Raw genomic sequence first — 144179 nt, forward strand, 5'->3', positions numbered from 1 at the left:
CAAAGCATTACACAACGTTCTATAGAAATATGTAGGGAAAAGAATTTCCTCCTGACAGGAGAGTAGTTCCTCAAGCTCAGGGGAAGGTGTGGAAGAGGCGAGACCTCTGTCATTCCGAAGAGGAGTGGGAACCTGGGCTCTGCTGCCCAGCAGCAATGCCAAGGAGAAAAGTGGATTGATTTTAAAGGAATTTTGAAGGTAGAGTCCACTGGTCTTAGTGTCCAATTAATTGTGAGAGAAGGGTTAAGGGAGAGCAAGGTGCCAAGAAGACTCTAAGGTTACTGATTTGGTCGACTGGGCACATCTTATGCAGGAACTATTAGAAGAGGAGAGAGATTGGAGAGAAGATGTTTTAAGTCTTGGATATATTTGAGTTTTTGGTGCACGTGTAACATCCAGGTGGAGAAGTCCAAGAGGCAACTGGATATTCTTAGCTGGAGTTTAGCAGAGTGTCCATTCTTTTATGATTCCTATTGTATCATATTAAAGCTATTGCATTACTCCAAACCCTCTTTAAAATTTTCTCAATAAAGCATAATGCCAACTTTACACATTTCCTTTCAAAAGGTACATAAAAATCAGTTCTTTGTGCCTCAGGGAAGAAAGAGCCATGCCCATTTTGAGCACCACCCTGTGATTCTTTTGCAGCCTTCACTACCTGATTTTAAGTGGCCCCAGGTAATAAATGCACGAAAAATCCACAGAGGTAACTGGTTCATAAAGTAGTCCTTCTTCCCGAAATTTCTTCTAACATGTGGCTTTGAGCAATTAGGTCTCTTTCAACCCTCAGGCTCTTCCTTCCCCACTTATCTTAAGCTGTCATTGAGTGTGTAGCACCCCAAAACTCCAACCCCTCCCTGAGGCTAAATATTCATGAAAAGTGTTCTCTACCATCATAGTCCTCCTCCAGAAATTTTCTGGGAGCTTCTCAGTGCTGTGTGAGTTTTAAAGGGGAAAGTAATTTCCATTTGTGGAAATAGTGCACACTAGATAACCTGACAACCCTCTCCTGCTACGAAGCACTTTAAAAAGCTGGATGAAATTTAACAAATATCACTTTCAATGCATGTATGATGAGCTTGTGCTGGACGTTGATCCTCAGGTTTCAAAAAACAAAGAGGAAGCTGAGGAGCAGATCAATGAGCATTTGAATTTATGATAGCCAGGTTGGGGGATGGGTTTAATAAACATCAGGGAGAAAAGGAAAGCCTTGGTGCCTCACAACGGCTCCACAGCCGATGAAAGGATAGAATAGGGGAAAAAAATTCCCACCACCATGGGGAGATGACAAGGGAGTTTGTCTCTTCATGGGTTCTGGTGGGAGAAAATAAAATGCTTCCCCTGATCACTTGCAACACTGAGGCTATTGTCATGCAGGTCTAGGGTTGGAATTAGTATATATTGTTTGGCCCAGGAAACCTCCAAGCTCACAAATTAACAAAAACAGGATACCATCCAGGTATACCTCTAGGTCTCCTGGTGGAAGTAAACAGACAACATCTCTGGAGAGACCCACCCCCAATTTAGACTTCACAGGAGTCCCACAGATGAAGCCCTGCTTGACAAATCCCTAAACTTACAAACAAAATTAAAAAACACATGAGGAAAAAAATATTCTGTGATTGAGGATCAGCAAACGCAATGTTGAACAGAATTAGACCACAAAGAACTTCAAATAATAGAACCAACAGAGAGTATAAAATAATTTTGTGTAAGATACTTAGAAAAAAATAAGGAATCCAAACACATGAGAAAAGATCAAGATTCTATGGGAAAAGAAGAGTCTGGTTTGTTAAAAGAACCAAACAGGACTTCTAAAAATGAAAAAGATAATATTTCCAGTGACATCAAATGTTCAGAGGATGGGTTTAAAAGCAGATTCATCTGAACTGGAAGATAGGGCCAAGGAAATTATTCAGAAGGCAGTAAGGAGAGAGAAAATATATAAAAGGTTAAGAAACATCGGGGGCGGGGGGAGGGGATGGATGCCAAGGCCCCAAACACATGTAATAGGAATGACAGAATTGGAGAATAAGGAGAATAGGGGTAAACCAATATTCAAGGGGATACTGGCTGGAAACATTCCAGATTTGTAAATAGGTATGATTCTTCATATTCTAAATGCACAAGCCACAACCAGAATCATGGGGAAACTGCAGGCCAAAAAAGACAAGCGGAAGGACTTAGAAGCAACTAGAAAGTAAAGACATGGTACTACCAAAGGGATAAGAAACTGACAGCAGACTTCTCACCAGCCACAGTAAAAATGGAATCATATCACTAATGAATTCATGGGAGGGTGGTGGGTGTTACCAGGAATGTCATACCCAGCTAAGTTATAATTCAAGAACGAGAGTGAAGTAAAGGCATTCTTGAACAAGAAGTGAGAGGGTTGACCACTCAAAAACGCTGAAAGAACAACTCAGAGAGGTTCTTCCATTAAAAGTAAATTTAACAAAGAAGAAGGAAGTAACATGCAACAGAGGAATGTTGAACAAAGGAACTAGTAACCATGGCCACAAGTCAAAAAAAAAAAAAAATAGACTGTATAAAACAGTACAACTGATCAAGTCATAACTAAATATTGGGCAACATTGACTTGTAAGACAAGGTCCTTGTATTGTTTGGGGTGAAATTAGAGATGATTAACTTAAGATTTGATAAAATGAAGTGTTCATAATAAAAATTATGAGGACCTTGATAATTTCAGATCCATTCATGTGGATTCACATCCATCAGAAATCTTAAATTTATCTAAAACTAACTAATGCCAAATTAACCAGAATATATCCCAGGGGCAAAAATAACCCTTCAAAACGAAATAAGAGATTTCTTTGTAAAAGACGGTAGAATGAAGAAAGATCAAAGAATCTCCTTTCTCCTATCATACTTAATAAATAAATATAAAATGGCAGAAAACGGAATGAGGAGGAGAGAAGAAGAATAAGGAAGGAAGGAAAAAGAAAAGAAAACAAAGAGCATGATAGTATACAAAAGACAAATGTTAACACAAAAACCAAGGGGTGGGGGGAGGGGACGGGTGTATGCCTACATGATGAGTGCGTTGCGCACCCTCTGGGGACTGGTCAGGCTTGCAGGTGCTGACTCGGGGAGGGAGGGGTGTGTGGAGGGGATGGGTGTATACCTACATGATGAGTGCAATGCGCACTGTCTGGGGAATGGACACGCCTGGAGCTCTGACTTGGGGGGATAGGCAGTACATGGGCAACATATGTAACCTGAACTTTTGTACCCCCATAATAAGCTGAAAAAAAAAAACTCTAAAATATTTTAAAACAGTTTATTCTGAGCCAATATGAGTGTCTACGGTCCAGGGAAACACAGTGTCAAGAGGTCCTGAGAAAGTGTGGAAAGTGTGCGTGAGGCGGTTGGGCTACAGTTTGGCTTTATACATTTCAGGGAGAAAGGGGTTGCAGGTAAAATCATAAATTGATAACATGGGAAGTATACATTGGTTTGGCCAGAAAAGGCAAGACATCTCAAAGCAGGGGTTTACAAGTCATAGGTGAGTTTAGGCATTCTTTAGTTGGCAATTGGCTGAAAGAGTTAAGCTTTGTCTAAAAACTTGGAGTCATTAGAAAGGAACGTTTAAGATAAAGGGGGTTTGTTATCTGCTATGTGATGTCATGGTAGAGTTAGGGTGGAAAGTAAGCCACCCTATACTGGGTTGAAAAGACCTGGTTAGCAAGACTGATGGCCTGCAGGCCTCACTTAACCCTTGCCTTGCATGGCCTTAGGTCTTGTTTATAATTTGGTATACTATTGTCACAAAGAGACTGTTTCGTTGGTCTTATGATCTCTATTTTAACATTAATATGTGTCAGTTGTTGTGTCTAAACTCCAAAAGGGTATAATGAGTCATGTCTGATTCCTCCCTTCCCCCCCAGCCCCGCCATCATGGCTGGGAACTCAGGTTTTATGGTTTTTCTGCCCACCCACCCCCAGCCAAGAGGGGGTCCAGGGGGTCCATTCAGTCGGGGGGGGGGAGCTTAGGATTTTATTTTTAGTTTATGCAGATAACCATCACAGACTGGAAGAATGCATAAAACAAGGAATAGGTGCAGCTAACTCCATAAGTTCTCCAAATCAGAGTAAAATTAAGAATATGATTGCAACACAACAAAGTTTCAAGGACGAGATGATTGGCAACCAAATATGATGAAAAAGGAGATTACCAAGCTAAGAAAACAAACCGAGAACCCAAAGAACCACTTGGTGGATCAAATAAGTAAATTCAGAAGAGCAAGACACAAAAGAGACATGCATATAAATTGAAACAAGAGCATGGAGGAAGGACGTTAGATGACCACACTAATGCTGATCCAACATTAAGATAATTTACATGCCTTAAGTAAGGAGCCCAATAAACAATAGAAAAATGCCCACAGATGCAGTATGCAAGAAGTTTCCATAAATAAAGGAAGAATTGAATGTGCTCCTCAAGAGAACATAGTCTCTACCAGGAAAAATCTATTCAGGACAATCAATATTGAGATGTATTCTAGCTGTGTTATGATACTTCAAGAAAAATCAAGGCATTCTTTAGGCACCTAGGCACACGTGTGCATACACACACACACACACACACACACACACATCAAACACTTACAAGGGAACAAATTTGTTCCATTTATATAGAAGTAAAATGTAACGTCTCCAGAATGTTTCTGGTCCTGGGTGAGATGAAGCACACACACTCTACTGGATGCTGCTATAAAACGTGGACACAGCGCATGGGGCAGCTATATGAGGTCTCTGAACAGTAAATAGAAGCAGGCAGACTGGGGAAGAAGACCACAATTTCAAGCACCACTGAAATAGCAATGAATTTGCCATTTTCCCCCGTTCAGTATCCTTGGCTCAATGTAGCCTGAAAGTTAGAAGAGGGCAATGGTGTGGACAGAGAGCACGCTAGCTCTCTGACCTGAGAAGCGGGAAAATGGAATACTAACTCTCGGAGATAGTGAAGGAATTCCCGGGTTTTTCTTTCTCCTTTCCTCTGTACTCTCATATTCCAGCCCACTGGCAATCCTGTGGTAGCTGTGGTAGTGACAGAAGCAGTGACAGTGGCAGCTGCCAGGAGGCTTCAGGTGCTTAAAACTCAGAAGGAAAGTAACCTTCCTCTCTGATTGTGGGAGCTGTGGTCCCAAGAGGGCGGAGGCAAGTGCCTATGATTTATTTTTTCCCTCTTGCTTTTCCTGCTGCATGACTCCAGCAGAAGGTAAAGGCACAGGAAGTGTGTGGCAGAGAAGAGCAACAAAAGCGACAGCTTTCTGGCTAGAAGTTTGAAAAGGGGAAGCTCAGGGAGCCAGAAAGTGCTGGGGAGGTTGCAGAGAGGGAGGTGCTTGGGAAAGTAAGCCCATGAATCTGTGTATGAACTTGTGAGCTCACCCCAAGCTGCATGTGCATGGATGTGATCCTATACACCATACAAAGGACTTTGAGAATTGAATTAAGGGATGTAGATCTTGCCAGCTCCCATAATGCTGATCATGCTTAACAGAACCAAATATCACTGCAGAGGCTTTGAAAATGGAACTGACATTAAAACCACTGGACACAACATAATGGCCCGAACCCAAATGAGTGGGGAAAAAATGAACAGAGCCTCAGGGACCTGTGGGGATATGACAAAAGAGCTAACTTTTGTGTCATCAGAGTACCAGAAGGAAAGGAGAAAGGGGTTGAGGCTGAAAAAGTATTCAAAGAAATAATGGCTGAAAAAATTCTAAATGTGGCAAAAGACATAAACCTGCAGATTTAAGAAGCTGAGCGAACCCCAAACAGACTAATCTTAAAGAAATTTATACCAAGATACATCACAGCCACACTTCTGAAAACTAAAGCCCTAGAAAAAAGCAGGGAGAGATAAGGGACACTTTACCTATATGGGAAAATCCATTAGAATGACAGTATATTTCTCATTAGAAACCCTGTGGACCAGAGGAAGTGGCACAGCACGTACTAAGTGGTGAGAGAAAAGAACCAGAATTCTCTCTACAAAGTGAAATTATCCTTCAGGAATGCAGGGGAAATCAAAACACACTCAGCTGAAGGAAAAGTAAGAGAATTCGTGCCCATCAGTCCTACCCTTATCTGTACCCTTAGAGAAGTTTTCTATATGAGAGCCCACTAGGCATGTGGAAAACCTTGGCAGAGTATGACGTGCTCACCAATTGCCTCTGATGTGGACATTTATCATGCTGCCTGACATTGGGAAGATATGTCTCAGAATCCTCCATGAGCACCTAGTACACGTCTGGTGTGGTTTCTGCCTCCAACCCCTCCACTGAAATTGCTCTTGCCAAGGCCCCCAGCAACACTTGCATTGCCTAATTCACTTAATAGGTTTTAATGCTTATCATTCTGGAACTCAGCAAGTCTTTCTGAGTTTGTCACTCCTTGTTCAGTTCTCCTGCTGGCTTCCTTCTTTACCTTTGCTCTCTTCTCCTTCTGGTTTGATTCTCTGCCAGTGCAGCCCCCCACAACCCCCATCTTCTTTTTTCCTATGCAGACCCTCCTCCAGTCTCTTTGTGAGAATGTTTTTCTTTTGCCTACTCCTTAAAAGAAGTTTTCCTTGGTCCCCTTATATGTTCTTCAGATGTACTCTCCCTGCATGGTCTCAGCTACATTCATGGCCTCAAGAACTATGCTGTGACCCCCAAATCTGTAGTTTCAGTACTTTCTTTGCTCTTGAACTCCCAAGCCACATATCCTTCATCTCCATCTGGATATCCCAGAGGCATCTAAAATTTCACATACTCCACACTGAACTCATCTTCCTGCCAATACCTAGACCGTCTCCTTCATCCCATATGTCCAGTAATGGCTCCAAAGTCTGTAGTCACCTCACTCTACCCTTGCGGAGTCATGCCAGAGCCCTTTATCTCCCCACTCAACACCTCCTCCCCTGCCAACCAATACTCTACTTTTCCACTTGGCTAACTTATACTCATTCTTCAAGTTGCAGCTTGGACACCGTTTGTCCAGGAACATTTTCCCAACCCCAAATATCTGTGTAAGGTACTCCTCCTATGTGTTCCTACAGCACTGTCTTGGACCGTTTGTGCTGCCATAAAGGAATACCTGAGGCTGGGCAATTTATAAAGAAAAGTGGCCTATTTGGCTCACGCTTCTGCAGGCTGTACAAGAAACGTGTCACTGGCATCTGCTCAGCTTCTGGTGAGGGCCTCAGACTGCTTCCACTCATAGTAGAAGGCGAAGGGGAGCTGGCATGTGCAGAGATCATATGGCAAGACAGGAAGCAAGAGAGAGAAGTGGGGAGAGAGCCACACTCTTTTTAACAACCAGCTCTCCTGGGAACTAACAGAGTGAGAACTCATTCATCACCATCAGGAGGGCACCAAGCCATTCATGGCGGATGCGCCCCCATGACCCAGACACCTCCCATTAAGCCCCACCTCCAACACTGTGGATCAAATTTCAACATGAGATTCGGAGGGGTCAAACAAAACAAACTATAGCAAGCACCTTGAACTTCGCCTCTCATAGTACTTATCAAAGTATAGTGTTGTAATTGTCTGGTTCCTTGTCTGTATCTTCCACCAGACTGTATGAAGGGACTTGATCTATACTGATCACTGGTATTGCCTCAATGCCTAACACAGAGCCTGGCATATAGTAGGCACTCAAAAAATATTTGTTGAAGGAATGAGCAAATGAATTATCGCGTCACTAGGTAGGCTCACCACTATGAGAAATATATAGTTAGTGCCTATTATGTGCCATTTTACTACCTAAACCTTTCATTGAATCTGTCCCCATGTCTTACCTACCAATGCCATTGTCTTAGTTGAGATATCTATCATTTCCTGAGTGGTATACTGCAGCAGCTTTCTGACTTCAACATCAGTCCTCTCTGCTCTATTCTCCACACAGCTGCCAGTATGATCTTTCTAGAAGCAAATCAGCTCATGTCACTCCTGAGCTGAAAGATCACAGTGGGTTCACTCTAGCCTACATGGTATTCTAAACCCTGAGCATAGCATAATAGAACCTCCACGTCTTGACTTCTGCCTACCTCTTACTCAGCCACATCAACCACCACTACCCCACCGGCACCTTACTCTCCAGCCTTAATGAACTAATTTCCCTCCCCAATGCCTTGGCTTCTCATCATGCTACAGATTCCTTCACACACACATTGCCCCCAAGAAGCTTGCCTGATTCACTCCTATTCTTTTGACAAAATGTTTATTGATGTCTCATTATATACCATAACCGAGTGGGATTTATCCCACAAATGTGAGGTTGGTTCAACATGTGAAAATGAATTTATGTAACATACCATATTAACAGAATGTGGATGGGGGCGGGGCACTCATGATCATGTTAATCGCACAGAGAAAAGCAGCATTTGACAAAACCCAACACCCTTTCATGAAAATAAATTCAACAAACTAGGAATAGAAAGGGAACTTCCTCAACCTGATAAAGAGCATCTGTGAAAAACCCAGAGATAACATCACACTTAATGGTGAAAGACTGGGTGATTTCCCTCTAGGATCAGGGACAAGATAAGGATGTCTTCTTTTGCTGCTTCTAATTCAACATTGTACTCAAATTTCTATTCATGGCAATTAGTCAAAGAAAAGAAAGAAAAGGTATCCAGATTGGAAAGGAACAAGTAAAACCATCGCTATTCATAAATGGTATGTTCTTAGATACCCAACTCACCCCTATTTGAATATGCAGTAAAAGAGCTCAGCAAAGTTGTAGGATCCAAGATCAATCTGCAACAATCAGTTGTATTTCTATACAGTAGCGATGAAAATACACTAATAACCTGAATATAAGATTAAGAAAATGATTACTTTTACAATAGCATCAAAAAGAATAAAATACTGAGGAATAAATTTAACAAAATGTGTGCAAGATGTGTGCTCTGAAAATGACAAGACATTGCTGGAATAAATCAAAGAAGAACTAAATAAATGGGAAGGAATTCCATGTTAATGGATTGGAACACTTAATATTGTTAAGATAGCCGTAACTTCTAAGACAATATACAGATTTGGGGTGATGCCTGTTAGAATTGCAACCTGGCTTCTTTGTAAAAATTGACAAGCTGATCCTAAAATTCATATGGAAGTGCAAGGAACCCAGATAGCCAAAACAATCTCAAAGAAATAAGAACAAAGTTGTAGGACACACACTTCCCAATTTCAAAACTTACTACAAAGCTACAGTAATCCATAAAGTATGGTACTGGCATCATGATAGATATAGTAGGTCAATGTTATACAACTCAGAGTCACAAATAAACTCATATATTTATGTATAGTTGATTTTCAATAAGGGTGCCAATACCATTCAATGGGGAAAAGAATAATCCCTTCAACGAATGGTGCTGGGACAACTGGATAGCCACATGCAAAAGAATGAACCTGGATCTCTATCTAACATCATGTTAAAAAAAAATAAACTCAAAATGGACCACAGATCTAAATGTAAGGGCTGAAACTATAAAACTCTCAGAAGAAAAGATAGATGTGAATCTCCAGGACCTTGGGTTAGGCAGCAGTTCCTTCAATATGACACAAAAACACAGCTACAAAAGATTTTTCTTTTGACAAATTGGACTACATCCAAATTAAAATCTTTTGTGCAACAAGGACTCTATCCAGAAAGTGAAAGGACAAGCCACAGAACGGGAGAAACATTTGCAAATCACATATCTGGTAAGGGTCTATTTTCCATTATATATAAAGAAGTCCACAGCAAAAAGACAATCAATCCAAATTAAACAATGGGCCAAGGACTTGAATAGATGTTCCTCCAAAGCACACGTACAAAGGGCCAAGAAGCACATGAAAAGATGTCTTAGCCCATTTTCTGTCACTGTAAGTGAATACCTGAGACTAGGTAATTTATAGAAAAAATCAATTTATTTCCTGCAGTTCTGGAGGCTAGGAAGTCCAAGAGGAGGGCACCGGCATCTGGTGGGGGCCTTCTTGCTGTGTCATAAGGTGGCAGAGGGCATGACATGGTGAGAGGGCAAGAGCGTGTGTATCAGTTCAGGTCTCTCTTCCTCTTTTCCTAAAGCCACCAGTCCCATTGTGGAGGTCTCACCGTGATGACCTTATCTAATCCTAGTTGTCTCCCAAAGGCCGCACCTCCAATGAACATCCGAATTTTGGGATTAAGTTTCCAACACATAAAATTTGAGGGGTACATTCAAACCATAGTGAAACCATTATCCATTTGGGAAATGCAAATCAAAACCACCATGAGATAGCACTTCACACTCACTAGGATGGCTACTATAAACAAAATAAAATAAAGTAAACAGAAACAAGTTTTGTGGAGGATGTGGAGAAATCTGGACCCTCATACACTGCTCTTGGGAATGCAAAAGGGTACAGCTGCTGTGGAAATCAGTTTGCTGGTTCCTCGATAAGTTGAACATGGAATTACAATATGGCCCAGCAGTTTGACTCCTAGATGTAGACTCAAAATAATTGAAAACAGGTGTTGAAACAAAAAGTCGTACAGGAATGTTCATGGCAGCACTAGTCACAGTGGCCAAAAGGTAGAAATTGCCTAACTGCCCATCAACTGATGAGTGGATAAGCAAAATGTGGTCTGTTCACACAACGGAATGCACATGGATGAAATGCACATAATGAATGCACATAATGAAAACATTATGCTGAGTGAAAGCAGCCAGACACAAAAGGCCATGCATTTATCGTATGGTTCCATCTACAGGAAATCTCCAGAATATGCAAACCTCCACAGACAGAAAGCAGGTTATCAGTTGCCAGGGACTATGGGGAGTGTGGGGGTGTTGGGGTGGGGGTGGCGGTGGCATGTGTGTGGGTGCGTGTGTACGTGGGACGTGGTGCGGGGTATGGGGAGTGACTGCTTAATGGGTACAGGGGTTTCTTCTGAGGGTGGTGAAAATGTTTTGCAGCTAGATGGTCGTGATGGCTGCACAACAATGTGAATGTACTTAATGGCACTGAGTTGTATCCACCCTTCCTCACCCCTCCATCTTTGGCACCATGTTCCTTCCCATCCAGTAGGAAGCGGAAGTTCCAGCAAGGAGAGGTTCCAGGGGCGAGGGTGAGCAGCATCCTCCCACCCCACGGCCTGCCAGTTCTAAGCCCAGGCCTGCTGCACGCGGGCCACCTGGGAGGCAATGACGCCACCGGATGTGCGTGTCACGCAGCCGGCTCCCCGACCAATGAGGGACTGATCCGTGGTCGCTAGGGTACAGAGTACTGGACTGAGGACCGGCATCTTGAGAGGCATCGCGTTGAGCTAGGCCGGGCGGAGATATCGCACGCATTGTCCAGCATGCCGGGCAGGCAGAGCCGTCGAGGGTCGTCCCATCATCAGAGCCGGACCTGCTCTCGCACAGCCAGAGCCGAGCTGGTGTTCTCGGTGAGCCACATGGAGCGCCTTCTGCGGGAGGGCCACTATTCCCCGAGGCTGAGCGGCAGCGCCCCGGTTTTCCTTGCTGCCGTTGTCCAGTACCTGACGGCCAAGGTCCTGGAGCTGGCGGGCAACGAGGCCCAGAACAGCGGCAGGAGGCGCATCACCCCGCAGATGGTGGACATGGCCATCCACAACAGCCCGCTGCTAAGTGGCCTCTTCAGCACAACCACAGTCTCCCAGGTTGCCCCGGGCCAGGAGTAGCTGCTGACACCTGGCTCCCGGGCCTCAGCCATCCTTCCCTCCACCCGTCTATCCCCCCACCAGGAGCCAAACTCGCCCCTCTCTCTGGCCAGCCAGGGCAACCCCGCTTGCCCTGCGCATTCAGCAAGTTCTGTCAATAAAGTGTTTAAAGAAACCAACGGGCCTGCTTGAGTCACTTGGCGTCGGAGGGGGTTGTGAGACATCCATAGCAGAAGGAGGGAAGGGCAGGCGATGGGGGTCTCATGGTCTGGGGTGGGGAGGGAGTCATGGATGCCACGGAGGAACAGAGACATCTATAACTGGAGGGAGAGGGAAGGGCGGGTGGTGGGGGGTCTCGGGGTGCGACCGGGTGGAGTGGGAGACAGGGATGACATGGTGGAGCATAGATAACCATAACGGAGGGAGGGAAAGACAAGCGGTGGGGGACTCAGGGTGCGGTGGGGTAGGGTGGGAGTCAGGGATGGCACAGAGGGGTAGAGGCATGCATAGCGCAGTGAGGGAAGCGCAGGAGGTGGCGGTCTTGGGGTAAGGTGGGGTGGGGTGGGAGTCAGGGATGGCACAGTGGAGCCCGGACATCCATAGCAGAGTGAGGGAAGGGCAGGAGTTGGGGGTCTCAGAATAACATTGGGTGGGGTTGGAGTCAGGGATGCCACAGAGGGGAAAAGATATCCATAGTTTGAGGGAGGGACTGGCTGCCGGTAGGGGACTCGGGGTATGGTTGGGTGGGAGTCAGCGAAGGCGCAAAGGAGCAGAGACATCCATAGCTGGAGGGAGGGAAGTGCAGGGGGTGGGGGTCCCGGGGTGTGATCTGGTGGAGTGGCAGAGAGGGATGACACGGTGGAGCACTGATATCCATAGCGCAGTGAGAGAAGCGCATGAGGTGGAGGTCTCGGGGTGGGATATGGTGGGGTGGGAGTCAGCGATGGCACAGAGGAGCAGAGACATCCATAGCCAGAGGGAGCAAAGGGCAGCTGTTGGGTGCCTTGAGGTTGGCTGTGCTGGGAGTCTGGGATGGCACTGTGGACAAGGGACATTCATAGGGCAGTGAGGGAAGGGCAGGAGGCTGGTGTCTGGGTGTGCGGTGGGGTGGGGTGGGAGTCATGGATGGCTCGGAGAAGCAGATATATCAATACCCGGAGGGAGGGAAGGGCAGGCTGTGGGGGTCTTGGGGTCTGGGGTGGGGAGGGAGTCACGGATGCCACGGAGGAACAGAGACATCTATAACTGGAGGGAGGGAAGAGCAGGGGTTCGGGGTCTCGGGTGTGGTGGGGTGGCAGTTGTGGATGGCACAGTGGAGCAGGGACATTCACAGCGGAAAGGAGGCAAAGGCAGGGGGTTTGGGTCTCGGGGTGGGGTGGGAGTCAGAGATGGCACATAGGAGCAGAGACATCCATAGCCGGAGGGAGGTAAGGGCAGGGGGTGGGGGTCTCGGGGTGCAATCGGGTATAGTGGGAGAAGGGATGACACGGTGGAGCACAGATACCCATAGTGGAGGGAGGGAAAGACAGGCGATGGGGGTCTCCGTGTGAGGTGGGGTATGTGGGAGTCATGGATGGCGCAGAGGAGCAGAGACATCCACAGCCAGAGAGAGGGAAGGGGAAGCCGTGGGTGTCTCAGGGTGCCCTGGGGTTGGGTGGGAGTCAGGGATGCGACTGAGGAGCAGAGACATCTATAACCGGAGGGAGGGAAGGGCAGGGTTTTTGGGGTATCGGGATGCGACCGGGTGGAGTGGGAGACAGGGATGACACAGTGGAGCACAGATATCCATAACGGAGGGAGCAAAAGACAGGCGGTGGGGGTCTCGGGGTGGGGTGAGGTAGGGTGAGAGTCAGGGATGGCACAGAGGGGCAGAGCCATGCATAGCGCAGTGAGGGAAGGCCAGGAGGTTGCGGTCTCGGTGCAACGTGGGGAGGGGTGGGAGTTAAGGATGGCAAAGAGGAGAATGGACATCCATAGCGCAGTGAGGGAAGGGCAGGAGGTGGGGGTCTGGGGGTGGGGTGTGGAGGGGTGGGAGTCAAGGATGGCACAGAGGAGCACGGACATCCACAGCACAGTGACGGAAGGGCATGAGGTGGCGGTCTCGGAGTAACGTAGGGTGGGGTGGGAGTCAGGGATGGCACAGAGGAGCCCGGTCATCCATAGAGCAGCGAGGGAAGGGACGGAGGTGGGGGTCTCGGGGTGGGGTGCGGTGGGGTGGGAGTCAAGGATGGCACAGAGGGGCAGAGACATGCATAGCGCAGTGAGGGAAGGCCAAGAGGTCGGGGTCTCGCGGTGTGGGGTGGTGGGGTGGTAGTCAGGGATGACACAGAGGGGAAGAGAGATCCATAGCTGGAGGGAGGGACTGGCTGGCGGTAGGGGTCTCGGGGTATGGTTGGCTGGGATTCAGCAATGGCACAGAGGAGCAGAGACATCCATAGCCGGAGGGAGGGATGGGGAGGGGGTGGGGGTCTCGGGGAGCGATCTGGTGGAGTGGCAGAGAGGGATGACACGGTGGAGCACAGATATCCATAGCGTAGTGAGGTAAGGGCAAGATGTGGGGGTCTCGGGGTGGAGTGGCGTGGGGTGGGAGTCAAGGATGGCACAGAGGATCAGGGACATCCATAGCGCAGTGAGGGAAGGGCAGGAGGTGCCGGAGTCTGGGTAAGGTGGGTTGGGGTGGGAGTCAGTGTTGGCACAGTGAAGCACAGACATCCATAGCAGAGGGAGGGAAGGGCAGGAGGTGGGGGTCTCGGGCTGGGGTGGCGTGGGCTGGGTCTCAGGGATGGCACAGACGGTCAGAGACATCCATAGCGGAGGGAGGCAATGGCAGACGATGAAAGTCTCGGCGTGTGATTGGGTGGCAGTCTCGGATGGCACAGAGGAGAAAGGACATCCATAGCACAGTGAGGGAAGGGCAGGAGGTGGGGGTCTCGGGGTGGGTTGTGGAGGGGTGGGAGTCAAGGTTGGCACAGAGGGGCAGAGACATACATAGTGCAGTGAAAGAAGGGCAGGAGGGGCGGTCTTGGGGTAAGGTAGGGTGGAGTGGGAGTCAAGGATGGCACAGAGAAGCAGAAACATCCGTAGCCAGAGGGAGGGAAAGGCAGGAGGTGGCGGTCTCAGGGTGGGGTGTGGTGGGGTGGGAGTCAGGGATGGCACAGTGGATCCAGGACATCCATAGTGCAGTGATGGTAGGGCAAGAGGTGGGGGTGTGTGAGTAAGGTGGGGTGGGAGTCAGGGATGCCACGGAAGAACAGAGGCAACTATAACCAAACAGAGGGAAGGGCAGGGGGTGGGGTTCTCGGAGTCGGGTGGATTCCGGTGGGAGTCAGGGATCGCAAAGTGGGGCAGGGACATCCGTAACTGGAGGAAGGGAAGGGCAGGGGGTGGGTGTCTCGGGGTGCCATGGGGTAGGGTGAGAGTGAGGGATGGCACAGAGGAGTAGAGACATCCCTAGTCGGAGGGAGGGAAAGGCAGGGGGTGGAGGTCTCGGGGTAGGGTGGGATGGGAGTCAGGGATGGCACAGAGGAGCAGAGACATCCATAGCCGGAGCGAAGGAAGGGCAGGCGCTGGGGGTCTCAAGGTGTTTTGGAATGGGGTGGGAATCAGGGATGGCACAGAGGAGCAGTCTCTCCCTGTGACAGTGCAGCGGTTGGCCCTGGGTGGGAAGTGCTGGCTAGGGTGGGGGCACAGAAGACTCCCCCATAGGCTCTCAGCAAGTCAGGGCCTGCCTGGTGAATTCCCCAGTCATGGGGTTTGCTGGGGTGTAGCTCAAGATCATGACTGCGGTGTCTTCTAAAGGCAGCCAGTGTTGGGGTGCAGAGGTGAAAGAAGCGGTCCGCATGGGCTCCAATGGGGCAGGGACTTTGGGCGGGAACAGAGGAGTGACAAGGGGAAACATCCCAGAAATACACAAACACGGAATGAGGATAACGCAGGATCACGAGTGTGGCTTTGTGGGTGTCCAAATGGAGATGCTAAGGGACGCCCTTAGCAACAGAGAGACAAGCAGAACCTAGCAACGTTTGGCGCCAGGCCTGGACCCGCCTGCCGCGCAGGATCCTGGATTTGATTTGCATCCAGAGCAGGCGTCCGGCCAGCCTCCGCCCCAAGTCCCTTGATTTGCCTATGCCGCTGGCAAGTGGGCCAGGCCCCGCCTCCGATCCCGCTCTTTGCATATCACCAGGGCAACGGCTCTGCCTAGGGCTCCGGAGCGGGCGCGGTTTCGCCGACCGGCCTCTGGGAGGCGCAGGGCACGTCGCGGCCCCCCAACCGGTGGTGCCGCCACGTCCACTGGCTGCGTCAGCGCGCCCAGAAACGCTGGGGACGGCGACCATGGCGGCGGCCGCGGCCGGCCTGGGCGGCGGCGCGGGGCTCGGCCTGGATGCCGGGGACTTCCTGGCCCGGTACCGGCTGGTGTCGAACAAGCTGAAGAAGCGGTTCCTGCGGAAGCCGAACGTGGCGGAGGCCGGCGAGCAGTTCGGGCAGCTGGGCCGGGAGCTGCGCGCCCAGGAGTGCCTGCCGTACGCGGCCTGGTGCCAGCTGGCGGTGGCGCGCTGCCAGCAGGCGCTTTTCCACGGGCCCGGGGAGGCGCTGGCCCTCACCGAGGCCGCGCGCCTCTTCCTGCGGCAGGAGCGCGACGCGCGCCAGCGCCTGGTCTGCCCCGCCGCCTACGGGGAGCCGCTGCAGGCTGCCGCCAGCGCCCTGGGCGCCGCCGTGCGCCTGCACCTCGAGCTGGCCGCCGCCCTGCGCGACCTGGGTCAGCCGGCCGCCGCCGCCGGCCACTTCCAGCGCGCCGCCCAGCTCCAGCTGCCCCAGCTGCCGCTGGCCGCGCTGCAGGCGCTCGGCGAGTCTGCCTCCTGCCAGCTGCTGGCGCGCGACTACACCGGCGCCTTGGCGGTCTTCACGCGCATGCAGCGCCTGGCGCGGGAGCTCGGCGGCCATCCCGTGCCGCCGCCGCCGCCACCACTGCCGCCGCCACCGCCAGGGCCCCAGCCTGGACCTGGCGCGACACCCGCCCTGCCCGCCGCGCTGCTCCCCCCGAACACCGGCTCTACGGCTCCTTCTCCCGCAGCCCTGGGCGCCTTCTCAGACGTGCTGGTCCGCTGCGAGGTGTCTCGCGTGCTCCTGCTGCTGCTCCTGCAACCACCGCCCGGCAAGCTGCTGCCGGAGCATGCCCAGACCCTGGAGAAGTACTCCTGGGAGGCTTTTGACAGCCACGGGCAGGAATGCAGTGGCCAGCTTCCCGAGGAGCTCTTTCTGCTGCTCCAGTCCCTGGTCATGGCTATCCACGAAAAGGACACGGAAGCCATCAAGTCGCTGCAGATGGACATGTGGCCACTGTTGACTGCTGAGCAGAACCACCTCCTTCACCTCGTTCTGGAAGAAGCCGTCTCCCCCTCGGGACAGGGGATCTGATGATAAATCACGGTAACCAAATGACTTTGTGCCTGCTCTCAAACCTCACACATCCACCTTTGCATTTGGGGAGAAAGAAGAGACATCGTTCCTGGTTCTACGTTTTATGTTACCCCTGTTGCCACCGTAGGAATGTAGTGGACTGAAAGTTACCTGTATCCCAAACGCTTATTTTCATAATAGTGGGAGAAAAACACATTTCGATAGAATCAGAGTAGAGGATATGGCTCTCTTCCAAAAAACTGCAACGTAAAAATGAGAATCCCTTTAATCTCCTTCCCTCTTCTTCTCTCACCCAGCACCTCCTCCCACCCCCATCTTTGTTTCATAGTGACGATTTCATTTTGCACTGCTCCGTCTAAATTCCTGACCTATGTGATTTCATCGTGACACTCATTGCTTAGACACTAGTATCTCTGTGTCTTTGTGATCACCAGATCGCTCCCTTGACTCACCCGCACTATAACGACGCGTGGGGGTCATTTTATTCCTTACAACTTTGTTGTTGTTGCAGCCCTCAATCCAGGATAATGCTCTTCTAGTACCCTTCACCTGTGGTTTAGATGGACTCCATCTGTACAATGTGACTATCTCATCTACTTGTCAGGGGGCAAAAGGCAGCACCAGAGAGTTCTCTTTCAGGTCCAGCATGTATTCCTTCCTTTGAAATTTACAGTAGGCCCAGTATGTGGGCCTAGTATGGGGAGCAATGAATCTACAGGCCATCTGTGAGGCAGTCCTTACTCAGATCCCTGCAATGCAAGTGTGTCCAGTGCAACAGTTCCAGTGCCAGTGTATCTGTTTGCATTGGAATTCACAGTTCTGGCTCTGTCCCAGGAGGTATCTGGAATCTACATTGTGTCTTTTAGTTAACTCAAATATTTAAACAGAGCATGGCTCTTTGGTATTGTGTGATCACGTGAATGTAAGGCAGTGTCCTCCTTGTTCCCCAACAGCAGGAGGGCGTTCTATTTTAAAACAGTAAGTTTCCAAGACTTTTTGGTCCAAATGTTCCATGCAAACCGACTTAGGTGTTTTCTTATCTATTGTGTTATTTTTACACTTTTGACAGGGATGATATGAACTCTTCAGAATAAAACCTCTTTCTCAAACATTCACCTCTGGGAAAGTGCATCCTTTAGACTGAAATTGTGCACAATAAGTAATCTTTGGGGCTACTGAGGACACAGTTGGGGGCAGGGAAGGTGATGTTTTTGTCTTGTGTTTTTGTTGGTGTTGTTTGGAGGGTGGGGGAGAGGTGTGGAGGGGCGTCACTGTGAGTTAAGTGCCTCAAAATGGGTGGGACTTTTAGGGTATTCTTTTTTGCTTCTAGTTCTACTTCAGTTATGTGGAAGTGATGGGAAATACAGGAGCGGCCCATTTGAGACAGATCCAGCCACCATTCGTGTGCTCCCACTTGGCTGCCAGGAAGGGTCCTACGGAGTCCTAAAAGCCTAGCCCAACTTATTGCAAAAGTGGTAAGGGCGTATGATCCTTTAGTCTTTGGCTATTTTTTTTCCCTTTCCTGGTATGCTCCTCTCAACCTGGGCTGCAGGCCTGGCCAGCTGCCTTATTCTCTTATGGCCCAATAATGTTGAGGTGTTATGGAGCATGACTGGCGATAATTTGTTGGGTTCAGGCTTAAGGAGAAGCCTCCTTAGGCCTCTGGGTCAGGGAGGTGAGGTGAGGGATAACCAGAGAGTCAGGTGTTGGGTATACAGGCATAATTCTAGGAAACACTAAAACTCCTTGTTTTCCATTTACCATTGGCTCATTTAATGTATCTCACTCAGAAACTTAACAGCAGGCCTAACCGGGCCAAGGCCAGATTTCACCATTTCTGACAGATTTCTCTTATAATATGTCCCTCTAATACCAACAATAACACTGATTTCCAACATGCCAAAGACAAATATTTTTAAAGGACACGATTAGTTTGCTTTTTAACTTGAAAACTGAGGGGGAAAGGCCCTTATCATTGAAATGTTCATGGACGATTCCAAATTCACATTCGAAATATTTTAAATTGTTGAACATGGTGGCAGTGGTCCTTGAAGGGTTTTGGGGTTCCCCTTCTCCCCATTATGAGGTGCTCCTATAATGAGAAATATTGCTTATGAAAGAGTATTTTATATGTGGATGGTACAAAGGCATTCTAGAACCACGACGTTGGAGGAAGATGATCAAGACTGAAATTAGTAAATTTAGGCAAGGTCTGAGATCCAGAGGGTTCCGGTACTAAGGGTTAATGTTAACTGTCTGGGCATCTGTACTGCCATTAGAGTAGACCAGCAGTCCAGTCCACTAACTTTTTCTGTAAAGGGCCAGAGAGGTAGAAATATGTTAGTCTTTACAGGCCACAGGTGGTCTCTGTTGCCATCGCTTCCTTGTTTGTTTGTTTTTGTAATCCTTTAAACGTGTAACAGCCATTCGCAACTCACAACTCACAGTCCTCACAAAAGCAGACTGCAGGCCAAATTCGTGGGCTATAGTTTGCCCATTCCTGTGTTAGAACTCAATGACTGTTTGCTAAAGGAATAAACCTCATGAGAGTGGTTAATAAATGATAAGTAAGTTGTCCTAATCACTGAAAAACAAAGTTTGAAATTAAATGAACTAGGCATTCAACTCTAGATTCTAGGAAACAAACAAACCAAAAGAAAGTAAAGGAGAATTTTTAAAGGTTTGAACAGAAATTAATCAATTAGAAACAGCTCTTTCAAAACCACGTTTGATTTTAAAACCAAGAGTTGATTCTTTGAGAAACCAATACAATAGAGAACCATTTGCCAACTCTGATAAAGAGGGAGAAAGACATATATGTGTGTTTACAGATACAGATACGTGGCACGGGAAGGGAGATAAGACTCTACTGTACACATTTACAGCAGTTTACTCAAGGCAACACAAATGAGAGTACCAATAACCATAAAAGGATTGGAAAAGGCAGTCAAGTATCTGTCTCTAAATAAGGAACAATGCTTAAGTGGCTTTTTCATCTACAAAATGCCTACATTAATTGAACTATTCTAGAACAATAATTTCATGGGAAAAAATGGAAGCTTTTCCAATTTATTTTCAAGTTTAATGTAACTCTCATGCCAAATCCTGATAAGTAGAGCCCCTGGCAAAGGTAAACCAATTTTATTTGTGAATATAGAGAAGTTCTAAAATTAAAATGTTGGCAAATTGGATCCAGCTAAGTTTTAAATGATATAGAGTATGACTGAGCAAAGTTTTCCTAGGAGTTAGCACAGTTGTGTACTGAAGCCCTCTTGCACTGGCTTGTGACAGCCAATCGTATACATCTCTTCCCAACTCTGCATTCAATGACATCACATCTGTAGCTTGAAGTCAGGCATGATGGGAGTAGTATTTATATCATGGAAATCGGCAAATTCTACAAACCAAGGGCTTTTCTCCCTAGCCTCTCGTCACTTTGCCCCTGAGTTGGTTGTCACTTGCCAGCACACTATTGAATGTTAAGAGTAACTTGATAACAGGAAGGAGAGGAAATGTGATCATGTCAAAGATGCCAGAAAAACATTTGACAAAATTCAGCTGCCATTCCAAATAAAGTAGGAATAGAAGGAAACTTTTTAAACATGATTTTAAAGTATTTGTTTGAAACTGGGTGAACAATATACGAAATAGTGAACATGGCATACATTCCCATTAAAGTCAGGAACGAGATAGGCTTATTGGTTGGTGCGGTTGTGTGTATGTGTGTATGCATCTCAATCACAAAAACATTTAGGGTGATTGCTATTTCCTGTTTACCAGGTACTGTCAGCACCAATTACTGTATGAAATATGGTTCCCACAAAGAACATGGAACACACAAATGATGATAATTTGAGGAAGATTTAATAAAGGTACTAGTTCGGAAGGTGGGGGGACCGGGTATTACCATCTCTAGACCTGAAAGGGTAAGGAGAGAATTGGGTAGATTGTTTTAGTGGCTTAAAGAAAGACCACAAATTCTTTGACATTCCTCCCGTTGAGAATTAGGGTCTGTTTCCCTTCCCCTTGAATCTGGGTGGATGTGTGATTTGATTCTAACCCACAGGAGGTATTGAAAGTGATGCTGCATAACATAGAAGACTAGGTCAGAAAAGCTGATGTAGTCTCCACCTTGTTAGCTGGAAAACTTAACTTGGAGGCCCTAAGATGACATGTAAGAAGTCCGACTACCTTGATCCTGACATGCTGTGAGAAAGCCCAGGCCTCAGGGAAAAGCCAGGTAAAGTTACTTCAGTCAACAACTGCAGATTCTGTCCTAGCTGAAAGCCATTACCAGCCACCAGAAATGCAAATAAAGATACTTCCACATGATTCCGGTACCAAGCTGTTAAATATTCTTGGCTGAGGCCCCAGATGTGGAGCAGACACTGCCCAGCCCCACTGTGCCCTGTCCAGAGTCCTGACCTACAGAATCCATGAACAAAACAAAATGTTTGTTCTTATGACACCAAATTTTGGAGTGGTTTGCTGCACAGCAATAGTAACTGGTACAGGTAGAGAAAGCCACTCTGAGGGGAGCAGTGACCTTCAGTGGACAGATACAGTCACAAGGAGGAAGTCAGGATGATAAACGTGCCAGTCTTACTCTCCTTCTTTCCTCTACTCTTTTGCCAGTGCTCCCTGTTGGTGAAACCCAACCAAAGGCTAGAGGACAAGGTAGGCTGTTGTATTCTACACAGGCTTGCATCACAGAACAAGAAGCAGGGCAGAGAAGCAGGAAAATGGATGTAAAGGGGCAAACAAAAGTTATCTTGTGCAGGCCCATCTGTGGACTTTGAACTTTATTCTGAAGACAAAAAGAAGACATTGAGAGCTTTTAGGCAGGGGATTGATAAGATGATTATCCTGAAAATGATGTGCAGCTTTTATTGGAGACTAGAAACAAGGGAAGACTAGTTAGAAGTGTAACATAATAGATCAAGTGTGAGGTGATGGGCCCTTGGTAAGAGCAGTATAAGTGGAAATAAGGAAGTGATGTGACAGGCAAACGGAGAATTGACCAGATTCAGATTCATCAGGGGGCATAAAAATGAGGGAAGAGTAGGCAAAAATGCTAAGGTTTTAAACCTGTTTAAATAAAGGTCATGAACCCATCCTTAAAAATTCATCGATTTTCAAGGTTTCACCCATCCTTTCATGTGGAAGGCACAATTTTTTTTTCTCCATTCATGGTATTACCTGCTAAACTCAAGTATTTCACCTACTCCCCACTGGACATCTCAACCTGATTGCCCTATCATCACCTCAAAGCTAGGATATCCATAAGCAAACTCACAATCTTATCAATGCACTCAGTCCTGAATCACATATTTCTGTCAGTAGAGCATCTTTTCATTTCTAGCATCTATGAGAACCTTGACACTACTACATTTTTGTTTATATTTCCACAATCACTCCTAATGCCCAAAGGTGAAAAATTCTTTTTTGGAGTTAAGTTTGCAGAAGCTAGGAGCGTTTGTCCAATATCTGAAATCTGCCAAGAGCTCTTTAAAGAAGAATTCATGCAATCTATGGAAAGGACTAATTACATACCATTAAGGTCCCCGTGGAATTTCCTCGATAAGTCTGCCACTTCTTCCCATCAAGACTATACACGATGATAAACTGAGAGATGTAGAGGCTGGAGAGCTTCTGACGGGCACCCTGGGTCTTGATGCCGTGAATAATCATTGGTGCCAACAGATCCACCTACCAATTAAAACAACACTTTAACTTGTTTTTAAATGTGTGTACTACCTCCTGAAATTAATTATTGGCTTAGGAAGAATCTACATTGGTACAGATGTGCCCAGCATTACCTTAGATGTGCAGGTGAAGCAGACACCAATGTTGGAATTTGGACGTGTGTGAAACTGTGGGATAAACAGTGGGAATGAGTAGGAAAGTGCTTATTGAGTTCTCAGCCTGCTTTCTGGCAAACTAGACTATTTCCAAATCATAGAGCCCCCAGTGCCTCTGCATACACAGCCTTTATGCTGCCTAGGTGGACCCACATAATCTAATGCTTTGCCCACACTCAGCCTCAGCCTAGCCAAAGCCAATTTCCTTCCCACTCCCCAAACCAGCCCCATCCCAACATCACTATCAATGACAAACTGCTATGCCTCCTTGAAGCGTTCTTCAGAAACTATTTCTCCTGGTTAGATTTCTCTGATTCACCCAGACAAATTTAGTGCTGCTTCTTCTATGCTTCCACTTCACTTTATATATGACTTCATTATAGCAAATTATTGCACCATATTATAAAGGCTGCTTTGCTTTTCTGCCTTCCTTATTAGACCCAGATCCTTAGGGCAGTAAACCTGTTTGAGTTACCTAACATTTCTGTGTCTCAATTTGTTTATCCCTAAAGTGGAGATAATATTAGTGTTTGTCTCGAAGGGTTACAGTAAGGATCAAAGAGTTAATACATGTCATGTGCTGAGTTCAGTGCCTAGCACATACTGGACACTCAATAAATGTTAGTTTTTATATTCTCTCTAGCCCCAGCACCTAACATGATATCTGGTATAATACTGATGCATAGCGAATGCTTTGGAATGAATGAGTGAATATGGCAAAGTGGTAAGGAATGGTTGGTTCTCAAAGAAGAGGTCATGGACCATGCAGCATTACAAGAGGTACCAGTTTCTGCTCTAACAAGCAAGACAAACTTAACATGTCCTTACAGAAGCCTGACATGTCCAGATTGGACTAGTCATGACTCTTGTGCTTAATAACGGTCTCCTTCAGTTGACTGTAAGTTCCATGCATACACTCATTCAAAGAATATTTTTTAGCACTTGCTATGTGCCAAGCACTGTTTTAGGTACTGGGAATAGAGTAGTAAACAAGAGATAGAACCCTGCCCTCATGGAACTTACATTTGAGTAGGAGAGACAGACTTTGTATCATTTATATGTTTTTATTTGTTTACAGCATCAAGTAGTGAAAACTGCAGGAGAAAAGAAGCCGTGTAACAGGACAGAGTGTGTCAAGGTCTTCAGAAGCTACGGCATTGTCTTTTCCCAGATTAGATGGTATTCCCAATTGAAGGCAGTTTATTTTTCATCTTGGAGTTGTATAAATAACTGAAAGCACCAGGTGCAGAAATCATGATTTTTATTTAATTGACTTGTATTGTTTCTTTATGCAGCTAGAGTATAAGAGTTCTTTATTGTACCACTGATTATTGTGTCTTCTAGCAGTTTTAATAAAGACTTGCCAGGCCAATTTACATTTTGTAACTGATGAATGCTTGGCAAAGTGCCAAGCTTATCTACTTCATCTTCTTGTGCCTCTTGTACATTATAATTGGCCCCTGGGAGCAGTTTGGAAATTATAGATTCAATAGCTTCACTTATGTATCCAGCCAGGAATTTCAGTGTAACTGCAAGACATATCCCTCTACTAGGAAGTGGGCAAGGTAGTAATGAGTTTCGTGGTATGAAAGTACAAACATTGCAGCTGCATATCTCCATGGGGCCTACCAACTGCCCGCCGCGGTATGCCTGGTCTTGGTCACCCAGTGCCCCTCAACCAGCCCAGAGCTCTTGTGACTGGGGGCCAGGCTGTTGTACACTCTTCAGAATAGATGCCTACCCCAACTCCCTTCCTTGTTAGCGCCCCTATCAACTCCATCTCCATGCCTGCTGGCTCCCTGAAACCATTTCTTTATTTTATAAAGTTACCATATCAAGGCTGGGCACGGTGGCTCATGCCTGTAATCCTAGCACTCTAGGAAGCTGAGGCAGGAGGATCGCTCGAGTTCAGGGGTTCAAGACCAGCCTGAGTAAGAGCGATACTCTGTCCCTACTAAAAATAGAAAAATTAGTGAGGCATGGTGCCATGTGCCTGTAGCCCCAGCTATTTGGCAGAAGGATGGCTTGAGCCCAGGAGTTGGAGACTGCAGTGAGCTAGGCTCATGCCATGGTATTCTAGCCCAGGTGACAAAGCAAGACTCTGTCTCAAAAAATAAATAAATAAATAATAAAGTTACTAGATAAAGAAAATGTCTAGCTGGACCTCAGTAGGAAAGATGCCAAAAACCACCTTGAGGATGAGGTGATTTAATACGGGTTGGACGATAATACAATTAGGTGTATTTGTAACAGGTTTAATTACCATAAACAAACAGTAATAGTTAATAGATGATTACCGACTTAAAGGGAGTATTCTAGAAACAGGATAGTATAACTATTATAAATTAGGGCTCTGGAGCCCAACTATCCAACAATCAGGGTTTGAATTTTGGCTCAGCCGCTTATTGGCTGTGGGACCTGGGGCACAATATCTAACTTCTCTAGTTTTCAGTTTCCTTATCTGAAATGAGAGTGATAGTAAAATCTGCCTCATAAGGTTGTGATAAGGATTTAGTGGCTTGATTTGTGTTGAGCACATACTAAGGAAACCCTGTCTACTTCAATATTTTGATCACAACTTTGCTGGAATATTAACAAGTTTACTGATCACATCAGTAAATGATGTGAAATTTGGAAGACTAGGAAATACTTTGGGAGACTGAAGCTTGGCAAGCTGAGACAATGGGCCAAATCTAATAAGGTGAAACTTAACAGGCTGTATCACTCAGGGTTCTTTGGCTAGGCACGGATAAGACACTCTGTTTACTTGTCTCATCAGATTGTATCCAGTGAGGAAGATATAATTCCCCAAACAGAAATAAGAATATAACAGATTCAAAGCATCCAACCAGATAAAAAATGTCCACTATATAGAGATACATGGAAGGTTGAAAATGATAACCATAGAAATTCAAGATGAAGAACATGTGGTTTGGTAGAAGCACAAACAAAAAAATACTTAAAGATTAGTTAATAGCAGCTCGAATTGAGTCAAAATTGGCAGTGTCTACAAAACAATAACAAAAAGATGAGTTGCTGTGGCATCAACAGACATGCTCTTGGTGTCTGCTTACTGGTAAGCCAGTTTATTTTTCCCTGGTCCCTATTTACTATTTTAACCTCAAAAAATATATAAGAGCAGATGCAGTCTTGCAAAAAAGGAAAACATATAGGGAATGTCCTCAGCCAACTAGGAAGAGGAAGAAGAAGACTGGTACACTACAAGAAGAGGCTGGAGGTGGGGGAAGTAGGTGGTCAAACGTGTGTACATTAGTCCCTCTCCAGGCTTCGAGTACCAGGGTTGGGAGGCCCGTTAGATAGGTTGAGAGAAAAGCTGGAAGCAAAAGAGTTTCCTCCATTTTTCCATATTTTCAGATATGTTGAGTTAAATAAAATGTATTATTAAAATGAATTTCACATGTCTTAAAAATTGGCTACTAGGCCGGGCGCGGTGGCTCACGCCTGTAATCCTAGCCCTCTGGGAGGCTGAGGCGGGTGGATCGTTTGAGCTCAGGAGTTCGAGAGCAGCCTGAGCAAGAGCGAGACCCCGTCTCTACTAAAAATAGAAAGAAATTATCTGGACAGCCAAAAATATATAGAAAAAAATTAGCCGGGCATGGTGGCACATGCCTGTAGTCCCAGCTACTCGGGAGGCTGAGGCAGTAGGATCACTTGAGCCCAAGAGTTTGAGGTTGCTGTGAGCGAGGCTGACACCACGGCACTCTAGCCCGGGCAACAGAGTGAGACTCTGTCTCAAAAAAAAAAAAAAAGAAAAATTATCTACTAGAAAATGTAAAATTGCACATGAGGTTTGCATTTGTGGCTCACATATTTCTATTGGACAGCTCTGCTCTAGGTGAAATGGGGAGGTGAGAAAAATCTGAAAGACTGAGTCCTTTAAAAGAAATTGAGTTAACCAACTTAAAAACACTATTTTGGTTATTGATTCCAACTTAGTTTACCAGACTGAACTAAGTAGATGTTTCCTATAACTCAGAGGTGTAGAATTCAAGAAGGAAGACAGATTCAGTTTTAGAAGTTACATTTTCTTTTGTTGTGGGATGGGGGATTGAACCATTTGTTTTTATATTAACATAAAGGGCACTGGAGGACTCAAAGACACCTAGGCAGTTGGAAGCATGTAATGATAGCACACACAGGCTTGAGAGATGATGACTTCAATATTATAGGAAGTATTCAGATGTTCTAATTGATGAAATTTTCTAACCTTGATCCAGGAAAAGGGCTCCTTGGTGCTCCAGGCATTGATCGATCCAGAATAATGAAGTCTGGCCAGCTTTGGGGCCCACTGTCCTTTGCCCAAGAAAGGGAAGAGAGATTAAATTCAGCTGGGTTGGTCCTAGACACTTGGGAATAAAATTATTCTCTTGAGAAAGGTTAATCCTAGCTGTGGAGAAGACAGAGAAAAGCATAAAGACTTTATAGCAGTATTGATTGCTATGTAGAGATTGTGCTTGTCCTTGTCCATTCTATTATCTAAAAAAATGTAATACTTTTATTGATTGATAGCACCTCTAATTAGCTGATACTGGAATTTGTTACCAGAATTACCAAATAATATTCTTGCTTTATTATACAATGTATGCTCATTGTAGAAAATCAGAATATGGTAAATGAAAATAAAAGTAAGTAAAAGTAAATATAAAAGAAATTAAAAACATAATCCTTCCACCCTGTGAAAAATATTACTATTTTGCTATATAACTCTCCAGCTTCTTTTTCAAGGGGATTTATTTTCCCTTGAAAATAAGGGTTGGCAAACTTTTTTCTATAAAGGGCCAGATACTTAGTAATTTAGGCTTTGCAGATTACATGGTCTCTGTTGCAAATACACAACTGCTGCTGTAGCCATAGATGATATGTAAATGCATAGGCATGGCTGTGTTCCAACATAAGACTATTACGGATGCTGAAATTTGAATTTTGTAATTCTCACATGTCATGAATTTTTCTTCTTATTTTTTCAATTATTTAAAAGCAGAAAATCTATTCTTAGCTTGCATGCCATACAAAAACAGATGGTGGGCTGGATTTGGCCTGTGGGCAGTAGTTTGTCGACCCTTGCTCTAAAACAACATTTGAGAACTCTCTAGATCAGACTCAAGGGGAGCAATACAAAAGGTAGGAAGAATATTTAAGGAGGCAGTGTCATTGCCCAGGTGAGAAATGATAGTGGCCTGAATTAGAATGGTCACAGTAGGAAACGGAGAAGAGGAGACGGATTCAGGAGACACCTATGGAATAGCACTAATAGAAGCATGGAGATGGGTTGGTTATCTGAAACTCTCCAACAGAAATAAAAAAAGATATAACCAGCTCAGATTCTTGGAGAAAAAAATAATAGTATTTACCATATTGTCCTGAAGCTGTAATCTGAAAATCTCTAATGTGTCCAGAAGCCATTCCCAGTGGAGTCTGACACTCTGAAATCAAACAGGGGGAAACACAGTAGCTAGAAGTGCACACACATTTCAGCTTCTCAAATGTAAGTCAATGCAAATGGGAGAACATCAACAAATGCTAATATTTTATAGTATTTATTATGTGCCAAGAACTGTCCTAAATGTTTTATTGTATTATCTCATTTAATTCACCCTAACAAGTGCTAGAATGATTCATATTTTGCAGCTGAGGAAACTAGGGTCCATACCTAGTTTCCTCAGTTTCCAAATATACCAGTGGTTCTCTTATTTGTTTAGAGTTAAATTCCCAAACTCTTCTAAGTGATATATGTAAGTTATCTCTGGTAATCAAATGAAAATTAAGCTCCCAAATCTGCTATTGGAAATCTTGGCACTTCATCAAGTTGTGACAATGAGGAGTTTTTTTTTTTTCAAAGCTTCAAGCATATCTGCTCTTCTCTGAGAACTCTGATGATTTCTACCAGCAACATTAATTTTAAATTTGATAATAATGGGAGCTTGTATTTATTTCCTGACACAGGCAACCATTCCAGGAAGAAGGAAGGCTCTATAGAGGTAGGCTAGGTAGGCAGGGAGCCTCTGCCCACAGTGCTACTCACGCTTGCTGTACACCAGAAAAAGGGTGCTCATCCCAGCATTTAGGTGCTCGCCAATAAGGCATTCTACCCGCCAAATACCAGCTTTGGATGGTAGCATTTCCACTGTCTCAAAAACACCTTATCAAAACCAAAAGGAAAAAAGTTATTTCTTTTCACTAAAAAAATGAGCATGAGATACATTGGCCTACGTAGACTATCAAAGGAGATCTACCAAATTCAGTTCCACCACTCTTGGACCCCTCAGACCCAAAGTTCTTGCTGTGTGGCCCCTACAGCTGGAGGCACTGGAGGTTGAGTTCTGATCACTCGCCCAGGAAATGAGACAGAGTGAATGCTTTGTGTGGACAGGAGAAAGCTACTGCGTTAGGATGGGCCTGCACTCCCAGGTTTTTCAGAGCAAAAAGTGTATTTCTCATTGACCAAATGTGAGCTCTGCGGGAGAGCAGAAGTCAGGGTTAGGTCCTATTGGATCCAGTCAACTAGGGCTGTCGAGAGGAGTAAAGTTTCCCCAGCAGCAAGAAGCTGGATGTGGATGCCCAGGGGCTGAGAAATGTGTCACAAGTGACCACCCAGAATAAAGGTGGAACCAACCAAGTCAAGGGGATTTCATGATAGAGGGCCCCTTAAGGGAGTCTTTAAAGTGTCCCTTGTAAGTGTCCTGCAAGAGAAAGAGTCAGCTTTAAGTATCTGCCAAGCGCTGACAGTGTGAGGCTACCTTACAATAATGGTCCCAGTTGTAAGTAGATAAGAATGTCCTATCCCCTTCCCTTTAACCTATCTATGCTGGAGTTTAAAACAGCAGCTCGCAAGGGCTTGTGGGGAAGCATGATAAGTACGAGGTAGAGAAATTCAATCATGTCTCCCTTTCCCCACGCAGATATTTTATTCATCACATAGTATCTACTACACCTTATAATAGTGTGTATATGAAAATTTAATGGATGATAAAGGTAGCATTTCACATCAGTTGGGGAAAAGAGATTATTTAATATGACGTTGGGATGATCGCCTATTCATTTGGATGCACCTAAATGAGAACCATTTGCCATAATATGTGAAAAATAAATTCTAGATGGATCCACAAGGACTAAACAAAAACAAAACCATATATTAAATATAAGTGGATATTTTCACAATCTTGATGTGAAAAAAGCTACTTTAAGCATGTCATAAAACCCACAGCCATAAATGAAAATGTTGGTAAATTTATGACATAAAATTGTAAAACTTTCCTATAACAAAAGGCTGACACCACGGCACTCTAGCCGGGGCAACAGAGTGAGACTCTGTCTAAAAAAAAAAAAACCCACAAAACATTGTTAAAAAAGTAAAAGATTAATGACAAATTAAGTAATAAAATTCACAGCATATATGACAGACATTAGATTAGGATTGTTAACATACAAATAACTCTCACAAACTAACTTTTTTAAAAAAAAGTTCTGGGAAGAACTGACAAAAGTGATGTACCAATGAATGTTTTATGAGAAAACAAAGCCACTAGGAAATATCTAAAATAAGGGACTTTGTAGAGTTCCCCAGTGTCCCCACATTCTTTTTATGTCCTGACTGAAAATCAGAATGCCTTGGCTGCTCTGTGATCCCAGCCAGCTGTGGGTTTTTCCCAGCAGGCTTGAACCCAAACTGGGGCCTTGAACATTCCCAGGCACTGATAAAGGTATCAAGCTTGTTGTCCAAAGTACTGAAAGAAACTGGGCCTGGCCCTGAGCCAACTTCCTTAAACCCTCATGAAAACGCCATACCCTGAACCTCTGGCTGTGGACGTACCTAGGTAGGATCTCCCTTTCTCTTGCTGTCTGCCAAGGATACACTGCAGCCCACTCTGTATGTAAGTTCCCCTAATAAATTCTGTGGACTGATCACCCTGGTGTTTAGTGCTTCTTTCTTTGCAGTCCCAACTGGCCCCATCTCAGGAGGGTTTGGGGCACTCTCTTATGGGAATTCCCCTGCCACGGTTTTTGAGGTGACTCTAGCCATGGGCATGGCAGAACAAAACAGATCTATTATAAGGATTTGACCTTATGCTATTGTGAGAATTGTTTAAAGAGTCTATGGGGGGGGGCAGGTGCGGTGGCTCCCGCCTGTAATCCTAGCACTCTGGGAGGCTGAGGCAGGAGGTTTGCTCGAGGTCAGGAGTTCAAGACCAGCCTGAGCAAGAGCAAGACCCCGTCTCTACTAAAAATAGAAAGAAATTAGCTGGGCAACTAAAAATATACAGAAAAACTTAGCCGGGCATGGTGGCTCATGCCTATAGTCCCAGGTACTCGGGAGGCTGAGGCAGAAAGATTGCTTGAGCCCAGGAGCTTGAGCTTGCTGTGAGCTAGGCTGACGCCATGGCACTCTAGCCAGGGCAACAGAGTGAGACTCTGTCTCAAAAAAAAAAAAAAGAAAGAAAGAAAAAGAGTCTGTGGGAAGCTGGAACCCTGAAGACTAAAACCTGCATCAGTCTCATAATACCTCCAAGCTTCCAACTTTGATGCTGGGGTACTCTGCATGAGAAGGTGATATCCTTCATCAAAGAGCTAAACATGACTTTCCTAGGATTTGGAGGAGCCAAAAGATCCAGCAGGAGTTGAAGGACCTGCAAAGTTGGTTGCTGCCCTGTACCCACAAGATAAGCCAACAGATAGTGACAATGTGAGTAAGCTGCAAATTAGCATCTTGTGCCTACTCTGACTTTTCCAGTGTAAAGACAATATGGCTTCTGTATAAGTTATCTGTTGCTGTATGAAAAATTACCCCCAACTTATCAGCTGCAAACAAAAAGCATTCCTTATCTTACAGTTTCTGCAGGTCGGGAATTCTAAAGTGATTTACCTGAGTGGTTCTGGCTTGGGATCTCTGATGAGGTTGCAATCACACGTCAGCTGGGGCTACAGTCATCTGAAGGCTTGACTGTGCTGGAGGAACACACTGGAAGTGGTTCCAAGTGGTGCACTGAGATGGGTGTTGCTAGGATGAACAAAAGTCCCAGCTTGCCTGGTATTCAGGGCTGGCTTCATGGGAATTCAATGTGTGCAGTTACAGAGAGCTTGATTTAATGCTCAGATGTCATTTTCTTGAAATTCTTAATAATTTTATCTTTGAACTTGTGTTTTGTAAGTGAAGTTTGCTGGAACAATGGAGCATGCACATGAAAGGAGTAAATAAATGCAACCTATAGTCCCCCTCCATCCTTTGCCACTCTATTTGTACATGGTGTTTGCCATGCCCATGAGTACAAAATTCCAGCAGACCCATGGTGCATGGAGGTTCAGTGAGACCCAAAGGAAGTATAAGAATGTTAAATCTGGGCTGGATGAGGTGGCTCATGCCTGTAGTCCTAGCACTCTGGGAGGCCGAGGCGAGCAGATCATTTGAGCTCCGGAGTTCGAGACCAGCCTGAGGAAGAACGAGGCCCCGTCTCCACCAAAAATAGAAAAAATTAGCCAGGTGTGATGGCACATACCTGTAGTCTCAGCTACTCTGGAGGCAGAGGGAGGAAGATAGCTTGAGCCTAGGAGTTTGAGGTTGCTATGAGCTAGGCTGACGCCACGGCACTCTAGCCTGGGCAACAGGGCAAGACTCTGTCTCAAAAAAAAAAAAAAAAAAAGTACGTATGGTATTACAAGGCGTCCCAAATAGCCAAAACAGTCTTGAAAAATAAGAACAAAATTGGAGGACTCACACTTCCCAATTTCCAAAATTGCTATAAAGCTACATCAATTAAAATAGTGTGGCACTGGCATAAGGGTAAACATATAGATCAACAGAATAGGATTGAGAGTCCAGAACTAAACTTATACATTTATGGTCAATTGATTTTTGACAAGTGTGGGGTGCCAAGACCCCCATTCAATAAAGAAGAACCATGTCTTCAACAAATCATGCTAGACAACTGGATATCCACATGCAAATGTATAAACTTGGACCCCTACCTGACATCATATACAAAAACTTACTCAAAATGATTCACAGACTTACATGTAAGTGCTAAAACTATAAAACTCTCAGCAGAAAATATAAGGGCACATGTTCATGACATTGGATTTGGAAATGGTTTCTTAAATATGATACCAAAAGCACAAACAACAAAAGAAAAAAATAAATTAGACTTCATAAAATTATAAACTTTTGTGCATCAAAGGACACCATCAAGAGATGAAAAGACAGCCCATGGAATGGGAGAAAATATTTACAAATCATATGTCTGATAAAGAGTCTAGTAGCAAGAATATATAAATAACACAAATCAACAACACAAAGACAAACAGCTCAATTAAAAAATGGGCAAAGGGCTTGAATAGGCATTTCGCCAAAGATATACAAATGACCAAAAGGCACATGAAAAATTGCTCAATGTCATGAGTCACCAGGGAAATGCAAATCAAAACTACAATGAGATACCACTTCACTCCCACTAGGAAGGCCATTAAAAAAAAGGAAAATAACAAATTTTGGCAAGAATGTGGAGAATTTGGAACCCTCATATATTGCTAGTGAGAATATAAATGGAGTGACCACTGTGGAAGACAGTTTGGTGGTTCCTCAATAAGTTAAACATAAAATTATCATATGACCGAGCAATTCCACTCCTAGGCATATACCTGAAAGAACTAAAAACAGATGCTCAAAGACCTGTTCACAAATGTTTATAGAAGCACTATTCACAGTAGCCAAAAGGTGGAAAAAACCGAAATGTCCACCAACAGATGAATGGATAAACAAAATGTGGTATATCTACAATGAAATATTATTCACCATAAAAAGGAATGAAGCAGGTCGGGCACGGTGGCTCACCCCTGTAATCCTGGCACTCTGAGAGGCCGAGGTGGGAGGATCGCTTGAGCTCAGGAGTTTGAGACCAGCCTGAGCAAGAGTGAGACCCTGTCTCTACTAAAAATAGAAAAAATTAGCCTGGTGTGGTGGTGGTGGTGGCGGCTGTAGTCCCAGGTACCTGGGAGGCTGAGGCAGGAGGATTGCTTGAGCTCAGGAGTTTGAGATTGCTGCAAGCTAGGCTGACGCTGCAGCACTCTGGCCCAGGGGACAGAGTGACACTGTCTCAAAAAAAAAAAAAGGAAGTATTGACAAATACTACAACAGTGCTGAAACTTGAAAACATTATGCTAAGTGAAGGAAGTCAGATGCAAAAGGCCACATATTGTATGATTCTATTTATATGAAACGTCCAGAATAGGCAAATCCATAGAGACTGGAAAGCATAGTAATGGTTTCCAGGGGTTGAAGGGAGGGAAAATAGGGAGTGACTGCTTAATGGGTATGGGGTTTCTTTTAAAGGTGATGGAAATACTATGGAACTAGATAGAGGTGATGACTGCACAACATTGTGAATGCACTAAAAGCCACTGAATTACACACTTTTGTTTAAAGTTGCAATTTCCATGAACCTATTGACAATGTTAAGTGAGGACTTACTGTACCTCTTTCTGGGAATATGCACAACTATCTTATGTGGATTCACTTCTGTGAACAGAAAGGTTATCTAATTCCCCAAATGATCACTGTTGCTATTCTTCCGCCTATGAAGGACTGCTACCAAGATTATTTGCACCTTTCTTAAGCACTGTTTTATTTAGAAGACATTTCCTGAAAATTAGAGGTAGCCTAAGAGTCAAACAAGATTGGAATAGCTAAGGAAATTGCAGTACATCTATTCAATGGACTACAAAATAATTCTCAAAGTGAATTAGGCCAACAGTATAGGGACATAGGAAAATGTTTATAAGGTAAAATGAAAAAAAAGAAATATGCATAAATTTTAATACTTGCTTAGTAATTTTTTAAAGCAAGATAAAAATGTTTACTATAGCTTCTGTTATGTAGACAAACAGCATAGAAGAGAACAATAAGAAAACAACACAGTTGTTTTGTTAGGCAGAACAGTCGTGGGTACAAATTTTTATCTTTCCATATTTTGTGATCAAATGCGCCGCTGATGCTCCATCCTTCAGGCTGCCACTTCCCCTCCAAGGCACCCAAGAGCTACTTACACGGGGCAGGGTACACGAACTTCTCCGGATTCTAGCTGAGCAGGGCATTCTTGATGTGGCTGCGGCCTACCCCACTGGCTCCTGTGTGGAGAGGGAGGAAAGGCTTCCACGTCTTTCCCACAAAGACAGAGGTGGGGCTGTGAGTGGGGATAGGGTATGGATTTCCATCTCTCAGCACTTGAAATTGCCAAGAGGTAAAAATGAGTTGGTGTCATATCTGGGCTGGGGTCAGGGCCTTTAAGCCATCAGAAGATTTGGGGCCACCAAGTGGCTTTAGGTCCTTTTGTTCCATTTGGGGGAGGAGGCTCTTTCTAAGAACTACGGTTTGGGGCTCAGAATAAAATTGTCATTTCTACAGAGGAGCTAGCTAATGTGATGTTTTCTGTTTGTTTCCTAAGGATATGCACTTTTCTGAGCTCTCCAAAATTAATGGAATTGAATCTAAGCCAGTGTTTTTAGTGGAAATTTCACCAGAGCCCTAATACACTTCCTCTAAGTGACTAACATTTCAACTCCAAGGACAAGAAGGTGAGCCGCCCACCAGGGCCAAGGCTCACATACCTGGGTTTGGAGCAAAGACTCATTCTGTTTCAGGTCAGAGTCACTGCTTGGGTGAAGGGGGCTTCCAGGGCTAATGTGTGTGACTGAACAGCGCAGGGACCCCACTAACAAAGTGCTAGCAAAGCACTCTAACGTGTGTGCATAAACAAAAAAGCATAGATCACTGCCAGCCACTTGGATGAACAAAGAGCAAAACCCAGTTTAGGACCTGCCAGCACAAAACCCAACTTAAAAGAATAGTTTGTAAGGTTTAGTTTCACTTGTGAGGTGAACCCAGATGGGGTACTCGAAAGGACCCAGAAAATTCTTTATACCTCTTCTATACGGAGAACCTAAGAGACCTCACTCCATTTCTTCCTCACTGCCTTTTTCTGGGGTGGGTACATAATGCGGGCAGGAAAGTGAGGACAGAAATGTACTCTTTAACTATCACAGCAGCATGGAGGCAAGGAGAAGATACCGATCAGCACCAGGGTCTTCCTCTTGAATGCAGGCAGCCGAACAACTTCCTCGTAGGAAACTACATCCAACTGGTCAAAAACTAGAGACAAAGAAAACCAAGCAGTGTTCATTCCCAGAGCCGGGGAACAGTGGTCCAGGCCCTGAGGTGGGAAAGAGCCTGGCCACATATTAACAAACAGGGAGGGAGCGACTGGGGACGAGGTCAGTGGGAGAAAGGCCCTTGGATTGTGTTTCTTTTTAGTGTTATGAGGGAGTTTTGAGCAAGGGAGTTTAAGTTTTTGGACCTTTCTTCTTCTGTCACTTTGAGCCAACCCTATTGGTCCCCTGTACTTTTTCTCTATAATTTCAGTAACCTGATGGCATTTCCAACATGGATGCTACCCTCAGCTCCAAGTCCCCGGACGTGTCAGTTGGCTGTCTCGTGGGCACTCAGAACTCAACAACATGATCTCGGTACTGTGTAAAATGTCCCTTACCTCAGGGAATGGTGCTATCAACCCAGCTACTCAAGATGGAACCTGGGTCTCATCCTGTCTCTCCATCCATCCCACCCCCCACAACCCCCCTGGGCTGCCACAATTGTTTCCTGGCCTCTTCTGGGGTTTTTCTTCCACTGCTACCAGAAAGACAGAAGCAAATGAAAAGCTGATCACATTAATCCTCTGCTCAAAACCCTTCACTAGCTCCACAGAGACTACAATACAAAATGTAAAACAGTAGAGAAGGTGGACACAGCTCCCTATGACCTGGCCCTGGCCTGTCCCTCTGGCCTGCCCCTCCGGCCCACTTCCCTTCTCCCTGGACACACACTCCAGCCATATCTACTTCTGTGTAGGCTCCTGACGTACATTTAATAAATGGTAGTTCCTATACTACAAGGCTGTGGTTCTTAAAACAGCCTGGTACTGGCACAAGTGCAGGGACACAGACCAGTGGAACACAACAGAAAATCCAAATATAGAACCATCCTCATATAGTCACATAATTTTTGACAAAGCAGGAAAGAATATACTCTGGGGACAAGAATCCCTATTCAATAAATGGTGCTGGGAGAATTGGTTAGGCACTTGTAGAAGACTGAAACAGGACCCACAACTTTCACCTCTCACAAAAATCAAATCACAGTGGATAACAGACTTAAACCTTAGGTGTGATACAATCAGAATTCTAGAAGAAAATGTAGGAAAGACTCTTACAGACATTGCCCTAGGTAAAGAATTTATGAAGAAGACCCCCAAGGCCATCACAGCAGCAACAAAAATTAATGAATGGGACATGATTAAATTAAAAAGCTTCTGCACAGCCAAAGAAACACTCACGAGAATAAACAGACCACCTACAGAATGGGAAAAAATATTTGCATACTACACATCAGATAAAGGACTGATAACAAGAATCTATTTAGAACTCAGGAAAATCAGCAAGAAAAAATCAAACAACCCTATCAAAAAGTGGGCAAATGACATGAATAGAAACTTCTCGAAAGAAGATATAAGAATGGCTAACAAACATATGAAAAAATGCTCAACATCCCTAATCATCAGGGAAATGCAAATCAAAACCACAATGAGATATCACTTAACCCCAGTGAGAATGGCCTTTATCAAAAAATCCCAAAACAACACATGTTGGCGTGGATGTGGAGAGACAGGAACACTCATACACTGCTGGTGGGACTGCAAACTAGTGCAACCCCTGTGGAAAGCATTATGGAGGTATCTTAAACAGATTCAAGTAGACCTGCCATTTGATCCAGCAATCCCATTATTGGGCATATACCCAAAGGAAAAAAGGTCATTCTGTAACAAAGACACATGTACCCGAATGTTTATAGCAGCACAATTCACAATAGCAAAGATGTGGAAACAACCCAAATGCCCATCAATACATGATTGGATTAGTAAGCTGTGGTATATGTATACCATGGAATATTACTCAGCTATAAGAAATAATGAAGATACGACATCTCTATGGTTCTCCTGGAGAGAGTTGGAACCCATTATATTAAGTGAAGTATCCCAAGAATGGAAAAACAAGCATCACATGTACTCACCAGAAAATTGGTTTCCCTGAACATCACCTAAATACACATCTGGGAACGACACCAATTGGACATCAGACTGAGGTGGGGGGTGGGGGAGGGGATGGGTGTATGCCTACACAATGAGTGCATTGCGCACCGTTTGGGGAATGGTCACGCTTGAAGGTGCTGACTCGGGAAGGGGGTGTCGGGAAGGGAGGGATATATACCTACATGATGGGTGCAACGCGCACTACCTGGGGAACAGACACGCCTGGAGCTCTGACTTGGGAGGAAAGGCGGTACATGGGCAACGTATGTAACCTGCAATTCTGTATCCCCCATAACAATAAGATGAAATAAAAAAAATAATAATAATAAATGGTAGTTGAATGGTAGATTGAGTATTCATTTGTTATCTGGAACCTGCTTGAACCCATTTATAATTTTGGTATATTATATGTTCTATCATGGCAGGTCAAAAAGCCAGAATTAGTTGTCAGGAAAACATACTCCTCTCTAGGGTTGCAGTCGGGTGGTGCCGAAGGCGTTGACACACTAAGCAAGGTGTCAGCATGGAGAACAGTCTGGAAGGCTGTTGGGTTGGTTACCTCAGGGGTGAGGCAATGAGATGTGGGCAGACCACGAGCCTTCCTTTACATCTACTGACATTGTCTGTCTGACTGCAGTTAGCTTGTGAAGATGAATTTAATAAGAGAAAACCGGAAGAAATGACATGCTTTCTGTATGATGTATGTTCCACTGCACGCTGCGCCACCTCCCCTTCTCTGCTGGTTAAGGGAACTGGAGGGAGAAGGCCGAGGAAGCTTACTTGAGCTGTGCTTGGCCAGGTACTTGTCTTTGTACTTCTTCTTCTTCCCAAAGGGACTGCAGCTCGGGGCTTCGCTTGGAGCTGACTGAGCCACACTTGCCACGCGCCTGAGGGGAAAAGACGACCGCAGAGTCAGCAGATCCTCAGTGAAAAGGCCTCGGGCTCATTTGCCTGTACTGTGCCGGCCCGGATGACCCCCTGTCCTCTCTCCACCAAACCTCTAGACCAGTTCACTTCCTTCCTCTGCACTAGCCACAAAGCTTCATGTTGTCCTTGACCCTCCTAGCCACTCATTCTCTAACAGCGTCCCCTTCACTCTCTCTCAGCCTCTTCTCTGTCTCTCAGCCTCTCCGTCTCTATGTCTCTGTTTTTCTTTTGTCTCATAGTCTCTCTGTGTCTCTCTATCCCTCCCCCTATGCCTCCGCTTCTCACCTGGGAAGGAAGATGGGCAGCAGGCAGAGGGACCACCTCCTTGAGTCTGTGCCCACCCACCTCTCAGGACATTCCAAATACAACCCACAAACAAATCACTTTCTCTGGCCCAGTGCTTCTCAAACCTTTATGACCCTACCTCATTGTATGAAATAGATTATACATTTAGCCCTATATTACACATACATGCATCTATAAAGAAAACACACACCTACATACGCAGCACACATACAACTAAAACAACAGCTTCATTACAAATAACTTCTATTACTATGTGTAATATATTCTCATGTTTCTATTCAACATCATTTTTTTTAAAAAGAGACAGGTCTTGCTTTGTTGCCCAGGCATGATCATAGCTCACTGTGACCTCAAACTCCTGGGCTCAAGCCATCCTCCTGCCTCAGCCTCCCAAGTAGCTGGGACTACAGGAGCACACTACCACGCCCAGCTAACTTTTTAAATTTTTTTGTAGAGATGGGGTCTAACTATGTTGCCCAGTCTGGTCTCAAACTCCTGGCCTCAAGTGATTTTGCTGCCTCGGCCTCCCAAAGTTAAAAAAATTTCATTTTTTGAAAGAAATACTTGTTGCAACCCACTAATTGGATTTAATGCCTCATTAATAAGTTATGATCCACAGTTTGATCTTGTGTTCTGTGGGTTTTCCTCAGCCACCTGCTGCTCCCAATCCCACAATGTTCTCCATGAGGTGTTAGCTCTGAAAATGGCCTAGAAGCCACAGCCAATATGCTCAGGGCTTTTACCAATATCATCCAGGGTCTGTATTATATTTCCTTTGTTGCTCTAATGCTAAAAGTTTATTTCTATAAAGCACATCCAGTGCCATTTTGCAACATCACTGGAGACAAGATCAACCCAAATTCTGGCTTAAAACTGAAAGACTGGTACATGAATAAATGCACCTCGAGGTTGTAATACAGTGGGGTTATTTTGCAGAGGCAGAGGGAGGGTCAGTGTTGGATGTGAAATCAGTTAGAACTGTTATATGTGGATTTTTCTACCACTCCTATGGTATGACCTGGAACTATGTGAGCAATGTGACTTGGGGACAAGAATTATTTCTTCTATGTGCTAGGAATGTGTAAAAATGACACATAATTATATGTGACTGTTTTTGTAGGACTCAGAAGAAATCGGAGAAACAGCATGGGTACTAGCTTACGAGGCAGGAGACCAGGGAGGGCAGTAGTCCCAGCATTGTCTGTCACTTGCTTAGTAACCATGGGGAAAGCGTTGGAGTGAACAGGAAGCCCACACTGCAATGGAGAGCTACTCAGGCTCCCTTGCTATAGCAGCCTGTAGTCAGCTTATCAGCTCCTGGTTGACTCTCCCTTACTCGTTATGCCAGGGGAGCTAGGAGGTCTGCTTGGTCAAGAAACAGAAACTATACACCAGATGCCAGATTTCTGAAGCTAAGCAATTATTTGTGGCAGGCATGTGGCCCTTCCACCTGCAGATTTAACCTGCATAAAAGCAGCTCACCATTCCTGCAGCTCGGGGGAAGGGATCAATCCTGCTGACTCCTTGGAGGAGCCTTCCACCCGCCCCTGCCACCAATTGCTGTCATCCTTGTTGATGATCTGGATTATGTCCCCAGTAACAAACTTCAGTCCCGCCTCCTTGCAAGGGATCAGATTGTCCTTTTTGGGATCATAGTCAAACTGCGCTCTCATGAACATCTGAAAAAGAAGGCAAAGGGAACTGCAGGCGGCAGCTCCAAAAGAAACACCTGCATCAGAGCATGTAAGTAGAATAAATAGGGTCAGAACTGAACGAACAACGAGGAGCACATAAGAGAGAGAAATCAGAACGCTGAAGTAATTGGAGTTGCTTACTGTTGTGTTTGCAGAAGGATCCGAACTAATCCCTTTAACAAGAAGGCATGAAATGCCTTTCTAGGTCAACATGTTTGTAGTTAGTGGATCTGAGTATCTTAAATATATGTGTTTCCTTGAAAAAATATTTTTACAAGTACGTTAAATAAACTTGGTAGACCTTTTCTAGAAGACAATGTAACAATATGAATGTGCCAAAAGTCTTAAAATGTTAATATCCCTTGGCCGCACATTTTACTTCTATGGATTTACCTGATACAAAACAGAACTGTCAGTAACGAGGTGTAGATAAGTATGTTCATCACAACAGCATTTATAAGAGTGAAGTATTGGAAACAACCTAATTTTCCAAGAATGGGGAATTAGTCAAGTATGGTCATCTACTTAATATAAATGATAAAAATCAATTTGTAGAAGGATAGATATGTAATGCCTTTGGAAAATGGTACTGATATTACATTAAATGAGAATATCATAAAACAAAAATAATAACTAGCATACTGGAAATAAAAAATAAGTATTTATTATGCATAGAAAAAAGACCAGAAGACACTACATGAGAATGTAATATTGGTTATGTATGGTAGTAAGATTAGGCATGCAACTCAAAGAAAGAAGGAAATAAATAATAAAGAGCAGAAAGAAACAGAAAATAAACAGAGTTGAGAAGATCATCAGAGACAAAATTGGTTCTTTGAAAAGATGAAGAACATAGAGAAGACACAATTTACTAGGAGAGATCAGTAGAGAACTTAGAGATAAAAAGGTTATGTGAGGATATGAACAATTTCACACCAATACATTTGACAAATTCCTTGAAAAACATAAGTAACCAAAAGTGACACAATAAGAAACTGAAAATATACACACTCATATTTCTATCAAAGAACTTGAATTTATCATTGAAAATTCTCCCCTGCCCCCAAACAAGCGCGCGCGCGCACACACACACACACACACACACGCGCGCGCATGCACGCGTGTCTGATGACTTCGCTGGTAAATTTTCCAAACATCCTTTGAAGAAAGAGGGCTAATCTCAACAAACACAAATTACAGAAAATGATGGCACTTCCCAACTCATAAGTCTAGCGTAACCATGACAACAAAATCTGATAAGAATCTCTCAGCAACAGTGATGTAAAAATCCTAAACAAAATATTAAGCAAATCAAATAGTTATATATAAAAAGGATAATAAATCACAAGTGAACAGAATCTATTAATACTTCAGCAACACAAGAAGGCTTACCGTCTGAAGGCAATAAATTCACCACATTAAAAGAAAAATAGAGAAAAATCATATGATCTTCTCAACAGATATACAAAAAACATTTGATAACATTTAAAACCCATTCTGACCAAACTTGGAATAGAAGGGAGCCTCTTTACCTAACCTAACCCTGACCCTAACCTACCAAAATCCTACAGCCAACATCATACTTTACAGTGAAATATTAAAAGCTTTCCCTTTAAGATTCAGAAATAGACAAGGATGTCTGCTATCACTACTTCTATCGGGATATTATGAAGATGTCTATTCTCCCCAAATTGACATGTAGGTTTAACACAGGGGTAAACAAATAGTCCAATGGAAAAGAAGAAAGAGTTCCAAAATAGACCTACACATATTACTTATGACAAAAGTGATGATGCAGTACAATAGGAACAGGATGCTTATTTCAATAAATGATGCTGGATCAATTGATACTCATATGGAAAAACTGGCCCTGTGACCTCTTACCTTACAATAGATACAAAAATCCATTCCAGATGGGTTGGAGATCCAAATGTGAAAAAGAAAATAAGTAAAATTTTAGAAGGAAACATAGGAGAGAATATCATCTTGACCTTGCAGTAAGCAAAAAATTTTTAAACAGGACATAAACAGCACTAATCATAAAAGGAAAAAAGTGGTAGATGGTATTTCATTAAAATTAAGAGTTTCTAGTCATTACCTGCACCATGAAGAAAATGAGAAGACAAGCCCCAGAGGAAGAGAACATACTTGGGATACATATGACAGAGTACTCTTACCAGAAAATATTTGAACTGGTATTTTATAAAAGAGGATATCCAAGTGGGTAAAACATATATAAAAAGGAGTTTACTCTCATTAGTCATCAGAGAAGTACAAATTAAAATCACAATGTGATACCACCACCAGAATGGCCAAAATGAAAAAAAAAAAAAAAAAAAAAGCCAGACGATTCTAAGTATTGGTGAGGACTTTCTTTAAACTTCTTCCATATTCACTTGCCAAAGCCCTGTCCAATCTATTCCTCCACCAGCTGCTGAACTGGGAATATACCATTTCTCTTTGTATCACCTCAATGTTCTAGCACAGTAATTTATACATGGTGGACCCTCAATAAATTTTGAATAAGTGCTCAAAGGACTCTTTTCTTTCTTTACTTTGGCACTATAAATCACTGGGCTTTATGATTACTATTTTTTAAAATATCTGCCAGTTTCCTTGGTGAAAATTAGTATCTCATGCATATTTTAATTTGTATTTCTTTGATGACATGTAAGATTGGATATTTTTTCATAAGTTCAATGGTGATTTGTAGTTTTTCTTCTGTGAATGATCTCTTCATTCCCTTTGCCCGTTTTCCCCTTGGAGTTGCACTGATTCTTTGCCATCTGTAGAATAAGATTACCCTTTCCTCTCTGACCACTCACAAAGGATCACTGTCTTCTGCCTCAATAAAAGGGGGATGAGTGCCTGTATCTTAGTTCAGAGAGCAGCAGGCAGGGTATATTGGGACCTTGAGCCAAGCAGTTACACACTTATGAGATATTTAGAACTTAACAGTTAGACTCACATCACTTATAATGAAATCTCTAAGAACACAAGACAACATGGCCTGAATCCTGCCATCAGCACAACAGAGAAAATGGCGCCACCCACCTGTAGTGCAGGAAGACGACTTTGTTGGTTGGGAATTACTTTTAATGAGATTATTCCTTTTGTTTCTTTCTATTAAAAACAGAAAGGGGAAAGAAAATTGTAAGGAAAACTAACTTGGATGATTTGAGGTTTCATAAAATTATTTCCCCCTCAAAGCCCCAGGTTTTTCCCCCAACAGCCATCTTTACATTTGGGGATTTTATGGAGCAATTTTTCCTTTAATATAAAAGTATATGTGCCCCATAAACTAGCATAACAATATGATATGTTAATTCTATAATCCTGTCTTCATTTATGAGCCAGAATACTTCCCTAGAGAAATCTTCTTCCTAATTTACTGTCTCGTTACCCAGTGGTACAGTTCATATAGGAAAGAAAGGATAAATGCTTTCTCTTTATTTACCCGCTTTCAAAGAAATGAATTGGTTCCTTCAGATGTTCTAATTAGCTTATATATAAACATAAAAATACAAGTAACCTGCTTCAGACCTATCTTTTAAAAAACTCCTTTGCCTTTCACACTCAGCCAGATTCCTGTCCAGTCTATTTGTGTTGTTCATTTCCTCTCTTCTTCTCACTCTGGGTTTCATTTGTTCTTTTTCTAATTTCTTAAGGTGGACGCTGAGGACCCTGATTTGAGACCTTTCTTATTTTCTAATATAGACATTAAGTGCCGTGAATTCCCCCCTTGGAACTGCTTTAGTGGCATTCCACACATTCTGAATGTGTTTGCATTTATGTTCACCTTAAGATACTTTCTAATTTTCCTTGTAATTTCTTCTGTGACCTATGGATTATTTAGAAGTGTTCTCTTTAATTTCCAAATATTTAGGGATTTTCCAAGTATCTTTCTGGTTTTGATTTCTAATTTAATGTCATTGGTCAGACAACACATTTTGTACGATCTGAATCCTTTTAAATCTCTTGAGACTTGTTCTGTGACCTAGCATGTGGTCTCTCCTGGAGGATATTCCTTGTGTACTCTAGAACTGGGGTCCCCAACCTCTGGTACTGGTCTGTGGGCTGTCAGGGACCGGCCACAGAGCTCTGCCGCCCTCTTCCCACTCCTCTGCGTCCGTGGAACAATTGTCTTCCATGAAACTTAGGAAACGGGGTGCACGTGCCGGGGGGACACACAGCAGGAGGTGCCAGCATGAGTATTCACAGCCTCTCCCCATAACTCACATCACCTCCTGAGCCCCTCCTCCCCCTGCACACCCGTCCACGGGAAACCAGTCCCTGGTGCCAAAAAGGTTGGGGACCGCTGCTCAAGAAGAATGTGTTTTCTGCTGTTGCTGGGTTGAGTGTTCTCTCTCTGTCTGTTAGGTCAAGTTGGCTGATAGTGTCATTTGAGTCTTCTACATCCTCACTGATGTTTTGGGCTATTTGTTCTGCCAGTTACTAAGAGAGGGGTACTGAAATCTAGAACTTTAATTGTGGATTTAGCTTCTCCTTCAAGTTCTACCAGTTTTTCTTCCAAGTATTTTGTCATTAGGTGCATGAACATGTAGCATTTGGGTTGTTTCAAAAGTCAGGGCAAATCTGGTCCCTGTTACTACATCTTGGTCAGAAGCAGAAGTCTAAGTGTGGACTTTTGATTAAAGCAAATCCCAGGTCTATCCTTAAATTGCCATGTGACTATGGGCAGGTTTCAAAGCTCTCCAAGGTTCAGTTTCCTCATCTCTATCTCAAGTGAAAAACCACCTTCTGGTTCAATTAGAGAGTTATGAGTAGAGTGTACATAATAGACCTACTTCAATATCCCTTGAATCTTTGATCTACTTCCTCTATTGGAGTATTTCTCAAATTTTAACATGCATACAAATCATCTGAGACTCGTGTTAAAATGCAGATTCTGATTCAGGAGATCTAGGGCATAGATCTAAGAGTTTTGCATCTCTAACAAACCCTAGGCGATGCTGATGCTGCTGGTCCGGGGATAATACTTTGGTGCAGCAAGACCCAAGCAGTGCTTCTCAAAGTGTGGTCCGTGGACCAGCAGCACCAGCACCATCTGGGACTTGCTAGAGGTGCAAATTCTTGAGCCCTTCCACTCGACTGGCTGAATCATACACTCTGGGTGCGGGTGGGAGGCAGGCAGCTGTGGTTTAACAGGCCCTCCAGGTGATTCTTATTCACACTAAAGTTTTGAGAACCACTGCTCTACAGCCTGCTCTGAAATTTCCTAGATCGCAACCTCACTTATTGCAGGCCCTCACTGAGTTCCCTGGGGGTGAGAGTGCTGCTTCCACCAGAAAGGAATGTGTCTCCTCAAGTGCCATGACCTGACCCTAAAGGACCTGGTATAGTTGCAGATCCAAGTGGTATTAAACCCTACAGCCTGGCCCTGGTGTTGCTCTTTAGTCACATCTGCCTGGTGTCTCCAGGAGATACATAAAGAAGTCCCTTAATGCTGCTCAGGGGCTTTCTGGTTTCTAACCTTGCTGAATTGGGCAGTTAATGCCTCCAATTATTCCTTTCCTCTCTGTTGCTCTATAGAGTCATCAAAAGCAGCTGGCCTATACTACAATCATTGTATGCCTCACTGCTGCCATAGTAACCAAGGGCAACAGCCACTTGATCCCCCATCACTTCATCCTCCACTTGTCCTCCATCCCATGACACCACAAGTAATGACCCAAATGGCCACTGCATGCTGTGGCTTACCAGTGTACCATCTCCTCCAGCAAGAAGGTTATTTTCATATGCTCATCTATAAGCAGCCCAATCTCAGAATCCCATTTTTAGGGTCTGTTTGCTGAGGGTATTCCTGGTACTAATTACTAAGGATCCCAGTAAGATATAGATGGCACATTCAAAAAGGGTGTTTGAAGAGAGTTTAATGAATGAACTATTCATAACAAGGGATCCAGCAAGGAAGGGTTTGAAACACTCCAGGATCTGCAACTGGGAGAAGCCATTACCTCTGCTAGGCCTGAATGGGTGGCTGCCAGAACCCACTGAAAACTGTACCTGTAACAGGAGAGGGTCTGGCCTTCAGCAAATAGCTATAATATATATATTTATCACAATGCCTGGCACGTAATAGGTGCTTAGCAAAATATCAATTGGCTCTAAGAAGCATACCCAACTTTTCATTTATAATATTCCATTCACTCCTCATAATAAGTCTCTGAGGAAATGAAGACTTAGAGAAGTTAATTTACCTGCTCGAAATCACAGAGCTAAAATAAAGTAGAGCCAGGATTCAGAGCTGCCATTAAAGACCAAAGCCTTCTGACTCCCAGTCCAATGTTCTTTACATCCCACCAGATCGATGCTCTGGGTTATTTGCCCTGCTTTGGAGTTTTACTAAATTAAAGCAGAGAATTATCATTTCTTACACAGAATAAAGATTAGCAGCGATAAGAGCTGCCTCAATAGGGTACAAATACTTTGACAGAAAAATGTGTATCAACAGTTCACAGACACAATGGAAGATCTTCATCTAGCATAGAAAATACCTACCATTGCCTTCTGCAGCTGATCTACTGAATGATTAGTCACGTTGGTGCCATTGATCTCTAGGATCTCATCCCCCACGTGAAGTGAGCCTGCCATGAAATGAAAAATCAATCCACAAAAGAATAAAAGTTCACACAAGAACTGTCATTACAACTCAAGATACCATAGAAGAGAACCCAGTGTTTCGAGCATGTTATAAAACAGATTGTATAAAGTACACAGGATTGAAAACACTCAACCATGAGAGATGGGAATGTCCTTTTGAATCCCTTGATTCAGTTCGAGACTATCTCATCCTCCTTGACCTCCAACAGCGCAATAAAAGCACCTCACCCTCAAAGTCCTGGAACTAGAGTGGCTACTGCCTCCAGGAGACTGTGACACACATGCACATACTAAAAAGAATAACAAAGCAAGACAAAGAACTCGGTACTCCTCATTCACCAGCAAGTTCAATATTTCTTTGTTGTTTAGCTAAAACCCCAACATGCTATCACATGGTAAAGTTAATCAGTGTTTGGATTCTATGTGAAGAGCGGCTTCCAATATTTGTTTCACCTTGGATACAAAAAGAAGTCTTACTTAAACATAAAAGGGCAGGAGTTAATGGAGTAGGAAAACTACTTCCTTTAGAGTAGCCATGACCCCAACACTAGGACAAGTCTCAGGCAGGGTTCAAAGTGTGTGTGAATCAGGTGGCCAAATACAGGCTACCATCATCTGCTAAGGACATGCTGTATTTTAGTGTATTTTAGTGTTTTGGTGTATTTAGTGTATTTAGTGTATTTTAGTGTTTTAGTGTATTTTAGTGTTCTGTCATCACTCCCCAAAGTATGTTTTACTACATGATGCATCTGAAAATTGATGGCAGTTTATTTTTTTTTTATTATTATTATTATTTTTTTTTTTTTTGAGACAGAGTCTCACTCTGTTGCCCAGGCTAGAGTGAGTGCCAGGGCGTCAGCCTAGCTCACAGCAACCTCAGACTCCTGAGGTCAAGGGATCCTCCTGTCTCAGCCTCCCAAGTAGCTGGGACTACAGGCATGCACCACCATGCCCGGCTAATTTTTTCTATATATATTTTTAGCTGTCCACATAATTTCTTTCTATTTTTAGTAGAGATAGGGTCTCGATCTTGCTCAGGCTGGTCTCGAACTCCTGAGCTCAAACGATCCGCCCACCTTGGCCTCCCAGAGTGCTAGGATTACAGGCATGAGCCACCGCGTCCGGCCTAATGATGGCAGTTTAATATGAAGGAAATACAATAGTTCATCATTTAGCAATTTGCTAAATAATTTAGCAATTATTTGCTTAATGTCTGCTTTCTCAGTTAAACTGTTAGCTCCAGGAGGGTAGAAAGGGTCGTTCTCTTCACTGCTGTATATGCAAAGTCTTAATTGGTGGCGTGTGGTAACTGCTCACAGATTAACTAACTAGAATAATATCTGTACAAATACGTGCAAAAGAAGGCTCAGGGGGAGAGAGGCACTGGGTACTGGGCAATTCCTACGGCAATCTTATCATGCACAGGGAATAAATGATTAATCCCTGAATAAGACATGACCTCCCCCCAGAGTACCTTGTCTATGAATCATGCCACCATGAAGAATTCTGGCCACCGTACAGGACTGTTTTTCATTCAGCTTCAGAGTGATTCCCTGAAATAAAGGCAATGGCACAATAAGTTTTATATTAATTTCTTTCTGGGGTTATTTTTTTTTAACACAATTTAAGGTGATTTCTCAGGAAAAATATTTTTGATCCATACCCGGCATAGTCCTCAACTAGAACGGGCATGAAGCCTGCTCTGAGGAAGAACTTGAGCGGGGGACGCCCAGTGGCTCTCAGGATAGAGAGTGAGTGGTGGGTAACAATATGACAGGGGATTACCATGGGCTCCTCTGTGACCTTCTCGAACTGTATGAGTCGCACTTTCCGCACTTCTTGCCCCTTGGCCTGGGCAGGGCTCCCTGGGGCAGCAGAACCATTGGTGTACATGTCCTCAGTGACAGCATTCAGCTGGTGCGACACAGCCTGGCGAGTCCAAACGAGAGAGCAACGTGTGAAATAAGGAGCGGAGGCCCACAGCCGGTCCGCATCTGTAACTGTAAATTCCAAAAGGCTCAGAAAACTTATTTCATAAATTTGGCTTCCAATCTCATTTGAATGGACGTGAAGCTGTTTGTGAGCTTTCTTCATCCAACTTAACAGACATGTTTATTTATCTAGACTGCTGCACAAATGTTATGACAAAATTTGAAAAATTCTGAATCCTAAAGCATCTCAGGCCCCAAGGGTTTCTGGTAAGTGGCTGTGTACCTGGACGGTGCACACACACACTACAGCAAAGATGCAAGGTGTGTCTAAATTAACTCATGACGAGAGGAGGCAGAAGGGGACAACTGCAAAGGGAGAAGAAAGCACAGATGACAACAGCCATTCCCATCCCAAACGATGAGCACCTCTCTGGCGACAGGCTCACTGATGAGCACAAGACCTCTTCTCCTCTTCACTCCCTCAGGCAACCTGATGCTCTAGGTCACACAGCGGTAAAAGTAATCCAGGTCAGTATTAGTTTCTCACACATCATAAGGTGAGCTTGGATCTGGCGAATCAGGCACTTAGTGCTAGGCCTTGGACCATGATGATAACAATAATATTGGCCCGTACCAAACGGCCACCTCCAGATGAGGTCACCACTACCCCTCCCCACCATCCCAAGATGGCACTGCCACTGTGGCCCCTTCCCCTAATCTCAAACACAGCAAAGCTGGATGACTTGCATGCAATACTAGAGAGCAAGGCCTCTTTATTATGAATCTGAAGCAACTGAAGGCACTGAGGCAGCGTAACAGAAAGACCAACGTAACAGAATAGAAACTCCAGAAACAGACCCATACGTACACGCTCAGCCGGTTTATGATAAAGGTGCCCCTGCAGTGCATAATAAACAGTGCTGGACTGATCAGATAGGCACATGGAAAAAATGAATCTTGACCTCATTTTATATATAAAAACCAATTCCAGATGAATTATAGACCCAAATGTGAAAGGTAAAACAGCCAAGCTTTGAGAAAAAAACATAGGAGACTGGAGTAGGCAAAAATGTCACATAAAAGGCCCTAAGTATCAAACAAAAACTAAAAAGATAAATACTTAAAATTAAGAAGTTTATTCAACAAAGAAAACTCCACTGAGGTAGGCAAAGGTTTAGTAGACAAGACACAGGGAATAATAATCATAAAAGCAAACCATTGACTTCATCAAACTAAAAACTTCTCATCAAAAGATACATAAAAAACTGGAAATGTATGGCACGGCCTGAGAGTAAAAATCTGCAATACCTACAGAGGGCAAAGGACTTGAATCCAGCACGTATAAAGAACTCTTACAACTCGGTACCAAGATGACAAACAACTCACCAAAAGATGGACAAAAGATTTGAACAGACTCTTTACCAAATAAGATATGAAAAAGTGCCCAACACCACTGTAACCAGGAAAATGCAAATTAAAACCACAACAGGATACCAGCACACACCCACTAGACTAGGATGGCTAAAATGACAAAGACAGATGATATCAAGCGTTGGGACTCTGATACACTGCTGGTGGGAATGTTAAATGGTGAAGCCATTGTGGAAAGCAGTTTGGCAAATTCTTACATAAAGTTATGGCCCAGCAATCCCACTCCTAGGGATTTACCCAAGGGAAAAGAAAACACGTGTCCACATAAATACTTGTACACTAATGTTCACAGCAGGTTCATGTTCATAATAGACAAAAAGTGGAAGTAACCCAGGTGTTCATCCACAGGAGAATGCACAGACCAACTGTAGTGCTTCCATATGATACAACCTTACCCAGCAAAGGAAAGGATCAAACTGCTAATATAGGCAACAATATGGATGAATCTCAGAAACATTATATTGAGTGAAAGAGTACATAGCATATGATACACTTTATATGAGGTTTTAGAACAAGCAAAACTATTGTAAAACAAGAAATTAAAACAGTGGTTGCCTCTGATGGGATGGGGAAGGGACTAGCTGGGAAGAACTTTCTGGGATGCTGGTAATGTTCTATATCGTGATGGGAGGTTGGATTACACAGGAGTATGTATTTGATAAAACTCATCCAAACATACATGTAACACTTGTGTATCGCACTGTATGTAAATTTTACCTCAAAAAAAGAACTGCAAACACTTACTGAACCCCTCTAGCCAATGATATGCATGCTGAAGCTTTTAGGGGTGAAGTGCTCTGATATCTGCAACTTATTTTGAAATGCCAAAAAAAAAAAAAAAACAACGGTAGATAGATGGATGTTTTTTGGATAGATATGTGATAAAGTAAACATGGAAACATGTGAATTGTAGAATCTAGGAGGCGTGGCTATATGGGTGTTACTATAAAATTCTTTCATCTTTTTGGTAAGTTTGAAAGTTTTCAAACAAAATATTGGGGGCAAATGGCATTAGGAGACTAAAAAGGCAAGCCATGGAATGGGGAGCTGACACTCTCCTACTCTGCAAGTGGGCATGCAAGCTGGGGAAATCGCACTGGGGTCTCTACCAATGTGGCCACAACGCAGCCATCCCATTCACACTCAACAGAGACAGATAGCCACGTGTACCCAAAACGTGGAGAGAATGTCAGCACAGCCAGCACTCTTTTAAAAAATATAAAATTTAATGTTTGAGTCATTTGACAGTAATCCAAAGACATCATTCTCCTTTATCCATAAATGCTTCCGTGTGTTTTTTAATAACAAAGCATTCTCAAAACTGACAATTTAACATTAAGACAATGCTATCATCTGGTCCTCAGTTCACATGTAAATTTCACCAACCATCCCAATAATGTTCTTTATAGCTATATAGTTTTTCCCCAGATAAGAATCCAATCTAGGATCATGCAGTTTTCACATTTTTATAGTACTCCTTAATTTGGAAAAGTTCCTCAGCCTTTCTTTGTCTTTGATCACCTCAACATTTTTGAAGAGGACACATCTACTGTTTTGTAGATGTCTGTCAGTTTGGGTTTGCCTGGTGTTTTCTCATGATTAGACTGAGGTTATGCATTTTGGGCAGGAATCCCAGGGAAGTATATGCCTTTCTCAGCGCAACAATATTCTTAAAAGCCTAAACCTGGAAACACCTCCAAAGTCCATGAACAGTAGAATGGATACGCTTTGGCATAGCCATCCAAAGGATACCACACACCAAGGGATAACCACTCTCTTCTCCTTGAAACAAGACTTCTTACTTTCTCTCTTTTTTTTTTTTTTTTGTTTGAGACAGAGTCTCACTCTACTGCCTGGGCTAGAGTGCCGTGGCGTCAGCCTAGCTCACAGCAACCTCAAACTCCTGGGCTCAAGCAATCCTCCTGCCTCAGCCTCCTGAGTAGCTGGGACTACAGGCATGCGCCACTATGCCCGGCTAATTTTTTTCTGTATGTATATATTTAGTTGTCCATATAATTTCTTTCTATTTTTAGTAGAGAGGGGGGTCTCTCTCTTTCTCAGGCTGGTCTCGAACTCCTGAGCTCAAACGATCCGCCCGCCTCGGCCTCCCGGAGTGCTAGGATTACAGGCGTAAGCCACCGTGCCCAGACTTCTTATTTTCTCTTGCTGGTTCTTTCTCATCTTACTGACCTATTAATGTTGAAGCAGCCCAGGGCTTGGGATAAGAGCTATCACAATGGGGAAGTATAAGTGTACACCTCTGAAAATGCTCCCTGCCCACCCCAGATAAAATATTAAATCAAAAACTATATGGCCATCTGGAGGAGGAGGAGCAGGCCTGAGCTTGGTTTATGGAAGGGTAAAGGTCGGGGTACAAGCTGAAAATAGATGGCAGCTGCATCCCAGCCACACCAGGGTTGACCCTCAAAGACAATGTGGAGGGAAAATCTTCCCAATAGGCAGAGCGGTGAGAAGTGTAGCTTGTGACTACTTTGTGAGGAAGTAGAAGTGATCCCAGGCGGGATTATATGTATCCCTGGGCAATGTCCACTGGCCTACCCAAGGGCCTGAGGAAAAAGGACTGGAAGGTGGGAGATAAGGAAGTCTAGGTTCGGGGCTTGTGGATAGACATATATGTCTCATAACACAGGGGGGTGTTCTTCATAAAATCATACAAAATAACATCTGAACTTTAATTTATTGCATCCTTTCTAAAGGGTCAGTAGAAATTCTGATAAAATGGTGAGGCTTGAAGCAGTATTAGTTATTGGATGACCTCAAATGAGGGAAGTACTGAGAAAGAGAAACTGTCTCAGCTAGCAACTAGAACTTCAAAAAAACTCACATGACACCAAGTCAGATGGCATTGCTGTTATAACAGAATTGTCTAAGACAGGGTTATATTTAGAAAATTGACTTTGCTATCTGGAATCACAGAACTTCACATAACTCCAAGGTACTCTACAGTATATGATTCAATGACACAGTTAACACTCGGTATGGGAATGTGAGATACACTTAGAATCCTTAAGGATATTGCTAAAGAAAATGTTCAGCATTCAAAGTTTCATGCATTCCTTCATTTTTATGTTCCAATGATTAATTTCTATTCAGGCAATTGAAAGCCTATTATTCCTAAAAGCTCTGCAAAGGACGATGCTTTCAAGGCAGGAAGGAAAAAAGAAGGACCAGGCCCAGGTCAGCGGCATCTATGCCACAACGTGGCCATCCCAAGCTGCAAAAGGGGATGGGAAGGGAAGAATTTAGTTGGGCATCTTATCATCCAAACAAGATCAGGGATCTGTCAGTGAGAAGTGGGATGTTGGGTCGGCAACCTGTTATAATAATATCAAAACCATTTATTAATTTCTACTTTTTAGAATCTACCTGTAGACAAGTCATGAAATACTAATTAAAGAACAGACTGTAAATGTCAGAACCATGATACATGATAGAAGTTGAGAGGTAAAAAAAAAAAAGGGGGAAAAGAAATGAAAGGAATGGGAGTCAAAAGGAAGGATATAAATTAGTTGGACAATAAATGAAGGAATAATTGTATAATTTAAAGTTCCAAGGTAACCAACAAAGCAGAAGTTGCAAACTGATGGCCCACAAATATGTTCCTCAAAGTACCACCTATGGTGACCTGAGACCATATGGCTCAAACTCTGCCACAGATCAATTTGGAGGGCATGAAATCAAATATCTATGTAGATTAAAGAATACTGGAAGAAAATCAGCATTGAGTTGGAAGGAAGAATTCCTTTTCTCAAATTAATCATCTGTACTGTTTGTTTTCACCCATGCATATATTATCAGCAAAATGTAGAGAATGAGGAATTCAAAGACCACTGACTGAATGATTGCTGTGAAACAATGATCAGCTTGAATCCCAAATTTCTGGCCTCAAAGTGTGAGATGAAACTCAGGGGCTGGGCGTGGTGGCTCATGCCTGTAATCCTAGCACTCTGGGAGGCTGAGGCAGGAGGATTGCTTGAGGTCAGGAGTTCAAGACCAGCCTAAGCAAGAGCGAGACCCCGTCTCTACTAAAAATAGAAAAATTAGCTGGGCGTGGTGGTGTGCGCCTGTAGTCCTGGCTACTTGTGAGATTGAGGCAGGAGGATCGCTTTTGCCCAGGAATTGGAGGTTGCTGTGAGCTAGGCTGATGTCACAGCACTCTAGCCTGGGCAACAGAACAAGACTCTGTCTCAAATAAAATAAAAGAAACTTGGGATTTTCCTTCACTCTGACTTACAAATCTCTTATTACTAGTAATTGTGGGGTTGAGAAAACTGAAGACCAAACTCAGAAATGAATTCTGTGAGTTTATCCGCATTTATGTGTCTTGGTAACTATAGTAATATATAGGTGGTTATAAAGTCTGTAAACATAGATCGTACTATTTTATCTTTTGCTGTATTGTACCATCAATGAACCATTTATGATGATTCATCTGTGTTTCAAGGCTTGGTGGACCCTTGCATGTTCTAAAGAATGACGATCAAAGTCTTAGTCCACTGAATACAAAATGACCTTTGAAAGGAAGGAGAAATCTACATGCAATATTATCAAGTGTTCATAGTGTACCTAGAAGAGGAAGATAAACTGGCACCTTTACGTCATGTTCTTCTTATTCAGCTTTATTACAATGATTGCTTTTTAACATGTCAGCCTTTAAATTAAAGACTCAGCAAAGCTTACTAGAGGCAAAACACATACTAGCCAGAAAAGTTCAAGTTCTGCTATCCCAAAGATTGGTCTTTCAAATGTGCTTATCCATCAAGATGTTCCCCTTTGCGATGACTAACAGTCACTATCACACTTACCCAGAAGTTGCAAATGAAGACTAAGAAAAACGGAAACCTCCAACATGGTAACTAAAGAACCAGCTCGCAATAGCAAGGCTTCTAAAAGCAAAGCACAATTTTCTCCACCATGAACTTGTCCCTGAGTCACCCTATCTTCCTGAGACTCTCAGAATGGGAGGGCCAGCTTCTCTACAACTTCACCTTATAGAAAGTCCCTCACCTGGCCCCCGTATGTCCTCATTACGGATACATCATAGGAGCAAGGATATATGCAGACATACAGTTGTACTTGAGGCCACCATGTGACATGAGTAATGTTGAACAAGTAATGAAGGTCAAAGACATTAGATTCCATTTCACAGAGGTCACTTTACAACCTCCACACTATCCCCTCATCTCCAGTGGACATAGGAGGCCACAGGGCTATGGTGGGCATACCCCTTACCAATGACAAGGCAGGGTGGAAGTGGCCCGGTTAAAGACGACTGCTCAGATTCATGAGGAATCAGGGAGTAAACACCCACCCACAACTCCAGGGCTGGCCTTTGTTCTCCAGACTCTGGCCTTTAATCATACAAAGTGCTGGAGTGGCAATGCCTGCTGCTCTGAAACCCCCTTCGGAGGAAACATCTGCTGCAGGGTTCAAAGGGCGGAGGCAGTTAGTTGCTCAAAGGAAGTTGGAATTAAAAAAGAGATGAAAAAGAAACTTGGTGGGGGGTGGGCGGTGGTGGGGGAGAATAGAGCAGGGGCAACTAAACAACTAGATTAAGAGTAAGTGACAGTGAATGTGGGAAAGAACAAACATTTGTTCAGCCTTTTGTTAGGCTCTTTGCCAACTGCTCCCACACAGAGACTTAGGGAAGGCCCAGTCCAAGAAGGCAAGCCGACACCAAAGACCCTGGGAACTGCCCAACAGCACTCGCCAGCCTGCCCTGGACCTCGGTGGCCAAACCTACCCACTCGTCACACAGGCAATATGCTCTTCCACTCTGGGAAAAACCAATAGAAACTGTGAGAAAGCCAAGAGTATTCCAAGGTATCAAAAAGAGATTAACACTGTTTAACCAGAAATGACAAGAACAAGGGAGAGAGGAAGGCCTAAGAGCCAGGATTTTCTGGCAGGTACTGTCTTAAAATCATACATTAACTAGGTGCTTTGTTTCTCAGGCAGTAAATCCCTCTGAGAACACATACATCAATCCAAAGGCCAAGTCTCTAAAGATCCTTTTTCAACATGCTTTATCTATCCAATGCACTCTGGACACGCACACAAAGCCTTCTCCTTCCATTGAGGAAAAACAGGAAACGCAAGCAGTACCATTCTACACAGAAGAAACACAGGATTGCAAATCTACATACCTGGTGCCGAGTCCCTGCACTACCATTAAACCCGTGCCGGGACAGTGTGTAAACAATACCACTCATTAAATTAAATTCTCATCCCATTTTGTGATCAATATTTGAAGGCACAGAATGGTTTAGAGGCTGGGCATGGTGGCTCACATCTGTAATCCTAGCACTTTAGGAGCCTGAGGTGGAAGTGCAGGAGTTTGAGACCAGCCTGGGCAACACAGAGAGACCGCATCTCTTAAAAAAAAAGAAAGAAAAATTAGCCAGGCATGGTGGTGCACGCCTGTAATCCCAGCACTCTGGGAGGCCGAGGCCAGAGGATTACTCGAGGTCAGGAGTTCGAGACCAGGAAGAGTAAGAGCAAGACCCTATCTCTGCTAAAAATAGAAAAATTAGCCAGGTGGCATATGCCTGTAGTACCAGCTACTGGGGAGGCTGAGGCAGGAGGATCGTTTGAACCCAGGAGTTTGAGGCTGCAGGGAGCTATGATGATGTCGCTGTACTTTAGCCCGGGCAACAGAGCGAGACCTTGTCTAAAAAAAGAAAGAAATGGTTTAGAAATCTGTCTGACCTTAAATGACTAGTAAGTCTCAGATTTCAGAAGTTAAACTATGAGTATGGGCTTCAGAATTTGTGAGGGTTCAAGGAGAGAATGTAGGTGCAGGGCTTCCCGAAGTGCACAGTACAGAGGTGGCCTTTTTTTTTTTTTTTTTTTTTTTTTGAGACAGAGTCTCACTCTGTTGCCCAGGCTAGAGTGAGTGCCGTGGCATCAGCCTAGCTCACAGCAACCTCAAACTCCTGAGCTCAAGCGATCCTCCTGTCTCAGCCTCCCGAGTAGCTGGGACTACAGGCATGCGCCACCATGCCCGGCTAATTTTTTCTATATATATTTTTAGCTGTCCATATAATTTCTTTCTATTTTTAGTAGAGGTGGGGTCTCGCTCTTGCTCAGGCTGGTCTCGAACTCCTGAGCTCAAACGATCCGCCCACCTCGGCCTCCCAGAGTGCTAGGATTACAGGCGTGAGCCACCGCGCCCGGCCCAGAGGTGGCCTTAATGTTTGGGGTAAAAAGGAGCATCTGGGGATGCAGACATGTTAACACAAATGAACTCCATCAACAAAATATGGCAGAAGCGATACCAGTTCAGGGGTGGGCCTGTCATAACTCAGGGCAGCTCTCTACTCCCAAGTTACATCCACACCAAGGGGCCCCCTGCCCACCTTGCACAAGACAGGACCCCCACCGTCCCCACTCTCTACCCCCTTCCTCTGCTTCACCTTACCTCAGGAACTTATCACCCCAACGTTATAGTAAGTAAGGACTCATTTATTCTGTCTCCTCCTCTGGAGTGTAAATGTCAGGAGAGCTTTTCTTTTGCATTCAGAAAGGTGAAAGCCAGCTGATTCCACAACTTGGACCATCTGAGCTTCCCTGGAGCTAGACTACCTAAGAGGGCTACTGTTCACCCAGTGAAGGTTTATGGAGGTGCTTGGGAGACCGCAAAGCTGGCATTGTAGTGGCAGATACAGCTGCTAAACAATACCCATTGCTTAGAACATTCAAAGATGACAATAGGTGCTATGGAGGAAAATAAAGCAGAAAAAGCCTTGCAAGGGAGGATAACTTTTGAACAAAAACCTATTATGTGTTTTGCTCATAGATATTTCTTTATACAAAGAAAAAAAGACAAAGTGAAAAATCAGAAAAGAAAACTGCATGTTACTAAAGTTGTGTACTGGTTCCCTAATTCGGGGCTTTACTTCCTCTTCCTCATCTCTGGCGTCACTTCGCATCTCCCCAGCCAACTTTGGAAATACGGTTCTGTATTCTTGCCTTTCTGCACTCCACACCCAGAGTCCTTTTTTAGCTATACTGAAAGGTTAGAGCAATTCACTGCTTAGGGGAAAAATCTCTGCATCGGTGAAATGTCAACTGATTTCATCTCCGCTCCTGGCAATGTCTCGAGGCATTTGTGATTGTCTTGTGAAAGGACAGTACTTTTCACAACAAACAACTATCATTTCCAAAATGTCGATAGTGCCCAGGATGAGACACCCTGATTTAAAGGAATTGATCTTGACCTGAAATATCTGTTCCTGACATTCTACTTTGGTGTCTTGTCTAGGGAGAACAAATTAGTTAAAAAGAATAGAGCTTACATGACAAAATTCTAATCTATTTAGCTCCCAGTGGCCCACAATAAAACCAGATTCCTACCTGCAAAGTATATGAAGTTCTCCTAGTTTTGAAAAAAGGCATGAATTGCCTGGAAGTGAAGGACACGGGAGGTAGACTGGCTGAGACCACATCACATACTGGAAAAACTGAGGAGAAGACTAAATAATTTGAACATTACACTTTATTTTTGAGCCCAAGTTCTGTGAAAAGAAAAGCCTTGAACAGAAACATTCCCTCCTTAAATGAAACAACCAGATCCAAGTCTGGAGCAAAGGTTCTTCCTTAGGCAAAATCATAAATAATCGGGACTCAACACAGACTCAACACTCCCAGAATGTGCCACATTCGGCATGAACCTTGGTGTCTTTGCACAGGCTGTTCCCTCTGCCGGGAGTGCTATTTGTCAATTACATCCCAGACACTGCAAACTGCAACAGCGCCAGGTGCCCCTCACCGCTTCACAACACCCTCTGTCTGCCTCTAGCATAACACCCCACCGCCACCGCACGTGCTTCTGCCTTTGTGTCCTCCCTGATTTGCTTCTGAGCCCCAGCACCAGGCCCACAGTAGGAGTCACAGTGAACGATCACCAGTGTGGAGTAATGCTGCATCCAATGGCCTAAGAATCAAAAGTTTTCTTAGTGGAAACTCATCTGGAGCCTGACTTATTTGTTACGTTATTTTTTGATGTGGGATAGGCCCAAGTGAATTTTCAGGGACTCTCAACCTATCGCTTCAGGTCACGAAAAAGTGCTGCTTCCAATAGGCCTGAAGAGAGAAGCCGTATGAGGAATTTCACAACCAATTTTATGTACATTAATGGATACTACTGTAAAGAAGGAAGAGCTTATAAAATTAGTTTCTCCAAGGAAGGAGAAATACTTGAATATGGGAGACAGGCCACATTCGAACTTATTACAAAATTATCTTTGGACAATACTTTTATTTTTACTTCTTTTTGTTTTGAAAGGACAGTATACTCTCCAAGTTGGTAGAGAGTGGACTCCTCCAATAAACAACAGCCTGGACAATACTTTTGCAATATTAAATGTGGGCCGGGGACACGGTGGCTCAGGCCTGTAATCCTAGCACTGCAGGGGACCGAGGCAGGAGGGTCCCTTGAGCTCAGGAGTTCGAGCCGAGGCAACAGAGCGAGACTCTGTCTCTAAATAAATGTGGACGAGGATTCGAAGTGAAATTTTGTGTTTTCAATCTTTAGTACTTTTTCATAAAGTGATACCTTCAAATGAAGTTTTTAGCAAAATAATTTTATGATTTCTATTGAGGCCAATAACTTCCTCATAAGTTTCCTTGCTTCTGATCTTGCCACTGTATGAAAACTTTTTGACTGCTGCTACTGGGCAGACAGCTCTCAGGGAGGTGTTGGGCCATTCCCCTGCATGTCCCAGTGTGGTTCAAGGTGCCTGACAAGCACTAACTCATGTAAACATCACCACAACCCTCTGAACATGCCAATCTTATAGAGACAAGAGAGCTTCAGTAGCTTGCCCACGGCCACACAAGTGAAAGGCGCAGCCTAGTGCTGCAGCAAAGACTGGTAAGAGCCCCAGAGGGAAGGCGAATCTCAAGAAATAAGAATCTGCAGGTTAGTGGGGTCCAGCCACCCCTTATCATGTGAAGATTCTCCATCAGACGTTCACCTCGACAGATCTGAATGCTATTTCATTTTGGGATTTAGCAAGTTTTCTTATTCTATCTTCTTCAAATCCTTTAATAAAACCAAAACAAATTATAATAGCTAACTGATAGATTGTATCCAATATTATGGTATAAATTCAGTCCCACAAAAACTGCTGTTTACTCAAAGGGTGTGCCCACAATATAACTCTGGTAGTGAGTGGGCCTCTTTTCAAGGAGGCACACAGTCTTTCCAGCATGCCCATATGGGAGCAGACAGGTTTACACAAAATCAGGTTGTGCTGAATGAAAGAAGCCAGTCACAAAATATTACACACCCTATGATTCTACTTATATAAAATTCTAGAAAAGGCAAATCTGTAGTGATAGGTCAGTGGTTGCCAGGCTTCAGGTGGGGGAAAGAGATTGATCGCAAAGGGCCAGGAGGGAATTTTCTGGAATGTTGCAAATGTTTGCTCTTTATCACAATTGTGGTGGTGGTTACATGACTGTATACATTTGTCATATCTTATCAAACTGCACAATTAAAATTCATGATTCTATGATGTGCCAATCATACCTCAATAAAACTGCCAAAAATAAGTTCAAATAAAGAGATTTTTTTTTAATAGTTAAGGCTCAGCCACGTTAGCTGATTGTGGGGAAGAAAAAGAAAATCACACGTCCAAGCTCATGGGTAATCAGGTAGCTTTAAGACCCTGTTTCTCTCCTAGTGCCCATTCCAATTTTGTGTTGTGATTCCTATAGCAATAGCGTCTTCCACGCCTGTTCACTCCTGCACTCATTTAAGCCCAGGCTGTTGAAGTCATGATTTGAAATGACAGGTGTGATGACCTTACTCTGAGTGGTATACGGAGGAGAGGCAATGTGGTGAAGCAGAAAGCACACTGATCTCTGACTCTGCAGATACAAAATCTAGCTCAGTTCTGATATCCATCAATTGTTTCCCTGAGCTAATGCCACCCAGCCCAAAGAAGTCTACATCTCTCCTGTTTGCTTTACCTTGCAGATCTTCAGTTTCCTCAGCTGCGAGATTAGAGGATTATTCTAAATCCTTAATGTCCACCTCTTTAGTCATTTATTAATTCAGAAAACATTTCTGAGGACCCCCTTATTGGGTACTTAAAATAAAGGAGTAGGAAACAGCCCTGCCCTGGAAGACCTTGCAGTCTAGGAAAGAGATTCCTGCAGTCACTCCTGAGCCTGGATCTTCTAAGGCAGCACAGCTTCTGTCTGGCACGCTTTCTCTCTCTCTCTCTCTCTCTCTGTCTCTGTCTCTCTCTGTCTCTCTCTCTCTCTCTCTCTCTCTCTCAACATTCACTGCTTGGGACCTGGCCACCATGCTGTGAGGAAGACTAAGCCACATGGAGAGGCTGCTGGTTGATATTCTGGGTAATGGGTCCAAAGGAGAGCCAGCATCAACCTCCACATGAGTGAGCATCCTTCTGGTGTGACCCTGAGTGAGAAACCCTGAGTGACAACAACCTTTCTAGGCTCAGGCCACACTGAGAAGTATAAGAAATAACATGAAAATGCTCAGTGTTGTAAACCACTGAGATTGGGAGAGAGTTGCTAGGCATCAACAGAACCTACCCTCAGGTCATCTCTGAGAACAGAGGTTAATAGCTGTTTACTGGCCATCACTGGAATCTCGCGGGCAGAATTAGCTCCAAAATCCCTGGATTCCTTTCTCCACCAACAAATACACACAGGCCACCCCATCTGCACCATAGCACAAGGGGACCTGCCTAAACGCAGAGGGACAGTGAGGAGCAATTTGGACCCTGAAGTTGGCTTTCACAACCACGTCTGCTGACCCAAACACAAGCACTTCAACGACAACCAGGCAGACCTACTCCTGGATGTGTGTTCCTTAAAGTGTTTCTGTTATTCTGACTTCCGTCTATGAGGAAGTTTTCCTTGACCTTAATAAGGTCCGGGCCGCGGCCTCTCATGATTTCCACTTAAAGAAGGGTTGCTCCGGGCAACAATTCACGGCACCAGGAGCCCGGCACGAATCAGGCCGCGAGCTCACCCGGTCCCCACCCCGCTGGTTGCAGCGGCCTCCACCCCTTGGCCAGGACCCCCAAGGACAGGGCCCCCGGAGACAGACCCCCCCCCCAGGGGATAGGGCCGCGGACCAGGAAAGTCCCGGGGTGGATGGAGGGGCCTGGAGCCGAGCCCCGGCCCAGCACCCTGGGGACCTGCCAGGCCCGCTCACCTCCGGCCGGCTACGCTTCTGCAGCAAGTGCTCCAGGCAGAGGTCAGAGAGCGCCGTGCGCATGCTGCCCCCACCCTCGCCCTCGCTCGCCTTGAGCGTCATCTCGCGGCAGCTGGGACACCGGACTCAGGACTCGGCAGCGCTGGGAATGCGAGGGCCCCGGGGCCTGCGGGGCGGCGGGGACGCGGAGCTGCTGGGCCAGTCACCGCCCCGCAGGCGGCGCGCCGGGCGGGCATGGGCGGAGCTCCGCCCGCGCCCCCGCCCACTCCCGCCTTCGCCCCGCCCACGGGCTCGCCCACGCCCAGACCCTGCGGCTCCCGGGGCCGGGGCAGCGGCCCTTCGGGGCCAGAAGGAGGCGTAGGTCTAGCCTAGCCCCTGTGGCCCAAGGTGGTAGGGTGGGCTGAATCCCGGAAGGACAAGAATTGGGAGGGGGGCAAATTCGTGGAGGCGACAGGCGGGGCGCCCACGGCTGCAGCGGCCACCCGTTCACTCCACCTGGGCTGCGCTAGCTTCTAGCTGATGCGACCCCTGGAGCGGTTCGTGTACTCAGGAAAGCAGGGGAAGTCCGAATCACCCGGTTTAACCGGAGCTTGAAAAATGTTGGAGATTCCAGCCCCTACCTATAATCAATGGGGACACAGTAGAGGCAGTGCACCCTCTGAGATTTGGACATTGCGAAAATGCCTTTAAGGCCCCTGTGCTGCTAGTACCCTGTCATTTACATCGCTGCATGTTGTTCAACGATGAAGGACCTTACTGCCTTCAAGGGCAAACTGTTTTTACTTAAGCCAAATCTGCCGTTAATGCCACAAAATTTTTAGGGATCAGTGAAAGCAGACATTCCTTGCAAATCCTAGGGGAAGATTTCTTAGTATCCTAATGCCTTGGAATTGATAAAATAGCAGTCACAGTGATGGAAGTCTTTCTGATGCAAACAAACATTTACTGTGCTCACAGAGCTCCTGGCCCCCTTACCTCAAGCTAGTAGCCTTACAGTATTAGAAGCAGTTCATTACTCCATGTAATCTTATTTTGGCCTTCCTCAAAGCTCTCTGGAAGGAGCTCATAACCAAGAGGGGAAAATCCAAGGGCAGGAGTTTAGAGCTGCATGGCCCAGTTTCCTCTGCTCAAAGGCTAAGCTCACATGATTGGTCGTTTCCTTCCCCAAGATCACTCTAAAAGAATGAGGTGGGGGAAAGTGGAGAGAAAGAGAGGTAGAGAGAGAGAGAGAGAGACAGAGATTAAGAGAGTGTGATATTGGTTCAGGGATGGACTAATTGAGCAATGGCATAGAACAGAGAACCCAGAAACACACCTGTGCATGTATCGAACTGTGGTATATGATACAAGTGGCAGAAGTGGCAGCTTAAGTAAGTAAAGAGGGAATTTTCATTAATTGATGCTGGAGAATGATTATTTATATTGGAAAAGTTGAAACTGGAGCCCTCCTTCATGCGATACTGAAAAGAATAAGAATCTATTCCAGATGGATTAAAGACTTAAATGTCAAAAACACACCTTTAAAGCTCTTGACAGAAAACACAGGCAAAGAACTTTTAGACTGGGATAAAGATTTCTTAAACAATGCAGACAAACCATTGACTATAAAATAGAATAACAATAAGTGTGATTTTATTAAGAGCTTTTATTTATCAAAAGACACCGTAAAGGGCAAAAAAAAAGACAAGCTGTATCAATAAATAAATAAATAGACATTTCACAGATGGAGAAACACATATGACCAATGACCCTATGAAGAGATATTTGACTTCATTAGTGATGAAGGAACTGCAAATCAAGACTACAATGAAATATCAGTGTACACCCATTCAATTGTCAAAAATTAAAAAGCCTAACAGTATCAGGTGTTGGAGAAGATGTGAATCCATACAATTTCTTGAATCTTGCCAGTGGGAGTCTAAGCTGGTACTACTAGTTAGGAAAACAGTTTTCCATTATCTCTTAAAGTTGAACATACATCTACCCTCTGAGCTAGCAATTCCACTCCTAGAGGGAACAACTATCTCCAATTTGGTCTGTAACCTTCCAAGCCTTCATCTATGCATCTTCAAAATAGTCATGACTAGAATTGCCTTGGTTGTCCAGGTAGAGAAACCATAGTATGTATGGCCTTGCTCCAATTTATGCCACTGCCATATTTTCTCAGACTTATCTACTTACCAGGCCCTCGGTCCCGTGAACAATGGAAATCCCCAACTACCATTGCCATTGTCACATCTCCTAACACTTCTGACTCCTGCAGACTCTTCCAAAAGTGAGGGCCAGGTTCTGGAATGACCTCTATCGTGCCCACTGCAGCAGGAGCTTCTGTGCTCAAGCTCATTCTGACCAGATCCCTGGTGCGATTGGTCTGCCAGCAGGGTTTTGTCTCATTTTTCTCATTGCTGTGGTTCGATACAGCCTGTCTGGAAGCATCCGGTTAGACTGAGAAACAAGCTGTATTTTCTTGAGTAGCAGTGGAAAGCTCAGGAGCAACAAAATTATGTTTTATTTTCAGCATTCTCTGCCTCACTCTTACACTCATGAGATTACATTTTTCAGTAAAGCTTTAGCACATATGTTTTGCTTCAGGCTGTGTTTTCTAGTGAACCCCAGCTAAGAAAACAGTTCTCAGAAATGGGGTTGCCTTAGGAAATAGACCCTTCGGATAGGACTTGGGGGTGGGAGAAGCAGTTCCACTAGGGACACAATAAAGGTTCCACTAAACTGGAAGTTGTGACCACTACTTGGCTATTTTGTGTTCCTTGTGCTAATGGCCAGCAAGTCAACGCTGAATACCATGAGGATCTAGGGTTGCTAGATCAGGGATAAATATGTCTGGAACTTGGGATCACTTGGGTGTCCCATTAGTGTTTCCATGCCCAATGAAAACTATAAATGGGATAATGCAGTAACCACAGCCCAACATGGACAAGGCAACTAAGAGCTCAGACCTATCAAAGATGAAGAATGGAGTCACCCTAGTGGACTGGCAACCTAGGCCATTCAAGGGCTGGCTTTAGAAGAGGGAGATGTATAACAGGTGATGGAACAGGGAGATAATGAATATCAATTACAATCCTGAGACAAGCTTCAGAAGTCTCTAGCTAGGTTTACCAACCCTCTTTAAGTCCTTTTAGGAGACTGCCACCATATTGAAGGATTGGACTTGCAACTCTTTTCCTCAGTGAACTATTCCAAACTGTAGTGGTTTTGTTACTATCTGTATGAGGGCTTCTAGGGCTTCAAACAGCCAGCAGCATTCTATAAAGCTGTGGCTATCTACCATTGCCTCATATTTGCTTTTCCTCATTCCTTGCCCCACTTCCCTTTCTCCCCTTACTCTTGCCATAGTATTGTGCCCCATAATAAAGTATTAGCATGTAAGTTTTGCCTCATGTTCAGTTTTCCAAGGGATGTAGACCAAGATCCTAACACACTAAAACTAAATAATATGCTCAGATACATACTATGGGACAGGTTGGGGAGAGAATGGATGGAAAATTAATCATACAAACATACATGTTGCCTTCTTCACTGAAAAAATATCACTCAATCTCTTTGTGGTTTAAAGATTTTATCACAAATAAAATTATAGGACATGAGACAAACTGGAGAAATTATTTGAATATATGATATATAAAGGGTTAATATATTTAACTTACAAAGAATTCTTTAAAATAAATGAAGAAAAGCACCAAAGGGATAGAGATGTGAGCAGGCAATATAAAAATGAGAAATCAAAAGGAATACAAGTACAATAAAGTTATGGAAAGATATGAATCCACACTGCTAATTTGGAATACAACTTAAGTGATGCAAAAAATGTCAATTTCTGGCTCCATGGCAGACCCGTACCTGAATTACTCCATTACTAAAACAACTAAAAATGCTGGATAAAAAGTATTAAACACATTCTTGGCCAAATAAAGTCACATGACTAAGCCCATAGTCAAGGAGTAGGAAAGTGTGCTCTACCCACAATGAGGCCATGGCAAGGATGTTCATTTGTAATTCTATTACAGTAGTGAAGCTTTGGACCACTATTTTTTTTTCAAGAATTACTGTTTATTGAACACGAGCACTGTGCATTTTACATACTTTCTTTCATTTAGCCTTATGACAATCCTATTGTTAGAGTGTGAGTTTTGCACTGAAAAGTCATTAATCTGCCATTCTGCTTCTGTAAACCTGCTTGCTCCTGCTTACTCAAGATAGTACCCCCAGCACAAAAATTCCTAAGTGACTACAACACCCATGTTCTGTGTGAAATGATTCCAGACCCCACGTTTTGTGTAAACAAAATATGGCCCAGAGCCCAAACTGCCCAGATCCTGTTACAGCAAAGATAAGAAAATGATATAATGCTTACTCAAGGCTTTTTGTACACATGCTTGCTCAGTCTTAATAATTTTTCACCCACAAACTTACAATATAAAAACTTTCTGGTTCAAAGGCTCACTGCTGCTCTCTGTGCCGCCTTTGGGCGGTGCAGAGGGTAGTCGCTGGCCAGCTAATAAAGACTCCTGATTTGGCTCAAATCGGTCTCTAGGTGGTCGTTTCTCGCATCTCAGACCATAACACTATGAAACAAGTACTTTTTTAAAAAATTGAGATAACAGTCATATACTATAAAACTCATCCATTTAAAGTGAAAACTTCAGTGGTTTTTAATATATTCACAGAGTTGTACAACCATCACTACTATCTAATTTGTTTTAGGCCGTTTGGGCTGCTATAACAAAATACCACAAACTGGGTAGCTTATACATAACAAACATTTATTGCTAACAGTTCTGGAGACTGGAAGTCCAAGATAAAGGCACTGGGCAGATTCAGTGTCTGATGAGGGCCCTTTCCTCATAGGGCCTTTTTGCTGAGTTTTCACATGGTGGAAGCGGGAAAAAAAGCTCCTTTAGGCCTCTCTTATAAGGGCACTAATCCCAAAGGCCTCACCTCTCAAAGGCCCTGCTTAATATCATTACATTGGGAATTAAGTTTCAACATATGAACTTGCGGGGGGGGGGGGGGAACACAAATATTCGCACCATAGCACAATTCCAGAACATATTCATTACCCCTAAAGGAAATCCCATACCCATTAGCAGTCACTCTCCATTCCCAGCCCCTGGCAACCGCTAATCTACTTTCCGCAGGACCACTAACTGAATCTACAATAAGGGGCTAAAAAAGTTTTCCCCTGAGAATTTGTAAGTACAAGTTGATCCTTGCTCTGGTTGGCAGCCCAAAGTCACACTACCTGAGTGACCTGATAAACCTTAAGTGGCTAATTTACAAGGTGCCTAGCAGAGCAAAACACAAGTCTTTTCTAGGAGTCTTCATTGAGACCAGGCCTTTCCACACATACTTGCTAGGAAAATATGCAGCTCACAGTAAGACACAAATAAATAAATCACTACACAAACAAGGAAACCAGGTTCCATGAGTAAAATACAGCAGAAACTACAGATAACCAAATGGGACCAACAACTTCAGATATTAGAATTAAAGATTATATTAAATTAGAAAATATATTAATGTTGATGGAAAAACTCATGATATCTCAGTAGGTAAAAAATATTCAATGTAATCTAATATCTATTCATGATAAAAAAAAACAACTTTTAACAAACTAGGTATAGAAGGAGCCAGACAAGGCTGCCCACTGTCCCCATTACTTTTCAACATAGTATTGGAAGTCCTTGCGAGAGCTATCAGGCAAGAGAGCAAAATCAAGGGAGTCCAAATAGGGAAGGAAGAGATCAAACTCTCACTTTTTGCTGACGATATGATGCTATATCTGGAAAACCCCCAGGATTCAACCATGAGACTCCTGGAATTGATTAACGAATATAGCAAAGTCTCAGGCTACAAAATTAATATACACAAATCAGAGGCATTTATATATGCCAATAACAGTCAATCAGAAAACCAAATTAAAAACTCAATACCCTTCAAAATAGCAAGAAAGAAAATAAAATATCTAGGTGTATACCTAACTAAAGAGGTAAAGGACCTCTATAAGGAAAACTATGAAACACTGAGAAAAGAAATATCAGAACTTGCAAATAGATGGAAAAATATACCATGCTTGTGGATCGGAAGAATCAACATTGTTAAAATGTCTATACTACCCAAAGTGATCTACAGATTCAATGCAATCCCTATTAAATTACCAACATCATTCTTCACAGATGTAGAGAAAATAATTATACACTTTGTATGGAACCAGAGAAGACCCCGTATAGCAAAAGCAATTTTAAGCAAAAAAACAAAATGGGAGGTATTAATTTGCCAGACCTCAAACTATACTACAAGGCCATGGTTCTTAAAACAGCCTGGTACTGGCCCAAGTACAGGGACACAGACCAGTGGAACACAACAGAAAATCCAAATATAGAACCATCCTCATATAGTCACATAATTTTTGACAAAGCAGGAAAGAATATACTCTGGGGACAAGAATCCCTATTCAATAAATGGTGCTGGGAGAATTGGTTAGCCACTTGTAGAAGACTGAAACAGGACCCACAGCTTTCACCTCTCACAAAAATCAAATCGCGGTGGATAACAGACTTAAACCTTAGGTGTGATACAACCAGAATTCTAGAAGAAAATGTAGGAAAGACTCTTACAGACATTGGCCTAGGTAAAGATTTTATGAAGAAGACCCCCAAGGCAATCACAGCAGCAACAAAAATTAATGAATGGGACATGATTAAATTAAAAAGCTTCTGCACAGCCAAAGAAACACTCACGAGAATAAACAGACCACCTACAGAATGGGAAAAAATATTTGCATACTACACATCAGATAAAGGACTGATAACAAGAATCTATTTAGAACTCAGGAAAATCAGCAAGAAAAAAATCAAACAACCCTATCAAAAAGTGGGCAAATGACATGAATAGAAACTTCTCGAAAGAAGATATAAGAATGGCTAACAAACATATGAAAAAATGCTCAACATCCCTAATCATCAGAGAAATGCAAATCAAAACCACAATGAGATATCACTTAACCCCAGTGAGAATGGCCTTTATCAAAAAAACTGAAAACATCCTTAACTTGAATTTAAAAAGTTACTTGTTCTCCTTACAGCTCGAAGAAGGGACTCTTTAGTGGATATTTTGGTCAGTCTGATGACCACGTGGTGTGGTGTTTTCCTATTTGCTATGAATCTTCCAGGGGTTCTTTGAGCTTCTTGAACCTGTATATCTAGAGTTTTAGCAAGGCCTGGAAAATTTCCCTCAATTATGTCTTCAAATAGCTTATCCAACCCTTGCTTATTATCTTCTTCACCCTCAGGAATGCCAATAACTCTCACGTTAGGCTTCTTCACATAATCCCACATTTCTTGTAGACTCTGATCATTTCTCTTATTTTTTTGTTCTATCTCTGTGACTGACTTATTTAATTGGAAAGAGTTATCTTCAATCTCTGAGATTCTTTCCTCTGTTTGATCTACCCTGCTCTTGAGACTTTCCACTGTGTTTTGTAGCAAGGACTGATAACAAGAATCTATTTAGAACTCAGGAAAATCAGCAAGAAAAAATCAAACAACCCTATCAAAAAGTGGGCAAACGACATGAATAGAAATTTTTCAAAAGAAGATATAAGAATGGCTAACAAACATATGAAAAAATGCTCAACATCCCTAATCATCAGAGAAATGCAAATCAAAACCACAATGAGATATCACTTAACTCCAGTGAGAATGGGCATTATCAAAAAGTCCCAAAACAACACATGTTGGCATGGATGCGGAGACACAGGAACACTCATACACTGCTGGTGGGACTGCAAACTAGTGCAACCCCTGTGGAAAGCATTATGGAGATACCTTAAACAGATTCAAATAGTCCTACCATTCGATCCAGCAATCCCATTATTGGGCATCTACCCAAAGGAACAAAGGTCGTTCTATGACAAAGATACCTGTACCCGAATGTTTATAGCAGCACAATTCACAATCGCAAAGATGTGGAAACAACCCAAATGCCCATCAATTCATGAATGGATTAGTAAATTGTGGTATATGTATACCATGGAGTATTACTCAGCTATAAGAAATAATGAAGATACGACATCTCTATGGTTCTCCTGGAGAGAGTTGGAACCCATTATATTAAGTGAAATATCCCAAGAATGGAAAAACAAGCATCACATGTACTCACCAGAAAATTGGTTTCCCTGATCATCACCTAAATGCACATATGGGAATGATACCAATTGGATATCAGACTGAGGTGGGGGGTCGGGGGAGGGGATGGGTGTATGCCTACATGATGAGTGCAATGCACACTGTCTGGGGAATGGACACGCTTGGAGCTCTGACTCGGGGGGATAGGTGGTACATGGGCAACGTATGTAATCTGAACTTTTGTACCCCCATAATAAGCTGAAATAAAAAAAAAGTTACTTGTTAAACATCTACAACAAATATAATTAGTGTTGAAAAGCTGAATGCATTTCCCTTAAAATTTTGAACACTGACCACCTTGAACTGGAGCTGGCCGACCATCAAAAGGCGAAGATGCCTCTATAGCCACTTTTTTTCCCATATTGTATTATAAATCCTATTCAGCACAGTAAGGCAAAGATAAACGTATAACAGTATAAAGACTGTGAAGGAAGAAACAAAATTGTTGTCATCTATAGATATATTATTGTCTATGTAGAATATTTAAAAATCTACAGATAAATTATTAAAATTAGTAAACACTAAATCACCGAGGTTGTTGGCTACAGTCATTATGAAGACATCAATTGCATTCCTATACACCAACAACATGCAGGAAATATAATTTTAAAAGATACCATTTCATCATGACATCTAAAACTATCAAATACCTAGGAATAAATTGAACCATGTGTAGGCACTGCATAGAGATAATTATAAAACTCTATTGTAATACATTAAATAAGAATTAAAAAATGGAGAGACAGACAAATCATGTTCATGGTTTGGAAGACTCAATTTTATTAAGATGTCAGTTCTCCTGAAATTGGCCTATAGATTCAATGCAATCCTGATATAATAAAAATCTCAACAGATATGTTTTGTGAAATTTAACAATTTAATTTTAAAATATGCATGGAGTTGTAAAGAGCAAGAATAGCCAAAGAATTCTAGAAGACCAAAGTAGGGGACTGTAATATTCTGTAATTAAGAGCGTGTGGTGTAGGCACAGAAATAGAACAATAAAACAGAAGAGAGGCTAGAAGCAGATTTATGCATATTTAGACACTTGATAATATGACAGAGTGGCACTGCTGATCAGTAGGGACAGGACAGACGTTCACTAAGTGGTACTGGGCACGTTGGGTATTCATATCGTCAAAACAGAAACTGAGACTAGACAGAGGTGAAGGTAAGCGCTTCATCCGAACTACTTTAGTAGGAAGAACTGTAGAAAGAGTGACTCTTTGAGCAAAATTTCGTTAGTCTTTATTAAGGCAAAGCTCAGAGTGGAAAAGTACTGGGAAAGCAAGGCAGCTGACTCAGGCCGGGCGGGTGCACAGCTTGTCTTTTTTCAACATTCTCATGTCTTTTTATGGTCGGTCGGCCAGCTCCAGTTTAAGGTGGTCAGTGTTGAGAATCTGGTTTTGCTCCTCGGAATTTATTGGTTCTTGGAATTTATTGCAACTATCTGCTTCTCTCAGTTCCTAGAACTGCCTTTAGGTACAGAAGTTCAGTTCAAAGTTCATGAGTGGAAAATTGTAACTTTTCACAATATGAAAAAAAAAAAAAAAGAAATTGGGCTGCTTTACACCATACAAAAAAGAAATTCCAAGTAGCTTAAGGACTCAAACATAAAAGGCAAAACTATAAAAACTTTTGGAAGACAGTATAGAATAATTCCTTTATGACTTTGGGGTAGAAAAAGATTTCTTAAAGAGACACTAAAAATACTAACATAGAGGAAATGATTGCCAAATTTGACTGCATTAAAATAACTACTTCCATTCATCAAAATACATCATATGAAGAGTGAAAATACAATCTTCAAACTGGGAGAAAGCATTTTCCACATATGTAGCCTACAAAAGATTAGCATATAAAATATATGAAGAATTTCTTTTGATCAATAGGGAATAAGCAAAACTACTAATTAGAAAAATGGGCAAAATCCATTAACAGGAATTTCATAGAAGAGAAAGACAGATGATCTACAGACGCATGAAAAGGACTTCAATGTCATCAGTCATCAGGGAAATACAAATTAAGAAAACAATGAGACATAATTTCTTATTCACCAGATTAACAAAAAATTAAAAGGCTGATGATATTGCATGTTATCAAGGAAATGGGATAATGGGAACATTCATAACTGCTGGCTTTGGGAAGCTGGCATTGCATCATAAAGTGGAACATTCGCTTATCCTTTGACCCAGCTATTCAATCACAGGGTATGTGCTTTACAGAAACTTGCACATGCGCACTATGAGACATGTAGAGGAATATTTATGAAAGATTTATTTAGAATAGAAAAAAACAGAAACAATACAAATGCCCTTCTATAGTTAATGGTCTAAATGAGTAGAGCTTTCTCCATACAATGAGACATGCACAATTTTCACTATAAGCATCAAAATGAATGAATCTCCAAACATAATGCAAGCAAAAGAAGAAAATCACAGAAGAATACATACGTATGGCTTGGTTTTTATAAAGTTTAAAAACATGCAAGGTTATGGTGTTAGAAGACAGGATAGGGGTTACTTTGGGGGTGAGGAGGAGCTGGTGATATGGACAGAGAAGGGGAGGAGGAATTTGTTCACTTTGAGCTGTGTACTTATGCAGAAAAGAGCACAGATCATTTTCTAAAATACAGGCAAAATTAAATAACATATTGCCAAACATAACTGGCAAAATATAAAGAAAACACAGGAAATAACACAATGTTAAGGAGAGAGGAGGGAAGGCTGTGAGCCCAGAGTGTAAATGGGTACAACCATTATGTGGAACAATATCAAAAACCTTAATATAGTCACAGCTTATAACCCAACAATTCCCCATTAAGCAATTTATATCAAGGAACAACTTGGACATGAATATAAAGACTATAAAGCCGTGTGTAAGGATGCTCATCAAAAATAATAATAATAATAATAATTTCTTTTTTCTTTTGTAACTAAATTTCCACTAGTGCACCTAATCTAGTATTCTCTGTAAATCTTGGACTCATTAAACAATGTCGACTGTTAAAAAAACAAAAAAAGGATGCTCATCAAATTGCTGTTGGAGTAGCAGGGTCCCAAATACTACTAACACCAAAACTCAGATGTTCACAGTTTTTCTTCTCTTTTGTTATAACTTACTGACTTCCCTCCCAAGTTCCTACTTGCTGCTTAGTGGAAAAAAACTTAAGTAAATATCAATCTGATTTAAAGCTTAGTGTAAACTGATAAACAGTCACTGCAGGTAGTCTCTGATAAGAATGGCAATCTCTTCCTAACATCTCAGTGTATGGGACAAAGGCTGTGTGACTAATACGATGCTATGGGGGGAAATCGGCCCCCTCACTTCAGCTTGCAAGTGTGAGCTGGCACCTACTGGTGTCACAGGGGTGTCCCTTGTCACCCTTGTCTTGTTCCCTGTTAGTCTCTAATGCAGCCCATCATCTTTTGGTTTGAGCAACGCTCTCAGTTGTTCCCAACTGGAAGTAGTACCTGAAGCCTCTGGCCTAGCTGAACACTCCCAGTCTTCTTAAGTCCCCTTCCCCCAGATTTATTGAGGTATAATTGACAAATAAAATTGTATATATTTAGTGCATACAACATGATGATTGATATACATGTATACTGTGAAATAATTACCACAATCAAGTTAGTTAATGCATGCATCACCTCACAGTTACTGTTTCATTCTGAATCGTCAATCAACAGGATGAAATAAATAAATAAATAATAAAAAAATTTAAGAAGATAACAAAAATAGACTTTCAGTCAAAATCTGTCACAAGAGACAAACAAGGTCTTTATATTAATATAATGATAAAGGGGTCAATCCTTCAAGAAGACATAACAATTCTAAATATATATGCACCCAACATTGGAGCACTTAGCTATATAAAGCAAATATTAATAGAATTGAAGGGAGAAACTGACAAGAAATACAATAATATTTGGGGATGTTAAGACCCCACTCTCAACAATGGATAGATCATCTGGACAGAAAATCAATAAGGAAACAAGACTTGTGCAACATACCTCGTCTTTACTGACTTCACCATGCCTTGCCACAGCAGGCCACACAACAGGCCATGTGGTGGCCTGCTGTATCTCACCTCAGCATAGGTGAGAAGATCACTTCAGTCTTTCTTTCTCTTTGCATTTTCTCTGTAGTAAATTCCTGACCTCCTGCAGTTATCCCCAACTCTTAGGGCAAAAACATGGGTGTCATTGCTGAAGTCACTCTCTCCCCTATACCTCATCCAACCCACAATCAAATCCAGCCTGCTCTCCCTTCACAATATCTTCAGAATTGGACACTTTCTGAAACTCTGCTGTCCCCCACCCTGGTCTCCCTGCTTCTGTCCTTGCTCCCCTATATTTTCAACATGGCAGCTGAGATGACCCTTTAAAAATGTACAACAAGGCCAGGAGCCATGGCTCACTCCTGTAATCCCAGCATTTTCGGAGGCCGAGGGAGGAGGATCCCTTGAGGTCAGGAGTGCAAGACCAGCCTGAGCAAGATTGAGACCCCACCTCTACAAAAAATAGAAAAATTAGCCAGGTGTGGTGGCATTTGCCTGTAGTCCCAGCTAGTCGGGAGGCTGAGGCAGGAGGATTGCTTGAACCCAGGAGTTTGAGGTTGCTGTGAGCTATGACGACACCACTGCACTCCAGCCTGGGTAACAGAGCAAGACTCTGTCTCAAAAACAAAACAAAACAAAAATGTATAACAAATCACATCCCTCCTCTGATCTAAACCTTCTGTTGGCTCTCCTATGGCCCCCAGGAAGAGCCCAAATCCTTTCAATGGCCCTCAAGGTCCTATTCTGCCCCTTGCTTACTCTGGTTTCTTTGCTATCCCTCAAACATACCAGGAATGCTCTTATTTCAGCACCTTGCTGCTGTTGCAAGGATCTGAATCTTCCCATTAGCGGTGGCTCCACAAGAGCTGGGATTAGGGTCTGTTTTGTTACCTGCCCAGAACAGTGTCTGGCTCACAGAAGGTATTCAATGTGTCTGTTGAATGATTTCAAACTCAGAACAGCAAAAGAGAAAAGCAAATTAATAAATTTAATACTATTACCTATATTACATTTATAATAGTGAACACATAGAAACATCTTAAATAATTATTATATGGGGAGGTGGTTAAACCACTTGTGTCTTATCCACTACATACAAAAAAATCCCATGTTTAAGTTAGTTTGGGAAATGCTGCTTATTATACCCCCTTGTGGAGATTCATATTATTGATAGCCTGTTAAAAATTCTTACAAGTCCTGGAGCAAAGAAATATGTTAAAATTTAAACCAGCATCTCCCAAACATAACTGACCACAGAACCCTAATGTTTATGACATTTATTAAAACAGAACTATTGTCTCAGAGAACAGACTGTGGGAAACTGGTAACATATACGTGGAAAAAGATTTGAAAGGAGAAACATCAAGATGTTAACTATATTTATTTTGGGGTGCTAGGATTATGAGTACTTTTTCTTTTATTTTTATTTCTTCTTCTTCTTCTTCTTCTTTTTTTTTTTTTTTGAGACAGAATCTTGCTCTGTTGCCCGGGCTAGGGTGCCATGGTGTCAGCCTAGCTCACAGCAACCTCAAACTCCTGTGCTTAAGCAATCCTCCTGCCTCAGCCTCCCGAGGAGCTGGGACTACAGGCATGTGCCACCATGCCTGGCTAATTTTTTCTATTTTCAGTAGTTACTGGCTAATTATTTCTATTTTTTGTAGAGACGGGTCTCACTCTTGCTCAGGCTGGTCTCGGACTCCTGACCTCGAGCGATCCTCCTGCCTCGGCCTCCCAGAGGGCTAGGATTACAGGCGTGAGCCACCACACCCAGCCTATTTCCTGAAATTTTTTTGCAATAAATGTGTATTACTTTATAATCAAAACAGAAATAAGATTATTCACATTTTTCAATTGTATCTTTTGAAGGAGAAAATGAAGGCAAATACAATTTAAGATGGAAGACAATTTAATTTTCACCAATAGATACTTTCTCATTTTGAGCATATAGCACACTCTCCACTCTCTTGAAATTCAGCAAGCCAAATACCACACTTGCCTCGTTGAATCTTCTAGTTCTTCACTGGACTGGTTCACCTATAAGAATGCTGGGAAAGGAACATAAAATGGTGAGTGCCGAGCTAAGTTTAAGTTTTTATACACTCTTCTGGTCTGCACGGAGTTACTATATAATTATATCACTTTTTCCAAGATTGGATTTTAGGGGGCTTTTTTCTTAATATGAACCAAATGATTCCATACAGACAAAATGTTTTGGTGACTTGAGAAAAGAATAGTAAGAATGTGTTTCTAGTACAGTTGGGATGGGACGTAGTGGTAGAAGTATAGTCAGATAATTTTTCTTCTTTTGTTTTTAAAGTATCTTTTAAAAAATGTACTAATCAAATAATACAGTCCATTGCAGAAAGATTGGAAAGTGCAGACAAGAATAAAAATGAAACTAAAAAGTAACAATGACAATGACAATAATCAAAACAACCCCTTCTCTAGCACAAGGAGATAACCAATGTCTAATACTTTGCTTAGGACTTTAGAGGCTTCTTCTCCATATAAAAAATTGGATTAAACTATATATTTTCTGTTATAATCTGCTTTCTCCAGTGAACAGTATTTCATTAATATGTTTCCACAATATTACTCTTCTACATCAAGGTCTTGGTAACTATCTAGCACTCAGCCCCCGGTTGACAGACATTTAAGTTGTTCCCATTTTTTCTCTATTGTAAACCATACTAAACATTCCTTGTACATATATCTTGACAGTGCCAGTCGGTCCTCCTGACTGTTACCTCTGTTTCCAGAAGGATGGGAGATTAACCAGGCTTCCATGTTAGTTTCCTCAGGCAATGAGCAGCTAGTAGCATATAGGTGAGTATAGAGGATAAAAAAGGAGGCAGAGAGAGGCTGTTTGCAGTCCTTGCTGTGAAATGTATTAATTAAAAATCAATGAGTATTACTATGTGCCCAGCACCAACTGACAACTTTTCCTGAGACTCTATGTGCCCTTTATGACTATGGACTCAAATCTTCCTTTATTTCTGCAGCATTTAAAAAATTATAACTTTCTTGGATTATCTTGGGTCTCTTCATCAAAGAAATCATTATGTGCCTCCTGCATCTATCATTTTTTCTCTAATCAATCTTACTTTCACTAAACTCTTTATTTAATAATGCTTGCTTTTTAAATCTTGTTATCCATATTTTCTTTCATATTTTTTCATCAATGTCTCTTTTCCATTGTGCTTTTTCATTTCTGTGATAGTTTTACTTATTGTATTTCATATTTTTCTTAGATTTTTCTAATTTTCATTTTCTTCTTTTGCTTTGCTGTTTCATACCTTCTCTCTTATGTTAATATTTCTGCTTAAAACTATTATTTTATGGACGTGATTTTTTTCTATATCCCAAGTCATCACATAGAAATGTGATTTTTTTTCCACGTCCTACCAATGAAGGGAAAGATGTGATTTTTATATCAAGTTTTTTTTAAATTAATGACAATACATTAGTGCACAATTTTTATCTGTTCTGAGAATTTTTTTTTTCTGCTGACTATTCCTCATCTGCCATTTTTTTTTTTTGCTTATACATTTTTTATCTTTTCCATATAGCAAGTTTGTATAGATCTGGTGCTGGTTCCTGTTGAATGAGATCAACTCTTACTGGACCAGTTATTTACAGGAAATTTGCATGGGGAGGGGCCAGTGCTGTATTTGAGGCTAATAAATTCTCTTCATGATGCTGAGATGTGTGTATTACTAGTGAGTTCTTATAAGCCTTTACTTCTTTCCAGCCAATTGCAAGCAGCAGCTATAGGTCTGAGCATAATGAAATTTCACACTTTACCTTCTTGCTTCACCAACAGACTGCTTCTTGAAAATATGGCTTGCTTGTATGTTTATTCATTCAAATCTATCTCTTAAAAATTTTCGCATGCTACACATCTGATAAAGGGCTGATAACTAGAATCTACTTAGAATTCAGGAAAATCAGCAAGAAAAAAATCAAACAACCCCATTAAAAAATGGGCAAAGGACATGAACAGAAACTCTTCAAAAGAAGACAGACTAATGGCCAACAAACACATGAAGAAATGCTCAACATCTCTAATCATCAGGGAAATGCAAATCAAAACCACAAGGAGATATCACTTATCTCCAGTGAGAATGGCCTTTATCAAAAAGTCCCAAAACAATAAATGTTGGCATGGATGTGGAGAGACAGGAACACTCATACACTGCTGGTGGGACTGCAAACTAGTGCAACCTCTGTGGAAAGAAATATGGAGATACCTTAAACAGATACAAGTAGACCTACCATTTGATCCAGCAATCCCATTATTGGGCATCTACCCAAAAGAACAAAAGACATTCTATAACAAAGACATCTGCACCCGAATGTTTATAGCAGCACAATTCACAATTGCAAAGATATGGAAACAACCCAAGTGCCCATCAGTACATGAGTGGATTAATGTGGTATATCTATACCACGGAGTTCTACTCAGCTATAAGAAACAATGGTGATATAGCACCTCTTGTATTTTCCTGGGTAGAGCTGGAACCCATTCTACTAAGTGAAGTATCCCAAGAATGGAAAAATAAGCACCACGTGTACTCACCATCAAATTGGTTTCACTGATCATCAGATAAGAGCACATTCAGGAAGAACATTAACTGGGTGTCAGGCAGATGTGGGGGGGGATGGGTGTATACATACATGAGTGCGATGCGCACCGTCTAGGGGATGGACATGCTTGAAGCTCTGATTCGGCGGAGGGGGCAGCAAGGGCAATATATGTAACCTAAATTTTTGTACCCCCATAATATGCTGAAATAAAAAAAAATAAAACAAAGAAAAAAACCCCACAAATCTATCTCTTAGGCTTCTATTTGGTGCCCAATTGGGTCCAAAGATGTTTCTTTCACTAGTTAGGATGCTTGTTCCCAGCAAGGGCATATTGGTTTCTCTCCTCAGGTTAAGCCATCTACTTAAAAGCAGAAATTAATTTCTCTTGGAATATTATGTGCTTTATCTTCACAGAAGTCCCTCTGAATGTGCATGTTTAACCAATACTTCTGATGCAGCTGGCCTACTGGCCAGAGTTCGAGTAACAGTGACTTAAAAGGTGTAGAATCAGACATGTCTTGATTTGACTCCTGGCTTCCTTAGTTGGTTACTAAGTACATTAGTTAGGGTAACACTCAGCTGCTGTAACAAACAATCCTGAGACCTTAGTAGCTTAACACAATAAAACGTTATCCCTCCCTCGTGCCTCATTCTGATGTAGGTCAAGTTCTCCTCAATGAGATGATTCAGGGATCTCAGTTCCTTCCATCACTTTAAGCCATGCATATGTGAGAGAGAGGGACAGCATGGAAAATTGTGCAGGACATTTCATGGCCAGGCTTAGAAGCCTCATACACTACTTTTGCCCATATTTCATTGGCCAAATCTCAGTTCCATGGTCCCAGCCTAACTTCAAGGAAGGTTGGGAAATGTAATCTTATTCAATGCTTGGAAAAAAGCAACAGGATTGATGAACCTATAACCAGTCTCTATCACAGTCTATCTTTCTTATCAGCCGATATCTGTTTCCCTTTTCCTTTCATACACGGAAGACAGCTACCCAATTTCCCCCTTGAGAAAGGCCTTGTTTCCGTAGCTGCTGAAAATGTTGTCAGCAGACAGCCTCTAGCTGTTAGCTCTTTTGGAGTTGGCCTTAGCTGCAGACAGCTTCTTCATACCTCCTGGGGCGGCCCACATCCAGTAGTTGATTGAGGTGGAGTTATAGGGGTCCAGCCATTTTAGGCTAATGTAGGACAACTCTGATGGGGTCAACTGAGGCTTTGCTGGGCTTGCAAGGCAGTTTTACTTCTCCTGTCCCTTACCTTCCACAGGTGTTGATCCCTAATAATACTTTGAACACCAAACACCTGTCTTCCTGTCTACTTCCAGAACACCTGACCTGTGGCAAACCCTTTCCTCAGGACTAAAATCCCCCTCATCACTGGGTCGGGCTCAAAGTCTAGGGTATCCAGGTGATGCTTGGTTCTGTGAAGTCTGGGTGTGGCTCTGCTTGGTTAAGTGACCTATGAACTAAACCCGGTTATCTGCCCTTGATTTCTGCACCCCCTAACAATGATGGGACAGGAAGAGGATAACCACCATAAACATTCTCACTTGGAAACAGGAAGAACGGGAGACACACCGCAGTCACTGTTCTGCAGTAATCCCGGAATCCTGCTGGCAGATGTTGATTAGTCCCAGATCCTGCTTTCTAAGGGGAGCACCCTGGCCTGTTTATCTTCTGGAAGGCTTTTCTGGTACTAGGGGCCTTCAAAACTGGTGCCTTCTCTTGCAAGGTCAGAGGCTTAAATATTGTTTACAACTGATGGCTCATTTAGTTCTGGCTTATGATGTCTTTGGCAATAAGCTTCTCTCAAAAGCTTCGCTGACTTCTCAGCTATTTGCCACCAACCAGTTCTATGTGCCTAAGGTTGTTTCCTAGACACAGTTCTTGATTCTGTGATAATTTTGGGGTTATCAGGATAGAAGTAGGCAAATAGTCACTTTTTGGTAAATGCCAATTGAATTAACAAAATTAAGTTTAACTATTTTGTTTTCCTTAGGAATCTCTTTGGCTTCATATGATTTATGTAGATAAATACTTTGGTAAATTTTCAGGCAATTGAGAACACAGTTAATTATGTATTTTCCAAGTATAGTTCCTGAGCCAAAGGGAAGGAAAATTAGGAGTTAATGAACTTAATAAAAGAAATGATCAGTTCTAAATACTGGTTATTAAATGTTACCTGTCAGTCATTGGTAATGGGTGGGGCAAGTTGGAGGGAAAAAAAGAGAAAGTAGAGAACTTTTAAAAGTGGGTTGTATGGCCTTTCAGAGTTTTGCTCCCAGAATTGCCTTGCTTAAAGCTTTCCCTTAATTACAGACGTGCAGACCAGTGAGGAGCCTGAGTGTTTCTGTGCCCCCTTCATGTTTCCTCTCTCCTCCCTTCCTAAGTTACCACAGAAGCTTACGTGAGGCAGCAGAGGGTCCCCATTAGTACTGTGGTGATAAGAAAAGCAAAAATGGCTGCTGGAGGTACAGAGCTCTTGATGAAATCCCACAGGTAATCCCTGAAGTTGATCGGCGAGGCCCTGTAGTTGTCTGCAGAGAGAGCATAGACATTCACTGAGGAGGGGTCAAGTAAATGATGAAGTAAAGGCTAGACATGTTGGGTCTTTTCTTTAGGAAGTAGGGGAAGAAGTGATTTGACACCAAGGAAAGAGGAAAACAAAAATTTCTGCAGCGTGGTGTCGGGAGGGTTCACCGCTCACCAGCAAGACACTCGCGCAGCATGTGTGTGCAGGTAGGAAGCAGGGGTTTGGGAGCCCTAAGCTGTGGATCAGTGGACCATCAGGTTTATTTCAAATTTCACCTCTTTTGTCAAGTCTTTTCTGACCCCTTCCCCAAAACAATCTTAATTATTTCCTTGCCCTCTGGGAACATTGATCCTGCACCCTGGAAGGTTGCCTGCTATGGCTTTGTCTGCTCATCTAGGAGCTCCTTCATAACAGGGGCTGTTCAACTCCTAATCTGTGTAGTCCAGCAGAGGGCTTGGCACACAGTGGGTAGGTTCATGCTTGTTAAACTAAGTCGAACCAAATCAGAAGAGTTTGCTTTCCGGTGAACATTGTTTTCAAACATGAACTCAGTTTTTCCTGACCTGAGACAGGAATCTTATGTCTTATGTAGGTAGGAACATTGATCCTAACAGTAAACACACCTCTTGAGCGTGGCTTCGATCCTGCTTTGTCTTTTATTCTCAAAGCAGATAAAGGTGAAGGAGAGGAAGCTACCATCTCCAACATGAGGCAAGTCAGAGAGCACAGCAGAAATCCAAGGCTCAGCAGCTTCTGGAGTTCCATGGATTCCACCTTCAGCTGCAGCTGGTGCTCCTAGATCACTCTGTCGAGGGGAGATTTCTTTGTCCCTAGCTCTTTCCCACGGCAGCTTTGTCTGAAAAGTTAGAAAGTGGTGGTTTAGCTGTTATTGCAAAAACCTTCCCACCTGTTGGGAACACAAGGACAATTCACTGACTTACACAGGTGAATACTGAACATGGTCAGTTTCCAAAACAAAATGCATGTCCCCCTCCAAAAAACAAAATAAAATAAAACCTTACTATGCTCTATCAGTTCAGATATTAATACCCGACATTACCTCCTACACTTGATCCCTCTTCAGTCTTACCCAACTCAATTAGTAGAAACTTTTTCAAGTGTTCAGGCCAAAACATGTGGCATCATCTTTGACTCTTCTTTTTCTCTTCTACATCTTTATCCATCAGAAAAATCTACAAATTGTATCCAGAATCCTGCCACTTCACACCACCTCCCCTGCTACCCACCATCATCTCTGACTCCATCAGACTCTTCCACACTGAGCCGGCCACCAAAGAGACCTTGTTAAATTGTAGGTCAGATTATGTCCTAGTTACTTCTCTGGCCTCACAGCCTATTAGCCTCCTGTTGATCATTCTGACTCAGCCTTGTTTCCTCTTGAACAAGCTAGGCATGTTCCTACCTTGGGGATTTTACCACTTGCTATCCCCTCTCCAAGGAATGCTTTTCCCTTCCATGGTCTCCGAATTTATTCTCTCATCTTCTTCAGATGCTCAAATATCACCTTCTCAATGAGGATTTTCCTGAGATCCCTTTATTAAAATTGTACCATTTTCCCACAAACTTCCTAATTGCATTACCTGCTTGATTTTTGCCTCAAAACCTTATCAGACACCACATGTACTCACCAGCAAACTGGTTTCCCTGAGAGCACATTTGGGATTCACACCAATTGGGTATTGGACAGAGGTCGGGGCTGGGTGGAGGGGATGGGTGTATACCTACTTGATGAGTGCGATGCGCACTGCCTGGGGAATGGACACGTTTGAAGTTCTCTCTGGGGGGGATGGGGTGGGGGGATGGGAGGAGTGCACACCTACATGATGAGAGTGATGTGCACTGTCTAGGAAATGGACACAACTAAAGCTCAGACTCGGGGGGATGGGGAGGCATGGGCAATGTATATAGCCTGATCTTTTGTACCCCCTTGATGAGCTGAAAAACAAACAAAAAATAAAAAATAAAAAATAAAAAAAACCATTCTCAGGTCCTCTTCACTAATAATTGATAACTTAATGATAATCTGGGGAAATAATCTCCATAAAGATATCACAGATTAGCAGGTCTAATCAATGCTACTTACTTGACTCCCTGAAAATTTGTGTTTGAACTGGCTAGCTGTGTGAACGTGGTGAAGCTAAATGACCTTTCTGAGTCTCTTTTTCCCTCATCTGTATAAAGGGGATAACATTATTACCTAGCTTATAGGGTTGTTATGAGAGTAAAATGAATATTTGGGAAGCAATTAGAAGCATGTAATATGTACTATATGTGTGTTAAATAAACTGGTTTTATCTTCAAAAAAAAAAAAAAAAAAAAAAAACCTTATCAGAATCTAGCATAATATAGTTTACTTGTTTATTTTATTTTATTATATGTCTCTCCTAATTATAATGCTACACGAGTACAGAGATTTTTGTCTGTTTTGTTCACTGCTGAACAGTAACCTAACACATGCAGGATATTCAGGTACTCAATAATTATTTTTTGAACGAATGATGAATTTTGGCAGATATATTGTTGATTGCATGGCCCAAACATAATAGAAATCTGATGGGTAGCTTTTGGGAAGGCTTTTTGCTGTCTTGATAAAAGAAATGGTGCTACCATTTTCCCTTTGTGCTGCTTTGAACATTACCTGAAGTTGGAGCAAACATCTAGTGACCACGAGGCAATGTCCATGAGGAAAAGGCCAAGAAAATGACACATGTTCTGGCTCAGATATTTTCAAGGCACTAAACTGACACCTGTATCTGTTTACCTCTGGACTGCTTGGTTTGAGAAAAATAAACTTCTATTTGAGCCATTATAATTTGGGATTTCTATTACTTAAGACATTTACAACTGATAAACTCATTTACTGTTTGAGACCCATGTCCAGTGGGAAGCCACTTACCTGAAAATTGGCTTAGCACGAAGGAATCCAAAGCAGCCAGTGAATTAGGCCTCAGTCTTCAGAGTGTAGGTGTCTTCAGAGGAAGCTGGGCAGAGTCTTCCTCTTAGGTTTCTGAAGTTCCAAATAGAATTCCACCCCTCTTTATGATATCATCTACTGCATTTGACCCTCCCCCAGGCTCTATTTGACTGCTAAGCACACATACATCTTTTTCTCTCTATACGTGAACATCTGTGTTGATAGTGAAACTCATCCTCACAGTAGCTGTGCCCTCTTAGGCTTGAAAAATTCTAAGATATTTTATTCACCACATAGTATCTACTACACCTTATAATAGTGTGTATATGAAAATTTAATGGATGATAAAGGTAGCATTTCACATCAGTTGGGGAAAAGAGATTATTTAATATGACGTTGGGATGATTGTCTATTCATTTGGATGCACCAAAATGAGAGCCATTTGCCATAATATGTGAAAAATAAATTCTAGATGGATCAACAAGGAATAAACAAAACCAAAACCATATATTAAATATAAGTGGATATTTTTATAATCTTGAAGTGGAAAAAGCTCCTTTAAGTATGTCATAAAACCCACAGTCATAAATGAAAATGTTGGTAAATTTATGACATAAAATTGTAAAACTTTCCTATAACAAAAGGCTGACGCCATGGCACTCTAGTCCGGGCAACAGAGTGAGACTCTGTCTCAAAAAAACAAACAAACAAACAAAAAAAACAAACCAAACAAAAAACAAAAGAAAAACAAAGCATTGTTAAAAAAGTAAAAGATTAATGATAAATTAAGTAATAAAATTCACAGCATATATGACAGACATTAGATTAGGATTGTTAACATACAAATAACTCTCACAAACTAACTTTTTTTAAAAAAAGTTCTGGGAAGAACTGACAAAAGTGATGTACCAATGAAGGTTTTATGAGAAAACAAAGCCACTAGGAAATATCTAAAATAAGGGACTTTGTAGAGTTCCCCAGTGTCCCCACATTCTTTTTATGTCCTGACTGAAGATCAGAATGCCTTGGCTGCTCTGTGATCCCAGCCAGCTGTGGGTTTTTCCCAGCAGGCTTGAACCCAAACTGGGGCCTTGAACATTCCCAGGCACTGATAAAGGTATCAAGCTTGTTGTCCAAAGTACTGAAAGAAACTGGGCCTGGCCCTGAGCCAACTTCCTTAAACCCTCATGAAAACGCCATACCCTGAACCTCTGGCTGTGGACGTACCTAGGTAGGATCTTCCTTTCTCTTGCTGTCTGCCAAGGATACACTGCAGCCCACTCTGTATGTAAGTTCCCCTAATAAATTCTGTGGACTGATCACCCTGGTGTTTAGTGCTTCTTTCTTTGCAATCCCAACTGGCCCCACTCAGGAGGGTTTGGGGCACTCTCTTATGGGAATTCCCCTGCCACTGCTTTTGAGGTGACTCTAGCCATGGGCATGGCAGAACAAAACAGACCTATTATAAGGATTTGACCTTATGCCCTTGTGAGAATTGTTTAAAGAGTCTATGGGGGGCTGGGTGCGGTGGCTCACGCCTGTAATCCTAGCACTCTGGGAGGCTGAGGCAGGAGGTTTGCTCGAGGTCAGGAGTTCAAGACCAGCCTGAGCAAGAGCGAGACCCCATCTCTACTAAAAATAGAAATAAATTAGCTGTGCAACTAAAAATATACAGAAAAAATTAGCCGGGCATGGTGGCTCATGCCTGTAGTCGCAGCTACTCGGGAGGCTGAGGCAGAAAGATTGCTTGAGCCCAGGAGCTTGAGCTTGCTGTGAGCTAGGCTGATGCCATGGCACTCTAGCCAGGGCAACAGAGTGAGTCTCTATCTCAAAAAAAAAAAAAAAAAAAAAACCAAAACAAAACCAAACCAGAGTCTATGGGAAGCTGGAACCCTAAACACTAAAACATGCACCATTTTTATAATACCTCCAAGCTTTCAACTTTGATGCTGGGGTACTCTGCATGAGAAGGTGATATCCTTCATCAAAGAGCTAAACATGACTTTCCTAGGATTTGGAGGAGCCAAAAGATCCAGCAGGAGTTGAAGGACTTGCAAAGTTGGTTGCTGCCCTGTACCCACAAGATAAGCCAACAGATAGTCACCATGTGAGTAAGCTGCAAATTAGCATCTTGTGCCTACTGGCTTTTCCAGTGTAAAGACAATATGGCTTCTGTATAAGTTATCTGCTGCTGCATGAAAAATTACCCCCAACTTATCAGCTGCAAACAAAAAGCATTCCTTATCTTACAGTTTCTGCAGGTCGGGAATTCTAAAGTGATTTACCTGAGTGGTTCTGGCTGGGCGTCTCTGATGAGGTTGCAATCACACATCAGCTGGGGCTACAGTCATCTGAAGGCTTGACTGTGCTGGAGGAACACACTGGAAGTGGTTCCAAGTGGTGCACTGAGATGGGTGTTGCTAGGATGAACAAAAGTCCCAGCTTGCCTGGTACTCAGGGCTGGCTTCATGGGAATTCAATGTGTGCAGTTACACAGAGCTTGATTTAATGCTCAGATGTCATTTTCTTGAAATTCTTAATAATTTTATCTTTGAACTTGTGTTTTGTAAGTGAAGTTTGCTGGAACAATGGAGCATGCACATGAACGGAGTAAATAAATGCAACCTATAGCCCCCCTCCATCCTTTGTCACTCTATTTGTACATAGTGTTTGTGATGCCCATGAGTACAAAATTCCAGCAGACCCATGGTGCATGGAGGTTCAGTGAGACCCAAAGGGAGTATAAGAATGTTAAATCTGGGCTGGACGAGGTGGCTCACACCTGTAGTCCTAGCATTCTGGGAGGCCGAGGCGAGTAGATCATTTGAGCTCAGGAGTTCGAGACCAGCCTGAGCAAGAGTGACACCCCGTCTCTACTAAAAACATAGAAAGAAATTATCTGAACAACTAAAAATATATAGAAAAAATTAGCCGGGCATGGTGGCACATGCCTGCTGTCCCAGCTATTTGGGAGGCTGAGGCAGGAGGATCGCTTGAGCCCAGGAGTTGGAGGTTGCTGTGAGCTAGGCTGACGCCACGACACTCACTCTAGCCTGGGCAACAAAGTGAGACTCTGCTTCAAAAAAAAAAAAAAAAAAAAAAGAAGACTGTTAAATCTGTGACAGAGTAAATGGGGGGCAGCCCAGGAGGCCATTTTCCCTTTGAACCAGAAAGAAGGCATTCTGAGAAACACAAATAACCAAAGAATCTTATCATTTCCTTTCTTATTCCTGTTACTTCCTTGTATTAGCCACCATGCCCTGCCTCCCTGTGGCTTGTTTTGCAGAAATGGAAAAGTTATTCTTAAAATCCATATGGTATAGGGCCAGGTGCGGTGGCTCACACATGTAGCCCTAGCACTCTGGGAGGCTGAGGCGGGAGGATCGCTTGAGCTCAGGAGTTCGAGACCAGCCTGAGCAAGAGTGAGACCCTGACTCTACTAAAAATAGAAAAAATTAGCCTGGCGTGGTGGTGGTGGCGGCTGTAGTCCCAGGTACCTGGGAGGCTGAGGCAGGAGGATTGCTTGAGCTCAGGGGTTTGAGCTTGCTGCAAGCTAGGCTGACGCTGCAGCACTCTGGCCCAGGCGACAGAGTGAGACTGTCTAAAAAAAAAAAAAAAAAAAAAAAGGAAGTATTGACAAATACTACAACAGTGCTGAAACTTGAAAACATTACGCTAAGTGAAGGAAGTCAGATGCAAAAGGCCACATATTGTATGATTCTATTTATATGAAACGTCCAGAATAGGCAAATCCATAGAGACTGGAAAGCATAGTAATGGTTGCCAGGGGTTGAAGGGAGGGAAAATAGGGAGTGACTGCTTAATGGGTATGGGGTTTCTTTTAAAGGTGATGGAAATATTATGAAACTAGATAGAGGTGATGACTGCACAACATTGTGAATGCACTAAAAGCCACTGAATTACACACTTAAAATTGTTAAAATGGAAAAATGTCTAAAGCAATTAAATATCTTTACCTCTCTTCCAAACCACAAGGATCTTAACACTTGAATGTTGATCATCACCTCCTGGCTTTTATGTTGTTTTTGTATATACTCAGGCTTTATTTTTATCACCACAAGACATTAGAGAAATACTGATAAAAAGAAGTTGTTGACATATGTTTCTGGCAGTGTTATGTTAGTCATTACCCTTTGATTAAATAGCTAAGGAAGAAGTTAGAAAATATTTTATAGCCAGTTAGTAAACATTAAAGTTGAATTTGTTATAGTCTGTATCTTGTCATTATAAAGTTGGGTTTCTATATAGTATATTTACTAAAAAAATACAAAGCTTTTATATAACATTGATGGATAGAGTTGTTTTAATATATATCTTCCACAAGGTCATTGACTTGTAAGTTTGAGATTATATTTGATAAAATGTTTGTGACAGAAAATTTTATTTGTTCACTTAAAGTTACAAAGTATATTTGTCCTTGGAGGTTGGATTTGCTTACCAATCTTCCAATAAATAATTTGTTGTGATCTCAGTGATCTTGTAAATAACCTGATCAGCATTATAAAATGCTATAGAATTTCTGGGGTTAGCAATGGTATGTTTTCCTGCTTGACTAAGTTTATGCCAGTAAAAGATGCACAATCTCATTCGTCTACGTTATGCCTGCCAGGTTATGTTTTGTTTTGGTCTTTCTTTAATTTTGCCTTGTACTAAGGGACTCTGTTTGATCTGAAGATTGAAATTTGTTTTTCTTACTATTCTCATTTCATTTCAAATAAGTTTTCTCCTATTGTTTTATTTTATCACACCCACTCTGACCTTTCCTTCAGGAACTTTCCATTTAAAAAAAATTGTGGTAAGAACACTTAAAATGAGATCTACTCTCTTGGCAAAATTATAAGTGCATAATATAGTATTGTTATTAATGACTATAGGCACAATGTTGTACATTAGATCTGTAGAATTTATTCATCTTGCATAATTGAAACTTTATGCCCATTGAACAGCAACTCCCTATTTCTTCTCAGTCTTTCTCTCTCTCTATATATATAAGTTCTCCGAGATTAAGACTTCATTTCTTATTTCTTTTATTTTATTTGGCCTCTCATGAATTGTATTATATTTATCCTGAGTTCAATTTAATCTGGTTTTCTAACTCACTAATTTACTTTTCTAAAGTGTCTATTCTGCTATTCAGTGCCTCCATTTGTTTTTAAAATATCATTGTTCACATTTTTCGTTCCAGTGTAAAGACACAATTCTCAGAGGAATTTGTTTGTATGTGTCAATGTTTTATTTAACTCATTACTGAGAAAACCAGCAGGAGGACAAAAGATCTGGTCCCATGAGCATTTGAGAAATACAGATGTACACAGTCAATGGGAAAATAATGCCAAAATAAGAGGATTAAGTTAAACATAAGAGTGGTTAATCTTTTACAGGAAATAAAACCATATCACCTTTGGGGTTAACTTCTCTACCAGGCTATAAAACAAAATAACTTATTGATTTCTGTAGGTTAACTTCTAACCTTACAGGATTTTATAGGACTCTAAGTCATTTGCACCTTCATCAGTTGTGGATTGTGACTATACTGTGACAGCTAGCTACAGTCCCCAAAGAGGTCAGATTAGGGTCAAGGAGGATTATTAGGAAATGCTCTAGCATAGAAAAAAAAAGCAGCCATTCTCTGGCCTTTTTGTATAGTGGTAGTCAAGGGGGCAGGCAGATGGAAGGAGCAGTAAACCCTTCTCAACCTTGTGGGGGTGGGCAAGGTAGGCATTTCTCTTACGCAGTGGATATGGAGTGTTTTCTCTCTGTTTTCAGCTGTTCAATTTTTTTTGACTCCTTGATGTATATAAGTAGGACTGTAGTTTTCATTCATGGTATAAAATTTCCCATGTTACATTTTTGTTGTGCTGTTTCAGCAGGAAATTAGATGAGGGAGAGAGTAAAGTGAGTGCATGATTAGAATTACAAAGTTTGTATCTCCTATTCCAGACAGCCATGTATTTTCCTCAGTTTTCCACTGAAATATTAAATATATGTTGTTTAGAAGCATATTATCATCATTACCTTTCTTGGATATTGCAAATTTCAAGAGGACATTGTCATATTATTTCAAGATTCCCAATATTCCATAACCCTAACCTCTATTTCATTGGTCACAATTAAGACCAAATGGCTTTATTTCTACATCCCTCGGAGATTAAATCGAACTATTTTATGACCATTTACCCCTTTAAAATATGATTAAATCTATGGGTCCTTTTGTCATAAAAATGCATGTATGTACTCATACAGGTCTCTCCTCACTTCTTTTTGCCTAGTTACATGGGAAGCAGCTGCAGACAATGGGTAGGAGTTAAGTTAAATTGGATGCAACAGCCCCAGGAAATGCAAGATTGATGACAACTAATCTGGGAGGCTTCCAATTAATTTGGGGGCAGTGTATAGTTTAAATCTATAGAAAAATGATGGCCCTTGGACAGTGTGGAGCAGGAAGTAACCTGAAGTTCAGGCACAAAAGTAGAAGGCAAGCCGGAGGAGGACACTGGCCTCCAGTTAGGGACTAGACTGAAGCTGAGGAAAGAGGGGCCAGGGGCCCCTCAGTACAGCTGCTGCGCCTCGCAGCCCAGAACCTCCAGCCTCAGAGCAATCTGGTTCACCCAGCTCTGAGGGTGAATTCTAATGTAGCGAGTCAGTAGCGGTGGGTCTAGAGAGTTCACCACAGTTGTGAAGGAATCTTGATTTCCCTGAAAAACCTGAAAGAGGAAAGATAGCATTTATTAGTTGTCTGACAGGAAAAATTAGAATTAACAGCACCCTGCTTGCCTGCTTTGGAGGCCTTTGCTCTAGCTAGGCCTTCTATCTGGAATGTTCTCATCCACCTCACAAAGGTCAGATAAATGGAGTGCTTTGATTCAGGACACACATAGCATCTCTGTGTTGGACCATCTGGAGACTGGAGTCAGGTGTGGAATTCAGTGTAGCCCAGTGGCTTTGGCAGGAGAGGGTGAAGACGGGAGAAGGAAGAGGGAGGAGGGTCTAAGACTCAAGGCGCTTGCCACTCTGGGACTTTGGAGGCCTACAAGGACAGATATGAAGATCTCCTGAGGTAGTTTGTGTGAAAAGAGGCAACTTGCCACCATAATGGGAAAGAAGTGGTTAAACAGCAACAAAAGGGCTCCTGCTTCCTGGGGCTATTGGGTGACATTTCCCAGCAATAATCGTGGCATCTATATCTCTGCAAAGTATGGTGTTGGTTTCACTTCAGATTCCAAGTGGGAAGAGACTTTTCCCGGCAAATGCACTGTGAAATAACTTTATTTTCATTACTTTAGCTACATTTCCCCCTTAGGTTCCCAACCCTGGCTGCTTATTGGAATCACCTAGGGAGCTTTTAAGAAATAATTATGCCTGGACTAGCTCTTCCCCCAGAGATGCCGATTTAATGGGTGTGTTCCCACCCTGGCGCCCTTACACGACAGCCAGAAAGATCTCAATATATAAACCTGGTGATGCCACACTCTCAATGAAAACCTTCCATGTCACTTAGAATAAAACCTGAATTCCTTATTCTGGTCTCCAAGCTCTGCCTGATACAGCCCTGGCCAAGTCTCTGATGTCATCTCCCACTACATTCCCCCTATTTCACTGCATTGCAGGTAGTCTGGTCTTTCAGGCTCTGGATAATGCCAGCTCTTTTTACCGTGACAGCCTTTGTATATGTGATTCCCTCTGCTTGAAAGGCTCTTAACCCTTCTGTTTCTTCTTCTTTCGTCCGTCTTTTTTAACCTTTGGGTCCTAGTTTCAGTGTTACATCTTTAGAGACTTCTTCCTCATCTAAAATAGGACTCCTGTGTATTGTAAATCTCAACTTGATGTTTTCCTTTGTAGCATTCAATATCTTCTGATTTATCTGTTTACATGTTTATTGGCTGTTTCCTCTGTCTTAACTACTGAATGTCAGTTCCATGAGGGCAGAGACCTTGGTCACTATTTTATCTTCAGACATAGAATATATAGCATAATGTATATCATGGGAAACATGCCAGAAACATTTGTAGAAGGAAAAAGTTTGTACATTTGATAAAACTTTTGAGGAACATTAAGCTCCTTATTCTGAGATTCATTTACAAATGTTTATGGTATATTTGGAGGCTTGTACAACTTTTGTTATACTTAATCCTTATTATTTCCCCTCAAGCTTTTATTTTGAGAAGTTACCAACCCGGAGAAATAGAAAGAATAATACAATGAACACCCTTAAATCCTTTATCTAGATTCACCAGTTGTTACCATATTGAGATATTTCCTTTACCTCTCTTTCTCTCCTTCCCCATATACTTTTTTTCTGAACTATTTGAAAGGAAATTGTAAACATAATATTATCTAATATTCAATTTTTTAAGTCATCATAATTATATCCTATAGTTTTTCCAATGCAGAATCTAATAAAAGATCACACATTGCATTTACTTTTCATGTTTCTTTTGAGTGTCCTGTAATCTAGAATAGACATCTAGTCTCTGGTCTCTTTTTGTCCTTCATGATAGTGACCTTTTTCAGAAGTCCAGTACACTTGTGTTGTACAATGTCCTACATTCTAAATTGGAATGACTGTTTTCTCATTGTTAGATTTTGGTTAGACATTTTTACTAAGAAAACAAAGTAGGAGATAATGTTCTTCTCATTGCATTACATCAGGGGGTTACATGATGCCAAATTGTCCCATTATTGATGATGTTTAAGTCTGATCACATGATTAAGCTGGGGTTCACCCAATCTATTATAAGGGTAACGATTTCCCTTTCCTAACAGTCTGTAGTGTGACACTTTGAGACTGTGTAAATATTCTGTTTCCCAACAAGCTTTCATCCAGTGAGTTTAGCATCCATTAAAGATCTCTACAAGTATTCATTAGTATATTGGTGGTTGCAAATTGATTTTCCTGTTTTGTCATTTCTCCTACATTTATTAGCTGGAATTCTTCTGTGATGAAATGCTTCCCCTCTCCCTTTATTGTTTTATGGACTTCTGGATTATTTATTTAGTATGTGTATTATAATTCATTACCATTGTTATTCTTTTTGATGCTCCAATTGTCTCAAAATTGGGCCAATAGGAAGCCCTTCAAGGCAGCTTCTGTGTTCCGTTGACGTGACCCCATTAGTGTTTGAATGCTTCCTTGCATTCTGACACATCAGGATGTTCCAAGATCACCTGGCAGTTTCCTTGCTCTAGCCTCGGAATGAGCCATTTCGTAAGGAACCCAGATTCCTTTTACTGGGGAATGGTATTTAGAGACCAAGGTCTCGAAATGGGCATGGGGTGTGCTCATTGCTACTGCAATGTAATTATTTCTAGATCCTCTCAGTGGACGGTGTTAGGAAATATATTTTTCAAAATTCCTCAGTTCTTACGGACACTTTTAATTAAACTCTAACATTACTTGTATTTGTGTTAGTTTTCTAGGGCTGCCGTAACAGATTACACAAACCGGTGGCTTAAAAACAAAAGAAATTTATTCTCTCATAGTTCTAGAGGCTCAGTCTGGAGCCTGGAGCACGGGAACAAGATACTGAGTCAAACACACTACCACATTTAAAGCTATTTGGTGTATGTCATGTCCACTCACATTCTATTGGTCAAAATGAGTCATCTGGCCACGCCCAAAGTCAATGAGGTTTTCAAGGAAAGAGGGAGTAAAAAATCAAGAAAAATAATACCATCCGCCTCATATGCCATTTTCTGTTCATTTACAAAGTCCTTATATTCTCTTGTTCCAGCAATAAGAGGGGATTTTGTGTAGGCAGAGGTCAGCGATCTGGGCGGCTTACTAAATTTCTTGGTTCAGGCGCGCCCTCTACTACTGAGAAAGTGAAGTGCAATTTATTTAATAGATGGCACCAGAAGTTTGTGTGTCTTGTGATTTCGTGCTTCCTTTTTCTATAGGATACTAATTTCCAACATTTGTTTTCTTCTTTCATTCATAATCTCTAGTTCTTTTTTTACCATCTATTTTTCTCCAAAATCAAAATAGCTTTTTTATGATTATGAAAGTAATACTTATTGCAAAGAAATTAAGACAGCATTATCTCTAGTTCTATAGACTTTCAATCCCTTTCCTTTCAGCTTCCCAGAAGGCACTGCAGGTCTCAGAAATTAGTATTTAATCACTTGGAGGGAGGACTTTCTCTTTCCAGAAGTGATTTTATCTGTGTTCTACCACCACTAGGTCTCACACCGACTTTCCTATTTTTTGCACAGTCTCTCCTAGACTCTGTTCAGAGTGAGCTCTGAAGCTGGGTTGGCTAGCTTTGCTTTGGATGTTTATTTCCTACTTGTAACTAGAAACTTATAGTATTCTTTGTCTTCTAGTTATTTTATAGGTGGGTTATTTTATTCACAATTTTTAATTTTATATGTGTGTGTGTGTGGATTAAATTTTATATGTGTGTGTGAAGATTGTGGGGAGATTTAGGTAGCTGCCATTATCTGACAGGAATGTGCAATTTAGGACTTGGAATTTTTTTTTTTCTGAGACAGAGTCTCTGTTGCCCAGGCTGGAGTTCAGTGTATCATCATAGCTCACAGCAACCTCAAACTCCTAGGCTCAAGAGATCCTCCTGCTTCAGCTTCCTGAGTAGCTGGGACTACAGGCGTGCACCACCACACCGGCTAATTTTTCTATTTTTTGTACAGATGGGGGTCTCTTGCTCAGACTGGGGTCTTGAACTCCTGACCTCAAGCAATCTGCCCACCTTGGTCTCCCGGAGTGGTAGGATTACAGGTGTGAGCCACCATGCCTGGACTGTACTTGGAATTTTTAAATGGTATTTTAAACTATTTTTCCAACTATTTGTTTGTAGCATATAGAAATACAATTAATTTTGGTATTTATTTTGTTTTCAGCAGAGTTGTAAAATTTTAAATTAATTCTACTCATTTATATATAGATTCTTTTGGATTTTCTATCTATGCCATCGTACCTTCCACATATGACAAGAGTTTGTTTCATCTTTTCTAATCATTACATACTTTCTTTTTCTCACCTAACTGCATTGCTTAGGGAATCTGATACAGTTTTAAACTGACATATGGCAGATTAAAGATGACTATGAGTTCTTTTATACGCCTCCCATAGAGAGGTAGGTCTATTGTGCTTCATTCTAAATCTGGGTTGGCTGTTGACTCTTTGGACCAATAGGGTATGACAGAAATGATGCTATGTCAGTTCTGAGCCTGGTCTTTAAGAAGACTGGCAGCTTGTACCTTGGTTTATTGGAATCTAGTTCTTACGTAAGAAGAGAGACTATCCTAAGACCACCACGCTATGAGAAGCACAAGACATGTGAAGAGGCTCTGATGGACGGAGACATGTGGCTAGCAAACTCAAGGAAAACCAAGGCACCAGTCATGTGAGTGAAGAAGCCATCTAGGAAGGGAATCCATCCATCCATTCATCCCCACCAATACCACATGGATCAGAGCAAAACAAGGAGTGTAAAAGAATTCAGGCTGTGAATATCCTTTTTCAGATTAAATAATTTCCCTTCTAGTCTTAGTTTGCTATTTTTTAAAAATTAAGAGCAGATGTTGAATTTTATGAAATGCCTTTTCAACATTCATTGATCACATAATCCTTTAGTATGTTAATGTGATGGTGAGTTATATTAATTTTCTAATGTTTAAGCCAACCTTGCATTCCTAGGATAAATTCAACTTGGGTCCATATTGCTAATATATTATTTCGGATCTATGTTCATGAATAAAATAGGCATATTATTTTTCTTTCTCATATTGTCCTTGTTAGGTTTTGTTGTCAAGGTTATGCTATTATGATAAGAGAGTTGGATAATGTACAGTCTTTTTCTATTTTCTGGAAGAATCTTTTTAAGATTCCCTTGAAAATTTGGTAGAATGTTTATTGTAGCCATCTGGATCTGGAGTTTTCTTTGTGGGAAGATGTCTGAATACCAATTCAATTCCTCAAAGGTTATAGGAGTTTCAAGGTTTTCCACTCCTTCTTAAGTAAGTTATATTTACTAGAAATTAATTCATTTTACCCAATTTTCCAAACTTACTGTTATAAGATTAATAAATATCCTCTTATTTTTTATGTTGGCAGAATTTTTTGCAAGAACTTTATTGATGTCCTGTTTTTCATTTCTGATATTGATTATTTGTGCCTTCTTTCTTTTTATCTTGATCAGTCTTGCCAGAAGTTTGTCAATTTTCAAGGAACGAACTTTTGATTGGTTTGTTCTTTATGCTATATGTTTCTTTTTTACTTCATTTACTTTAAATCTTTATTATTTTCTTGCTTCTACTTCCTCTTGATTTATTTTGCTATTTTCCTAGCTTCTTGAGATGTGCCTTAGCTCTGCAGTCCCCACTCCCCAGGCTGGGGACTGATACTGGTCCCCAGCCTGTTATGAACTGGGTGGCACAGCAGAAGGTGAGCAGAGGGCAAGCAAGCGAAGCTTCATCTATATTTACAGCCGCCCCCCTTCGCTCACCATCTCCCCCCACTCCCCCGTGTGTGCAAAAATTGTCTTCCATGAAACCTGTCCCTGGTGCCAAAAAGGTTGGGGACAGCTGCCTTCTCTCATAAATTTTCAGCCTTTCTTCTATTCCAATATATGTGCTTAAGGCTATACATTTCCTTCTAAATATTGCTTTCGCTGATTCCCACATTTTGATAAGTAATGCTTTGTTATCATTCAGTTCAAAATACTTTCTAATTCATGATTTCTCCTTTGACATATGGGGTATTAAAGATGTATTTCTTGATTCCTAACATAGGAAGATTTTATAGTTATCTCTTTCTTATTTGTGTCTGTTTTAATTCTATTGTGACCAGAATTCCTGGTCTATATTATCTGAAATTTGAGACTACTTTATTTGTAGCTTATTTATAGTTTAAAATGGAAAATTTTAGTAAGTATTTCCTTTGTGCTTAGAAAGAATGTGTAATTCTGCAGTTTCAAGGTGCAATTTTCTAAATATATCCATAAGGTTAAATTTGTGAATTGTGTTGTTAATTGTTCTATTTCTATACTTTATCTTTGTCTGTTTTGTCAATTGATGAAAGAGATGTGTTAAAATTTACCACTCTAAATTTTGAATTTGTCTATTTTCCTTTTTTCTGTCAGTTTTTGCTTTGAATATTTTGAGGCTATGTAATTAAGTAATATGAAATCAAATGGCATTTTCCCAGAGACTTTTTATTATTATGAGATTACATTCTTAACCTCCAATAATACATTCTTGTCTTAAAGTCTATTTTGTCTGATATCAACAAAACTGCAACAGATATCCTTTAGATATTTGCATAATTACTTTCTCCATTTTTGACTTGCTACTTTTCTGTATCTAATGCTTTAGATATGTTTCTTGTAAAATGCACAGAATTTGCTTTTGCTTTTTGATTGATCTGACAATTTTTGTCTTATAACTGGTACATTTGGTTCATTCATATTATTTATTTGGATTTAAACCTACCATCTTGTCTTGCTATTTTTCCATCTGTTTTATGTTCTTTACCTCTCTTTGCTTGTTTTCATTTAGATTTATTGACTATATTTTATCCTTTCATATTTTTTCTTCTACCGTTTTGGAAGTCTTACACCCTATTTTTATTTATTGATTTATTGAGACAGAGTCTCGCTTTGTTACCTGGGCTAGAGTGAGTGCCATGGCATTAGCCTGGCTTATAGCAACCTCAAACTCCTGGGCTCAAGCGATCCTCCTGCCTCAGCCTCCCAAGTAGCTGGGACTACAGGCATGTGCCACCATGCCCGGCTAATTTTTTCTGTGGATATATTTTTTAGTTGGCCAGATAATGTCTTTCTATTTTTAGTAGAGACAGGGGTCTCGCTCTTGCTCAGTCTGGTCTCGAACACCTGACCTCGAGCGATCCACCCGCCTCGGCCTCCCAGAGTGCTAGGATTATAGGTGTGAACCACCGCGCCTGGCCTCTTACACCCTATTTTATATTCTATTACTTACTGGTTATTCTAGAAATTATAATGTGCATCAAATTATCAAGGTTTAATGTTAATCAATATCTTTACCTCCTAGATAATACAAGAATTATATTACATAGATATTATATATATTATCAGTATCTTGACTTGTATGCTGTTTTTGTCACATGTTCTAAATTCACACACACACACACACACACATGCACATACACACAAACACACACACACATTTGGCTTAAACAGTAGAAATTTATTTTCTCACAGTTCTGGAGGCTAGACATCCAAGATCAAGGTGTTGGCAGGGTTAGTTTCTCCTGAGGCCTCTCTCCTTGGCTTGTAGATGCCGTATTTTCCCTGTATCTTCACATGGTCGTCCCTCTGTGCGTGTCTGTATCCTAATCTCCTCTTTGTTTAAGGACACCAGTCATATAGGAATAAGGCCCACCCTAATGTCCTCATTTTAGCTTAATTACCTCTTTATAGATACTATCTCCAAATAAGGTCACACTCTGAGGTACTGGGGTTAGGAATTCAACATATTAATTTTAGGGGGGACACAATTCAGTCCATAACAGTCTTCAACCAACTAATGTTAACTCATATCTCTAAAATTGTAAGTGGCATTAACATCAGCAACTAAAGTCTGTATCTTTCAAAGCTTATGAAGGCATAGAGTCTTACTTAAAGCATTTTATGTGTGCACAATAGCATTTAGCAGACCAAGCAGGGTCCATCATCCCATCAGGTCACAGGGATTAATTCCATTTGACTTTCCCTTTTTGCTTGATAGCTAGTACTTAAATAAAGAAAAGAAGTACACTTGACCCAACTTCTTTTCACAAACACTGACTCCTTATTCTTGGGAGCCTCTTTATCTCACTGGACACGGTTTATAGAGGAAGATCTACCAGCACACACCCTTTTATCCCTTAGCATTAGGGCACCTAAGATCCATCTGGTAGTGTTGGCTGGTCTTAGCATCTCCATGTATGTAATGGCCTTTTTTTAAAAAACAAAACAAAACAAACAAAACAAAAAAAAACATCTTAAGCATTTTTAAGTGTACAGTTCAGTCATGTTAAATATATTCATATTGTTGTGCAACAAATTCCCAGAACTTTTTCATCTTGCAAAACTGAAACTCTATGCCCATCAAACAACTCCTCATTTCCCCCCATCCCTAGCCCCTGGTAACCATCATTCTACTTTTTGTTTCTATGAATTTGACTATTTTAGATAACTCATGTAATACATTTCTGTGTGTGTGTATATATATTTTTATTTAACTTCAGAATATGTTGTATATATTTAAGTAATATAAACTTTTATATTACTTTAAAAAGTCAATGTTTATTTTGATTTACATAAATAGTAACTTCTTTTTTGGTCTTCATTCTTGCATTTCAAGCTTTCATCTAAGATATTTTCTTTCTGTCTAAAGTAGATATTTTAGAATTACTTTTTAATATGTCTGAGTGCTAAAATCACTCATGTATGTTAGAAAATTTCTTAGATTTTGCTTTAATGCATTAAATAAATGTTCATTAGGTTTTCTTTTAGGAGGAGGGGTTCATATTTTTCCTTTTAGCATTCTGAAGATATCATTCATGATTTTTGTTATTGTTTAGAAATCAGCTGTCGCTTTGTCACTCATGACGGTAAAGCACATGTCTTCTGACTTTCTTATTGTGGTAAAATGCACGTAACATAAAATTTACCATTTTAAAGTGTAAAATTCAGTGGCATTTAGTACATTCACAATGTTGTCTAGTCATCACCACCATGTGGTTCCAGAACAGTTCTATCACCCCAAAAGAAAATCCCATGCCCATTAAGAAGCTATTCCCCACTTAGCCCTTCTGCCAGCCTCTGGCAACCAATAATCTATTTTGTGTCCCTGTGGATTTGATGTTCTGGGTATTTCAGATGAGTGGGACCATACAGTATGTGGCCTTTTATGTCTGGCTTCTTTCACTTAGCTGAATATTTTCAAGGTTCATCCTTGTTATAGCATGTATGAATACTTCTATTTTTATGGCTGAATAATATTCCATGTATGGATACACCACACCTTGCTTATCCATTCATCAGCTGATGGACATTTGGGTTATTTCCACCTGTTGGCTATTGTGAATAGTGTTGCTATGAGCATTGGTGTATGAGTTTTTGTTCGAATGCCTGTTTTCAATTCTTTTGGGTACATACCCAGGAGTGGAATTTCCGGGTCCTATGTCAATTCTGTGCTTACCTTATTAACTGTTAAAATGTTCTCTACCGTGGCTGCCCCATTTCACATTTTTAATCATCAATGTGGGTTCCAATTTCTTTACATCCTTGCTAACATTTGCTATTTTCCCACTTGATATTTTTTGTTTTTTAAAAAATTATAGCCATACTAGTGGATGTGAAGTGGTATTGAACTGTGGTTTTGATTTGCATTTCCCTAATAACTAATGATGTTGTGTACCTTTTCATGAGCTTGTTGGCCATATCTTCTTTAGAGAAGTTTCTATTGAAGTCTTTTACTCATTTTAAAATGTAGGTGTATTTTTGTTGTTGAGTGATAAGATTTCTTTCTATATCCTAGATACTAGACCCTTTATCAGATATATAATTTGCAAATTTTTCTCCCATACTGTGGGTCATCTTTTCACTTTCTTGCTATTGTCCCTTGATATTCAAAAGCTTTTAATTTTGGTTTACATTATTTACTTTTGTTTTTTTGAAGGGGGTGGACTGAGGAGTGGGGTTCAGTTTTCTTTTCTTTTCTTTTCTTTTTTTTTTTTTTGAGACAGGGTCTTACTCTGTCACCCAGGCTGAAACATAGTGGCGTCATCATAGCTCACAGCAACCTCAAACTCCTGGGTTCAAGGGATCCTCCTGCCTCAGCCTCCCTAGTAGCTGGCACCACAGGCACACACCACCATGCCCAGCTAATTTTTCTATTTGTATTAAAGACGGGGTCTCACTCCTGCTCAGGCTGGTCTTGAGCTGCTTACCTCAAACAATCCACCCACCCTCGGCCTCCGAGAGTGCTAGGATTACAGGCATGAGCCACCGGGCCTGGCCCAAAAGCTTTTAATTTTAAAGAAGTCTAACAAATCAATTTCTGTAGTCATTGCTTGTGATTGTGGTGTTACATCAAAGAAACCATTGCCAAATGCAATATTGTGACAATTTACCCCTATGTTTTTTTTTCCCTAGAGTTTTATAGTTTTAGTTCTTTTACTATTTTGAGTTAATTTTTGTATATTGTAAGGATCCAATTTTATTACTTTGCATGTGGATATCTAATTGTCCCAGCACTATTTGTTGAAGAGACTATTCTTTTCCCACTGACTGGTCTTGGCACCCTTACTGAAAAATCAATTGACTATAGCAGATTTATTTCTGGTCTCTGAATTCCATTCCATTGATCTATATGTCTATATTTATGTCATTACGTCACTATTTTGATTCCTGTAACTTTGTAGTAAGTTTTGAAGTTGGGAAATATGACTCCTTTAATGTTGCTCTTTTCAGGATTGTTTTGGTTATTCAGGGTCTCCTGAGATTCCATGTGAATTTTAGGATAGGTTTTCCAATTTCTACAAAAAATGCCATTGAGATTCTGATAGGGGATGCTTTGAATCTGCAAATTGTTTGGGGTAATATTTTCATTTTAATATTAAGTCTTCCAATCCATGAATCCAGGATATCTTTCCATTTATTTAGGTCTTCTTTAATTTCTTTCAACAGGATTTTTTTTTTGGTTTTTATTGTACAAGCCTTGCACCTTCTTGGTTAAATTTATTCCTAAGTATTTTATTATCTTTAATGTTATTGTAAATAGAATTGTCATGCTAATTTCCTTTTCAGATTTTTCATTATTAGTGTATAGAAATACAACTGATTTTTGCATGCTGATTTTGTGTCCTGCAATGTTTTTTTTTAAAGCTGCCTAATAATTCTGGATAATTCATCTTTTATTTTTATGTTTCCATATTTCATTGCTTTAAAGATTTTATGCATAATTATTTCATATTATGTATCTGATAATGTGAATATCTGATGTTCTTCAAATTCTAAATGTGCATTGATTGTTTCTGCTCACTTGGCCTCAAGTTGTCTTGTCTTGCATGTTTGCTGACCTATGTCTATAATTTTATAATTTTAATATGTGAGAATCCTAGAAGCCTAAAGTTGGGGTGCTTTTTCCTGGAGTGTATTTGAGAATATTTCTTTCAGGTGCCAGAGGACACTACTTATCTGCAACTCTATTAGCTTTCTTTTGGGGTTTGTGACTTAATGCAGAAGTTTCACATTCAGTTCTCCTTGTATTTTGCTCAAGGGTTAGTCTCCCAATAACAACACTAATATGGGAATTTTCCCTGTGGGAAGGTGTTCCCTTTTATACTTGCTCATTTTTCACCTCTCTCTGTTCTCATAATTTTAAATAACAGCTCATGGGGTTTTTTTTGGTGGCGGTGGTGAGGAGACTGGAGATTCCCCTTCAGTCTGTATAGCAATGCATTAAGAAGTATGTATTGTCAGTGATATAGCCTTTCTTATTGTTATGAAACACATAATATAAAATTTATCATTCTAACCATTTAAATGTACAATTCAGGGGCATTAAGTACATTTGCAATGTTATGCAGCTATCACCACCCATTTCCAGAAATTTTTCATCAACCCAAACAGAAACTCTGTACTCATTAAACAATAACTCTCCATTATCCCCCTGCCAGCCCCTGGTAACTTCTGTTATAATTTCTGTCCCTATGAATTTGCCTATTCTAAGTACCACATTATGATGGTTAATTTTCTATGTCGACTTGACTGGGCCATGGGGTGCCCATATATGAGGTCAGACTTAATTCTGCATGTGTCTGTGAGAGTGTATTTTGGTGAGATTAGCATTCGAATTGGTAGACTGAGTAAAGCAGATTGCCCTCCCTAATGTGGGTATACTTTATATAATCAGGTGAAGGCCTGAATATAATAAAAAGGCCAAGTCTCCGTTAGTAAGACAGAATTCTTTCTACCTGACTAATTTTGAACTGGGATTTCAGCTTTTTCCTTCCTTTGGGCTCAAACTAAAACATCTTCCTGTGTCTTGAGCCTGCTGATCTTGAAATTGGAGCTCCATTATATGTTCTCCTGATTCTCAGGTCCCTCAGACTTGGGGTACAACTACACCATCATCTCTCCTGGGTCTCCAGGTTGCCAACTCATCCTACATATCTTGGGATTTGTCAGATTTTGTAATCACGTGAGCTAATTCCTTATAATGTGTGTGTGTGTGTGTGTGTGTCTGTGTGTGTGTGATCTATTGGTTCTGTTTCTCTGGAGAACACTGACTAATGCAGATTTTGGTACTGAGAGTGGTTTTAGAGGCACAGAATTTTAAGGATGAGTTTTCTGGATTGGCTTTTGGATTGTTTGCATTGCTTCTCTAATCTGATTAAATTTGAAGACACTAATGACTCTCTTTCCAGTAGTCAAAAGAGTCCATTGTATGATCTGGCAATAGAGATATGCAAAATATCTCCATTGAATACTCTTAATCAACCACTTATAAGAAGCAAAGATCTGAATGACTATGTATATGATACTTATGAACATATTTGTCAAACTAATGAATATAATGACATTGGCTCCTATTGTTGCTGGACAAAGTGAGGAAAGAAACAGATGTGCTCATGGATTTAAATTCCCAGCTCAAGAGCTGCATAAATTACCTGAAAGCTTCTATGTGTGCCCTGAAGGAGAGCCTTATCTCTTGTACCTACAGGTCTGAGATTCCTGTGTGGCTGAATTACAATGCCAGTTGAATTTCCAGCCTCACAGGATGTCTGCTGTTAAATTGAAGGCATTGATTGGAAAGGAATGGAATCCTGAAAGTTGTAATGGGGGCATGTGGCAAGATTAAGCTGAGGACATTGAAGCCTTAAGTTCTGATGAGTCTTCTTTGGCAATGGAAGCAAACCTTCCATCCCAAATGAAAAAAGTGCCTCCACTTCCAGGGGAAGTAACCTCCCCATCTCCAGTGGCCTCTCTATCCCCATTTGAAGGGATTATTTCTCTATCGCTTGAGGAAAATATAATGACTTCTTCTGAGGCAGTTGCCATGCAAGATAATGTTGATTCTCCTCAGGACCCACCTACACCACCTCTCTTTGTTTTTAGACCTAAAACTATGCTCAAGACACAGCAAATCCTTGAAGGTGAGGTACAAAGTATGACCCATGAGAAGAGGCACTACATTCAAGTAGTTCTTTTTGTACTACTTGAATGTACTTTGTATAATTTATACTTTGTATAATGTACTAATGTATAATTTATATATTAGTATAAATTAGTAGTTCTAATTTATACTAATATATTCTGGAACGATGTGTGGGAATAGATACTAAGAATGTGGGATAATGGTGGAAGACACATAAAGTTGTATCAGTCTGAATTTATTGATATAGGCTCACTGAGAAAAGATTCTGTATGTAATGTTGCAGCTTGTGGAATTAGAAAAGACTCTAATAGTTTGTTTGGTAGGTTGGCTGAAACATGGACCAAAAGGGGCCCACAGTGAGTGAGATAAAAATGATGGACTTGTCTTGGATTAATATAGAGAAAGACATTCCAAGGCTTAGGGAGACTGGGACATTAGAGTGTATTTGTACTTTAAAATCTACTCACCCACCCTGGGATGGTCCAGAAGATATATCTTTCACCACAACTGTGAGACATAGATCTGTGAGGGGAGCCCCAGCATCCCTGAAGAGCTCTGTGATTGCTCTTCTGTGTAGGCTGGACCTTAGAGTGGGAACTGCTGCCGCTAAATTGAGAAACCTACATGCAATGGGAATAATTGGATCTCAGGGTTCCTTAGGGTATCTCTTAGTATTACCATGCCCTGTGATTAGGGTTAATGGAAAACGGCAGCAACCCAACTCAGGCAGGCCTAATAGTGGCCCAGGCCTTTCGGGAATGAAGGTTTAAGTCACCCCACCAAGTAAAGAACCACAGCCAGTTGAGGTACTTGTTGAAGGCAAAGAGAATGGGCAGTGGGAGAAGGTAGTTATAAATACCAGCTATAACCATGTGACCAATTACAAAAATGAGGACTGTCATTGTCATAAGTATTTCCTGATTATTTTGTTGTGTATGTTTGTATGTATGTATAATATTTTTGTTTTATTCCTTTTCTTATCCCCTTATTGACTACATAATAGTATTTAAGTGTCACTAACTTTACTTCATAGTATTTATGTCATAAGATATCAAGGAGAAGACTAAGCTTTTTCCTCCCTTCAGACTTGAACTAAAACATCTTAGCTCTTCCTGGGTCTCAAGGCTCCTCTGGGTCATCTCCAGCTTGCTGATTCACCCTGCAGATCTTGGGACTTGTCAGCCTCCATATTAGTCCAATTCCATATATGAGATTATATATAATATAATCTCCTATTGGTCTGTTTCTTTGGATATCCCTAATTAATGCACTCACATAAGCAGAATCATACAATATTTATCCTTTTATGTCTGGCCTATTCACTTAGAATGTTTTCAAAGTTTGTCCATGTTGTAGCATGCATCAGAGATATAACCTTTTTAAAATGGGGACTTCCTCTATAGTCTATCAATTGTCTAGACTTTAGTCCACCAAACTGCTAGAAGCAGAAGTGTTTAATACAGTCTTGAGGGATTAGGGAATTATTCTTGGAGGAGATGATGTTTATCTGAGACTTAAAGAATGAGTCAGATGAAAGGTGTAGTAGGAGGTTGCTGGAAAAATATTCCTGGTAGAAGAAACAGTATGTATATAAAAGCCTGGTGTGAGATATAATGTGCTGTAATCAGGGACCTGAGAATTTCTTAGTAAGGGTGGAGCTTAGAGAGCAAGAGGGAAAGTGGCAAGAGACTGTACTAGAGAGATTGGTAAGGGTCACATCATGGTGAATTCTTGGTGAAAAAGAATATAAACAATACCATAGGTATGAACTAGTTCTTCCTCCATTACTCATGGGATGATAAGACTTTATGTCATGTCTTCTAATCAGCACATTTGTTGAATTATCCAGAAAACTCAAATCAAGAATGAAGACTGTCCAGACCATTAAAGGTAAAGGTCAGCAAGGCTTGGGGATCTTACAAACATCATTAAGCATTTGGCAAATAACTCTCATTCTTCTTCATCCCTCTGATTCTTGCCATTATCCCGAATGACATTAACATCTGTGAGGAGAATCAACTCTTGGCTCTATTCTACCCTTTTCTTGGGATGTCTCCTTGTTTTTAGAGTCACTCTGTTCTCTCAGAATGCCTTTCACAGTGTCCTGTTACCATAGGTACTCAGTAAATTGTACCCTGAAAGTTTGGTCATATACCAACCTTGTTATTTTTCTAAATGTCAAGCTCTAGGAGAGTTCTTTTGTCTTTCATATGAGAGCAGCATACCTTTACTTTGCCATTCTGGAAAAAGAGAGTCCAGTGCTGCCCATCTTGACTGCTGGAGATGAGGAACTCCTTCACATACATGCTGGTAAGGAGAGATTTTACTCCCTGGGTGGTAATTCCTGTGACTTTAATTGTCTTCTGGAAGTCCACTTGCAGCCATTCTTTTGGATTATTCACCTGGGGAAGTCAGTGTCGGACTAGTATCCTCTTGATCACCATTTGCTCCCAGCAATCCCCAAATCCCTTGTTAACCAGTACTTTTTATCACAGCACTTATTACTCTGTATTACAAGGATTTGTCAGTTTCCCTTATTAGACTCTAAGCAACTTGAGGGCCAAAATATTTCATAATTCATCTCCGCATCTGTAGGGTCAGCCATTTAATAGGTGCCTAGTCAATGTTTGCTGAATGAATACATGAACCACATATAGATTGAGTAGAGTATAAAAAGTTTGGCAATGTGGTATGCAACCTATTTTGTTTAAAATAAGCCCCTAGAGGAGCAGAGAAAATTAATTCCATTCATTCTCCACTAAAAAAGCTATTCAGTGATTGAAAAATCACTGGGTGGCTCTGGAAAATATTTGTGCATAACTGTAATCCTTTCCTTTGAAGTAATGAGAAACCCGGAATGACAGCTAAGTGTTGACATTTATCTGTAAAATATACGTTAGCTACTACAATTCTTTGACACATATTAGCCCAGTAGTGGATATAGAGATTCTTCTTCCAGGAGGTTCAATTAGGGATCATTTTCCCCGAAGGATGCTATGAGAAATCACATGGCACATCCACTAAATGCCTTTGGGTTGTCTGCCCATAGTCAGCCTTCCCTGACACTCTTTTTAGAAATAACAGTTGACAGAAATACCTCTGAAGAAATAATCAAGGGATTCCCCTGTTTTTCCCCAACCGCTACGCCCTTCTCTGAACTGGTTAAATGGTAAGTCTGTTGCCTCTTACCTGTGGTCTCCAGGCATTAGTCCTTCCCTGGAGGTGAAGTCGGGCTTGTGAAGGAGACCAGGTGGCAAACATGTTGGTGAGGCAGGATGAGGCAGCAATCTGTGCATCTGATATTTCTTTACTCTCCATTCCCAATGGCATGCTGCAACCTCAAAGAAATGAATGGAGAATGTTTTCCCAAGGACAGCCTGTGTCCTAGGTTATACTGGGCTATCTCCACCTATACTCTAGGGCTATTGTCATCATGACATCATTTTTCAGGCATTAACTTTTGCAGAGATTCTATTATTGTTAACATGTCCCTGTTTTCTGTACAGCTTTGCTCAGCTCTGTTTGATTTTCCTTGTTAATAGTAGCATAGGAGGTGGCTGCCTCTGGGGAATGCCATGGTTATGGTAAAAAAAAGCCCTGGCTTTATCTAAGACTGTGCTGGTTTTAGCTCTGATAGTTCTGTGTCCTGAGACTGAGACTCCCTTCCCCCCAGCTTCAGGATAACTAGGAAAGTTAGTCACCTTACCCATGGTTGGGCGAGGAATGGATATGGGATGACTTGGCATTTACTATCTAAATCACAGCCATCAACTCCATACGAAGAGTGCTGAGGATACTATGATGAGTTGGGTGCAAACGGATGTACTGAGCAATGATTGGAGGGTTAAAAATATTGTGTTTTATCCCAGATGAATCCACATTGCCAAAGAATACCTGTAGGGAAGGGTTAGCACAAGTACATGGAATGTGAATACAGAGTATAAAGCAATTTCTCCCAATCACATCTTCCTTCTAGTTTTGCTTTATGCATTTCTCAAGGGCATACAACATCCAAATAAAACAATTATGGCTAGAAAGATGTTAGGACAGTATACCAAAAGAGGAAAGCACCAGGAAGGAGAGTGGAACAAGAGAGATTAGGTCTGGGGCCAATTAAGTAGTTTTCTACTTTGGGTTCTGGTAAAAGGCTCATAAAAGTTGAGGAAGCCATTTGGAACTTTGATACTCCAGCATGGTTCACAAACCACCAGCAGCAGCATCATTTGGAAGCAATTACATAGTACCGGGGGAGTGATATCAGTGAGTTGGTTGAATAGGAGGTCCCCAGCTCTTATTCTCTTACAGGAACAATAATTTGGCAGCTGTCTGTGGACAAAAGTGCCTTTGTGGGAGCCTTGGAATCCAAGTAGGAAGTTGATAAATCCTAGAGTAGCCCAAGACTGAGGATGGCTGCTTTGATGAGGCAGGCTTACATCCTGGTGGTGGGCCTGCCAACCATGGTTCTGGCTGTGGACCCAGAAGCAGCCTAGAACCCTGTGGACTTGGCTCCAGTCCTGCTTGTATATGGTCCTGCCACCAGCCCTATGTGTCAAAGGATCTGGAGGAACAACTCCCATTGGCACCACCAGTAACAGGCCTGTTAACTATGAACCCTGAAGTGGCCCTGTACTCAGCCCTAGTACTGCACCACCATGGTCTGGGGGCAGTTCTTCCTGCCCAGGAAACTGATGGGAGCCATGGACGGGGGATGGGTAAGGGTATCATGGCAGGGGTGGTATGGAGCTCAGGCGGTGATGAGTGGTCCATTTCCTAACAGGCCATGGACTGGTAATGGGCCACAGCCCAGGGGTTAGGCACCACAGGCCCAGGGTATCCAGTGAAAGAAATTTCTAAGCAGCAAAGACTTCAAGAAGTGGCAGGGCTCCTTTTAACAGCTTACAATCAGATATGGCAGCAAGGAATGACCTAAAGTTGGCATTTATAATTAAAAGGGAAGCAGAGCATAAAAATTTGGAAAATTCTCAGCCTGGCCATGTGTTAGAGAAGGAAAGAGCATTTTCAGGAGTGTAAACCAAGCAGGCTGCACAGCAACCATTTGCTAGAGAGATGAGCATAGATGAAAGGGAGCCAGGTGTTAATAGCCAAGACAATGGGAAAAAGGCCCCAAAGGCACTTCAGATATCTTTCAGGCAGGCCCTCCCATCACAGGCCCAGAGGCCTAAAATGCTTTCAGGGGCTGCCCTGTACCACCTCAGGATATTTCTCTTGGCATCCCTGCTGCTCCACTACCAGCTGCAGCTCAAAGGGCCTCAGCTACTGCTTGGACCACTGCTCCAGAAAGTGCAAGCAGTAAGCCTTGGTGGTGCCCATGTGGTGCTAACTCTGCAGGCATTCCGAGTGCAAGAGTAGTGGAGGCTTGGCAGCTTCCACCTAGATTTCAGAGGAGGTATTGGAAAGCCTGGGTACCCAGGAAGAAGCCTGCCAAATGGGCAGAGCCCCCACAGAGAGACTCTACTACGGCAATGCCAGCTGGAAATATGGGGTTGGAGTCCCCACAGAGGGTCCCCAACAGGGCACTGCCTAGTGGAGCTGTGGGAGCAGAGCCACCATCCTCCAGACTCAAGAATTATAGAGCCATTAGCTATGTGCAATCTCACCCTGGAAAAGCCATGGGCATTGGATGCAAATACTTGAGAGCAGCCACGTGGGCTTTTCCCAGCAAAGCCATGGGGATGAGGCTGCCCAAGACCTTGGGAGTCCACCCCTCAAACCAGTGTGCCCTGGATGCAAGACATGGAGTCAAAGATTATTTCGGAGCTTTACGGTTTAATGTTTGCCCTGTTGGATTTTACACTTGTGTGGGGCCTGTTACCCTTTTCTTTTGGCCAATTTCTCCCTTTTGGAATGAGAATGTTTACCAATGTCTATTATACCATTGTATCTTGGAAGTAAATAATTTGTTTTTAATTTTACAGACTCACAGCTGGAAGGAACTTGTCTTGAGTCTCAGATGAGACTTTGGACTTTAGACTTTGAAGTCAGTGCTGGAACAAGTTAAGACTTTGGGGGACTATCAGGAAGGGATGGTTGTATTTTGTATGTGAGAAGGACATGAGATTTGGGGGCCCAGAGGAAGAATGCTATGGTTTGGCGATGTTTTGTTTGGCCGTACAAAAACTCATGTTGAAATTTGATCTCCAATGTTGGAGGCAGGGCCTAATGGGAGGTGTTTGGGTCATTTAGGTGGCTCCCTCATGAAAAGCTTGGTGGTTTCCTTGGAGTAATGAGTGAGTTCTTGCTCTATTAGTTTCCATGAGAGCTGATTGTTGAATGGAGTCTCGAACCTGCTCACTCTTTTGCTTCCTCTATCACCATGTGATCTCTGCACATGCCAGTTTCCCTTACACTTCTGCTGTTAGTGGAAGCGGTCTGAGGCTTTCACTAGATGCAGGTGCTGAAGCCATGCTTCTTGTACAGCCTGCAGAACTGTGACTCAAATATATTAGTTGGTGCAAAAGTAATTGTGGTTTTAACATTGTTGAAATTTGCCGTTTGATGTTGGAATACATTCTTAAATAAATATGGTTATGTCATACATCATTTCAATGTGCATTTCTTGCATTATATATTTTTGCTAATAACTTATTACTTGCTGTTTATTTTATATTTCTTTTAGACTATGGAAATGATGTTAGACAAAAAGCAAATTTGAGCGATTTTCTTATTCAAGTTCAAAATAGGTTGTAAAGCAATGGAAACAACTTACACCATGAACAACGCATTTGGCCCAGGAACTGCTAATGAACATACAGTGCACTGGTGGTTCAAGAAGTTTTGCAAAAGAAACAAAAGGCTTGATGATGAAGAGCACAGTGGCCAGCCATCGGAAGTTGACAACGACCAATTGAGAACAACCATTGAAACTGATCCTCTTACAGCTACACGAGAAGTTGCCCATGAACTCAACATTGTCGACCATTCTACGGTCATTTGGCATTTGAAGCAAATTAGAAACGAGAGAAAGCTCCATAAGTGGATGCCTCATGAGTTGACCGAAAATAAAAAAAAAAAAATCGTCATTTTGAAGTGTTGTCTTCTCTTCTTGTATGCAATGACAATGAACCAGTTCTCAATTTGATTGTGACGTGTGACAAAAAGTGTATTTTGTATAACAACTGGTGACAATCAGCTCAGTGGTTGGACGAAGAAGAATCTCCAAAGCACTTCCCAAAGCCAAAGTTACATCACAAAAAAGTCATGGTCACTGTTTGGTGGTCTGCTGCCAGTCTGGTTCCCTACAGCTTTCTGAATCCTGGCGAAACCAGTACATCTGAGAAGTATGCTTAGCAGATCCATGAGATGCACTGAAACACCTGCAGCTGGTATTGGTCAACAGAAAGGGCCCAATTCTTCTCCCCGACAACACCCAACCGCACATTGTACAACCAATGTTCAAAAGTTGAACAAATTGGGCCACGAAATTTTGCCTCATCCACCACATTCACCTGACATCTCGCCAAGGGACTACCCCTTCTTCAAGCATCCCGACAATTTCTTGCAGGGAAAAGGCTTCCACAACCAGGAGGATGCAGAAAATGCTTTCTAAGAGGTCGTTGAATCCCAAAGCATGGATTTTTATGCTACAGCAATAAACAAACTTATTTATCATTGACAAAAACGGGTTGATTGTAATGGTTCCTGTTTTGATTAATAAAGATGTGTTTGAGCCTAGTTATAATGATTTAAAATTCACTGTCCAAAACAGCAATTACTTTTGCACCAACCTAATATCTCTTTTCTATATAAATTGCCAAGTCTCAGGTATCCATTTATAGCAACACAAAGACCCCATCTATAGGAAATCTCCAGAATATGCAAACTCCACAGACAGAAAGCAGGTTATCAGTTGCCAGGGACTATGGGGAGTGTGGTGGTGGTGGGGGTGGGGGTGGCGGTGGCATGTGTGTGGGTACGTGTGTACATGGGACGTGGTGCAGGGTATGGGGAGTGACTGCTTAATGGGTACAGGGGTTTCTTCTGGGGGTGGTGAAAATGTTTTGCAGCTAGATGGTCGTGATGGCTGCACAACAATGTGAATGTACTTAATGGCACTGAGTCCTACCGACCCTTCCCCACCCCTCCATCTTTGGCACCATGTTCCCATCCAGTAGGAAGCAGGAGTTCCAGCAAGGAGAGGAAAGAGGGGCGAGGGTGAGCAGCATCCTCCCACCCCACGGCCTGCCAGTTCTAAGCCCAGGCCTGCTGCACGTGGGCCACCTGGGAGGCAATGACGCCACCGGATGTGCGTGTCACGCAGCCGACTCCCTGACCAATGAGGGACTGGTCCGTGGTCGTTAGGGTACAGAGTACTGGACTGAGGACCGGCATCTTGAGAGGCATCGCGTCGAGCTAGGCCGGGCGGAGATATCGCACGCATTGTCCAGCATGCCGGGCAGGCAGAGCCGTCGAGGGTCGTCCCATCGTCAGAGCCGGACCTGCTCTCGCACAGCCAGAGCCGAGCTGGTGTTCTCGGTGAGCCACATGGAGCGCCTTCTGCGGGAGGGCCACTATTCCCCGAGGCTGAGCGGCAGCGCCCCGGTTTTCCTTGCTGCTGTTGTCCAGTACCTGACGGCCAAGGTCCTGGAGCTGGCGGGCAACGAGGCCCAGAACAGCGGCAGGAGGCGCATCACCCCGCAGATGGTGGACATGGCCATCCACAACAACCCGCTGCTAAGTGGACTCTTCAGGACAACCACAGTCTCCCAGGTTGCACCGGGCCAGGAGTAGCTGGAGACACCTGGCTCCCGGGCCTCAGCCATCCTTCCTTCCACCCGTCTATCCCCCCACCAGGAGCCAAACTCGCCCCTCTCTCTGGCCAGCCAGGGCAACTCCGCTTGCCCTGCGCATTCAGCAAGTTCTGTCAATAAAGCGTTTAAAGAAACTGACGGGCCTGCTTGAGTCACTTGGCGTCAGAGGGGGTTGTGAGACATCCATAGCCGGAAGCAGGGAAGGGCAGGCGGTGGGGGTCTCGGGGTCTGCGGTGGGGAGGGAGTCACGGATGCCACGGCGGAACAGAGACATCTATAACTGGAGGGAAGGAATGGCAGGGGGTGGGGGTCTCCGTGTGAGGTGGGGTATGTGGGAGTCAGGGGTGGCGCAGAGGAGCAGAGACATCCACAACCGGAGAGAGGGAAGGGGAAGCCGTGAGTGTCTCAGGGTGCCCTGGGGTTGGGTGGGAGTCAGGGATGCGATGGAGGAGCAGAGATATCTGTAACCCGAGGGAGGGAAGGGCAGGTGGTGGGGGTCTCGGGTCTGGGATGGGGAGGGAGTCACGGATGCCACAGAGGAACAGAGACATCTATAACTGAAGGGAGGGAAGGGCAGGGGGTCGGGGTCTCAGGGTGTGGTGGGGTGAGAGTCAGGGATGGCACAGAGCGGCAGAGACATGCATAGCGCTGTGACAGAAGGGCGGGAGGTGGCGGTCTCGGGGTAAGGTGGGGTGGGGTGGGAGTCAGCGATGGCGCAGAGGTGCAGAGACATCCGTAACCGGAGGGATGGAAGGGCAGGGGGTGGTGGTCTCGGGGTGGGGTAGGGTGGGAGTCAGGGATGGCACAGAGGAGCGCAGACATCGGTAGGGTAGTGAGGGAAGCACAGGAGGTGGTGGTGTCGAGGTGTGGTGTGGTGGGAGTCAGGGATGGCACAGTGGATCCAGGACATCCATAGTGTAGTGAGGGAAGGGCAGGAGGTGGGGTTGTCTGGGTAAGGTGGGGTGGGAGTCAGGGATGCCACGGAGGAACAGAGGCATGTGTAACCGAACAGAGGGAAGGGGAGGGGGTGGATGTTTCGGAATCGGGTGGATTCGGGTGGGAGTCAGGGATGGCAAAGTGGGGCAGGGACATCTGTAACTGGAGGAAGGGAAGGGCAGGGGGTGGGTGTCTCGAGGTGCCATGGGGTAGGGTAAGAGTGAGGGATGGCACAGAGGAGTAGAGACATCCCCAGTCGGAGGGAGGAAAAGGCAGGGGGTGGGGGTCTCGGGGAGCGATCTGGTGGAGTGGCAGACAGGGATGACACGGTGGAGCACAGATATCCATAGTGTAGTGAGGTAAGGGCAAGATGTGGGGGTCTCGGGGTGGAGTGGCGTGGGGTGGGAGTCAAGGATGGCACAGAGGAGCGGGGACATCCATAGCGCAGTGAGGGAAAGGCAGGAGTTGCCGGTGTCTGGGTAAGGTGGGCTGGGGTGGGAGTCAGTGATGACACAGTGGAGCACAGACATCCATAGCAGAGGGAGAAGGGCAGGAGATGGGGGTCTCAGGCTGGGGTGGCGTGGGCTGGGTCTCAGGGGTGGCACAGAGGGTCAGAGACATCCATAGCGGAGGGAGGGAATGGCAGATGATGGGCGTCTCAGCATGTGATTGGTTGGCAGTCTCGGATGGCACAGAGGAGAAGGGACATCCATAGCACATTGAGGGAAGGACAATAGGTGTGGGTCTCGCGGTCGGTTGTGGTGGGGTGGGAGTCAAGGATGGCACAGAGGGGCAGAAACATCTGTAGCCAGAAGGAGGGAAAGGCAGGAGGTGGCTGTCTCAGGGTGGGGTGTGGTGGGGTGGGAGTCAGGGATGGCACATCCATAGACGGGGCATCCATAGTGCAGTGAGGGAAGGGCAGGAGGTGGGGGTGTCTGGGTAAGGTGGGGTGGGAGTCAGGGATGCCACAGAGGAACAGAGGCAACTATAACCGAACAGAGGGAAGGGCAGGGGGTGGGGTTCTCGGAGTCGGGTGGATTCTGGTGGGAGTCAGGGATCGCAAAGTGGGGCAGGGACATCCGTAACTGGAGGAAGGGAAGGACAGGGGGTGGGTGTCTCGGGGTGCCATGGGGTAGGGTGAGAGTGAGGGATGGCACAGAGGAGTAGAGACATCCCTAGTCGGAGGGAGGGAAAGGCAGGGGATGGAGGTCTCGGGGTGGGGTGGGGTGGGAGTCAGGGATGGCACAGAGGAGCAGAGACATCCATAGCTGGAGCGAGGGAAGGGCAGGCGCTGGGGGTCTCAGGTGTTGTGGGGTGGGTTGGGAGTCAGGGATGGCACAGAGGAGCAGTCTCTCCCTGTGACAGTGCAGCGGTTGGCCCTGGGTGGGAAGTGCTGGCTAGGGTGGGGGCACAGAAGACTCCCCCATAGGCCCTCAGCAAGTCAGGGCCTGCCTGGTGAATTCCCCAGTCATGGGGTTCGCTGGGGTGTAGCTCAAGATCATGACTGCGGTGTCTTCTAAAGGCAGCCAGTGTTGGGGTGAAGAGGTGAAAGAAGCGGTCCGCATGGGTTCCAATGCGGCAGGGACTATGGGCGGGAACAGAGGAGTGATGAGGGGAACAGCCCAGAAATACACAAACACGGAATGACGATCACGCAGGGTCACGAGTGTAGCTTTGTTGGTGCCCAAATGGAGATGCTATGGGACGCCCTTAGCAACAGAGAGACAAGCAGAACCTAGCAACGTTTGGCGCCAGGCCTGGACCCGCCTGCCGCGCAGGATCCTGGATTTGATTTGCAGCCAGAGCAGGCGTCCGGCCAGCCTCCGCCCCAAGTCCCTTGATTTGCATATGCCGCTGGCAACTGGGCCAGGCCCCGCCTCCGACCCCGCTCTTTGCATATCACCAGGGCAACGGCTCTGCCTAGGGCTCCCCAGCGGGCGCGGTTTCCCAGACCAGCCTCTGGGAGACGCAGGGCACGTCGCGGCCCCCCAACCGGTGGTGCCGCCACGTCCACTGGATGCGTCAGCGCGCCCAGAAACGCTGGGGACGGCGACCATGGCGGCGGCCGCGGCCGGCCTGGGCGGCGGCGCGGGGCTCGGCCTGGATGCCGGGGACTTCCTGGCCCGGTACCGGCTGGTGTCGAACAAGCTGAAGAAGCGGTTCCTGCGGAAGCCGAACGTGGCAGAGGCCGGCGAGCAGTTCGGGCAGCTGGGCCGGGAGCTGCGCGCCCAGGAGTGCCTGCCGTACGCGGCCTGGTGCCAGCTGGCGGTGGCGCGCTGCCAGCAGGCGCTTTTCCACGGTCCCGGGGAGGCGCTGGCCCTCACCGAGGCCGCGCGCCTCTTCCTGTGGCAGGAGCGCGACGCGCGCCAGCGCCTGGTCTGCCCCGCCGCCTACGGGGAGCCGCTGCAGGCTGCCGCCAGCGCCCTGGGCGCCGCCGTGCGCCTGCACCTCGAGCTGGGCCAGCCGGACGCCGCCGCCGCCCTCTGCCTCGAGCTGGCCGCCGCCCTGCGCGACCTGGGTCAGCCGGCCGCCGCCGCCGGCCACTTCCAGCGCGCCGCCCAGCTCCAGCTGCCCCAGCTGCCGCTGGCCGCGCTGCAGGCGCTCGGCGAGTCTGCCTCCTGCCAGGTGCTGGCGCGCGACTACACCGGCGCCTTGGCGGTCTTCACGCGCATGCAGCGCCTGGCGCGGGAGCACGGCGGCCATCCCGTGCCGCCTCCGCCGCCACCACTGCCGCCGCCGCCGCCGCCGCCGCCGCCGCCGCCGCCGCCGGGGCCCCAGCCCGGACCCGGCGCGACACCCGCCCTGCCCGCCGCGCTGCTCCCCCCGAACACCGGCTCTACGGCTCCTTCTCCCGCAGCCCTGGGCGCCTTCTCAGACGTGCTGGTCCGCTGCGAGGTGTCTCGCGTGCTCCTGCTGCTGCTCCTGCAACCACCGCCCGGCAAGCTGCTGCCCGAGCATGCCCAGACCCTGGAGAAGTACTCCTGGGAGGCTTTTGACAGCCACGGGCAGGAATGCAGTGGCCAGCTTCCCGAGGAGCTCTTTCTGCTGCTCCAGTCCCTGGTCATGGCTACCCACGAAAAGGACACGGAAGCCATCAAGTCGCTGCAAGTGGACATGTGGCCACTGTTGACTGCTGAGCAGAACCACCTCCTTCACCTCGTTCTGCAAGAAGCCGTCTCCCCCTCGGGACAGGGGATCTGATGATAAATCACGGTAACCAAATGACTTTGTGCCTGCTCTCAAACCTCACACATCCACCTTTGCATTTGGGGAGAAAGAAGAGACATCGTTCCTGGTTCTACGTTTTATGTTACCCCTGTTGCCACCGTAGGAATGTAGTGGACTGAAAGTTACCTGTATCCCAAACGCTTATTTTCATAATAGTGGGAGAAAAACGCATTTCGATAGAATCAGAGTAGAGGATATGGCTCTCTTCCAAAAAACTGCAACGTAAAAATGAGAATCCCTTTAAACTGCTTCGTCCTCTTCTCCCACCCAGCGCCACCTCCCACCCCCATCTTTGTTTCATAGTGACGATTTCATTTTGCACGGCTCTGTCTAAATTCCTGAGCTATGTGATTTCATCGTGACACTCATGGCTTAGACACTAGTATCTCTGTGTCTTTGTGATCACCAGATCGCTCCCTTGACTCACCCACACTATACCGACGCGCGGGGGTCATTTTATTCCTTACAACTTTGTTGTTGCTGCAGCCCTCAAATCAGGATAACGCTCTTCTAGTACCCTTCACCTGTGGTTTAGATGGACTCCATCTGTACAATGTGACTATCTCATCTACTTGTCAGGGGGCAAAAGGCAGCACCAGAGAGTTCTCTTTCAGGTCCAGCATGTATTCCTTCCTTTGAAATTTACAGTAGGCCTAGTATGTGGGCCTAGTATGGGGAGCAATGAATCTACAGTGGCCATCTGTGAGGCAGTCCTTACTCAGATCCCTGCAATGCAAGTGTGTCCAGTGCAACAGTTCCAGTGCCAGTGTATCTATTTGCATTGGAATTCACAGTTCTGGCTCTGTCCCAGGAGGTATCTGGAATCTACATTGTGACTTTTATTTAACTCAAATATTTAAACAGAGCATGGCTCTTTGGTATTGTGTGATCACGTGAATGCAAGGCAGTGTCCTCCTTGTTCCCCAACAGCAGGAGGGTGTTCTATTTTAAAACAGTAAGTTTCCAAGACTTTTTGGTCCAAATGTTCCATGCAAACCGACTTAGGTGTTTTCTTATCTATTGTGTTATTTTTACACTTTTGACAGGGATGATATGAACTCTTCAGAATAAAACCTCTTTCTCAAACATTCAACTTCGGGGAAGTGCATCCTTTAGACTGAAATTGTGCACAATAAGTAATCTTTGGGGCTACTGAGGACACAGTTGGGGGCAGGGAAGGTGATGTTTTTGTCTTGTGTTTTTGTTGGTGTTGTTTGGAGGGTGGGGGAGAGGTGTGGAGGGTCGTCACTGTGACTTAAGTGCCTCGAAATGGGTGGGACTTTTAGGGTATTCTTTTCTGCTTCTAGTTCTACTTCAACGAGGTGGAAGTGATGGGAAATACAGGAGCGGCCCATTTGAGAGAGATCCAGCCACCATTCATCTGCTCCCACTTGGCTGCCAGGAAGGGTCCTACGGAGTCCTAAAAGCCTAGCCCAACTTATTGCAAAAGTGGTAAGGGCGTATGCTCCTTAGTGTTTGGCGCTTTTTTTTTTTTTTTCCTTTCCTGGTACACTCTTCTCAACCCAGGCTGCAGGCCTGGCCAGCTGCCTTATTCTCTTATGGCCCAATAATGTCGAGGTGTTATGGAGCATGACTGGCGATAATTTGTTGGGTTCGGGCTTAAGGAGAAGCCTCCTTAGGCCTGTGGGTCAGGGAGGTGAGGTGAGGGATAACCAGAGAGTCAGGTGTTGGGTATACAGGCATAATTCTAGGAAACACTAAAACTCCTTGTTTTCCATTTGCCATGGCTCATTTATGTATCTCACTCAGAAACTTAACAGCAGGCCTAACCGGGCCAAGGCCAGATTTCACCATTTCTGACAGATTTCTCTTATAATATGTCCCTCTAATACCAACAATAACACTGATTTCCAACATGCCAAAGACAAATATTTTTAGAGGACACGATTAGTTTGCTTTGTAACTTGAAAAGCGAGGGGGAAAGATCCTTATCATTGAAATGTTCATGGACGATTCCAAATTCACATTAAAAAATATTTTAAACTGTTGAACATTGTGGCAGTGATCCTTGAAGGGTGTTGGGATTCCCCTTCTCCCCATTATGAGTTGCTCCTATAATGAGAAATATTGCTTATGAAAGAGTATTTTATATGTGGATGGTACAAATGCATTTGAGAACCATGACATTGGAGGCATTTGATCAAGACTGAAATTAGTAAATTTAGGCAAGCTCTGGTATCCAGAGGGGTCCGGTACTAAGGATTAATGTTAACTGTCTAGGCATCTGTACTGCCATTAGAGTAGACCAGCAGTCCAGTCCACAAACTTTTTCTGTAAAGGGCCAGAGAGGTAGAAATATGTTAGTCTTTACAGGCCACAGTTGGTCTCTGTCCCATAGTCTTCTTTGTTCGTTTGTTTTTGTAATTCTTTAAATGTGTAACAACCATTCGTAACTCACGGTCCGCATAAAAGCAGACTGCAGGCCAAATTTGTGGGCTATAGTTTGCCCATTCCTGTGTTAGAACTCAATGACTGTTTGCTAAAGGAATAAACCTCATGAGAGTGGTTAATAAATGATAAGTAAGTTATCCTTATTACTGAAAAACAAAGTTCGAAAATAAATGAGCTAGGCATTCAACTCTAGATTCTAGGAAACAAACAAACCAAAAGAATGTAAAGGAGAATTTTTAAAGGTTTGAACAGAAATTAATCAATTAGAAACAGCTCTTTCAAAACCATGTTTGATTTTAAAACCAAGAGTTGATTCTTTGAGAAACCAATACAATAGAGAACCAATTTCCAACTCTGATAAAGAGGGAGAAAGACATATATGTGTGTTTACAGATACAGATACGTGGCACGGGAAGGGAGATAAGACTCTACTGTACACATTTACAGCAGTTTACTCAAGGCAACACAAATGAGAGTACCAATAACCATAAAAGGATTGGAAAAGGCAGTCAAATATCTGTTATGTTAATAAGGTACCATGCTCAAGTGTCTTCTTCATCTATTGTTGATTAAATTAAAAATTCCTACATTAATAAACTGTTCTAGAGTAGTAGTTTCACAGAAAAAGATGAAAGCTTTCCAGTGACACACTGGATGCATTCCCATGAAAGTCAAGAACAAGATAAGCTTATTTGTTATCACAATTGCAACAAATGTTATTCTGGAAGTTTAGTCTAATTCACCACGATAATGTAAAGAAATAAACATATATGGTAGAAATGAAGAAGTGAAATTATATCTATTTGCATATGATTTTACCCTTTGAAAATAAAGCACATTAACATATATTAAAGTAAGTTAGATCAGTACAGTGACCAGACACAATATGAAACATTAAGTTTTCTTTTATGTCATTAATAATCATTTATAGAAGAGGTGAAATGTTTGTGTCTCCAACATTTTTGGTAGATGGCAGTTTGGTCATACCCTGACCTAAAACGTAAAACAGCCCCTGCGGAGTTGCTTCATAAAGTAACAGGGGAAATGGTGGGAAAAGAAACAAATAGAAGGCCAAATTCTGTTTCACTGTATCTGGGCATGAGACTTGGTAAGCAAAACTGTCATCTTTCACTACCCATTCCGGATTTCCTTTAATCTCTTTACCGTCAGCAGGACAGCATTCTTTCTGATGAAGTGACTCACAACTTCATTTTGTGTGGCATCTGAGTTCTTGGTGATTCTGCTTTAACTGAGTCTCAGCAGGTTTCCATTGTCTTGAACTATTAAGCAAGAGAGTACTCAGAAGCATTGGAATGGATCTCCTGGTTTCAAAACACAGTTTTGCCTACTCTCATTTTGAGCAGGAACACAATTTCCCTTTGTTAATAAAGATCTATTCCCCAGCCTATACTGTGAGCCCTTTTCTACCTTTTGGTTAAGTGTGGTGAGATGCCCAGTTTTGGAGAACTATGACTGTATTCCCTAGAAGAAGCATTCCACTCTTGGACACTAGAGCCACCAAGCCTATTAAACCCAATATAGTGGGAGCAATTATCAAAAATGAGTCAATGCAATCCCTATTAAAATACTAACATTATTTTTCACAGATCTAGAAAAAATAATTCTACACTTCATATGGAACCAGAAAAGACCCCATATAGCCAAAATAATGTTAAGCAAAAAGAACAAGTTAGGAGGCTTCAACTTATCAGACTTCAAGCTATACTACAAGGCTGTAATAACTAAAACAGCATGTTACTGGCACAGGTATAGAGACATAGACCAATGGAACAGGACTGAGAACCTAGACATAAAACCATCCTCACACAGCCATCTGATTTTTGACAGAGGAAACAAGAACATACGCTGGGGAAAAGAAACTATTCAATTAATGGTGCTGGGAAAATTGGATAGCCACATGTAGAAAACTTAAACAGGATCTACACCTCTCACCACTCACAAAAAATCAACTCATGATGGATAACAGACTTAAACCTATGGTAAGAAACTACAAGAATTCTAGAAGAGATTGTTGGAAAATTCTTATTGACATCATCCTAGGCAAAGAATTTATGAAGAAGACCCCAAAAGCAATCACACCAACAACAAAAATAAATAAATGGGACCTGATCAAATTAAAAAGCTTCTGCAAAACCAAGGAAAATATCATTAGACCCAAAACAACAACCTACATAATGGGATAAAATATTTGCTATGCTATACATCTGACAAAGGGCTAATAGAATCTATATATAACTCAGGAAAATAAGTAAGAAAAAATCAAATAACCCCATTAAAAAGTGGGAAAAAGAGGATGAACAGAAATTTTTCAAAAGAAGATAGACTAATGGCCAAGAAATATATGAAAAAGGCACTAACATCTCTAATCATCGGGGAAATGCAAATCAAAACCACAATGAGATATTCACTTAATTCCATTGAGAATAGCTTTTATCAAAAAGTCCCAAAACACCAAATGTTGGCATGGATGGGGAGAGATAGGAAAGCTCGTACACTGCTGGTGGAACTGCAAACTAGTACCACCTCTATGGAAAGTAATATGGAGATATCTCAAAGAAATAAAAGTAAAACTACCATTTGATCCAGCAATCCCACTACTCGGCATCTATCCGAAGGAAAAAAAGACATTCCATAATAAAGGTATCTGCACTCGAATGTTTATAGTAGCACAATTCACAATTGCAAAGATGTGGAAACAACCCAAGTGCCCATCAATACATGAGTGGATTATTAAAATTGGGTATATGTATACCATGGAGTCCTAAGCCACAAAAAAACAATGGTGATCTAGCACGCTTTGCATTATTCTGGATGGAACTGGAGCCCATTCTACTAAGTGAAGTATTACAAGAACGGACAAATAAGCACCACAAGTACTCACCATCAGTTTAATACTAATTGATCAACACTTATGTGCACATATGGGAGTAACATTCATCGGGGATCAGGCATGTGGGAAGGGGAAGAAAGGGATGCGTAAATTCACCCCTAGTGGGTTTGGTGTGCATGATCTGTGATGGGCACGCTTGCAGCTCCAACTCTGGTGGTGGAAATGAAATATATGTAACGTAAATGTTTGTGCCTCCATAAAAATTTTGAAATAAAAAAGGAACTGTCAGAAAATAAATTTGTTTAAGCCACCCAGTCTATGGTATTTTGTTATAGAAACCTGAGCTGACTACAACAGTAGTGATCCTAGAATCATTTGTCATTAAAGTCAATTCTGATGTATGACCTAATAGGAAAAGTATAAGTCTATGTACCAGTAGAAAAGGCATATGAGTTATTGGAATCTCATACCCTATATAAAATTTGCTCGAGAATATAATATAGCCTTTTACTGAGAAAAATCCAGGAAAGAATTCATCTATGACCTGCCCAGTACAGAAGGCCTGAGGAGACAATGTGGAGTCCGGCGCAGCCACTTCCAGCCATCAGTCCTGCACTTAGGAATTGTAAACATCTCCTCAGTAAGAAAAGAGGGCAGCTCGCAGGTCCTCACATTCTCTCACCCTCTGTGCTGAACTATTCGCCTCCATCCTTTGTGCTGTCTACCGCCCAACCCGCCTCTGAACTTCTGAGGTCCAGACCCCTCCACTCATCTCTTATTTACACTTTGATGCCCCCCTCCCCACATCTGGGACTTGATGCTGGACTTCAAACGTGGACCTCTGCCTTCCTCAATTACTTAAGTTCTCTGTGTCTGAGGTTCCTCTTCTATAAAAAGAAAATAATAATAGTATGAATTTGGCTATAGAACCTAGTAGCTTTAAGTATGATCATATTTTCTAGAGTTTGAAGAAGAAATTAAGCTTTCAACAATAACAAGAGCAAAAATATAATCCTTGAAAATGAAATAAAACAAAAAAGGCAATAGCATCAAATTTGGCATTTAGATTATTGACTCAACTAATTATTGAGAACTATATGTTTCCAACATTAAACCATGGACCAAGGATCTTGCTGCAGAATGTACTGAAGGGCAGTCAACAATTCAATAGTATCATAAGCTCTGGTGATGCTGTGAATAATACAAATCATATTATCCAAAATAGTGGATCTGGCTTTTCTACTTACTTATTGCCATGGTCAACTATCCTCCTTTCATTTGACTAGTTTCCCTATCTATACAGCAAAAAAGGAAACATTTTCCTGACACCTAGGTCACGGCTGATGCACATAAGTGTCACTTCTCTTCCTTCTGCTTCCCCACAAGAATTCTATGGGGTGGAGGAAGCAGAGGGACGGACTGTCCAGAGCTTCCAGGTAAGTACTGTCAAACCAAAGGAAAAGATATATTACTAGTTAATTTGGTTAATATAGGGATAAAATCCTCCAAAGTCTGTCATTTTTCCCCTACTGATAAGAAAGTTGTTCTAAATCATTAAGATAATTGTCTTGATCTAATTTGCCCTGCTGGTGAAGACTCCATGTTTGTGTTATCCAGGAAAGCATTTGGTCTTGAACCCAGTTCTTCCTCTGAAATATTTTTCTATAATATGGGCTCTGGGATAGAAAGGGGACATTTTCAGTGTCACAGGAGGAGGACTGCCTCTGAAACATTCACAAAAGACAAACAAAACTTAGACCTCTTAAAAATAGAGATATTTGATATCTCTCCCATAAAACTTCATAGGCCATGTGTTCTTGACTTTCTTTTCTTGCCTTAGCAGCTCTCTAACACCTTCCTCTTGCAAATAAGCACAGGACCTTCAGGTCCCCAAAGCAGCAAGAAACACTAGGGAAAAGTCATTTTTTTCAAGTGAATATTTTGGGTTGATAATAAAAGTAAACTTTCCTCTTATCTTCTCTCCTGTTCTCACACCAATATTCTTAATTCTCCTTTACATTTCACTCCAAAATTAGCTCCATCATGTGTGTTCTAAGAATACTTTGGCTCAGTGCATCCCCCTTCCTCCTCAGTGGTGCTTATCATATGATGTCAGGAAGCATTAACTCATAGATATTTTCTATACTCATTTCATAATAGTAATAAATAATTACTAAATAAATAAATGTATTAACTAATAATAGCAATAACTAAATGTGTAGTAGATGGGGGTGGAGACTTTCCTAGTGGCAAAAATAAGAGAGACAATCAGAAACTGTCACCTGAAAAACTCACCTGAAAATTCTGGGACTGCTTCCAGCACAACTGCCAGAGAGAACTTAGCGCCGATCCGAAATGCAAGCCCGTGTAACTCAGAAATTGTCCCAGAACAGTCATTTGGTACTTTGCTTCCTCACTTGCCTGCAACCAGCTCACAATGGTACTAAAATTCAGAATCAGAATCACTACCTTCAAACTCCTTAAAGAGTCTTATTGACTATAAACAAAGTGTCCACTTTTTGTCTCTTGGCGTGTCATGTCTGTAAGAGGTGGGTAGAAGGGAAAGAAGACACATATGTGCATGTGCACACACACAGAGAGAAAGTCTTAGAGAGAGAGAGAGAGACAGAGAGAGGTCATGGTCTTGGCTTCTACTAGACAAGTGAGCTCAGTGAAGAATTAACATTATACTATAGTGACAAAAAAAAAAAAACAGGAAATAATGTGTTTCTCTGCTTACCATAATCACATACACTTAATGTACTATGAGCTACACTTGAAAAGTATTCCAAAATTTTTGTCTGTAGTTTAATGTTGCAGCATTGGAGCTGATGAAGTCAAATAAATCATCTTTTGTAAAGGTAACACACATGCAGAGAGTATTCAAGAATCAACCTCCAGTTCAAGGATCCCATACAAATATTATTTGTGTTTGGATTGCTGTGTGTGAAAAGCTTTTTTTATAAAATAGAAACTAGGAAGTTGTTTGTATACATATAGATTATTATATCCTGATAATAAAATAACTAAGATTATAATAAATAAGAGCATTAACTAAAAATGTTAAGCATAAATTAGGGGCTGAGAAAAAACTCTCAGTAAAAATAGTCTGTAACATTAAGTAAATATGATCTGTCAAGGCTGAGGGCAAAGAGAGAAGACAAAGGGAGAGAAAGATGGGGAAATATAACATGTGCCCATCCAACTTTGCTCAGTGAGTATCCAGCAGAGAGACTGATAGTCCAGACTTCTAGATATAACTGATATCTGATGATATATAAAACCTTGAAAATGCTACTATAAGAGGAAGTAAATTCTTGGCACTTTTATGGATTCTCTTACCTCTAGCTTTTTTTTTTTTTTGGTTGAGATATTTATTCCATTTTATTTTATTTTTATTTTTTTATTCTTATTTCAGCATATTGTGGGGGTACAAAAGTTTAGGTTACGAATATTACCCTTGCCCCCCTCCCCGAGTCAGAGCTTCAAACGTGTCCATCCCCTAGATAGTGCGCATCGCACTCATTATGTATGTATACACCCATCCCCTCCCCCACCAACATCTGCCCGATATCCAATCAGTGTTATTCCTAAATGTGCTCTTAGGTGATGATCAGTTAAAACCAATTTGATGGTGAGTACATGTGGTGCTTATTTTTCCATTCTTGGGATATTTCACTTAGTAGAATGGGTTCCAACTCTTTCCAGGAAAATACAAGAGGTGCTATATCACCATTGTTTCTTATACCTGAGTAGTACTCCATGGCATACATATACCACATTTTATTAATCCACTCATGTATCGATGGGCACTTGGGTTGTTTCCACATCTTCGCAATTGTGAATTGTGCTGCTACAAACATCCATGTGCAGATATCTTTGTTATAGACTGTCTTTTGTTCTTTTGGGTAGATGCCCAATAATGGGATTGCTGGGTCAAATAGCAGGTCTACATGTATCTGTTTAAGGTATCTCCATATTGCTTTCCACAGAGGTTGCACTAGTTTGCAGTCCCACCAGCAGTGTATGAGTGTTCCTGTCTCTCCACATCCACGCCAACATGTGTTGTTTTGGGACTTTTTGATAAAGGCCATTCTCACTGGAGTTAAGTGATACCTCATTGTGGTTTTGATTTACATTTCCCTGATGACTAGAGATGTTGAGCATTTTTTCATATGTTTTTTGGCCATTCTTCTGTCTTCTTTTGAAAAATTTCTGTTCATGTCCTTTGCCCACTTTTTGATAGGGTGGTTTGATTTTTTTCTTGCTGATTTTCCTGAGTTCTAAATAGATTCTTGTTATCAGTCCTTTATCAGATGTGGAGCATGTGAAAATTTTTTTCCCATTCTGTAAGTTGTCTGTTTACTCTCATTACAGTTTCCTTGGCTGTGCAGAAGCTTTTTAATTTAATCAGGTCCCATTTATTTTTGTTGTTGCTGTGATTGCCTTTGGGGTCTTCTTCATAAATTCTTTCCCTAGGCCAATGTCTATAAGAGTCTTTCCCACATTTTCTTCTAGAATTCTAATAGTTTCACACCTAAGGTTTCAGTCTGTTTGTGAGTCTGTTAAGTGATTTGATTTTTGTGAGAGGTGAAAGCTGTGGGTCCTGTTTCAGTCTTCCACATGTGGCTATCCAGTTTTCTCAGCACCATTTATTGAATAAGGATTCTTTTCCCCAGAGTATGTTTTTGTCTGCTTTGTCAAAGATTAGATGGCTATATGAGGATGGTTTTATATCTGGATTTTCTGTTCTGTTCCACTGGCCTGTGTCCCTGTTCTTCTGCCAATACCATCAAAAACCACAATGAGATATCACTTAACTCCAGTGAGAATTGCCTTTATCAAAAAGTCCCATAACAATAAATGTTGGCATGGATGCAGAGGGACAGGAACACTCATACACTGCTGGTGGGACTGCAAGCTAGTGCAACCCCTGTGGAAAGCAATATGGAGATACCTTAAACAGATACAAGTAGACCTACCATTTGATCCAGCAATCCCATTATTGGGCATTATTCCCAAAAGAACAAAAGACATTCTATAAAAAAGACCCCTGCACCCGAATGTTTATAGCAGCACAATTCACAATTGCAAAGATGTGGAATCAACCCAAGTGCCCAATACATGAGTGGATTAATAAAATGTGGTATATGTATACCATGGAGTATTACTCAGCTATAAGAAATAATGGGGATATAGAATCTCTTATGTTCTCCTGGATAGAGTTGGAACCCATTCTACTAAGTGAAGTGTCCCAAGAATGGAAAAATAAGCACCACGTGTACTCCCATCAAATTGGTTTCACTGATCATCACCTAAGAGCACATTTAGGAATAACATTAATCGGGTGACGGACAGATGTGGGGGGGATGGGTGTATACATACATAATGAGTGAGATGTGGACTGTCTAGGGGATGCACATGCTTGAAGCTCTGACTCGGGGCGGGGGGCAAGGGCAATATACGTAACCTAAACTTTTGTACCCCCACAATATGCTGAAATAAAAAAAGATAAATCTAAGCATTTTTTTTTCATTTTTAATTAATAATATTTGTATATATTTATGAGGTACATGTTATATTTTGTTACATGCATAAAATGTGTAATGATCAAGTCAGTGTATTTGGGGTCTTCATCATCTTCAGTATTTACCATTCTAAGTGTGGGGGACATTTAAAATCCTCTCTTCTAGCTATTTTGAAATATCCAATACACTGTTGCTAACTTTAGTAACCCTACCCTGCTATTCAACATTATCTGTACACATGGACATAGAGCGGAATAATAGACATTTGAGATTGAGAAGGGTGAGAGGGTGGGAGGGTAGGGAGAGGGGGAGGGATAAAAATACTTAATGGGTACAATGTACACTATTTGGGTGATCATGATACTATCAGCCCAGAATTATGCACTATATCCATGCAACAAAACTGCACTTAAACCCCCTAAATCTATAAAAGTTAAAAAAATTTAAAAAACAAAAAATTTATTCCTTCTATCTAACTATATGTTTGTATCCATTAACCAACCTCTCTCCACCCCTTGCACACACCCTTCCCAGCCTCTGGTATCTATCATTTTACTCTCCACCTCTATGAAATCTTTTTCAGCTCCTACATATGAATGACAACATGTGACATTTTTTTTCTGTGCCCAGCTTATTTTGCTTAACATAATGACTTCCATTCAGTTCCATCCATGTTGCTGCAAATGATAGGATTTAATTCTTTTTTATGGTCACATATTATTCCATTGTGTATATATACCACATTTTCTTTATTCATCCATTGACAGGCTGATTCAATATCTTGGCTATTGTTAATATTTCTGCAATAAATATGGAAATGCAGGTATTCGTTTCACATATTGATTTCCTTTCCTTTGGATAATAGTGAGATAACTGGATTGTATGGTAATTTTATTTTTAGATTTTTTGGAAATCTCCATACTGCTTTTCATTTAGTGGCTATACTAATTTAGATTCCTGCCAATGATGTATAAGAGTTCCCTTTTCTCCTAATCCTCACCAGCATCTGTTATTTTTGTATTTTTAATAATAGTCATTTTAATAATGACCATTTTCTTCCATTCAACATGCTGTTAACTCTGTCAATTGTTTCCTTCAGCATACAAAGGCTTTTTAGTTTAATATAGTTCCATTGGTCTATTTGTATTTTTGTTGCCTGTACTTTTGAAGTTTTAGCCATACTATCTTTGCCTAGACCAATGTCCTGAAGTGTATTCCTGTTTTTCCTAGTAGTTTCATAGATTCAGGTACCATGTTTAAATTTTTACTCCATCTCAAGTTAATTTTAACATATGGTGAGAGATAGGTGTCTAGTTTCATAATAACTAGGTTAAGATAATATCTCTCATTTTGGTTTTGATTTGCATTTCCCTGATGATTAGTGATGTTGAGTATCTTTTCATATACCTGTCAGTTATTTGTATGTCATCTTTGGAGAAATGTCTATTCATGTCTTTAACCCACTTTTTAATGGGATTATTTGGTATTTTGCTGTTGCATTGTTTGAGTTTCTTGTGTATTCAGGATATTAGTCACTTGTCAGATGAATACTTTGCAAATATTTTCTCCCATTCAACAGGTAATTTGTTCACTCTGTTCATGGTTTCCTTTCCTGTACAGAAAATTTTTAGTTTAATATAGTCTCATTTAACTATTTTTTTATTGCCCATGATTTTGTGATCTTAGCCATAAAATCTTAGCATAGACCTATGTCCTTGAGTGTTTCCACTATGTTTTCTTCTAGTAGTTTTATTGCTTTGGGTTTTACATTTAAGCCTTTAATGCATCTTGAGTTGATTTTTGTATATGTTGAGAGATAGGAGTCCAGTTTCATTTTTCTTCACATGAATATCCAATTTCCCAGCACCATTTATTGAAGAGAGTATTCTTTCCCTAATGTATATTCTTGGCACCTTTTTTGGAGATCAGTTGGCCATATATATGTGAATTAATTTGTGGATTCTCTATTCTGTCCCATTGGTTTATGTGTCTATTTTCAAACCAATACCATGCTATTTTGGTTACTACAGCCTTGTAATATATTTTGAAGTCAGGTAATGTGATGCCTCCAGCTTTTGCTCAGGATTTTCTTGGCTATTTGGGCTCCTTTTTAGTTCCATACAAAGTTTAGGATTGTTTTTCTATTTCTGTGAATAACATGGGTATTTTGATAGGGATTGCATTGAATCTGTAAATTGCTTTGGGTAGTATAGTCAACTATACAAGGAATATTATCCAGGGCAAACCATATGTTAGGCCATAAAAAAAGCCTCAATCAATTTAAAGGATTGGAATCATACAATGTATGTTCTCTGGCTACAATGGAATAACATTAGAAATCAATATTGGGAAATTTGGGAAATTAACAAATTTGTGAAAATTGAACACATTCCTAAATATCCATTGGATCAAAGAAGAAATCACAAGGAAAAATGGAAAATACATTTGAGATGAATGAAAATGAACACATACTAAATTTATGAGATTCAGTGAAAGCAGTGCTCAGAGGGAAATTTATAGCTGTAAAATACCTGCAGAAAAGAGAGAAAAGATTTCAAATTAATAACTCAACTTTTTACCTTAAGAAACTGGAAAAAGAAGAGCAAATTAAACCCACAACTAGCAGAGGAAAGGATATAATAAAGATTAGAGTGGTGATAAATGACATAGAGAACAGAAAAACAACAGAGAAAAACCAATAAACCCAAAAGTTGGATCTCTGAAAAGATCAACAAAATTGAAAATCCTTTAGCTAGACTATGAAAAAAAGAAGATTCAAATTTCTATAATTCGGGATGAAATAGGAGACACTACCAACCTTACAAAAAGAAAAAGGATTATTGGGGAAAACTATGAACTACCATATTCCAATAAATTAGATAACATAGATGAAATAGACAAATTTTTAGAAACACACCAACCACCAAAACTGACCTAACAAGAAATAAAAAATGTGAATAACCCTATAAGAAGTAAAGAAATCAAATTAGTAATTTTAAAACTTCCCACCAAGAAAAGCCCAGGACCAGATTGCTTCTCTTGTGAATTATATCAATTGTTTTAATTAATACCAATTCAGAATTAACACCAATCCTTCACAAACTCTTCAAAAACAGAAGAGGAAACACTTCTCAATGCAATCTATGATTCCAGTACTACCCTGATACCACAACCAGACAAAGACATTACAAGAAAAGAAAACTAGACCCTAATATTCTTTATGAATATAAATGTAAAATTACTCAACAGAATACTAGCAAACCTAATCTAGCAGCATATAAAAAGAATTATACCCCATTACCATGTGGGAATTATCCTAAGAATGCAAGGTTGGTTCAACATACAAGAATCAATCAATGTAATACACCATATTAAAAGAATAAAGGACAAAAACCACATGACCAACTCAATGCAGGATAAGCATTTGACAAAAGCCAACACACTTGCATGAAAAAAACACTCAAACTTGGATGAGAAAAGAACTTCCTCAACCTGATAAAGGCCAAATGAATAATCCACAGCTAACATCATATTTAATGATGAAAGACTGAATGCTTTCTGCATAAGATCAGGATCAGTATCCAGACAAGAATGTCCATTCCTGCCACTTCAATATTGTACTAGAGGTTCTAGCTAGGGCAATTGGGAAAAAAGAAAAAGGCACCCAAATTGGAGAGGGGATATAAACCTATATTTGTATATGGCATAACCATCATGGGATCACTTAACTTCCTAAGACCTGAAGATCTCCACCTTTCATCTGAAACCCCCAACATCTTCCTCTTTCTGATAATACTCATTAAATTATTGTTGCTTATTTTGTCGTTGAGAGTGTACTATGCAAGGTGTCTGCCTTCACTCCCCTGGAGATGCCACGCCCTGTGCCCAGATCATCTCCTTAGAAACCAAGCAATTGCCTGGTACCCGCCTTCTTGGGCCCGGCCGCCATCTTTCCTGGCATTCTTGCAGAACTCCGGCGTCTCGTCAAATCCCACCTCATAATGCTGGAGGTCTGCATCAACCTGCACGAAGAAAAGGTCTCCTGGTGAGGGCCACCAGCTGGGCCAGGCCTTTCTTCAATCACCTCAGGCTTGTCACCTCGGGCTCCTCGTCTGTCACCAGGCTACCAGTCCCCTGCCAGGGGTACCCATCCCCGCTCTTCTGGAGGAGGAGGGACTGGACTCCACAGCCATCACCCTAGTGGCTGGCGGTCTGCCACACACGCATGGGGTCGTCCATGTCCAAGGCTGCCCTTGGGGCGACCACCGATGAGCCCACGGAGCCTGAGCTGAAACATCTGGCGGGTGAGTTGGCCGGGTGTGGGCAGCCACAGGGTTAGCGTGGTCTGAATGGGTAAGAACCTCTAATGGCGGCACCCTACTCTCCTCCCTCCTAATTACCCTCCCCCAGTCCCTCCCTTCTACCCATGCCCAGAGGAGGTGGAATTTGAATTGCCACTTCTAGTAATCTTGGATTAAGCATAGAAAGGAACCACTGGCATTTTTAACTCCATATTCCAAAATATTTATAATTTATTCAAATAACTTAGATAGAAGACAAGGGGATGGTGGATTTATAACCCAGTCTTCTTAGAAGGGCCTCACTTCCCAAGTCCACCCCAGCCCCCTTATAAATCATGACATTCACAATCGGAAAACCAAATAAAAGACTCAATACCCTTGAAAATAGCAACAAAGAAAATAAAATATCTAGGTATATATCTAACTAAAGAGGCAAAGGACCTCTATAAGGAAAACTATGAAACACTGAGAAAAGAAACAGCAGAACTTGCAAATAGATGGAAAAATATACCATGCTTGTGGATCGGAAGAATCAACATTGTTAAAATGTCTATACTACCCAAAGTGATCTACAGATTCAATGCAATCCCTATTAAATTACCAACATCATTCTTTACAGATGTAGAGAAAATAATTATACACTTTGTATAGAATCAAACAAGACCCTGTATAGCAAAAGCAATTTTAAGCAACAAAAACAAAATGGGAGGTATTAATTTGCCAGACCTCAAACTATACTACAAGGCCGTGGTTCTTAAAACAGCCTGGTATTGGCACAAGTGCAGGGACACAGACCAGTGGAACACAACAGAAAATCCAAATATAGAACCATCCTCATATAGTCACCTAATTTTTGACAAAGCAGGAAAGAATATACTCTGGGGACAAGAATCCCTATTCAATAAATGGTGCTGGGAGAACTGGTTAGGCACTTGTAGAAGACTGAAACAGGACCCACAGCTTTCACCTCTCACAAAAATCAAATCACGGTGGATAACAGACTTAAACCTTAGGCGTGATACAATCAGAATTCTAGAAGAAAATGTAGGAAAGACTCTTACAGACATTGGCCTAGGCAAAGAATTTATGAAGAAGACCCCCAAGGCAATCACAGCAGCAACAAAAATAATTGAATGGGACATGATTAAATTAAAAAGCTTCTGCACAGCCAAAGAAACAGTCCAGAGAATAAACAGACCACCTACAGAATGGGAAAAAATTTTTGCATACTACACATCAGATAAAGGACTGATAACAAGAATCTATTTAGAACTCAGGAAAATCAGCAAGAAAAAATCAAGCAACCCTATCAAAAAGTGGGCAAATGACATGAATAGAAACTTCTCGAAAGAAGATATAAGAATGGCTAACAAACATATGAAAAAATGCTCAACATCCCTAATCATCAGAGAAATGCAAATCAAAACCACAATGAGATATCACTTAACTCCAATGAGAACGGCCTTTATCAAAAAAACCCAAAACAACACATGTTGGCGTGGGTGTGGAGAGACAGGAACACTTATACACTGCTGGTGGGACTGCAAACTAGTGCAACCCCTGTGGAAAGCATTATGGAGGTATCTTAAACAGATTCAAGTAGACCTGCCATTTGACCCAGCAATCCCATTACTGGGCATATACCCAAAGGAAAAAAGATCATTCTGTAACAAAGACACATGTACCCGAATGTTTATAGCAGCACAATTCACAATAGCAAAGATGTGGAAACAACTCAAATGCCCATCAATACATGATTGGATTAGTAAGCAGTGGTATATGTATACCATGGAATATTACTCAACTATAAGGAATAATGAAGATACGACATCTCTATGGTTCTCCTGGAGAGAATTGGAACCCATTATATTAAGTGAAGTATCCCAAGAATGGAAAAACAAGCATCACATGTACTCACCAGAAAATTGGTTTCCCTGAACATCACCTAAATACACATCTGGGAACGACAACAATCGGATATCAGACTGAGGTAGGGGGTAGGGGAGGGGATGGGGGTATGCCTACACAATGAGTGCATTGGGCACCGTTTGGGGAATGGTAACGCTTGAAGGTGCTGACTTGGGAAGGTGGGGTGGGGAAGGGAGGGATATATACCTACATGATGGGTGCAACGCGCACTACCTGGGGAACAGACACGCCTGGAGCTCTGACATGGGGGGAAAGGCGGTACAGGGGCAACATATGTAACCTGCAATTCTGTATCCCCCATAACAAGATGAAATAAAAAAAAAAGAAAAAAAAATAAATCATGACATTCAGTAAGTCTTCTCAAGGACAGGAAGAAAAGTCTATTGAGTAGATTCTCCCATAGGTATTCCTTCCTAACCTAAGGACCATGAATGGGCTTTAGAGTGTACATGGCAACGTTTTTATGCCCTTGTGTATGCTTCTAGGGGGAAAAATTTTGATTCTCAAAGGGTAGGCTCCCAGTCTAGCCCCACTCCCTATTGTTGGAGCTCACAGTGAGCAGAGCAGTAACTTCTAAACAATATGTACTATTAGCAATATACATAAATCCTACTGCTATTGAAAACTTCATAGCTGACTTTTCTGGTCACCCCTTTGTTTTGGTATTTTGCTTAAAATCTATTAATTGCCTTAATCTGTATTGCCTTCTGAAGTTTTATCTTCCTGTTATCATGATAATGTGCATGTATTACAGCAACTAACAGTTTACTAAGTTAAACAGAGAGTTTGCTGAGCATTATTTCTGGGCAGGGCATGTACTAGATTCCCTGTATATATTATACAGCCCTGGATGGTTATGTAATACGTGCCAGAATTGGCTTCTCAAGACATTAAGGATGAGCACCAGCTAGCTATTTGAAGGCATCATGGAAGGGAAGTAGGCTGCTTGAGTTGGTACCATGATAGTCTAAAGGTTGACACAGGCTGAAATCACGGGAAAACAGAAACAAAGAACCTGTAGAGGAGACTGTTTACAGAAAGGGAAATGAAGCAGACTTAGAGATTTAACTTTTGAGGGGCTGTATTAAGTGAATTGACGAATGGTTATAGCTCTGAGGCAGGGAATTAGGAAGTTGTTGCAATAAACTAGTACAAGGCTATGAGAAAGTGGACTCAAGAAGAAGCAATAAACAGATAAAGGATGCTAATAAAATGGTCAGAGATAGGATGTTCCTACAAGGGAAGTTCCTACTGAACCTTCATGGAATGACACTTTTCTTGAGAGAAGCATTATGACAGTGGTTAATAGCTTGGTCTTTGGGGTCAAACAAATCTAATTTCAAATCCTAGCCCTGCTACTTGACTACTTTTATGACCTTGGGTATGTTACTTACCTCCTGGAGTCCTATTCATTCATTTAACAAGTATTTACCAAAACCTGTTATGTGCCATCTACTATTCTGGATTGTGGTGACCAAAATGGGCTGAGTCCCTGCCTTCATCAAGTATGCAGGATAATAGGGTAAACAGGGATTAAATATCATGTAACATATGTCAGAACATATTATAATATATGTAATGAAGAAAATGTTTTTTATATCTGTACTTAAGTTAAAATTACCAATTTTGGTTTTGAAAATTGTTTCTCAGTCTACATTTTAATGCTTGTCACCATCTCTTATTTAGATCTAATACAGTACATAAACAAAACTAATATGAGTGTTAAGCATCTGGCTGATGTTCTTTCTGAAAAAACTCGGAGCAGCAGCTCGGTGGTGGTGTTCAAAGCCCTGGTTACTGTGCATCACCTCATGGTATACGGAAATGAGGTGAGCATGGTATATATTCTAATGGTAGTTCTTTCCTTCCTTCTAGTACAGACGAGATTGGGCGCGTTCAGGGTGGTTGCCATAGACCCTTCCTTCTAGTACAATGGACTGTAAGCACGCAATTGCAAAATGTTCTTGGTTTGTCAAGGGCTTACTACCTTTTATTTTTGTTAGTGACAAGTGGGGGAAGCGAATAGCAGTATATATTATTTTAAATGGTTTTTCTGTTTTTATTAATGAATATATCTTTGCAATCACTATTCTTTGAGGTATACCATTTTGGCCACTGGCAAAGTAGCCACCAGATAATAAAGTAGATAATAGAATATATATTAATATTTCTTTCAATTTTTAGATGATTTAGACCAAAAAAGCCCCTTGAAAATGTATTACTTCATAACTGCTTTAGTTTGCCAAAGAAAACTGGACATCTAAGTGTATTCATCACTTATCCACCTCTCTCCATATATATACATTCTTCATATTTTACAGAACAACTGAAATGCTCTGTAATATTAAATTACTTATTATTTTCTATTTAAAGTTTACAAACATTTCGTCTCAGTAAATTTTACATTAAAAAAATCGGGCTTTAGAAATTGACTGAATTTTGAAAGTTATGATAAAGCAACAGTAATTGTACAGTATAGTATTGGTAAAAATATAACATATGTAAATGGAACATAATAGAGAGCTCTGAAATAGAACTATACTTACATGGGAGCTTGGTGGCTCTAAAAACACGTAAAGGAAGGTATGGCAGAAATAATTTAAAATAAAGCCTGTTAGCACAAATGGCATCCCTATGGAAAAACTAGAATGAGATCTTTATCCTACTCCATATACAAAAATACCACATGCATGAAATATCTAAATGTGAAAAATTAAATTTTAAAATTGAAGAAAATGTAGAAGAATATGCTTATGACATCAGGTAGGGAAGACACCATAGTTGAAAGAAGATATTTCCAGTATATATATAATATTACAGCCCAAAGTTTCAATATTCTGAATACATGATTACTAAGAAAAAGGCTATACAATGGACTAATGAGCAAAAGAAATGAACAGAGAGTTCACAGAAAAGGAAACCAGAATGCCTGATAACCATCTGAGAACATGCTTATATTAAGAAAATTTAAAATATCTGACAGTATGAAGAGTTGGGAAGACCTTGAAGAAATGAGACCTCACATACTCTGTACAATTATTAGCTTCTGCATTTTATCACTGTGAAGAGGAGAACATTGAGACATATTTAACAAAGTTGAAAATGCCCAGCCCAGTAACCCAGAAAATCCACTTCTCACATCATATTAGTAATAATGAAAAACTAGAAATCACCTAAATTTCCATCAGTAGGGAACAGATAAAATGAAGTGTGTTTATTGGAATGAGTTTGTGTCTGTTTGGCTGTTTCTCAGAAGCAAGTGGCTGACATTGACTGGTTGGTGAGTGAGGCCAGTGGCAACTGATGGATTGACTGGGTTTAAACTGGTTTTGGGTGGCTACTTATTTCCATGGCTATAGGTCAGTCCTTTTCTACATCTGAGGTAACTTTCACCGGGTGTTTTCTGTTTAAAGTTGCCTTCCTTCAACTATGTTCAAAATGAAAACTATTTTTTATTCTGGAATTGTAGACTTAAAATGTGGGTCAAGAGGAATTGTTTAATAATTGCTCTCAGGTCGATCTCCTATATTTCAGATGCTTAGTCTTGTCTAGAATAATTATTTAGATAATTTTATTTTCTTTAATTTTTTTTTTTACATTTCAGAATGTTACGGGGGTACAAATGCTTTGGTTACATAAATTGCCTTTTCACTACCCAAGTCAGAGTTACAAGCGTGCGCATCCCCCAGACAGCACACACTATGCCCATTAGGTGTGAATTTACCCATCCCCTCCTACCCCCTCCCACCTGCCCGACACCTGATGAATGTTACTACTATATGTAACAATAAGTGTTGATCGATTAGTACCAATTTAATGGTGAGTACATGTGGTGTTTGTTTATCTCTTCTTGAGATACTTTACTTAGAAGAATGGGCTCCAGCTCCATCTAAGTTAATACAACATGTATTAGTTCACCATTTTTATGGCTGTGTAGTACTCCATGGTGTACCTACACCATATTTTATTAACCCACTCATGTATTGATGGGCACTTGGGTTGTTTCCACATCTTTCCAATTGTGAGTTTTGCTGCCATAAATATTCAAGTACAGATGTCTTTTTTATAGACTGTCTTTTTTCCCCTTTGGGTAGATGCCCAGTAGTGGGATTGCTGGATCAAATGGTAGTTCTACTTTTAGTTCTTTCAGGTATCTCCATACTGCTTTTCATACAGGTTGTGCTAGTTTGCACTCCCACCAGCAGTGTATGAGTGTTCCTATCTCTCCGCATCCATACCAGCATCTGTTGTTTTGGGACTTTTTGCTAAAAGCCATTCTCACTGGAGTTCTCACTGGTGATATCTCATTGGGATTTTGATTTGCATTTCCATGATGATTAGAGATATTGAGCATTTTTTCATACGTTTTTGGCCATTAGTCTATTAGAGGGCCAATCAACCACAGTCTCATTCAAATAACCAGGCTGCTACAGATGACGTCAACCCATTTATGCCTTTGGAAGTCTGCCAATCCTTGACTCCACTCTTCCCTAAACCCTATATAAGATCAGCAGCTGCTCTGTCAGAAGTCACTGTGTCTGAACGGCAGAGCTCTCTTACTAGAGAAAGCAATGCATTCCTACTTTGTTTTTTTATTTCATATATTGAAAGCTCATCATCCTTTGGAAAGAATTTTTTTTAAGTTCCTTAAATTTACCTCTCTTATATTTTACTCTCCTTCATAAAATACAAAGATTTTTTTAAAGTAATACTTGAAGCTCTGACTCAGGGGAGAGGGCAAGGGCAATATATGTAACCTAAACTTTTGTACCCCCATAATATGCTGAAATAAAAACAAAAAAGTAATACTTTCAGAAATTTTATATGAAACACGATTTTTAAAGTTTTATATTTTATATTTAGAATTTTGCTCGATCCTAAATTCAAACTCACATTTGATCTGGGAGGCTGAGGCGGGAGGATCGCTTGAGCTCAGGAGTTCGAGACCAGCCTGAGCAAGAGCGAGACCCCATCTCTACTAAAAGAAATAGAAAGAAATTAGCCAGACAACTAAAAATATATAGAAAAAATTAGCCGGGCATGGTGACGCATGCCTGTAGTCCCAGATACTCGGGAGGCTGAGGCAGGAGGATCGCTTGAGCCCAGGAGGTTGAGGTTGCTGTGAGCTAGGCTGACGCCACGGCACTCGAGCCCGAGCAACAGAGCAAGACTCGGTCTCACAAAAAAAAAAAAGAAAAGAAAAGAAAAGAAAAAACCTCACATTCGAAAGTCCTGACTTAGAGATGGATAAGTAGTATAAAGCTTCTGTATTTTCTAACAAATTTTCAAAGATTAGGTATATTCACTACCAGTAGTTTTAAGAAGTTATCAGAAGTCATCTTATACATGAAGAAAAAAAAATTCTCTGAAATATCTATTTGTTCTATTTAGTTAGACATACATTAACTATTTCACCAGAAACTTCTGCTCTGGAAACATTTTAGTAGGAATAAAAAAATGTATCTTCAGAAATAATACTGATTCCTATAAGTGCCATTTATTATCTAGAGATAGTTCAGTATGGTTTGAGGAGAGTTAATTGTTCAATACTATTTAGTACAAAAGAAGATAAGGCATCTAACTGATGCATTAGTAGTCATCCCCACCTCCAAAAGTTGCAGGAGGTATTTTTAACCACTTTCATTTACTTTGCAGAGGATCTGCTCTGAACAAAATGAAATATTCACTGTTTGTTCTATCTTACGTTTATTTAGTAAGAACCATTATCATCTATCCCAAGCACACAACTTTTCAGAATAACAAAGATGCACAGAGCAACAATGGCCTTCATTCTAAAAGCACAATGCTTCGAGGAAGCAGTTCTTGTTTTATTAAGTGCCTTCAGTTTTGCCTTAGGACCTCTTTGACTTGAGAAGGCTTTTTCTCTGAGGTGCACAGATGGTCCTTTTATATTCATTATTATATGCTGTTAATTGATGATGATGGAGAAATGAGTGGATCCTTTCTTCTCCCTTTTCCTGAGTAATATTCTTTTGGGCTTAATCCTAATAATTAGTTTTGAGGAAAATGAATAGATGTATAGTACTACTTTCTGTGATTCAGTGGAGTGAAAATGCATCAGGTTTTCCATCATAAACATCTATCTCTGGAATTTTATGCAACCACTGTAAAAATATTTCCTGGGCTGGAGTTTAACATTTCTTTTTGCATTTTTTTCTGACCCTCTTTTTAAATCTTGGGGAAAAAATGAGGACATATTTTAAAGAAAAGTTTTTTTCCTATTGTTAAGAATGGAAAAAGACAGTATTACCAAATGAGGAAAAAACTTATATCAATGTTAATTGTAGTTTTAAGTAATGTGAGAAAAGCTGCTTGCCCTGTAGGAGGGGTTTTCTCTAATAGCAATAACAAACAAAATATACTTAAAAATTAAAAACATATAAAAATCTGGCCTTTGAAAATACTTTAATACTCTAGTTAAAGTGCTCTGATGCCTCAGGTTCTAGAATATTCTGAGGGAAAAGTTGAAAATAGAATGTAAGGTTAAACCTCTCTCTCTTATCTCTTATCTCTTTCACTTCTTTTAACATTACCACCTAGAGCTTGAGGAACTTAGTACAGGGTTTCTGAAACAGGCAAAGTGTCTGAGGTACAGTTCAAACTCTGATTTAGCCAGAAATTAAGAAAGTCAAATAAACTTTTCTAGCACCAGGCTCCTCCTCTAGTGAAGCAGATTCCTGGCAATACCTTATAAAGACTCTCTTATTATAGTAGATAGTCTTTAAATGTTCATGTAACAATAAAAAAGCGTAAATTATACTATTCACCTATATTCAGGCATGTTCAATCCTAAATATTCCTCCCTGTTAGCAAAATATTATTGGCCAACTCAATTCATTGCTCCAGTTTTTGATTCATTATTCATTCAGTAAACATTTATTGAGCACCCAGTATGTGCCGCGTAACATGATACAGCCCTAAAAAGAAAGTAGTTCTTGTTCTTTCAGAACTTATAGTTTAACAGAGAAGACAAATGCAAAGCAGTTAATTATCACAAAATTGGATAAAGGTTATGATAGGGGAAATGACTTCCTTGGGGATGCACAGGGGTGATAAAGTCTTCAGTGAGTTTTGTGTCTTCCAGCAAGAGTGATGAATAAAATGCTCACTTATTCTGATGAAACTTTGTGAAAACTCAGGGAAATTCTTAGAACCGAGAATAGCCCAATAACTTCTCCTCTCTAGCTACACCTAACCTCTCTAACAATCACAATGAAAAATATTCAAAACTCAGCTAAATCTCATTTTATTGATGTTTTATTCAATGCTTAAACATATATTTACTCAACTATGCAGGAAGGAGAGAGATTCAACAGTGTGTCCTTTTAAGAAAAACAAAATGATGCTTAATAAAAAAGTTGTCAACCCAAGTGCCCATACATACATGAGTGGATTAATAAAATGTGGTATATGTATACCACGGAGTTCTACTCAGCTATAAGAAACAATGGTGATATAGCACCTCTTGTATTTTCCTGGATAGAGCTGGAACCCATTCTACTAAGTGAAGTATCCCAAGAATGGAAAAATAAGCTCCACATGTACTTACCATCAAATTGGTTTCACTGATCATCACCTAAGAGCACATTTAGGAATAACATTAACCGGGTGTCGGGCAGATGTGGGGGGGGGAGGGGATGGGTGTATACATACATAATGAGTGTGATGTGCCCCGTCTAGGGGATGGACACGCTTGAAGCTCTGACTCGGGGGGGGGGGGGGGGCAGGCAAGGGCAATGTACTTAACCTAAACTTTTGTACCCCCATAATAAGCTGAAAAAAAAAGAAAAACAAACAACAACAAAAAAAACAATGCTAATAGAGAAACCAAGTTGTATAATGACATTTAGTACAATACCATTTACATAAAATTTTTAAAATACACACAATTTTTGTCAATGGAACAACTACAGGTGAAACTATAAGGAAAATAGACTTTCAAGATAGCACATTAAAATTATGATACCAGTTACTTCTAGGTCGGAAAAGAAGAAAATGGACCTTGGGTATGGGGCAAAGGGTGCTTTAACTTTATCTGTAATATTTTATTCCTCTTATTTTAAAAATAGGCTTGAGGCAGATATGTCAAAAATGTTAGCAGTTATCATTTCTAGGTAGTGGGGTACACAGATGTATCATATTACTCTGTATTTTTCTGCAGTTTAAAAATTACTCAAAAGAATGGAATGTCTAGATAGAAAGTCTTGGAGGAAAAAAGGTGCTTATTCATATGAGCTTTAATGTTTAATCCTTTGTTTATTTGGGGAGTAGATAAACAGGAAAATTGGCAGCACTGCAGATCCTTATGTTGGATATGATCGTGCTCAATTTAATCAATGCTCCTGAAATAGATAGAAACTATGTGATAGAGCTATGTTCAAATATACATTTATTATGACAAAATCGTTAATAAACTCTCTTTGTATACAGAAACTAATTTTAGAATTTGTCTCTTTTGTTTGACAGCGTTTTATCCAACATCTTGCATCTCGGC

The 144179-nt window shown here is 42.0% G+C and overlaps 7 protein-coding genes and 1 pseudogene across 7 annotated transcripts; 4 read left to right on the forward strand and 4 right to left on the reverse strand.

Annotated features, from left to right (window-relative positions):
- The first annotated feature begins 11015 nt into the window (after nt 1–11015).
- On the forward strand, nt 11016–11772 carry LOC138378562 (histone H2A-Bbd type 2/3-like). The gene has a single exon (XM_069463890.1). It carries the CDS (start codon nt 11344–11346, stop codon nt 11683–11685), a length of 342 nt encoding a protein of 113 aa, XP_069319991.1. The 5' UTR covers nt 11016–11343; the 3' UTR covers nt 11686–11772.
- Nucleotides 11773–15948: 4176 nt separating this feature from the next.
- On the forward strand, nt 15949–18013 carry LOC138378227 (40-kDa huntingtin-associated protein-like). The gene has a single exon (XM_069463564.1). The coding sequence runs from the start codon at nt 15997–15999 to the stop codon at nt 17077–17079; it is 1083 nt and encodes a 360-aa protein (XP_069319665.1). The 5' UTR covers nt 15949–15996; the 3' UTR covers nt 17080–18013.
- Nucleotides 18014–20938: 2925 nt separating this feature from the next.
- LOC138377866 (coagulation factor VIII-like) lies at nt 20939–29864 on the reverse strand. Its single transcript, XM_069462926.1, has 5 exons — nt 28987–29864; nt 28316–28387; nt 27172–27257; nt 22636–22791; nt 20939–21000 (listed from the first exon to the last, which is right to left on the reverse strand). The coding sequence occupies exons 1-5, from the start codon at nt 29081–29083 to the stop codon at nt 20995–20997; spliced, it is 417 nt and encodes a 138-aa protein (XP_069319027.1). The 5' UTR covers nt 29084–29864; the 3' UTR covers nt 20939–20994.
- Nucleotides 29865–32526: 2662 nt separating this feature from the next.
- LOC138378805 (55 kDa erythrocyte membrane protein-like) lies at nt 32527–63324 on the reverse strand. Its single transcript, XM_069464149.1, has 10 exons — nt 63223–63324; nt 49429–49572; nt 49118–49196; nt 47542–47627; nt 44074–44142; nt 40808–41004; nt 38873–38979; nt 36019–36099; nt 34998–35078; nt 32527–32573 (listed from the first exon to the last, which is right to left on the reverse strand). Exons 1-9 carry the CDS (start codon nt 63322–63324, stop codon nt 35029–35031), a joined length of 915 nt encoding a protein of 304 aa, XP_069320250.1. The 3' UTR covers nt 32527–32573; nt 34998–35028.
- Nucleotides 63325–82480: 19156 nt separating this feature from the next.
- SMIM9 (small integral membrane protein 9) lies at nt 82481–83375 on the reverse strand. The gene is made up of 2 exons (XM_069464150.1): nt 83234–83375; nt 82481–82614 (listed from the first exon to the last, which is right to left on the reverse strand). The coding sequence occupies exons 1-2, from the start codon at nt 83373–83375 to the stop codon at nt 82481–82483; spliced, it is 276 nt and encodes a 91-aa protein (XP_069320251.1).
- Nucleotides 83376–92037: 8662 nt separating this feature from the next.
- Nucleotides 92038–112651, reverse strand: LOC138378807 (coagulation factor VIII-like; annotated as a pseudogene).
- Nucleotides 112652–114117: 1466 nt separating this feature from the next.
- Nucleotides 114118–114459, forward strand: LOC138378707 (histone H2A-Bbd type 2/3-like). The gene has a single exon (XM_069464070.1). The coding sequence runs from the start codon at nt 114118–114120 to the stop codon at nt 114457–114459; it is 342 nt and encodes a 113-aa protein (XP_069320171.1).
- A 2981-nt stretch (nt 114460–117440) lies between these two features.
- On the forward strand, nt 117441–119710 carry LOC138378059 (40-kDa huntingtin-associated protein-like). Its single transcript, XM_069463320.1, has one exon. It carries the CDS (start codon nt 117471–117473, stop codon nt 118614–118616), a length of 1146 nt encoding a protein of 381 aa, XP_069319421.1. The 5' UTR covers nt 117441–117470; the 3' UTR covers nt 118617–119710.
- The last annotated feature ends 24469 nt before the right edge of the window (nt 119711–144179 follow it).

The sequence above is a fragment of the Eulemur rufifrons genome, chromosome 30 (assembly GCF_041146395.1).
Source record: "Eulemur rufifrons isolate Redbay chromosome 30, OSU_ERuf_1, whole genome shotgun sequence".
In the NCBI taxonomy this organism is placed as follows: domain Eukaryota; kingdom Metazoa; phylum Chordata; class Mammalia; order Primates; family Lemuridae; genus Eulemur; species Eulemur rufifrons.

What these genes read in the sequence shown, in the direction of transcription:
- LOC138378227 (XM_069463564.1), top strand. Translation starts at nt 15,997, where the DNA reads ATGGCGGCGGCCGCGGCCGGCCTGGGCGGCGGCGCGGGGCTCGGCCTG.
- LOC138378707 (XM_069464070.1), top strand. Translation starts at nt 114,118, where the DNA reads ATGCCGGGCAGGCAGAGCCGTCGAGGGTCGTCCCATCGTCAGAGCCGG.
- LOC138377866 (XM_069462926.1), bottom strand. Translation starts at nt 29,083, where the DNA reads ATGCTACCATCCAAAGCTGGTATTTGGCGGGTAGAATGCCTTATTGGC. An exon ending in TTTTCTGGTGTACAGCAAGC is followed by an intron (nt 28,388 to 28,986) that starts GTGAGTAGCACT and finishes GTTTGATTTCAG; the next exon opens with AGTGTCAGACTCCACTGGGA. An exon ending in TACAGCTTCAGGACAATATG is followed by an intron (nt 27,258 to 28,315) that starts GTAAATACTATT and finishes TCTTGGGCAAAG; the next exon opens with GACAGTGGGCCCCAAAGCTG.
- LOC138378562 (XM_069463890.1), top strand. Translation starts at nt 11,344, where the DNA reads ATGCCGGGCAGGCAGAGCCGTCGAGGGTCGTCCCATCATCAGAGCCGG.
- LOC138378059 (XM_069463320.1), top strand. Translation starts at nt 117,471, where the DNA reads ATGGCGGCGGCCGCGGCCGGCCTGGGCGGCGGCGCGGGGCTCGGCCTG.
- LOC138378805 (XM_069464149.1), bottom strand. Translation starts at nt 63,324, where the DNA reads ATGACGCTCAAGGCGAGCGAGGGCGAGGGTGGGGGCAGCATGCGCACG. An exon ending in TGGCATGATTCATAGACAAG is followed by an intron (nt 47,628 to 49,117) that starts GTACTCTGGGGG and finishes ATTTCATGGCAG; the next exon opens with GCTCACTTCACGTGGGGGAT. An exon ending in GTCGTCTTCCTGCACTACAG is followed by an intron (nt 41,005 to 44,073) that starts GTGGGTGGCGCC and finishes CTTCTTTTTCAG; the next exon opens with ATGTTCATGAGAGCGCAGTT.
- SMIM9 (XM_069464150.1), bottom strand. Translation starts at nt 83,375, where the DNA reads ATGGAACTCCAGAAGCTGCTGAGCCTTGGATTTCTGCTGTGCTCTCTG. An exon ending in ATCGAAGCCACGCTCAAGAG is followed by an intron (nt 82,615 to 83,233) that starts GTGTGTTTACTG and finishes CTCTCTCTGCAG; the next exon opens with ACAACTACAGGGCCTCGCCG.